The following is a 144,179-nucleotide window of genomic DNA, read 5'->3' on the forward strand; positions in this document are numbered from 1 at the left end:
TCTCTCTCTCTCTCCCTCCCTCTCTCTTTCTCTCTCTCTCTAAAAATCAATAAAAAATCTTTTTTTAAAAAGGGCACATGGGTTGCTTTTCCCACTGACCCTCATGATCCACATTTCTACCAGGGACGAGAGAAGGCTCCCTGGGCCCCCACCCACCAGCAGGTGTTAGCACACTGTTTCATTTTGTGCCAATCTGATGGGAGTGAAACGAGATCTCCTTGTGACTCTAACTCGTGCCTTCCCCACACATGTGCTCATACACATGCACACACGTGCACAACTGGTGCTTGTGCATTCGTCTAAGTTTGTGTTTGTTCTGGAAGGTGCTGGTTTATATCCTTTGTACAGAAGCCATTTAATATTGTAAATATTAACCAGTCATCTGTCATACAGATGATAAATACTTTTCCTTAATCTATGGTTTGTCTTTTGGCTTTGTGGGTAACCCAAAGCAACGTGCTTGAAGATTGATGTAGTCACATATGTCTATATGTCTTTTCTTCTTGTTTGTGTTAATCCTCACCTGCAGATATATTCTCCATTGATTTTTTTAGAGAGAGTGGAAGGGAGGAGGGAGGGAGAGAGAGAGAGAGAGAAACATCGATGTGAGAGAGACACAGCTGATAGGTTGCCTCCCGCACAGGCCCCAACTGAGGCCAGGGATTGAACTTTCAACCCAGGTACATGCCCTTGAGCAGGAATCAAAACCAAGACCCTTCCATGCCAGGGTGGCTGACACTAACCACTGAACAACACCGCCAGTGCTATGTCTGTCTTTTCCTTCATAGCTTCTGGGTTTCTAGTCTTGCTTAAAACAGTTTTCTGGTTGTCTAGATTCTACTTGTCTCCACATCAGCCAGCTTTGTCAAATCTTAACATCTATAGCTGCTTCAGATCTTTTTCATGATAACATTTTAATTATAAAAATATTGCCCCGGCTGGTGTGGCTCAGTTTCTTGGATGTCGTCCCATGCACCAAAAGGTTGCTGGTTCAATTCCCGGTCAGAGCACACGCCCAGGTTGCAGATTTGATCCCCAGTTGGGGTGCGTGCAGAAGGCAGCCGATACCCTCAATGTTCCTCTCTCTCTCTCTCTCTCTTTCTCAAAACCAATTTTTAAAAAAATTAAGAATATTAAGGACAATAATTATCAAAAACTAGTTAAAATTTACATTTAGAAATAAAACAGAGCAGCTGTCCTCATTGTCAGCATGGTGGTTTACCGAAGCTAGTTCACTGGCACACTTGTGATCACATTTTTTTTTTAAATATATTTTATTGATATTTCACAGAGAGGAAGGGAGAGGGGTAGAGAGCCAGAAACATCGATGAGAGAGAAACATTGATCAGCTGCCTCCTGCACACCTCCCACTGAGGATGTGCTCGCAACCAAGGTACATGCCCTTGACCGAAATCGAACCCGGGACCTTTCAGTCCGCAGGCCGACGCTCCATCCACTGAGCCAAACCGGTTTCGGTTTGTGATCACATTTTAATTGAGGAGGAAATTCACAAACCCTGTGTGAGATGTTCCTTGCACCCCAGAGAACAAAGGATATTTTGTTTGTCTGCAGTTCAAGTTGGGCACATCCAACAGGCAAAGCACTTCCTTCTCACCTCTAAGGTCTCCATGAGTAGAAATCTTTGGATAAATATCAACTAAGTGACCTGTGTCCTCAAGCGAGCCCCCACATACTCATGTGATCAGGGTAACCTCTTCCCTTGCTAAGTGGAGGCTTGGGGCCCATTTTTCTCAGCCCCAATACGTTTCTGCAATCCCCATGCCCGTGGCTAAGACAAGCAGTCTTCATCCTAGGTGCCTCTTGAGTCCCTGCTGCCTCACTGGTAAGTGACCGGTGGCTGTTGGGCCACATGGCCGGGCAGGGGCTTGGCTGGTTGCCAGGGCCCGCTGTGAGTCCTGAGAGCTCCCTTGCAGCCTGGGCCCCGGCAGCACAGCAGATCCTTCTAACCATTTTCATGCTTTTCTAGCCTTTTTTTTTTTTTTCCTGTTTCCCCGCCTTTCGCTTTGATCTTTGCCTTCTGCTTCTCTTCAGAACTGCTGACTTCTGGTTTTACTTCTGCCTCTTCTTTCCCCGCCCCGCCCCACTTCGACTGGGGCCCCCACTGGGGTGTCTGTCCCCCCACCTCTTAGCCAGCACAGGCCTCTTCCTCTGAAAGATATGAAACCTAACAGGTTGAGCTGGAGTCCCTTCCCTGCCCTCCTGCCCCAGAGTAACAGCATCCAGAGTTGGGTGTATCTGGCTCCCCAGCATGCTCTCATGCCTTTTTAAAAAAAACATGTATTTTATTGCTTTTTAGAGAGAGAGGGAGGGAGAGGGATAGAGAGATAGAAACATCATGGATCGGCTGCCTTCTGCATGCCCCTACGGGGGATCCAGCCCACAACCCTGGGCATGTGCCCTGACCGGGAATCCAACCGGTAACCTCCTGGTTCCTGGGTCATTGCTCAACTGCTGGGCCATACCGGCCGGGCTCTCATGCCTTTCAAACGAGTGGGCATATGCATCAGCCATATACACTGAGTGGCCAGATTATTATGATCTCTGAACACATAATAATCTGGCCACTCAGTATGTATGTGTGTGTGTGTATATATATATATATATATATATATTTTAGAGGCCCGGTGCATGAATTTGTGCATGGGTGGGGTCCGGCCAGCCTGACCAGGGGGAGGGGACATGGGCAGTTGGCCGGCCTGTCTGCTGGTCGAACTCCTGGTCGAGGGGACAATTTGCATATTAGCCTTTTATTCTATAGGATATACACTGAGTGGCCAGATTATTATGCGTTCAGAGATCATAATAATCTGGCCACTCAGTGTATACTACTGTTTTGTATGTGTTGTAACTTTCTATAAATGCAGCACACAGTCCAGATCCTTCTCCCACTGGCTGCGGGATCTGATTGGTGAGCATTTTCACCGGGTCTCCCGGGGTACCCCTCCGGAGAGCGCCTTCTTTGGTGCTTATTGTCCATGCCTGTGCTATGCGTGAGCACTTGGCAAGGGAATGTGCTTGCGTGCGGCACAGCTACACTTTAACTTGACTGGAAGCTTGCCAAAGTGGTTGCTGAAATGACTCCCCACCTGAGCTTCCACGGCGCCATGGCCTTGCCAGTACTTGATACTATGAGGAGTGAAGTAGAATTTCATTTCCTCCTTGTTTGCCTTTCCTGGTTTAAAAGTGAGGTTGCCTTTAAAAAAAAATAAACATAGACTTAACATATGATCAAGGAATTCCACTCCTGGGTACGTACCTAACAAATGGAAGCAGGGGCTCTAAGAGATTTGTACACTCATGTACATAGCAGTATTATTCACATTAGCCAAAAGGTCCGTCAACCGAAAATGGATGGACAAAACAGGCTTAAAAGGAAGGAAATTCTGTCCTAGTTGGTTTGGCTTAGTGCAGTGGTCTGCAAACATGGTTTGCCGCTCTGTTGACTAATGAGTTTGCTGACCACTGGCTTAGTGGATAGGGCACCCACCCGTGGACTGAAGGGTCCTGGGTGGGTTCTGATCAAGGAGAAGTACCTAGGCCAGGCAGCCACATTTTTTTAAAGTCAACATTGATTTCTGGCCCAACAGGTGTGGCTCAGTGGTTGAGTATTGACCTATGAACCAGGAGGTCACAGTTCAATTCCTGGTCAGGGCACATGCCCGGGTTGGGGGCTCGATCCCCAGTGTGGGGCGTGCAGGAGGCAGCTGATCAATGATTCTCTTTCATCATGGATGTTTCTATTTCTCTCTCCCTCTCCCCTCCTCTCTGAAATCAATAAAAATATATTTAAAAACAACCCAGCCCTAACCGGTTTGGCTCAGTGGATAGAGCGTCGGCCTGCGGACTGAAGGGTTCCAGGTTCGGTTCCGGTCAAGGGCATGTACCTTGGTTGCGGGCACATCCCCAGTAGGGGGTGTGCAGGAGGCAGCTGATCGATGTTTCTCTCTCATCGAAGTTTCTAACTCTCTATCGCTCTCCCTTCCTCTCTGTAAAAAAAATCAATAAAATATATATTTTAAAAACAACCCAGAAAACAACAACATTGATCTCTGCAATTCACCAGGCCAGAGGCTTCGAGTGAGTTTCATAAGCTCTTCATGCCTCAGTTTCCTCTCTTTTTCCCAGCACCTCTCCCTTGTGGTGTGAGGTGGGTGTGAGGATTAGGTGGGGTAACCCATAAAGGCAGCTCAAGCTGGTCATATAATAAGGTGTCAACTCTTCCCAGCCCCGCGCTGCATTATGGAGGAGGAGACACACCGTTTTGGGGACGAGCTAACCATGACTGAGGGCTTACTGTCGAGGAAAGCAAGTTTAGAGAAGTGGAATGAGCTTCAAGTTCACTGGAGGTGGGAAGTGGCCAAGGTGGCCCTGGCCACTTCCCTCCCTTGCTCTTGGCTGCTACTTTGTTGTTTGTAACTGGAGCCCTTGCCACCCCGACTTGGGATCCAGATCTCATTTTGAAAATACATTTAAAACATTGAGATATAAATTACATAGCACAGTTTTACCCTGTTAAAGTGTACATTTCAGTGGATGTTAGTACATTCACAGGGCCGGGCCTCCATCATTGCTACCTAATTCCAGAACATCTTCCTCAACCCAAAAAGAAACCCTGGGCCCATAAGCATTCATTCCCCGTCCCCCTCCCTGCAGCCCCTGGCACCCACTGATCCACTTAAAAAAAAAATAGACTTTTTGTTGATTTCAGAGAGGAAGGGAGAGGGAGAGATAGAAACATCAATGATGAGAGAGAATCATTGATCGGCTGCTTCCTGCATGCCCCCCACTGGGGATCGAGCCCACACCTAGGCATGTGCTCTGACCAGGAATCAAACCCTGACCTCCTGTTTCATAGGCTGACGCCCAACCATTGGGCCACACTGGCCTGGCTTGATTTTTTTATTATAACCATCCTAGTGAGTGTAAAGGTGGTATCTTATTATGGTTTGAAAGTACATTCTTCATTTTCAAAAGTCTCTCATCAGGAATGCAATAGCACTTGCACTTGGATGTGTCACAGGTCAAGTGTACACATGGGAGGCCACCGTGCCCCACCCTTAGCTTCTCATCTTCAGCAGAGAGCGCCCTGCCCTTGCCAGGCAAGCCATTCAGAAATGTTTACCATCTGAAATTCTTCTTTTTTGCTATTCAGATGGGCCTCCCCCTGCCGACTGTTCTTTATATTGTACAACCCCAACAGGTGGAGGAGCTGAGCCCGTGACACTGAAAACAACGAGCTGAAAGCTTCTGCAGGGGGGCGGGGGAGAAGGAAGGGGCAGACATAGCAAACAACAGATACCACCTCTGAGAGGACGTCAGATCAGGGGACTGTCAGAAGTGACAGAAATGCTCTAGCCGGTTTGGTTCAGTGGATAGAACATCAGCCTGCGGACTAAAGGGTCCCAAGTTTGATTTCGGTCAAGGGCACATGCCCAGGTTGTTGGCTTGATCACCAGTGTGGGCCGTGCAGGAGGCAGCCAATCAGTGATTCTCTCTCAGCATTGATGTTTCTATCTCTCTCTCCCTCTCCCTTCCTCTCTGAAATCAATAAAAATATATTTAAAAAAAAAGAAGTGACAGAGATGGTCATATTGTATCGAAACCACAATCCCCAGGCACATTCTGTCTACTAGAGACACACCTAAAACATGTCTGCAGGAAGATTACACGTGAAAGAATGAGGAAAAAGACATACTAGGCACCTACTCATCGAGAGACAGCTGGCATAGCTCTATTAATATTAGACTAAATAGACTTTGGGACAAAACAAAAACATTGTAGGAATAATGTTAAAATAGGTTCAAAGTGTACAAAACAAAACTGGACAGCCCTAACCGGTTTGGCTCAGTGGATAGAGCATGGACCTGGGGACTGAAGGGTCTCGGGTTCGATTCCGGTGAAGGGCATGTACCTTGGTTGCGGGCACATCCCCAGCAGGAGGTGTGCAGGAGGCAGCTGATCGATGTTTCTCTCTCATCGATGTTTCTAACTGTCTATCCCTTTCCCTTCTTCTCTGTAAAAAAACAATAAAATATCTTTAAAAAAAAAAAACTGGACAGAACTCCAGGAAGAAATAGACAAATCTAGCATCATAGAGGGACATTATTATGGGCTTCCTGTGGAGGTATTAGATCAAGCAAATACTGTTCCATGAAAATGTGAACGAGCCTGTGACTAAGTGCTCTCTGAGGGGCTGGTGTCCTCCCAGGGCACCCCATGTCCACAAGTGGCATCTAAAGACAGCCTCAGCTGCTTTGACTCAGTGGATAGAGCATCAGCCTGTGGACCGAAGGGCCCAGGTTTGATTCTGGTCAAGGGCACATGCCCAGGTTTTGGGCTTGACCCCTTGTGGAGGGCGTGCAGGAGGCAGCCGATCAATGAATCTCTCTCATCATTGATGTTTCTCTCTCTCTCTCTCTCCCTTCCCTTCCTCTCTGAAATCAATAAAAATATATTTTAAAAACTCTTAAAAAAATAAAAACAATGGCAGCGCCCAGCCAGCATAGCTCAGTGGTTGAGCGTTGACCTGTGAACCAGGAGGCCATGGTTCAATTCTTGGTCAGGACACGTGCCCGGGTTGCAGGCTTGATCCCCAGTGTGGGGCATGCGGAGGCAACTGATCGATCTCATCGATGCTTTCATCTCCCTCTCTCTCTCCTTCTCCCTCTCCCTCCCCCTCCCCCTCTCCCTCTAAAATAAAAAACATATATAAAAATACTTAGAACTACATTAATAAGAATAACTACATAAAACTGGTGGGTGATAGTGAAAGCGGCCCTTAAGTGCCAGCTTTAGAGGTTCACATATTTAAATTATTTTTTATTGAGCCAAAACATATTAGATGTACACCTTGAACTTTCCCTATATATTTAGTGGAGGTTCCATCAAACCAACCCCCAAAGGTAAATACTGTGTGACCTCTATCACTACAGATGGTTTTTAAAAAATATATATTTTTATTGATTTCAGAGAGGAAGGGAGAGAGAGATAGAAACATCAATGATGAGAGAGAATCATTGATCAGCTGTCTCCTGCATGCCCCCTACTGGGAATCGAGCCTGCAACCCGGGCATGTGCCCTTGACCAAAATCGAACCTGGGACCCTTTAGTCCGCAGGCCGACGCTCTATCCACTGAGCCAAACCGGCTAGGGCTACAGATGGGTTTTGTATGTTCTAGAACTTCATAGAAATTGCAGCATACAGCACATGTGTGTGACATTCATTCACATATCAGCACATGCATTCTGTTTTATTACCGAGTAGCATTCCATGGTACGGATATATGACAGCTTTGCTTATGTGTGGGTATTTGCTTCATTTCTAACATAAATAAAGGTGCTACAGACACTCATGTACAAGCCTTTTTATGTGAACATATGCATTCATTTCTCTTTGGTATACGCCTTGAAGTGGAATTGCATGCTTAGGGCAGGCGAAGTTCAAGTTCACAAGACACCGCCCAACAGTTATTCAAAGTGGCTTGTCCCAGTTTACATTTCCCCTGGCTCCCCATCCTCGTCAGCACTGGGTATGACCAGTCTCTTTAGGGTTAGTCATTCTGCTGTGTGTGTATGGCTATCTCATTGTGGTTTTATCATGCATTTCCCCATGACTAATGAGGTTGCACATCTCTTCGTCTGCATCTGCCCTAGTGGGGAGGGCAGGAGGCAGGCGGAAGAGTGGGAGGATGGGAGAGGGAGGAGAGGGGGGAGGGAGGGTAGGAGTGGCAGGGTCCCACAGGGAGAAGCACTGGGGCCCCTTAAGGCTGGCTTCCTCACTCTTTTTTTGTTTGTTTGTTGTTAATCCTCACCCAAGGATATTTTTCCATTGATATTTGGAGAGAGTGGAAGGGAGGAGGAGGAGGAGGAGAGAGAGTGGAATATTGATGTGAGAGAGACACATCGATTGGTTGCCTCCCGCATGCACCCTGACTACGGCTTTAGATGGAGCCTGCAACCGAAGTACGTGCCCTTGACTGGAATGGAACCCAGGATCCTTTGGTCTGCAGGCCGACACTCTATCCACTGAGCTAAACTGGTGAGGGCTGGCCACCTCACTCTTGAACCACTGTAACGCAAGGTGAGGTGGGTTCTGGGTCTGATCGGTGGCCTTAAGTGACAGGCTGGGAGGGGATCACTGCCATGATCTGAAGGGTTCTAAGGCACAGACTGGGTCCCACAGTGGGGACTGACCGCCAAAATTGACCCCAGAAGAAAGAGAACAGCTGAGCCCTAGCCGGTTTGGCTCGGTGGATAGAGCGTCGGCCTGCAGACTCAAGGGTCCCAGGTTCGATTCCGGTCAAGGACATGTACCTTGGTTGCGGGCACATCCCCAGTGGGGGGCGTGCAGGAGGCAGCTGATCGATGTTTCTCTCTCATCGACGTTTCTGACTCTCTATCCCTCTCCCTTCCTCTCTGTAAAAAAATCAATAAAATATATTAAAAAAAAATACTCTGGGGAAAAAAAAAAAAGGAGAGAACAGCTGAGCAGAGAAGGAAATGGGTTGTCAGACAGACACCCTGCCCCAGCCTCAGGACTCAAATGAATTCTTTCTGGCCTTTCAGAAATCAAAGAAGTAAAGAAAAGCTTCTAAATGTGTGTCATGAAACTGGAAGAACCTTCTTCTCCTAGGAGAACATTAGTACCACAGAGACCGTCCCAGTCACTGCTCCATTCCGAGTCCAGAGCCACATCTACTGCTTAGCAGGTACTCCTGGGCTGACTGACTGAATGAATCTGGTTTCCAGACTTGACAAAGATCACACACCCCGCAAAGAAAACTGCAGGTCATTATCACTGATAAATATCGGTTTGGCTCAGCGGATAGAGTGTTGGCCTGTGGACCAAAGGATCCTGGGTTCTGGTCAAGGGCAAGTACCTCGGTTGAAAGCTCCCCCCGCACCCCCCACCCCGTCCCGGTCCCGGTTGGGGCTCATGCAAGTGGCAACCAATCGATGTGAGTGTTTCTCTCTCTCTCTTTTTTTTTTTAAATATATTTTTATTGACTTTTTACAGAGAGGAAGGGAGAGGGATAGAGAGTTAGAAACATCGATGAGAGAGAAACATTGATCAGCTGCCTCCTGCACACCCCCCACTGGGGATTGAGCCCACAACCAAGGTACATGCCCTTGACCGGAATCGAACCCGGGACCCCTCAGTCCGCAGGCCAATGCTCTATCCACTGAGCCAAACCGGTCAGGGTGGGTGTTTCTCTCTTTTTCCCTCTCTCTTCCACTCTCCCTAAAAGACAATGGAAAAATATCCTCAGGTGAGGATTAACAAAAAAAGAAAAACAAACAAAAATTAGTTAGCCCTGGCCTGTGTGGCTCAGTTGTTGAGCGTTCTCCTGTGCACCGAAAGGTCGCTGGTTTGATTCCTGGTCAGGGCACATACCCAGGTTGCAGGTTTGATCCCCAGTGTGGGGGGCATGTGAAAGCAACCAATCAATGTTTCCTCTCTCACATCAATGTTTCTCTCTCCCTCTCCCTCTCAAATCAATAAAAACCTATTTTTTAAAATTCGTGTAATCCAAAAGCAGATTAAGAAATTAATATACCATAGCCGAGTGGAGTTCATTCCAAAAGTGCAGAGATGACTCAATTAGGAAGTACGTCATTATAATTAGTAATATGAACGTATTGAAGGAGGAAAAGATGACATCAGCAGACGTCAAAAAGGTCTTTGAACTTGGTGCTGAATGTCAGCTGGGAGCTCAGCTGGGGCTGAGGACAGAGGGCATTGGCCCCTGTGCACATGGTCCTCTTAATGTCACCTTCCCTACAGCAGGTGTATAGTACCAAGGGTGGACATCTCAAGAGAGGGACCTCACCTTGGAAGTTTAGACTAGTTCCCTTCTGCCACACACCATTGAGTCAAAGCAGTCACAGAGGCCCACCCAGGGTCAAGAGGACCCCACCTTTTTTTTTTAATTGATTTCAGAGAGGAAGGGAGAGGGAGAGATAGAAATAGCAATGATGAGAGAGGATCATTGATCGGCTGCCTCCTGCACGCCCCCCACTGGGGATCGAGTCCACAACCTGGGTGTGTGCCCTTGACGGGAATCGAACCTGGGACCCTTCAGTCCGCATGTTGTCTCTCTATCCACTGAGCCAAACTGACTAGGGCATCATTTTCTTTTTTATTGATTTCAGAGATGAAGGGAGAGGGAGAGAGAGAGAGAAACATCAATAAGAGAGAATCATTGGTCGACTGTCTCCTGCACGCCCCCTACTGGGGATGGAGCCCACAACCCGGGCATGTGCTCTGACAGGGAATGGAACAGTGACCTCCTGGTTCATAGGTCTATGCTCAACCACTGAGCGGTGCTGGCCGGGCGGGACCCCACTTCTTGATGAGGGAGTGGAAATGTCTTGGAAATGCAAGCGGGATGGGAAATATTATCCCAGCCATTTTTAGAAAGTGAAATCTGCAACAGATGATAGCTTCATGAGCTGATACTGTATATGTATATTTCTTTCTTCAATATATCTCAAGCCAAAAGGCAGTGTTATGCTTAAGGGCGAAGCCACAGGAGCAATTTCAATAGCTGAGAACAAGACCATAGTCCCATAATCGTCATTATTGTTTAACATTGAAAAAGAGAAATAGTGCCTGGCTGGTGTTGCTCAGTGGTTGAGCGTAGACCTATGAACCAGGAGGCCACAGTTCGATTCCTGGTCAGGGCACATACCTGGGTTTCGGGCTCAATCCCCAGTGTGGGGCGAGCAGGAGGGAGCCGATCAATGATTCTCTGTCATCACTGATGTTCCTATTTCTCTCTCCCTCTCCCTCTCCCTTTCTGAAATCAATAAAAATATATTAAAAAGAAAAAGAGAAATACAAGGAATATGTGTTGGAAAAGACAAAACAAAGCTCTCATTATTTGTAAATAAGATGATTGTACCACTGAAAAGTCCAAGAGAAACAACGGAAAGTCTTTCAAAAAAAAAACACCCACAAATGCAGTCCATTGGCTGGTTACAAATTAACAGGGCACCAAACAACAGTGGGTTTCTATGTAAAAACAAGTTCGAAAATGTAGGGGGTGGGGTGGGGGAGGGGACACGTTCTGTGTCCATCTCCTGTAGTAATACCACCAACCAGAAAAACCAACCAGTGTGCAAGAGAGCGGTCATCATTACATCATCTCATTTGGTGACATGCAGCTGTGTTTCTCTTGGCAACTGGGCCCCACAGTGCAGAGTGCTCGCCTGCTGCCGAGGCTCCGGCTGGGGTGGTGGGAGACAGCCGGGGTGTCAGGGAGCAGCGGCCGCCCATCATCAGTCAGGGAGGCGTCCTTTGCTTTGGGGCCGCTGGAATGGCTCGTGGGGCAGCACTGGAGTTGCATTGCCAGCCCCGATTCTGGCTCTCTTCGCTGGGCCTCATCGGAGACGGGGCATCTGGTTTCACTCCTTCAACCAGGCTTTGTAGAAGTCTCAACTCTTTGGAAGCATATGCATGCAATGGTTTTATTTTTTGTTAATCCTCACCCAAGGATATTTTCTCCATTGATTTTTAGAGAGAGTGGAAGGGAGGGAGGGAGGGAGGAAGGGAAGAGTGGGCGGGGGGTGCGGAGAGAGAAACATCGATGGGTTGCCTCCCACATGTGCCCGGGGCAGGGGATGGAACCTGCAATCCAGGTGCTGTAGGCAGTTAGACAGAGATGAGCAGAGCCAGGGCGATGGGCCAGGTACAGGTCTCCAGGGTGGAAAGCCCCAGGTGCCTAGCAATGGACAATCAATCAATGGTGGGGTGGGACCTCGCCCCCAGGGTGACCTTCCCTCCCCTAGCAGAGCGCTGGTCCTGTGGTTTGGAGCCCCTGGCCTTTCCTCCCAAGAGATGACATCCAGGCCTCAGTGGCATTTCAGCTCCAGGCCCAGATAAGCGCCCAAACCTGTGACCTCAGGACCAGCTGCATGGAATAATGGTGGTGCCGGCCAATCAGTGGGGACCACAACCCTGAAAGGACACACCTGGAAAACTGCTGGATATTCTATTGAGATCTTCCCCTGGGACTGCCCCTAAAATCTCCGCCCTTAAAACCCTTAGGATGGAGGACCCAGAGTGCTCTCCCCCTCTTCCTTCCCCCCATCTATCATTAGCTTTCTCACTCCCAAGCTCCAAGGGCCCTTCCTTTACCTCTATACCTTGTTTCCTAAGCCCATTTCGCCTAGGATTTACTATTCTGCCTCTAGAATTTACCCAAGAAACGTTCTCTTACAGTTGGGGTCTTGCTCTGAATTCTTTCCTAACCAGGACCCAAGAACCGAGGTTGCTGAACCCATGTTTGGTCTGACCCCACCGGTCAGACACCTGGTGCCATTCCTGCTGCCTACAACACAGGTATGTGCCCTTGACCTGGAATCGAATCTGTGATCCTTTGGTGCGTAGGCCTACGCTCCAACCACTCAGCCGATCCGCCAGGGCAAAGTGGTTTTATTTTTACCAGCACTTGCTCTCCACCATTGGGTTGTACCAAATCCCCCTTACGACCTCAAAGACGGAGTCCATCGTTTGTCAGGTCTCATTATGGTTCTTGAAACCAATGGTGTTTACTTTCAAAAATTACCCTTGTACCCAATTCAAAGCGCTCCCTTGCCAGGAAGTCCATCTGCCTCGGGCTCCGACCTCTACCCGGCCTGTCAGCTCTGGCTGCTGGGGGCCCCAGTAGGAGATCCTCATGGGTAGGAGTCAGAGAGACAGCCCACTTGAAGCCCATCATCTCGGCTGGTTGGCGTGGCTCAGGGGTTGAGCGTGGACCTATAAACCAGGAAGTCACGGTTTGATTCCTGGTCAGGGCACATGCCTGGGTTGCAGGCTCGATCCCCAGTGTGGGGCGTACAGGAGGCAGCCCATCAATGATTCTCTCTCATCATCGATGTTTCTCTCTCTCCCTCTCCCTTCCTTTCTGAAATCAATAGAAATATATTTTAAAAAAACCCACAAACAAACCATTTCCTTGCTCTGCCTAAAGCTGGCCGAACAGGCTGTGCGCAGCTGGGCCCTCAGCTGCTGCCTCCAGCCGCCTCCAGCCCCCAGCTCTGCCACTTCCAAGTCAGACAGGGACCAGTCAAGCACCCCTGGTCTCCAGGAGTCATCCTCTTGGGGCAACCCTCCCTCCCTTGGCTTTGCAGAGGGCAAGTCCCTCCTCCCAAGAATTCCCTTCGAATGTTACACGTCATGTCTGGACAGTACTGTGGCAGCTGGTGGTGGTAGAAGGGCCACTTCTGCACCCCTCAGCGAGCCCCACAGCGAGGCCGCTTCCTCCAGACAGTAACTAAGACTGTGAGCTACTTGGGCAAGAACTGAAACCATAGCTTCTCACCGGGCCCCTCGACTCCCTGTAGTAACAGGCTTTGCATTGCCAGGAAATTCTTGTTTAGGAAGAGGAAGTTGCAAGTAACTTAATTGTTAATTTCAGGAACTCCTGAAAATCCATTTATCCAAACATTAGATTCTTCAACTAGCCCTCCTCCTTGTAACAGCCCCCAGCTGAGAACAATAGCTCACTCAGCAGGGCTATTAAGAGGGCTCTTCATTCCTCCAGGTCACCTTCAAAGCCCTCCCTTGAAGTACCCACCCTTATTAGAAATACCCCACCCTTGACCTCACCCTTCCCAGAAGCTTCTAAGGCTCTGGTTGTGGCCTCCCTTTGAGCAATGATCTTGGCTTGGCTTAACCAACAAGTCATCTTTTTTTAAAAGGAATTTATCATTATTGATTTCAGAGAGGAAGGGAGAAGGAGAGATAGAAACATTGATGACAAAGAGAGAGAGAGTCATTGATCGGCTGCCTCCTGCATGCCCCACACTGGGGATCGAGCCAGCAACCCGGGTATATGCCCTGACTGGGAATCGAACCGTGACCTCCTGGTTCATAGGTGGACACTGAAATCACTGAGCCATGCCAGCTGGGCAACAAGTCATCTTGGTGGTCTTACAGGGGAGTGAGAGCCAACTGGCATAGGTGTCTTAGTTGTGAAATCTAAACCAACATCCTTTCCTATATTAAACACACTGCAAACCAACATGCCTTCCTGTCCCCATGACAAACAGTCTGGGACTGGGAATCCTTTCTCATCCTATTGTCAAACTGGCAACAGAGCAAAACAAAGTAACTTCTTTTTTTTAAATATATTTTTGTTGATTTCAGAGAGGAAGGGAGAAGGAAACAAATAGAAACATCAATGATGAGAAAGAACCATCATCGGCTGCCTCCTTCCTGCACGCCCCCCACCGGGGCATGTGCTCCTGACCAGAGTTGAACCTGGGACCCCTCAGTCCACAGGCCAACGCTCCATCCACTGAGCCAAACCAGCTAGAGCCAAAGTAACTTCTTTTTAATAATATATTTTATTGATTTTTTTTACAGAGAGGAAGGGAGAGGGATAAAGAGTTAGAAACATTGATGAGAGAGAAACATCGACCAGCTGTCTCCTGCACACCCTCTACTGGGGATGTGCCTGCAACCAAGGTACATGCCCTTGACCGGAATCGAACCCGGGACCCCTCAGTCCACAGGCTGATGCTCTATTCACTGAGCCAAACAGGTTAGGGCCCAAAGTAACTTCTGATGCCAGGACATACTTGCTCCAGGAAGGTAAGACTGTGCCCCAACACTTTGTGGATCATCATGTGGTTCTGTCTGAGCCTGGCCCAGGCTGTGTCCACCAAACCAATGCGATGCCATCACTTCCACCTGACTTTGAGGCCCCACCTTGAAATTGCCACCAAATGCTCCAAAGATCTGTGCATTTCTTCTCGCTTCCTTTGTGGTGGTGCTTCATTACAGTAAACTCAGCTTTGTCTGATAAACAGGTTTTTCTGGTGGTCATTTTGGGGAGTCTCCAGCCAACAGTTGCAATTGGGAAAACAGGGGGGAAGTCCCCCTTTATCACCTCTAGTGGCTCTGGTGGCTGCCCACAGGTAGAGAGAAACCACACACACATCCTCAATGTAGGCCGTGTTCGGTTTCCAAGGTAATTAGCCAAAGATGCAGAATAGTGTCCAAAGCCAGATGGCCACAGGGGGCAGGGAAAGATACAGCCTCCCACCCCCCAACAGGCCCCAGCCAGGCAAGGTCCCGAGTATGGGAAGAGCTCATTTCTTCTTATACACAAGGATCTCTGAGTTCCCCGCCTTGCATGAATGCCTTTATGAAAGGCTAGAATTGTAACTGGACAATCAATGCGTCCGTGCCGCCTGTCCACTACTTGAGCCAATTCAGCAGAGACAGGGCGTGAATCATATATGTGTTTATTCCAATACTGTTGGCAGTATGGGAGAGCAGCAGGTCACCCACAAAAATCTGCTCTGCAGCCTTCCATAAGCCAGCTGCTTATATAGGGTAGGACAAGGATTACATGGGGGAAGCAGGGACTACAGGCATGGGGAAGTAGGAGGCTGGGGTGGGACTCCACTGTCTAGACAACAAGGCTATTAATCTTTCCATGATGATAGGCAGTTCCTGAATGAGAATGGTTCCAAGGTTGACTCTCAGGTCCAAGGTTGACTCCCGGGTCCTGGGGGCGTACAATTTCCAGCCAGGTCAGAATGTCCTTACTTGAACCAACACAAGGCAATTATGGTTAACAGAGCAAGATTAATATTTCCCATAACCATAGCTGGTCCCGATATTCTATTTTTGCCCCTAAGAGAACGATGTGTTCAACCCAGGCCATGGTTGCGCCTGTCCCATTGCAGGGCCTCCGGCCCGCAGGGGTCCTCAAACTTTTTAAACAGGGGGCCAGTTCACTGTCCCTCAGACCGTTGGAGGGCCGGACTATAGTTTAAAAACAAAACTATGAACAAATTCCTATGCGCACTGCGGGCCCGGGACGAGTCAGCTGCTAAGCAGGACAGGCAGCGGCACCCGGCGGGCCGGATAAATGTCCTCGGCGGGCCGCATGTGGCCCGTGGGCCGTAGTTTGAGGACGTCTGCATAGAGGCTCAGTGCTATGGCTGGCACTTCCATCTCATATGTGATTTTTGTCCTATTCAGTTTTCTTTTTGAGACACATTTGGAGATTTCTACTTCTCAAAGAAAGTTTTTAATTTAATCTAGAATGTCAAATGTATTGGCCTAAAGTTATATGTAGCATTTAGTCTTTTTCATTCTATTTTATTTATTTAAATATATTTTTAATTGATTTTTTTACAGAGAGAGGGAGAGAGAGAAACATCGATGAGAGAAACCTCATAAATAAGCTGCCTCCTGCACGCCCCCTACCGGGGATTGAGCCTGCAACGTGGGTTTGTGCCCTGACTGGGAATTGAACCGGTGGCCTCTTGGTTCCTGGGTGGATGCTCAACCATGCTGAGCTAGCTACACAGGCTAGGCTAGTCTTTTTCGTTTTCTTTTTTCTTTTTCTTCTTCTTTTTCTTTTTCTTTTTAATTTCCTCCTTATCCCACACTTTATTTAGAAGGGCAGTTTTAAATGTCCAGTTGGACATTTTGCAGGGAGGAGGTGCTATCTTTTCCTTGCATGGCAGTTGGTGGTCTGTCTCATTTCCACTTATTGGAAGTGCTTGACATTTTTTCTCTGTGGCCCACAGCACAATATTTTCCTGAAAGTTTCATGTGTGTTTGGAAAGAGTGAGTAACCTCTGTTTGTCGGGCACACTTCTCTGTGTATACCTATCAGATCAATGTTGGTCTTTTGCGTAAAATATTTAAACATTAAAAGATAAACTCATAACCAAAGAAAATAGGACTAGCTCTTAAAAAATGATCTCAAAATGGGGAAACCCTTTTTAAGCCTGATATTGCCAGCCAGACACCATAGACTAAAAGATGAGTACATTTTTGCATGAACAATGTCAAAGATACATCAAAAACCAGCAGAGAATATTTGTAACACATACGGAGAGACTAAGGGTTACCCTCCCTCCTGAATTTGGAAAGAACTCTCCTCACCAATAAGAAAAACCCCCACAACCCAGTGGAAATCTGACCACGAATATGACTTGAGAGCCCACATGAAAAGAAACTCAAAAGGCCCGTGAAACAATAAAGGAATATCTAATCTCACTCAGACGGAAAGAAATGGCAATAAAAAACAAGATGTGCTTTTTCGCTGATTACATTTGCAAAAGTGAAACTTTTGCCACAGCTCAATGTCCCGGAGGCTACTTTAGTTTTCATTTATCAAAATGTCCTAGCCATCCAGTTCCAACAGGGGTTTCGCTTAAAGATACCCTTGCTTCCATGTGCAAAACTGCACGTGCAAGGATGCAGGACTGTTTATTTTTATTTTATTTTTAAATATATTTTTATTGATTTCAGAGAGGAAAGGAGAGGGAGAGACAGAAACATCCATGATGAGAGAGAATCATTGATCGCCTGCCTCCTGCACACCACACACTGGGGATAGAGCCCACAACCCAGGCATGTGCCCTGACCGGGAATCAAACCGTGACCTCCTGGTTCATAGATTGATGCTCAACCACTGAGCCATGCTGGCCGGGCTGCAGGATTGTTTATGATGGCAAAAGCACAAACAGGAAAACTGGAAATAATCTAACTGACCCTCCACAGAGGACCAGTTAAGGAACTTGAGAATATATTCATACAGTGTCTACTCTGCAGCTTTGCAGACAGAAAGTGAGGCTCATCTGTGCTAGAAGCAGCTTCCGTGTTGGGTGCTAGGCCGGGCGCAAGGTGCAGGCAGGCGAACAGGGGTCTGAGTCACGGGAAGTGAATGGGAAGCCGCTGTGGGGAGGCGAGTTCAGGCTGGGAGGGTGGACAGGGGTTTTTCTTACTCTGTACATTACCCTGCAGCACTGTTTGGATTTCTCTGTAATGATCAGGTATTTGGAAAAGAAAAAGGTTGTTTTTTTTTTCAAAATCGGACTGTAAAGAAACGTTCTGGCTAGAAAAACAAATATGGCCACATGGTGGCCAGGAATGGGAGTCCCTGTGATCCCAGGTTGGCCACACTCCAGCCCGCTCACTGGTTGCCTTAGAAACAGGCTAAGAGAGGGGGAGTCGGGTATCTGGGGTGGCCATTAAGGCAGTGACTCAGCAGAAAAGCCAACCCCAGCGGGCCGTCTCCAGTCCCCGCTTCACCTGCTTTCATTCTCATCCAGAGAAAACATCGGGGAGGGAGGGTTTCTGATGTCACATCTGCAATCTGCTGAGATGACAAGTGGGCCCCTGCTTCTAGTTTCTCACTAGCTCTGCATCATTTCTCTGCTCTCCTGTCCCTGGGAGACTCCTTAACTCTGCTTTACCTAACATGCAGCCCCCACTTACGGTGCTCCCTTCTCGACCCTTCTGCCGCCTGCCTGTGTGAAGCAAGCTTCCTTTTGCCAGTGCTTACTCAGGTTGCTACAGCAACTGGTGGCCTGGAGACCACAGGCATGGTTCTTGAAGATTTTTAGGAAACACACACACACACCACGAATATGGTTCATAAATTGGACTGAGACAAGAGCTAAGGGACACAGGTTCGGTTTAGGCTTCCTTCTGGCTTGCCCGGGCACAGATCTGTCTGAATGAGGGTGAACCAGAGCAGAGTTCCCCATTTGGGTTCTGCGGAGTGACCCTGCTGTGTTGACAGAACTGAGGCAGGAGAGGAGACTGGAGGGCGAGGCAGGGTGGGGTACCCACAGCCTTCACAGAGATGATGGTGGTTAGGGTGGGGCCCGTGGAGACGGTACCAGGCAAATGGGAGATATATACAACCTGGAAGAAGATAAAATGTGTTGGTTATTTGGTGTTGGGGATGTGAGGGGATGGGAGGAGTCAAGAATAACTTCTGGAGACTTCTGATTCTGGCCATGATGGTATGTCAGACTCTCACTGAAAATGGCTATTCAAGATGGACAAAATGGCCCAGCTGGCATGGCTCAGTGGTTGAGCATTGACCTATGAACCAGGAGGTCACGGTTCCATTCCTGGTTAGGGCACATCCCCGGGTTGTGGGCTTGATCCCCAGTGTGGGGTGTGCAGGAGGCAGTTGATCAATGATTCTCTGTCATCATTGATGTCTCTCTTTCTCTCTTCTCTCTCTCCGTCTACCTTGCTCTCTGAAATCAATAAAAAAATCTATTTTTAAAAAATATATCCTTTGAGATTTAAAATATATGAAAAGAACAGTGTCAAAGGCAAAGGGGAGGGGTCAATGCCAGGATGCAGACCCAAATGTTAGGGTGACTCTAGAGCAGTGGTTCTCAACCTTCCTAATGCCGCGACCCTTTAATACAGTTCCTCATGTTGTGGTGACCCCCAACCATAAAATTATTTTTGTTGCTACTTCATAAGTGTAATTTTGCTACTGTTATGAACCATAATGTAAATATCTGTGTTTTCCGATTGTCTTAGGATCTACAGCAGCGGTTCTCAACCTTTGGGTCACGACAGGTTGTGAGTTGAGAACCGCTAGCAGGGTCACCTAAGACCATCGGAAAACACAGATATTTACATTACGATTCATAACAGTAGCAAAATTACAGTTATGAAGTAGCAACGAAAATATTTTTATGGTTGGGGGTCACCACAACATGAGGAACTGTATTAAAGGGTTGCGGCATTAAAAAGGTTGAGAACCATTGCTCTAGAGCAGTGGTTGGCAAACTCATTAGTCAACAGAGCGGCAAACCGCGGCTCGCGAGCTGTGGTTTGCCGACCACTGCTCTAGAGTAATAACACAAGTGACACACTGGAAGAAGGTGAGAAAGGAAGGGATGAAGAGCAGATGGGCCATCAGACAACAAATGGGCTCTTATACAAATCAGGATGGGGAAGGGGAGTTACTGTTTAATGGGCCAGTAACTGGATGATGAAAGAGGTTTGGGGTACAGTTGGTGGTGATTGGATAATACTGTGACTGTATCTACTGCCACTGAACTACACACAAATTCTTTTTCATCGTTGATATTTCTATCTCCCTCTCATGTCCTCTCTGAAATCGATTAAAAAATATATTTTTTAAAAAAGATGGACAAAGCCCTAGCTGGTTTGGCTCAGTGGGTAGAGTGTCGGCCTGTGGACCGAAGGGTTCCGGGTTCGATTCCGGTCAAGGGCACGTACCTCAGTTGCAGGCTCCTCCCCGGCCCAGGCCCTGGTCAGGGCACATGCAGGAGGCAAACAATCGATGTGTTTCTCTCACATCGGTATTTCTCTCTGTCTTTCCCTCTCTCTTCCATTCTCCCTAAAAATAAATGAAAAAAATATCCTTGGGTGAGCATTAAAAAAAAAAAAAAAAAAGATGGACAAAATGTATTCTGTAATGAACCCCCTGAAGGAATTGGAGAACAAGCAGCAAAGGCATGACTCCAAGTGCTACAATCCTTGAGATAAGTGCCCACGTAAGAGGCGGAGGCGAGCACCAGTCACCCTGGCTTGTCCCCAAACAGCAGAGGAGAAAGGACAGAAGCAATGTTTAAAGAGATAGTGACTGAGAATTTTGCAAAGCTGACAAAAAGCCATAAAAGCCCAGATTCAAGAAGGTTACAACTATTAAGCAACAGAGCTACAAAGTCAATCCCGTAAATTACCATATGACCTAGCAATTCCACTCCTAGAGAGATTAAAACAAGGCCACATAAACACTGTTACACAAAAGTTCAGTGGCACTATTCATTGTAGCCCCAAATGGAAACAGCCCAACTGTCCGTGAACTGATGAACGCATTTAAACAAAACGTGGCCTATCCGTACAATGGGATATTGTTCTGCCATAAAACGGAACAGAGTGCTGCCCCAGCTGGCATGGCTCAGTGATTGAGCATGGACCTATGAACCGGGAGGTCACGGTTTCGATTCCCGGTCAGGGTTCCTGCCCAGGTTGTGGGCTCGATCCCAAGTGTGGGGCCTGCAGGAGGCAGCGGATCAATGATTCTCTCTCATCATGGATGTTTCTTTTTCTTTGCTTAAGTATATTTTATTGATTTTTTACAGAGAGGAAGGGAGAGGGATAGAGAGTTAGAAACATCGATCAGCTGCCTCCTGCACACCTCCTAGTGGGGATGTGCCCACAACCAAGGTACATGCCCTTGACCAGAATCGAACCTGGGACCTTTCAGCCTCAGGCTGACGCTCTATCCACTGAGCCAAACGGGTTAGGGCTCATCATTGATGTTTCTATCTCTCCCTCTCTCTTCTTCTCTGAAACAAACAAACAAAAAGTATATATACATATATTTAAAAGGAATGGAGTACCGACAGATGCTACAACCTGCGTGCACCTTGAAATTATTATGTTAAGGAAAAGAAGTCAAACACCAAAGATCACATTTGAATGATCCCATTTGTATGAAATATTCAGAATCAGTAAAACCATAGAGACAGAAAGTAAGTTAGTAATTGCCTCAGGCTGGGAAGAGGATGGGAAAATGGGGAGTGACTGCTAATGGGCACAGTGTTTCCTAGCAGTGATAGAAATGCCCCGAAATAGGTCATGATGGTGGTTGCACAACTCTGCAACTATATGAAAAACCGTCGAATTGCATGTTTTAAACAGATGGACCTTAGGGGATGTGAATTATGTCTTAATAAAGCTGTGAAAAACTCTAGCACATTTGCGCCAGCCCTCTTAATAAACACAGGAAGGGGACACATATTTCCCTTGGATTATAGGGGACCATCCATAGGGTACTTGCTATTTAAGGTGTTACTCAAAATATATGGACTTCTTTGGCGTCAAACCCATGGAGGGTATGGGTACTGTAGTCAAGACTAGGAAACAGCTGAAGATGGCTCATATTTGGTAATGTTTCTTATATGATGTTATCCTCTGGTTATTTCCCTGCCCCTATTTTCTGCCAAGAAATGAAGTAATTTGAGAAAGAAAAGGAAGGAAGGGAGGGATCCAAGATGAGAGAACATGGAGAGCACTAGAAAGGGAGTATATGTGGGTAAATATAACAAAAAATAGATGTTTAAAGCAACACCATAATATCTTTGGGGCCCAGCTGGAGCGGCTCAGTGGTTGAGCATCGGCCTATGAACCAGGAGATCACAGTCCAATTCCTGGTCAGGGCACATGCCCAGGTTGAGGGCTGTATCCCCAGTGTGGGGTGTACAGGAGGCAGCCAATTAGTGATTCTCTCTCATCACTGATGTTTCTCTCTTTCCCTCTCACTTCCTCTGAAGTCAATAAAAATGTATATATTTTTAAAAAGCCTTTGGGGGTTAAAAATACATGAAAAGAACAGTGTCAAAGGCAAGGGGGAGGGGTCAATGCCAGGATTCAGACCCAAATGTTAGGGTGACTCTAGAGTAATAACACAAGTGACACACTGGAAGAAGGTGAGAAAGGAAGGGACGAAGAGCAGATGGGCCATCAGACAACAAATGGGCTCTTATACAAATCAGGATGGGGAAGGGGAGTTACTGTTTAATGGGCCAGTAACTGGATGATGAAAGAGGTTTGGGGTACAGTTAGTGGTGATTGGATGACACTGTGACTGTATCTACTACCACTGAACTACACACAAATGGTTCAAATAATAAATAGTATGTCATGTATATTTTACCACAATAAACACACACATACACACACACACACACACACACACAAAACCATGTCAGCAAACACTTTTAAAAAATATATATTTTATTGCTTTTTTACAGAGAGGAAGGGAGAGGGGTAGAGTTAGAAACATCAATCAGTTGCCTCCTGCACACCTCCTACTGGGGATGTACCCGCAATCAAGGTACATGCCCTTGACTGGAATCAAACCTGGGACCTTTCAGTCCACAGGCCGATGCTCCATCCACTGAGCCAAACCGGTTAGGGATCAGCAAACACTTTTAAATGTAAATGTATAGCCCACCTCCCAGCTGGCTTGGCTCAGCGGTTGAGCGGAGACCTATGAACCAGGAGGTCATAGTTCGATTCCCGGTCAGGGCACATGCCCGGGTTGTGGGCTCCATCCCCAGTGGAGGGCATGCAGGAGGCAGCTGATTAATGATTCTCTGTCATCATTGATGTTTCTGTCCCTCTCCATCTCCCTTCCTCTCTGAAATCAATAAAAATATATTAAAAATAAAATAAAATATAAATGGATAAATAATCATTGGTAGGCTGGATTAAAGGGAAAACCCCCCAACAAGATGCTGCTTAAAAGAGACACAATAGATATTCTAAATTTATTTATAGATTGATTTTAGAGAGGGAGGGAGAAAGAGAGAAACATTGACTTGTTGTTCCACTTATCTATGCATTCATTGATTGACTCTTTAATGTGCCCTGACTGGGGATGGAACCGGAAACCTTGTTATATCGGGATGATGTTCTAACAAACTGATCTACTGGCCATGGCTGAGACACAATATATACTTTAAAAACAGCTTTATTGAGATAGAGTTGGCATAAAATAAACTGCACATATTTAAAGCCCACATTTTGAAGGTTTTATCTGTGAAACTGGCACCACAATTGAATGAACACATCCATCACTCCCAAGAGTTTCCTTGTACCTCTGGCCCACCCCTCCCCAGCTACCCCTTAGGCAGTCACTGATCAGCTTTCTGTAAAGAGAGATAAGTCTGCATTTTCTAGAATTGTATGTAAATGAAGTCATCCTGCCCTTATGCCTTTTTCATTTTATTTTATTTTTTTGTCTGGATCCTTTTGGCCAGTGTAGTTATTCTGACTCCAATAGACTTCTGTTATTGTTGTTGTTGTGACTAAGTAGTCTTTCGTTGTGTGAACACACAATTTGTTTATCCAGCCACCTGATGGCCATTTGGATTGTTTGCACTGTCTGGCTATTGTGAATAGAGCTGCTGTGAACACTTGTGTACAAGGCTTTGTGTGGAAGTAGAAATGCGTTCCTCTTGAGTAAATCCTCAGAGTGGAGCACTTGTATCACAGTGTATGTCAGGGGTGGGGAATGTACGGCCCGTGGGCTGTATAAGGCCTGAGAAATCATTTGGTCTGGCCCTGCCAAGGCATTAGGGGTGAGTTAATGAAATGTTTGACCAAATATAGCAGGCTAATTTTTTTAAAATATATTTTTATTGATTTTAGAGAGGAAGGGAGAGAGAGAGATAGAAACATCATGATGAGAGAGAATCATTGATCGGCTGCCTCCTGCACGCCACACACTGGGGATCGAGCCCGCAACCTGGGCATGTGCCCTGACCGGGAATTGAATTGTGACCTCCTGGTTCATAGGTCAACGCTCAACCACTGAGCCACGCCGGCTGGGCATACCAGGCTAATTTTTAAGTTGATACTTTGGCATGACCCAAGAATGATGTTATAAATATCCAAATGGCCCTTGGCAGAAAAAAGGTTCCCCACCCCTGGTGTAAGTGGATGATATTTTAAGACACTGCCAAACCATTTTCCAAAGTGGCGGAACCATTTTACATTAACACCAGCAGTGGATGAGAGTTCCAATTGCTCCATCATTTATATGGAAATGCAAAGGGCCTATAATAACTAAGACAAGCTTGAAGAAGAACAAATTGTTGGAATTACTGCTAACAGAAATTAAGCCTTACTCTAGCCCAGCTGGTGTGGCTCAGTCGTTGAGTGCCAACCTATGAACCAGGAGGTCACGGTTCACTTCCCAGTCAGGGCACATGACTGGGTTTTGGGCTTGATCCCCAGTGTGGGGAGTGCAGGAGGCAGACGATTGATGATTTTCTCTCGTCACTGATGTTTCTATTTCTCTCTCTTGCCCTTCCTCTCTGAAATCAGTAAAAATATATTTAAAACAAAACAAAACAAAAAACAAAACTTATTCTAAGACTACAGTAATTAAGCTAGTGTGGTATTTTGCAGGGACAGATAGACTGATGTAACAGAACTCAGGCTAGAAGCAGGCCTGTGCAAATACAGTCAAGAGATAGCTGAGAGCCCTAACTGATTTGGCTCAGTGGATCAAGCGTTGGCCTGCGGACTGATGGGTCCCGGGTTCGATTCCAGTCAAGGGCATGTACCTTGGTTGCGGGCACATCCCCAGCAGGGGGTCTGCAGGAGGCAGCTGATTGCTGTTTCTCTCTCATTGATGTTTCTAACTCTATCCCTCTCCCTTCCTCTCTGTAAAAAGTCAATAATATATATATATAAAGAGAGATGAGAAATTTCCCACATTGATTCAGTGGGGAAAGATAGTCTTTTTACTAACTGGTGTGGGATAAATTGGATGTCCATGTGGGAAAGCAGGACATCTTGATGCCTACCTACCACCAGAAACAAAAATCAATTTGAGATGCAGCATACTCCTAAATACGTTTTTTTTTAAAAGATATTACAGATTTTTAAAAAATATGTTTTTATTGCCCTAACCGGTTTGGCTCAGTGGATAGAGCGTCGGCCTGCGGACTGAAGGGTCCCAGGTTCGATTCCGGTCAAGGGCATGTACCTTGGTTGCGGGCACATCCCCAGTGGGAGGTGTGCAGGAGGCAGCTGATCGATGTTTCTCTCTCATTGATGTTTCTAGCTCTCTATCCCTCTCCCTTCCTCTCTGTAAAATATCAATAAAATATATTTTTTAAAAAAGCAATAAAATATATTTTAAAAATATGTTTTTATTGATATCAGAGATGAAGGGAGAGGGAGAGAGAGATAGAAACATCAATGATGAGAGAATCACTGATCGGCTGCCTCCTGCACACCTCCCACAGGGGATCAAGCCTGCAACCCAGGCATGTGCCCTGACCGGGAATTGAACAGTGACCTCCTGGTTCACAGGTCAACGTTCAACCATGGAGCCACGCCAGCCAGCTGGGCTAGACCTAAATATGAAAGGTAAAGCAACCAAGTCTCTGAAAGTCGAAGGACAGTATCTTCATGACCTTGTGAAGTTCAAGAACATACAAAACTAATCTATGTGTCCCTGGTCTCTCTTGCGTGAGGAACCTTTCCAGGGTGACAGAAATGCCCTTGTACTGGTTTTAAACATGTGCACAAATTCTCTGGCACTCCTATCATCAAAAGCTGGACTGTAGCCCCGACTGGTTTGGCTTGGTAGTTAGAGTGTCGGCCCTTGGACCAAAGGGTCGTTTGATTCTGCTCAAGGGTATGCACCTGAGTTGCAAGCCAGATCCCAGCCCAGGTCCCACCAATGTGTCTCTCACATTTGCATCTCTCTCTCTCCTCCCTCCTGCCCTTCTGCTCTCTCTCTCTCTCAAAAAAAAAAAATCAACGGAAGAAATATCCTCGGGTGAGAATTAACACACAAAAAAATCACTGAGCTATACATGTACAGTTTGTGTACTTTTCTGCCTTTAAGTTAAACCTCCTTCATGAATTCTATTTATAAAGCCTAACTTTTGAGGTATGGCCTTGGCAGCTGGGTGGGAAGGTGGTGGTAGCACACAGAGACTGAAAACTTGTGGCAACTATGGCACCTGTGAGACATCAGAAGCCATGCCTGTGGCAGGCATTTGGAAGTATGGGTGAAAAGCTCAGAGGAGAGTTCATTGTTGCAAACGTTATTTGGGAATGATCAATAGATAGTCCTTAGAGCCATGAGAATGAGTGAGTTCACTACAAGAGTGAGTGGAGGTAGCAAAGAGGGTCCAGGGTGAGCCCTCAGGGACTCCTACCTTGTAGAGGTTGAGGAGAGGAGACAGAGAGGGCATGTTGGGGAGATTGTCAGAGGGGGTGTGGGCACCAAGAGGCCCATAGGATGAAGTCAGAGAAGGGTCACTGGAAGTGGCAACATGATCATTGGTATCTTTGAAACCACTTTGGTGGAGTGGTGGGGTCAGAGCTAGATTAGGAGGGGTTGAAGAGAGAAGTGAGGAAATAGGTAATTATTTTGAGAAGTATGGCTATAAAGAGTAACATAGAATTAGGGTTGTGATTGGAGAGAGGTCTTGGGTCAAATGACCTCTTCAAGAATGGAACGTATTTGATGAAAATAGATCCAGGAGCAAGGGAGAAATTGATCATGCAGGAGAAAGATGGGGTGACCTGAAGAGCGAAGAATTACAGTGGAACCTTGTCTCCCAGGCTTGATTTGTTCCGGAAGGCTTTTGGAGAAGTGATTTGTTTGAAAACCAAATCATTTTTTCCCATTAGAAATAATGTAAATTGAATGAATTCCTTCCAGACCCCCAAATGATTCCATTTTAACCTTTCTTATATACTGTGCATGTCTAATGTACTGTTTAATCTATAAACAAACACTTTTCCTTTGTTAAAAAATCTGTTCTTATTGATTTCAGAGAGAGGAAGGGAGAGGGAGAGGAGAGAGAGATAGAAATATCAATGATAGGAGAGAATCATGGATCGGCTGCCTCCTGTACATCCCCCACTGGGGAATGAGCCTGCAACCTGGGCATGTGCCCTGACCAGGAATCGAACTGTTACCTTCTGGTTCACAGGATGACACTCAACCACTGAGCCACGCCAGCTGGGCAGAAAGGGGGCTCTTGAGCAGAACCAGTTATTAGAGTGAATAAGCCAATAGTGGAGAAAAAGTAGAACACCAGAAACATTTGATTAATCCAAAAGAAGTCAGGGAACAAAGGAAAAAGGAACAAAGAACAGATGGAACAAATGGGAAACAAATAGCATGATGGTAGACTTGAGCTCAACCATTACATGTAAATGGATTAAACAAACCAATTAAAGGCAGATATTATCAGACTGGTTCCCAAAGTAAGCTGAAACCATATGTTGTCTTATGAGTGCACTTTAAATATAAAGACACAGATAGGTTAAAAGAAGAGAAAAAGTTATACGGCAAAACAAATTAAGTATAAAGAAGTTGGGCTGGCCCTGGCTGGTGTGGCTCAGTTGGTTGAGTGTCGTCCTGTGCACCAAAAAGTCACCAGTTCGATTCTGGGTCAGGGCACATACCTGGTTTGTGGTCAGAGTACATGCAGGAGGCAGGAAGGCAGCCGATCGATGTTTCTCTCTCGCATTGATGTTTCCCTTCCTCTCTCTCTAAAATCAATAAAAATATATTTAAAAAAAAGAAGTTGGAGTGGCTATATTCATACTTGACAAAGCTGACATCAAAAGAAGGAATATTACCAGAGATAAAGAGGGGCATATCAAGATAATAAAAGGGTCAATTTCTCAAGAAAACTTAACAATCCTCAATGTGTATGCACCCAATGCAAAATAGATGCTGCAAAATCTTACAGAACTGAAAGAAGACACATCCACCATTACAGTTGGAGACTGTGATATTTCCTCTTAGTCTGCCAGAGAGAACTGGTAGACAGAAAATCAGCAAGGATACTGAAGACTTGAACAACGCTATCCACCACCTTGACCTAATTGATACTCCACCCAACTGCAAAATATATACTCTTTTTTTTTAAAAAAAAATTTTATTGATATTTTACAGAGAGGAAGGGAGAGGGGTAGAGAGCTAGAAACATCGATGAGAGAGAAACATCGATCAGCTGCCTCCTGCACACCTCCCACTGGGGATGTGCTAGCAACCAAGGTACATGCCCTTGACCGGAATCGAACCTGGGACCCTTGAGTCCACAGGCTGACGCTCTATCCACTGAGCCAAACCAGTTTCAGCCAAAATATATACTCTTAAAATCTACATAAAATAGCCCTAGCAGGTTTGGCTCAGTGGATAGAGCGTTGGACTGCAGACTGAAGGGTCCCAGGTTCAATTCCCGTCAAGGGCATGTACCTTGGTTGCAGGCACATCCCCCGGCCCTGGTCAGGGTGCGTGCAGGAGACAACCAATCGATGTGTTTCTCTCACACTGATATTTTTCTCTGTCTTTTCCTCTCTTCCACTCTCTCTAAAAAGATCAATGGAAAAACATCCTCGGGTGAAGATTACCAACAATAACAACAACAACAAAAAATATATATGGAACATTCACCAAGCTAAGTCTCAATAATTTTAAAAGAAATAAAATCATACAGAGTAAACTCTCTGACCACAATGGAATTAAAAACACATAACGAAAAGGTATCTGCAAAATCCCCAAATATTTGGGAACTCAATGTACTTCTATGTAAGACATTAGTTAAAGAAGTAATCGCACGGGAAGAGAACATTATGAACTAAATGATAATTAAAATAGAACATATCCAAATAAGTAGAATTCAACTAAAGCTGTTCTCAAAGGGAATTTGTAGCTTTAAATGTTTAAGTTAGGAAAAAAAGGTTTAAAACCAATTATTTTAAGGTTACATTTTAAGAAGTTGGAAAAAGGTGAGCCAATGAAAACCAAAATAATTTTTATTACTCCAAAGTAAAAGAAAGGAAAGGGTAAGGAGTGGACATTAACAAAATAGAAAATGGGTAAACAATGGAGAAAAATCAATGAAACCAAAATTTGGTACTTTGAAAATGTTTGATAAAATCGAGATAAGCTATCTAGGACAGTGATTTTCAACCAGTGTGCTGCCAAGAATTTTCAAAACATGCAGTACCTGACTATTTAGTCATGGGAACTGACCTCTTTTCCCTTAGATTGTCCAATAAAAAAATGACAACAGCCAACACAATAGCCATCTAGTGTGGATGAATCAAATTATACCTATTTTTGTCAGTTTGGCAAAAAATATTTTTGGTGTGCTGCAGAATTTTAGTAATTAGTTTATGTGTGCCATGAGATGAAAAATATTGAAAACTGCTGATAGAACGTTTTGGAGGGGATTATTAACTTTATAATTTAGATGAAATAGGCAAATTCCTTGAAAGACCCAAATTACTAAAACTGACACATGAAGCAGAAAATCTGAATGGGCTGATAGATAGTTAAATAAATTGAATTTGTAATTAAAAACTTCCCACAAAGAAGTACAGAAGCCTTCACTGGCGAATCCATCAAACATTGAAAGGAATGAACACCAAGCATACACAAGCCCTTTAAGAAAATAAGAGAAGGGAACACTTTCGAATTTATTTTATGAGGCCTTGCTACCAAAACCTGATGAAGATATTACCAGGAAACTACAGATCAATATCCTTCATGAACATAAATGCAAAAATTCTCAAGAGATATTAGCAAATGAAATTCAGCAAGTGCTCTTTTTAAATAGGGAATGCAAAGTTGGTTTAATATTTGAAAATCAATGGATGTGTTTCACATTGACAAAATACGTGTTTGACAATCCTACAGCTAGCATCATACTTAATGGCGGAAAGATAGTATTTTGCACCTACAATTGAGAACAAGGCAAGGATGTCTACTTTCTTTTTTTTAAATATATTTTATTGAATTTTTACAGAGAGGAAGGGAGAGGGAGAGAGTTAGAAACATTGATGAGAGAGAAACATCAACCAGCTGCCTCCAGCACACCCCCCACTGGGGATGTGCCCGCAACCAAGGTACATGCCCTTGACCGGAATCGAACCTGGGACCCTTGAGTCCGCAGGCCGACGCTCTATCCACTGAGCCAAACTGGTCAGGGAAGGATGTCTACTTTCACCACTTAGAGGCTCTAGCTAGTGCAATCAGGCAAGAAAAAGAACTAAAAGGCAGATTGGAAAAGGAAGTGTTAAAACTGCCTTTATTTGCAGATGAAGTGATTGTGTACTATTCCAAGGCATTTTACCAAAAAACTGCTAAAGCTACATAAGTGAATTTAAGCAAGGTCACAGAATACAGAGCCAATAGATAAAACTCAATTGTATTCCTATACATTATCAATGACCAATTAGAAAATGCTTTCAAGGTATCATTTACAATAGTATCAAAACCCATAAAATAGCCCTAGCTGGTTTGGCTCAGTGGATAGAGCATTGGCCTACGGACTGAAGGGTCCCAGGTTTGATTCCAGTCAAGGGCACATGCCCGGGTTGTGGGCTGGATCTCCAGTAGGGGGGTGTGCAGGAGGCAGCCGATCAATGACTCTCTCTCGTCATTGATGTTTCTATCTCTTCCTCTCTGAAATCAATAAAAACATAATTTTTAAAAACCCCATAAAATATATAGGGAAAATTTAACAACCCATGAGAGTACTGATGGGTAGTGGTGCTGTGGACCTGCCACCAGTATGGTGACTTACTGGGAATAGAAATAAGAGCCTCCAGAGGATTGGGGGGGTGGGTCTGGTGTTTTGTGTTGGGCAGTCTGGAAGCCTGAGTTGAAAAGCATTGGGAAAGCTTGAAGCTTTCAGTGCAACAAACTCCACAAGTACAACCAGAGATTGAAACGTAAGATTTTATTGCTCTAGTACAACTTGGACTTCACCAATGCCTAGCTTTGTGGGGCATGTAGTGTGTCATGACTGTGGACACAAAATCATTGTAAGCATGTGCTACAGCCCTGGGCTACTTTCGAGGACACTCCTTCTCATGAAACTTCCCTTGCTTCTAAAACTGCAAGTCCCATTTTCTTTTTCCTCTTTCTCTGTCTTAATCCCAACTTCTGACCTTGGGGCTTCTCACTGTCTGGGTAACACAGGACTTGGGCCTAAGTGAACCTTGAGAAGTGGCCCCTTTGTGACACCAGTGCCTGGGCCTGGTGCTGAGCCTGCAGCCTCTGGAGGCTGACTTGGTTTGGGAGCCCGTCTCTAGCATCCAGGGGTGGCCTGGCTGGCAGGCAGTCATGTTAGGCTAGCTCCCAGCTCCTCAGAGAAGCCTACAGACACTAGCTTGATGTGGGGCGCTGCTGGACTCTCTGGGGTATCTCAGAACCCTAACTTCTAGCTAGTGGACTGAACCATAGGGGGTAACCACACCTCACTTTTCCACATTTTAAGCAGGTGGGAGGGCCCTGGGCCTCACCTGCACTATTGCACAGAGTGGCGTTTTCCTGCAGGGCTTCAGCAAAGGACAAAGGGAAGGGCTATGGGCTGCTGCTGTTGGCCTGGGCTGCACATGCCTTACCCAGCCCTCAGGGGAGCCGGCTCCCCGCTGCATCCCATTGTACTAGTGGTCCCACCCACTCTCCTCTGGCCCGGGCACCCAGCAGCCTTCAGACATGCATTCCTCCCCCCACATACCCCTCCCATGACAGTGGCTTTCCTCTCCCCCAAGTGCTGGGCTGAAGGCAGGCCTTTGAGATGTCCTGCCCTACGGATGGCTTCCGGCAGCCGGTCCCAGTGGCTCTGAGTCTGGCCTGTGCCCACACCCTTACAGCACAGGGGCCACCATCTGCTCTGCCCTGCGAGGCTAGGGCCCCATCCCTACTGCCCACAGGCTCCTGAGGGTTTGTGTGTGCTATGAGAACTTCCAACCATGAGAACTTTGACTTCCGGGTTTGGGGGATCTGCCTGGGTGAAGAGATCAGCTCTGAAAGTCATCACTCTCTTCCGGGCCCCGCCTGTTTCGGTGGTCCAGACCCAACCCTGCAGAGGGAGGAAATGCCAGTTAGTCAATGGGGGAGCCTCCTTGGCTGCCAGAGGGCTGGGCCATGGTTCCCCTCAGCTCCCAGGATGCTCTCTGGAATGAGGGGGTTTCTATTCCTTGTTCAAATAGCACCTGCATAGAAAATTCTTGCAGGAAGCAAACGGGGGCACTGGCACCCCAGGGCTAAGGGAAGGTGCTGTTCTAGGAGAAAATGAGGGAGGCACAGGGCCAGGCTGGGCTTTCAGCCATTGTGAGACGGGGTGGGTGGCCTGCCTCCGAACTGGCCCACACCCTGAGGGAGCGGGGGCCTCATCGGTGCACCATCAGAAAGAACACTGCTGTTTGGGGCTGGCACGAGGCCGAGCGTCCAGCTGCAGAGCGCACACGGGGTACCTGGGAGGGAGCTGGACGACAGCAGCTGCAGGCTGTCTAGGACCCCGTCCTCATACAAGGCCAGCTTCTGCACCATCTTCTGTCGGGCCGGGTTGATGACAATCTGTGGTGGCTGCGATGATGCAGAACTGCCCAGGAGTGATCCTGGGGAAGAGAGAGCAACGTCTTAGCTTCAGGGGCTGTTGTCCCTAGGCACTCCTCACAGACACTTCAGTCTCACGAGATTTCCCAGCCCCCAGCCTAGCTACTGGCCCCTTCAGGGCAGAAGTCCTCATGCCCCGAGGGCAGCATCTAGGAGGGGCTCCCGTCCCCAGCGAGTACAGGAGGCTGGTGGCTATGTAAAGAGCTTTCCTTGTCCCCAGCTTTCAGGAAGTGAGCTCCTGGCCTCCTCTCACCCATCTGGGGGGCACGGCCTGGGGAGATGACAGCACCGAGCTGTCCTCTGGGCCCCTTTCCAAGGCTGGGCAGGCCACCTGCCCTAAGACGGAGGCTGGGAACCGGCCAGGGAGAGAGTGAGCTTACAGCAGGCCACAGTGGCCTCATCCCAGAGGCTGGGGGTGCAAGGTATGGGGCCCGCTGCCAAAGGAGGCCCCTGGTTGCTATTCTGGGCACTTGTCCCCAGCTACCTTCCACAGCCGTGGGCCGGGGCTCCGGGCTGCTCCCCCATGACTCTCGGGTGGCACTCGCTTGAGTACAGCTGGCCTGCCTGAGGGGTGCAGGGGTCCACGTGGCAGCCCCCTGTGCAGGGCTGTCTGGCAGGGCTGGGCCTGGAGGGCAGCCTGCGGTCAGGTGCCAGGAATGCAGGGCGGCAGACACGCCAGACACACTCTCATCACTCTCCACGGGCTGGTTGGGGCCTTTCTGGAGCTGCTCTGTCGCCGGGGCCGGGGTTCCTGAGGGCACTGCCAGGGGCTGCCAGGGACTGGCATTGCTGGTGGTGGACATGTAGGAGTTTTCCTGTGGGGAAGGGGGGTTGCGGCCGGCAGCCTCTGCCTCCAGGGACGGCCCTGCCACTGTGACCTGAAGCTTCTCCAACCTCTCGTACACCTGTGAGGAGAAAGAGGGGCTCAGGGTGCGTGGTGGGTGGGCTCTCCCTTGCTCTTGGGCAGGCCAGCTAGGCCATGATCAATCACAGCCCTCACAGGAGACACTCAAACGGCAAGGCTGCTCTGGGGCATCTGTGACCTGCCTTGGGGCTTGGGCTGCCACCCCAGACCCCACACAGCCACTCTGGAGGCTGCGGGGCCCACTAAGATGGTATATCCTGCAGCTGGGAAAGCTGTCCCTTGCCCCCTTGTCCCTGCCCCAAGGAGCGCTGAGTCACAGCCACCAAAGCTAAGGACTGAGAATGACTTCTCTGTCTTCTAGAAAGTGAATCTCGCTTGGCCAGCGTGGCTCAGGGGTTGAGCGTCGACCTATGAACCAGGAGGTTGCGGGTCCATTCCTGGTCAGGGCACATGCTCATGGGGGGCGCGCAGGAAGCAGCTGATCAATGATTCTCATCATTGATGTTTTTATCTCTCTCTCCCTCTCCCTTCCTCTCTGAAATCAATAAAAATATATTTCAAAAAAAAAGAATGTAAATCTCACTGCCCTGCTGACCTCAAATGGGGTTTCTCTATTCTCAACTGTCAGAGGGAAAGAGGTGGGGGCCAGGGAAAGGACAGAAAAAGGCAGGTGCAGTGGTGCGGTACATCCAGAAGGGGGCGCAACAAAAGCCCTTTGCTTCTATACACCAGGCAGAGTTCAGTGGAGCTCCCGCCACCCCAGGCAGAACCAACGGGTGAGAAATATATGGAGACTTGGTCTCCAGAAAGATGCCTGGCAGGTGCTGTTTGGCTCGCTACAGGGCAGTGCCAGGAATGTGGGGTTCCCAGCAGGCCACTGCCCCCATGGGCAGGAGGCACCTCAAATGCTTTCTGTCCCCCTCCCCTAGGATACCTGGGTCATGGGGGGTCTCCTCTTAGCCCGGTGGTGCAGGCAGCAGCAGGCCAGCTGGCCCAGGGCCAGGCCTAGCTCGGGTGGGCAGGGCCCAGGCCTGGGGTCCAGGTGCTTCTTGTAGATCTGAGAGGCGATTGGGGCAGCCCAGGCATCTGAGGCCAGACCTGCTTGGAGTGTGGTCTGGGTGCTTTTCAGGGCCACCCCGGCATCCTCAGCTTCCTCTTTAACCAGGTCTTTCTGTGGGACAGACACTGTGAGCATGGCCACTAGGGAGGCAGTGCCTTTGGCTGAATTCCCCAGGCCCGCGGTCACTGACTCCTGTGGTCTCACTTTGGTTGGTTAAGCACCCACTGTGTGCCCAGCACTGCCCCAGGCCCTAGGGATACAGCGACAAACAGAACAGCCTGGGCCACTTTCACAGAGTGGACTTCCTAGAGGGGAGAGACGCCAACAAGAAGCCTAGAAAAGCAATGGAGGCCCATGAGCAAGAGGCACCTGAGCTGGGATCCGAAGGCATGAGTTAACCAGAGAGGGCAGAGCCAAGAAGGGGGACGTACCATGGAGAGACACCCCAGGACTGGAGGCCACTTTTGAGTTCTGAGAGAGGAAGGACCAGGAGGAAGCACCTGAGTGGGGGTGGCTTTTGAGGCCCTAGGACAGGCAGCAGGGAGACTAGAGGACAGAGAGAAGGCTGGGGGCGGTGGGACCCGGGGAGCTGAGGCTGCATTCAGGCATCGGGCCTTCACCCCCAGTACAATGGGAAAGCAAAGGGGCTTCCCTGTTATCTTTACATTTTCCACCTTTCTATTGATTTTAGAGCAGGGGTGGGGACCCTTTTTCCTGCCAAGGGCCATTTGGATATTTATAACATCATTCTCAGGCCATGCAAAATCATCAGGTTAACAATTAGCCTGCTGTATTTGGTCAAACATTTAATTAACTCACCCCTAATGCCTTGGCAGGGGCGGACCAAATGATTTCAAGGGCCTTATAAGGCCTGTGGGCCGGACATTCCCCACCCCTGTTTTAGAGAATAAAAGAGGGAGGGAGAAAAAGAGGGAAGGGAGCAGGGGAGGGAGGGAGGGAGGGAGGGAGAGAGACCCGTTGTTCCACTTATTAATGCATTCATTGGTTGACCCCTGTATGAACCCACAACCTTGGCACATCGGATGACACTCCAACCAGTGGAGCTACAGGGCCAGGGCTCTTTATGTTTTTAAACAATTAATTTGGCAGCACGGAGAACAAATAGAAAGGATCCAAAGAAGACCAAAGAAAGACCCCCTGAGGAGTCAGGGAGGTGATGACAATAGAGAGCAGCCCCAGTGGGATGTGCTGATGGGTGTGGAAGGTGAGGGAAGGAGGGCTCCTGTCTGGCTCCCTGGTTCCTGTCCCAGACCCAAGCCAGGAGCAGAAGCAGCTGGAGGTACTTGGTAAAGTGCTGCTTGAGCATTAAGTCTGTTTCCGCATCGGTCCAGAAAGGGGTCCAGAAAGAGCAGGAATTTGCTGGGACGCCCCCTCCCTTCCCCCCAGCCCGGGTTGGGTCTGGAAAAGCCCAGAGCATCTACAGAAGAAAGACAGGTTTCTCTTCAGCAAGGTAAAGGAAGCGGCCTGTGCCCTGCCTACTTTCAAAGGTGAGTCAGCAGTAGCAAAGGTTGGCTTCTGTGGTTGCATTCCAGAACATCCCACCCCTCCAGGGCTGCACCTGTTGGTTGTCAGGAGCAGCACCTCTCTGTCCACCCCCCCTTCCCTGTCTGCCCTTCATGCTTCCTGTCTGCCTCCCTCCCTGCCCTGCCTCAGGAGGCTCACCAGGTACTTGGTTTTGGCACCATGCATCCTCACAGCCCTCTGGCCAGCCAGGGTTTCCAGAACTACCTGGAGAGAGAGCAGGATGAAGGGCACAGCAGTGCCTTCTGGGATGGTGCCGCCCCAGGCCTTGGTGGGGAAGGCTGCAAGCAGAAGTGGCTTGTGGGGTAGACATACTGGCCCAGCCTTTGGATGAGCCAATCAGGACCAGCACACTACAGGGACATAGCTAGAAGTCATGGGATTGAAGCTTTGACAGTATGGAGCACCGACTTGAAGAAAAAGAATGCAAAATGACAGCTCGGCAGGAGTGGCTCAGTGGTTGAGTGTGGACCTATGAGCCAGGAGGTCACCAGTTCAATTCCTGGTCAGGGCACATGCCCGAGTTTTGGGCCCGGTCCTCAGTAGGGGGCATGCAGGAGGCAGCCGATCAACGATTCTCATCATTATACTTCTCTCTCTCTCTCTCTCCCTTCCTCTCTGAAAACAATAAAAATATATTTTAAAAAAGCAAAATGACAAATATGAAATGAGGTAACAGGGCCAAAGAAGGGGCCCATGCCAGGGAGGGAGGGGCCTGCAGCTGAAGCTCTGTTAGCTTCCTGCAGGTTGGCCTTGTCTCCACATGGAATTCTCTAGGCCCTCCTGCCCTGGCTGGCCTCAGCTGCCCCCTCCAGCCAGCAGAGGGGGCCGTGGCTCACCACGCCAAAGCTGAAGGTATCGGTGTCCACAGCCAGCCTCCCAGTCTTGATGTATTCCTCGGGCAGGTAGGCCAGGGTGCCGCGCACAGTCTGCGTCCGGGCCACGGTGCTGCTCTGACCAGGTTTGGCCGCTGAAAAACGGCTGAGACGGGCCAGGCCAAAGTCTCCCAGTTTAGGCATCAGTCTATCATCCAGAAGGACGTTGGAACTGAGGGGGAGAAGGGAAAGTTGTGAGCTTGGCCCTGGCCCCAGCTTGCTCTCCCCTCCCACACCTGCCTGGCCCTGATGTCATTGGACTCGAAGCCGCCAAACCGTACCGTGCCCACACGAAGTGGTTGGTACTGTCAGAACAATCCACTACCTGGGGGTTGCAAGCAGCGCCAGGGCACCCTTGCACAGTTCGGCCCCTACACACCAGTGGGGCCTGTCCTTGGCTTTTGCTTCCACATCTGTCCCATGCCAGGTACTCAGTGACCCTGGCCCCCAGCTGTGATGTCCCAGGCCTCAGGGCTGCACCTTGTCCCCCACTTCCACCTTGAGCAGGAGAGGCCAGGCCTATTTTCATGAGGGGCACTCAGGGCGAGGCTCCCCTGGACCACATTCCCTGCTGGTGGAAGGTTTGGGAGCATCATTGCCTTGCCATAGACTCCACTCCTGCAGCTCTCAGGGGACCCAGGGGCCCGGCTGTGTCCCCTCCTTACCTCTTGACATCTCCATGGATGAGGCTGGGGCTGTCCTGATGTAAAAACTGAATAGCCCGGGCCGTGCCCAGAAGGATGTCCAGGCGCTGAGGCCAGGAGAGAGGGGAGCAGGCCTGGGTCTGGAGCAGCAGAGGGAGCAAAGAGGCACGGAGGAGGCTGGGGGCCACCGTTCCTTGATCCCAACCCTCCCTCCACCTGTCACTGTGGGATCTGGACAAACACTTCGCACTCTAGGCCAGGGGTCCTCAAACTTTTTAAACAGGGGGTCAGTTCACTGTCCCTCAGACCGTTGGAGGGCCGGACTATAGTTTAAAAACAAAACTATGAACAAATTCCTATGCGCACTGCGGGCCCGGGACGAGTCGGCTGCTAAGCAGGACAGGCAGCGGCACCCGGCGGGCCGGATCAATGTCCTCGGCGGGCCGCATGTGGCCCGCGGGCCGTAGTTTGAGGACCCCTGCTCTAGGCCTTAGTTTCCCCTGCTGGAAAATGAGGAGCAAAAACTCCATGAGCTACTTTACAAGAGAATTGAGACTAAGCTATTCCACTGCTTTATAAAGCACGCTGGGAAAATGGCTAGGAACATGCTCTCTGTCAGCATAGAATTCGGCAGTTCTCACTTCCTGAGGTTCACTCATTTGTCCCAGGATGATTAGGGCGTCATTGGAGGCTTTCTCTCCACTTCCCCCAACACAGTGTGCAGTTCACCCCTGTGTCTTGTGGGCACCTCACTGGACAGGGGCCCAAATGTGGGTCCAGATAGTGCAGCCTGCTGCCCACTGCCCTCTTTCCTCGAGGGCAATGCTGACAACACCCTTCAGCTACTCTGTTTGCAAAGAGGCGTGGCTTAATGGTTGAGCATCGACCTATGAACCTGGAGGTCACATGCCTGGGTTTCGAGCTCAATCCCGTGTGGGGCGTGCAGGAGGCAGCCGGTCAATGATTCTCTCTCATCATTAACGGTGCTCTCTCCCCCTCTCCCTTCCTCTCTGAAATCAATAAAAATCTATTTTTTAAAAAAGAGGAGAAAGTTGAGTCAATAACTCCCTTTTTATAGAGGCACCAAGGCCCAGCTCCCGGGCATACAGGAACAGTCAGGGAAAGGCCACGGAAAATGGTGACCCACCTTGGGCCAAAGACTGAGCCCAGGCCCTGCCTGCTGGTGGGACTCACTCACGGAGACCGAGAGCTCGGGCCTCCTGCCCACTCTGCCCAGGTGCTGCAGCTCTGGGAAAGCGTGCCAGGCCAGGTGAGACTACCTGGAAGTGGAGGCGGTCTTCCAGGGAGCCGTTGGGCAGGAAGCCGTAGACAAGGCAGTAGTAGCCACTCTGAGCACAGTAGCCAGCAAAGTCCACGATGTTTGGGTGACGAAACCTGCTTGGAAAAGTGGGGCCTGAGTGCTCTGGCCCCCAGCCTCCGTTTCGCTGTAGTGGGGGTGAGCAGTCCCTACTGGTCCCTCAGCGAGGCTGGGCCGGGCAGGTTTCCGTATCCGAGGGAGCTGTCCCGTGGTGTGTGGTCCTGGAGGGCCGCCCCAGGCTCACCGTGACAGCTGCTCCACTTCGGTCAGGAAGCTCTGCTTCACAGTGGTCCACTCCAGGTCTGCCTCCTGTAGCCCCCAGGGAAAATGGGGGGGGGGCAGCATGAATCTCTTACAGCCAAGGCTTGATGGCCACTCCCAGTGCCATCTGTCCTGGGCCCAGAACAACCAAGGGGCTGGGGACCTGGGCAGGGGAATCAGAGGGCTGTGTGGGAAGCAGGGGGAAGATCAGAAAGGCGAGGGTTTGCTGTCGGCCTTCCAGGGCCCTCGCCAGGATGCTACACCCACCTCCTTCAGCTTCTTCACAGCATACACCGTGTTCCTCAGTACAGCCCGGTACACACATCCGAAGCCGCCCTCCCCGATCTTCAGCTCCTCTGAGAAGTTGTGGGTGCCCTGGGAAATCTCATGGAGGGGCCAGCAGAATGGAGAGGGGTGGTTCCCTTGCAGGAAGGACACTGGGTTCTCTGGGCTCTGCTGTGGAAAAAGACCCCAATCAGGTGATGTCCTGTCTCCTCCCCTCAGCCCTGGCCACAAGCTCCCCGGCACCCCAGCTGCCTCCCAGCTGGACTGGCTGGGGCTCCCTGGTATACCAAAGCCTGGGTTTCTTGTTCCTTGTCTGGAACCTTTCCGGGGGACCCACCTACCTTGGTAGAAGAAGATTCTAGAGACGGTGGCAGTGGCTGGAGGGTAGCAGGGCTTGGGACAGGGCCGCACTCAGGCCCAGAATGGGGCTGGAAGCCTGGAAAAGCTTCATAAAGACACCAGTGAGAGGCAGGTAGAGACCAGCGACTAGATCTAGAGCCATGGCCTTGGTCAAGGTGGCCTTTCCCTCAGGTCTATCAAGCCCAACACTAGAGCCATCTTACCTGGGGAGAGTATGGTTGAAGCTGATGACTGCAACTTCGGGGGGCTGGGGACCTTGGCCTCAGAGGGTGCAGGGATGGAGCTGGTCCTCAAGGCCTTGGTGCTGGAGGGTGGGAGGGGGGCGGGAGGGTGCCCTGGGACGTTAAGGAAGGAAAGGCTGGTTAGGCCTTGGCAGGGGGAGGAGCCCCGTGGGAGGCCTCCAGCTCAGGGGTCCCAGGTCCCAGGGCTGCGCGCTCACAGGCCGTGATGATGTCCCTCGCACGGAGCAGCTGCAAGTGCGTGAGGATATGCACGAGGTCGGCCACACGGGCGTTTCGGTTGATCCAGGGCCACAGGACGCTGGCAGTGCGCTGCTCGGAGCGTTCGCACAACCGGAGTTCCGTCTGGTCACGCACAATCAGGGCGGCTGCGGGACAAGGGGCATCAGGCCTGGGCGCCGGGGCCGGCGCGCCCCCTGCCCCGCCCCTCCCCTCCCGGCCCGCCGCCACGTACCAAACTGGCACCAGTCACTGGGCTCCAGGGCGTCCATCACTTTGTAGAAGCGGCACATGACCCAGGGTGGCACCTCGTACAAGAAGTGTTGGGCGCCGGGGGCCGCGGGGTCCCCCGGGCCCGGGCCCCCAGCCATGGCCGCCGCTGCCACCGCCGCTGCCGCCGCCGCCGCCGCCGCCAGGCCGGGGCCTCTTGGGGCCTCGGCCGGCCGGGTCCACGGACACTGACTCACTTCCCCTTTAAGCCAGCCTCGTGCGACGCCCGCCCGGGCGGAAGAGGCGGTGCCCGGGGCGCCACCATCTTACCCGCCGTGGCCGCCCCTGCCGCCGCCACGGCCGCCGCTGCTGCCCTCGGCCACACGGGGGCGCCGCCCGCGGTCCCTTCCTGGGAAGGCAGCGCCACTGCGCGGGTTCAGATGAGCAGGATGGGCTTCCAAGAGGAGGGGCCATTGAGTGGGACTCTGGGGGATGGAGAGCGGTTCCCAGCACGGAGGAGGAGGAGGACGGAGGCTGTGGCAAAGGCATGGGGCATTCCAGAAAGGGCTGGAGTCAGGCCTTGTTGACAGTCACAGGGAGGTCCCATTTAGATGTTTTGGCTTTATTTGGGAGGCATGGAGAGTCCTCAGAGATGCTGGCAGAACAGGGTCAGATGGGGGTTACATATACAAAGGCCCCCTGGCTGACTCCTGTCAGCTGGCCGAGTGGCTGGGTGCAGGGAGAACGTTCTGGAAATTTGTACAGCAGCCCACCCCAACTCGGAGCATTTTCGCCTACCTCCTGTGCCCTGGATCCCATCTTTCCCACTCCTTCAGGAACCTGCACCAGCATGTGTTACCTCTTAACAATATCTTCCACTTCTCCTTCTTTGCTGGTTCCTTCCTACCACATGAACTGTGTTTCTTTAAAAAAGGATTTTAGCTCCTGCTGTCCCTCTGCCCTCTTGTTGTCATGTTTCGGGCTCGGTTTGCATTCACTCCTGTGAGGATGGCTTCTCCCACCCTCTTTTCTGAAGCAGTGGACAGGTACCAAGCTCAGTCCCCAGCCCGTTTGACGTCTTGGCCACATTGGTCTCTCTTGCCCGTTGCCACAATGCTCTGCAGCCTCCAACCCTCCACCCCGCATCATCAGCCACTGTTTTCCTGCTGTCTCCCTGAACATCTCGAGTCCATCTCCTCCCCACCTGCCCACTGCCCTCACTACTACCTCTTACCTGGACAAATGTCCTGGCTTCCTGGCTTCCCTGCCTGTCTCTACCCTGGTGTTCTTCTCAGGCACAAATCAAGCTACAGAGCTTTCCTGCTGAAGACCTTTCTGTGCTTTCCGAAGCGCTTTGATGGGTCCTCGCTCTTCAGTGCAGCCTCCACCGCTGTCACGATGTGGGCCCTGCCCTCCCACCTCATGTCTAGCTTTCTGCACATGTCAGCAGGCTTAAGCCATCCAGAACTCCTTGGGGTTTCTAGAATGGGCCAGGGCTTCTGCAGAATTTGCACTTGCAATTTCCTGGCCCTCATGTGCCAAGGTTAACAGCTCCCCAAGTGGAAGTTAAGGTGAAAGCTCCTTAGGCCCCTCTGACAGAGCTGCCTGCAGCCCCTGCTGTGCCTGGCATCTAGGGTGCATCCTTCTTGAGCCTCCCCCACTAGAGGGGGATAGACCCCCACAAGCAGCACCAGGTGTCTTCTTTTGCTTCTCCAGATAGATGAATGCTTGCAAGGCAATAGGTCTCCTTCACTCACTATCCCCCTTGTCCTCTAGATCCTGAACCCAGAGGGCTTTCGCCTTCCCAGGCTGTCCTCTCAGGGACTTAGGGCTGTTTCCAGAAACCAGGTCCAGTGTGCAGCTCAGCGGTTGAGTGTTGAGCCAGGAACCAAGAGGTCACTGGTTTGATTCCCAGTCAGGGCACATGCCTTGGTTGTGGGCTTGATCCCCTGTGGGGAGCGTGCAGGAGGCAGCTGATCAATGATGTTCCTCTCTCATCAATGTTTCTATCCCTCTCCCCTCCTCTAAAAAAAATCAATAAAAAATATATTAAAAAAACAAAACAGAAACCAGGTCCACCCAAATATGGGCCTCCATTGGAACCCCTTCCCAGAAGCCACAACCACTCCCCAAAAGGCAGCAAGCCACACCCCGAGTATGGGAAATTATCATGCCCGCACACACCAAGCTCTAAGGGAACAGGCACTTGATCCTACTTGCTCACTGCTGGACTGCAGCACCCCAGACAGGCCTGGCACACAAGAGACACTCAGTACACACATGCTGAATTTCAACCCTTTGTTTTAACATTCAAGTCCAGGACTTTCAAATGCACCTTCTGATGGATACGTCCACATTTGCGTGTGAATCTGGACACTGGGCAGTTGTCGTCCCCTCCAGCCCTGCACCTTCCTGGTGAGGATGTCTGTGGAGGGGCAGGTAGCTCCTGAGAGCCTGCAGCCTTATGCAAAAGCCAAGTAGCACAGGCAGGGTATGATACCTGCAAATGCGATGACAGCGCCCCCTTTGGGCAGGGAGGCAGTTCAGCAGAGGCCATGGGAGGGTCTCAGGTGATAGTGTTATTCTATATAATAAAAGGCTAATATGCAAATTGTCCCCTTGGGAGTTCAACCGACCAGGGGTTCGACTGCTTGCTATGAGTGTGCTGACCACCAGGAGGTGGTGTGGAACAAAGGAAGGCCCTGGCCAGCAGCCAGAAGGCCCCCAATCAGCCCTGATCGCTGGCCAGGCCTAGGGACCCTACCTGTGCATGAATCGTGCACCGGGCCTCTAGTATAGAATAGTTAAGAAGCTGGGAAAATTCCAGGACAAGTGGAATAGAGAAACTAAGACAGATAATTAAACAACAGTTTGCAGCCACCTAGTAAATCCTATCTTCCCTAAACCAAAGATACTTAAGAGTAAATGGTTTGGCCTGGCTGGTGTGGCTCAGCTATTGAGCATTGACCTATGAACCAGGAGGTCACGGTTCAATTTCAGTCAGGCCACATGCCTCCATTGCGGGCTCGATCCCCAATGGGGGACATGTGGGAGGCAGCCAATCAATTATTCTCTCATCATTGGTGTTTCTCTCTCCCTCTCCCTTCCTCTCGCTAAAATCAATTATAAAAAATGTTTTTAAAAAAGAGTAAATGGCCCTGGCCAGTTTGGCTCAGTGGACAGAGCGACAACCTGCAGACTGAAGGGTCCTGAGTTCGATTCCAGTCAAGGCCATGTACCAAGGTCGCAGGCCCCCTGGTAGGGCATGTGCAGAAGGCAACCAATAGATGTGTCTCTCTCACATTGATGTTTCTCTCTCTCTCTCTCTGTCTCTCCTCCCTTTCACTCTTTCTAAAAATCAATGGCAAAAATATCCTTGGGTAAGGATTAACAACAACAACAAAAGAGTAGTTTGCACTTCTCCTCCCCAGCCAGAGGGCATATAGCTTAAATCACCCTACTCAGGGAGAAGATAGAAATCCAATTACTGCCATTTGCCAACCACACCCAAGGACAGACAAGAGAATAAATCTCATTTTGGTACATCAGCATAAAGTTGATGAATATTCTATTGATCTGCCCTTAAGACCTCCCCTAAACACCCAATCTTTTTTAAAACCCCTGAAAATTAAGGTCCCAGAGCTCTCCCCCTAGGAAGCAAGCCCATGCTATTCTCTTCCCCCTCAGGCATGTATCCACTAAAGTCTAGGGGACTCCATGATATTTTTGCTACCATCAATACATCCTTGCTTGCTTTTCTACACTTTGTCTCTTGATTGAAATCTTTCCCTCAAGAAGACAAGAACAGCCCAGCCAGTGTGGTTGGGCATCGACCCATGAACCAGGAAGTCACAGTTAGATTCCCGGTCAGGGCACATGCCTGGTTGTGGGCTTGATCCCCAGTGTGGGGCATGCAGGAAGCAGCCAATCAATGATTATCTTTCATCATTGCTATTTCGGTCTCTCCCTCCCCTTTCCTCTCTGAAATCAATACAAATATATATGGAAAAAAGGGCAAGAACTGAGGTCTTGTCATCTTCCTGATAACAGTAAGCACCGAAGGAGCCTGAACTGGGGGGGGGGGGGGGTTGTATTTGCAAAAGCACCTTGGCACACCTAGACCAAAGAGGTGCCCCTATCATGTGCTACTGTGCAGAAGGCCTGCAGCCCACCTGCCTCTGGGCCTAGGGCACAGTGGGCAGATTTGCACGCAGGAGCAGTGTGCCTGGAAAGTGTGGCCTCGGGGCACCCAAGGGGCGGCAGTGTATGGAACTGCAGTCCTGAAAGCGGTGGCTCTCCTCTGTGTTCAGGGACAGCCAGACCGAATCAGGAGACACACCACCATGCTGTCCTGTGAGCTGTCAGATAATGAAAGCCCAGACCTTGAGTCACTTTCACAGAGAGATTTATCGAGAATGCTAACAGCAAAGGATACAGTACTTCCCAACAAAAGGTGCAAACGCGTCACTTAGAAAGGCATGCTGAGTAGTCTTTGCTTTCACACGTATTAAAAAACTTACAAAAATAAAATAAAACTGCGTGCTGCCCATCTTTTCAAATAGTAAAAGAACCTTATGAAAAAATCACTTGATTTTACAACAAAAGACACAAACGGACATTTTTATGTAAATTTATAAGGCAAACTCTTTATATAATAAATAGGTTACAGGGATTCAGTGGGGGGGGGTGTTTTGAAACGTATACAGGTACATTCAGACAGGTTTACTGAAATGGTACAAATTTCCTTAATAAATTGCCTTTTGTTTTTAAATATATCAGTGCTTTCAGTCATTTGGCTATACACAAAGAACCTTTTTTTGAACACTACAAAAAAGCAATCAATATTTTTTTGTTTTAAAACGACCTACTTATTTCCTAAAGTAATTGTCCCAAAACACAAAAACTGAAGGTGAATGCAATAGAGGGCTTTTAGAGACATCTCCAGCCAAGTCTGTCCTGGGCAGCTCCCCGCGCCCCTTGCCTACCTCTCCTGCCCTCAGCAGGGCTTCCCTCTGCACAGGGTGGCTGGCTTGTGTCACTGTAACTCGGGAGGGGGCAGCCACCCTGCTTGGTTCTTCCTGCTACTAAACCCCGTGTGTAGTGGTCACTACAATCGGCACTGTCATCGCCTTGCAGATGAAGGGCTGCCAGGCGCTAAGGGAGCACACATCTGTCCCTGTTCTGTGAACCCAAAATAATGTCTGGTGGGGGTAACGGCTTCTCTGAAGAGGCTCTGGTTTTGCCATGGAAAGGGAAGGGGGTTTCTCACATCCAAATTTTTTTTTCTGGGAATCTTATGACAGCAAAGAGAGTGCACCCTCCCATCCCACCATCGTTATCACCTGGGGTGGTTGGGGATTGAGAGGTCACATTAGTGTGGTGCACTCCAGGTAAGGGGTGGGATGTGATGGAGGTGTCCTAAACGATAATGCCCACTGCCTGGCCTGTCTAGAAAGAGCTGCATCAGGTGAAGAGTGGCCAGTCTGCCCTGTCAACATATACCTGACCTGTGGCCACAGTGGAGATCTCCAGGGAGATGCCCACCTTTTGTCTGAGCCACTCGGTTCAGGCCCACTTCAGGTTGGCCCTGCTCACACCCCACCTGGCTCCCCTCACAGGAACATAAACCTTGACTGTCCTTAAAAATATCAATGATGCTAATAATCTCGGGGAGGGGAGGGGAAGGCAAAAATGTCCACTGGGTGGAACAAGATCTGGTTTTGCTCTGACTTGGAAAATGGCAACAAATCAGCTATTCGGTCTGTTGGCTTAGATTGATTTTCTTGGGTGGCTTCTGGCTGATCTGAGCAGGGGTCATCTCTTTGGGTCTCCCCTCCTGGGGAAATAGGACAGCCCCTCTCATCTCAGTCACCATCCCCTCCCTCTGAATTCTTTTGTTTGTAAAGAAAAGGTGTCTAGAAGCATTTGTCTCTGGAACAATTACTTTAAACATGGTTACAATACAAACTTCAGTTCAAACACAGAAGAGATTTACTTAGCAAAGTTCCTTTCACCCACCAATTACACAAATATAAGCCTCAACACCACAGTTAAGAGGACCAGTAAGAGAGAACCTCATGTTTGGAACACAAAAGGGGAAATAAAAACCAAACCAAACCCAAACAGAAAACCCCCAGAAAAACAAGGGGAGGGTGAGGAGAGCTAACACAGCACACATTACAGTGTCCGGGTACACAGGAGCCCAGCGCGATAAAAGGGCTCGGCACACATTGAGTTAACAGTCCTGGTGATATTTGGTCATATATTCATCAACTACTGACTCTGGAGCGGCTGTTATTGATTGAAGCAGTGACAAATCAAACGGAAAAGGAGGCCTTGGTAGCAAAGGAAGGAGCAGGCTTCAAGTTCTGCAAGCCTTGTGCACTCCACTGTCCAGCTCCCCAGAAACACTGAACTGGGCGGGCCCTGCTCCAGCCCGGCGGGGCGAGGTCACTGGGTGAGGCTAACTCGGGTGCTGATTTCACATTTCAGTCAGAAAGCATGCACGTGGACACATGCGGACACCCACCTGTTAGTGGCCAAGCATCGGTGGCAACGGCCTCCTCACCTCCTCGGCCCCATTCCAGGCTGGGTGGGCAAGGACGTCATGACCCACCGCTAATACTGAACGTGGGCTGGAGTGGGCCCAAGACCAGGTCCTCTGAGGGGCCTGAGGGTAGCCCAGCCACACAAAGAGCCTATGAGTGTTTCTCTCTTGGATTCAGGCCTCAGAAGAAGTATTGACGCAGGAAGGGAAGCTTTTGGCCCTGGTGATTATAATGCTCTCTGCTTTGGAAGAACAAGTTTCTGGATTTTTTTGGTGTTTTTAATTACGTAAAAAAAAAAAAAAAAAAAAAGAAAAAAAAAACGATCAAAAAGAATTGTTACAGCTAAACTCTAGCAGATATTGCTCATTAAGAATTACAAAAGCAAATGCAATTACTCGCAGGATGTGGGAGAAGAGAAAGGGACATTTCTGGAGTCTTCGCTACCTCCTAGAGGAGACTGGACTCTCTATGTGGTTCTGGGTCCCTGGCATTCTACCTGGTGCAGCTCACACGTTCAAGGACACGACAGGCCTCCCGTCTTCCCTCCAGCCCCTGGACTCAGCAAAGTGGGAGCCCTACTAGTGGGGAGGCCTGCTGAGCTGACTCTCCACACATGATCACTCTGACCGGTCACTGGAAGGGGTGGGGGGATCAGGCCACCCCCATGGACTCCAGCTGCCCTACCCAGAGGTGGAAGAGGACCAGGCGGTGCCAACTACATTCCGGACTTCGCCAGGGCAAGGGAGCGCTCTTGCACCCACCCACTGAGGTGAACTGTCCTGCACCAGTATCCCGGTACCTCTCTCACAAGCACTGGAGAAACAGTGCAAAACCTGGGCACTGCCTGGAGCCTCCTTAGCTTGGCACAGGGAAGCCCTTGAAAGAAGCGAGGAAAGACCACGGATCTGCTTGGACAGAAGAAGTGACCAGCAGACAGATTTGTCAGTTTTTTTTTTTTTTTTTTTTTTTTTTGTTTTTATTTTCCCTTGTCCTATGCTACGGTTATCAGAAATATTGTAATTAAGCAACAGGTATTATTTTAACAGGTGTGTGTGTGTGTGTTTGTGTGTGTGTGTGTGTGTGTAGCCACAAGCAAAATGAGTTTATAATTGTGCAATATACAGATATATATATAAAAATTCAACTTGCTTTGTGTGTCTAATCGGTGCATTAAATAAAAGGGACAGAAAAACTAAAAGCAAAACTAAAAAGCAAAACAAAAGCCCAGAACAGAGAGGACCAAGCAGGCCTATGCTTATAGTCTATAAGATACTGGATATAATCAGGGTCACCAGGAAAAACAGCTTTGTCACTTGACACACAAACACTGCAGGGAGAGGGACTACCAGTGACAGAAGCCAAACCTCTTGGCCTTTTCATCTTATTTTCTCTCACTGCTGAGCAGGACCTGAGAAAAGGTAAGATAGAAGGGGGAGCTAGAGGAGCAAGGACAATTTGCAAGTTTCCCAAATGCTCTGAAAGTCAAAAGGCCAGACTTCCCCTGTGAGGATCTCAGCTCTGCTAGGGGTGCGGACACCTATCCTCACACACAGCCTCCCCTTCTACCCCAGGGGCTCTCAAGGGTGAGGGGCGAGTGGGGCACACACCACAGTGAATGCTCAAGGCCTCTGTCCTCACCTCCGAGTTCAGAAGGGATGCCACTTCATCAGGCCCTAGACCCCAAGGAGAGCAGAGCAGGGAATGTCCTCAGGGGACAGGCTGTGCCACAGGCAGAGGCCAAGGGGGAGACATCACCCTTTCCTTTCTAGATACCTGGGCCTTAGTTAGAACTCACTTTTTCCTTGACAAATCAGAGCTTTGGGTAGGCTCTGTGGAGATGAGAACGAAGCAAGAAACAGGTGGTGCTGGGAATGAGACTGATGTAGGCCTTCACGAGTCCCTGTGACCACTCTGCTTCCCACACCAAGAGCTGGGCTCCTGCAGCTTTGGGCCCAGGTGGGCCACTAACCTCCAGGCCACCCCAGAGGACAGAGCTGAAGCCAAGTCCTCAGGGATGCTACCCAAGGAGATACGGGTTCTCCAATGACAGAATGGCCCTGAGTCTCAGATCTAGTGGCTTGGGGCTGGAATCCCCTCTGCCTGCAGCGCTCACCACACATCAGGCCAAGCTCCAAGTATTTTTAGATCAGAATTTTCACAAAAGCTTGCTCTTATTTGTTCAGAAACATTAAAATGTATTGTCTTTTACCTATATTTTCTAGGTTTTCCTTCTGAATTGTTGAGAGTGGGTTTCAGTGTTCACTGTTCCCCCCTAAAATATGTAACTTCAGACCCTGGGAGAGGCAGTATCCTAGCTATTTATAACAATTAGGCCTTTTCTAAAGATTGATCTAAAAGAGAAAGACACAAAAATGGAGACTCAACAAACCCCTCCAGAGTGGACGGGCTCAATGACCAAGAGCAAAGATGGACCCTTGCAGAAAGCAGAGCAAGAGCAGGAATCCAACACAGCAGGGGCATGGCCACAGGCCTGGTAATGCTGTGCTTGCCCACGCACCAGCAGCTGGCACTTGGGGGACTGGCTAGGCAAACACCCGTTCGGCTCTCGACACAGCTTGCTTCCTGAGGTCTGGGCCACTGGTCCTAGACTTTGTGCGTGAAACTCGCATCAGGAAGCAATTCGGGGCAATGACACCAGCTAGGAATGGATGTACAAAGTTCTCCAAGAACCAGTACCTGTGACCTCCCCTGATCACGTCAGTCCAGAGAGCCAGTGGGAATGCTCCCCAAGATCCAGGCAGCCCCCTGGTGGGTTTAGTTCATAACCTTTGCTCCCTCCTGGGCTCGATCTGCTTATTAAGAGTTACTTAAAATCCAGAGGGCCTGTCAGCTAAGAAACTCCTTCCCCACCAAACATGGAAGCTTGTTTCTGGCTAGTACCCTTTCATGATGGCTGTCACGACAATGACAAACTGGGCAGAGGAGCAGGCAACAACTTGGGGCTGTTGCAGGTCTCGCTGCCACTGTTTTTGGCTCTAGTCTGAAATGATGCCACTGAAGAGACTGTTGCCCACACTTGGATGGGGTCTCAGTAGAAGCCAGGTGCTGGCTGTGGCCAGCGTCCCCAGGCCACCACCATGACTTTCACCTTCCAGGGAACTGAGGGGCTGGGGTCCTTGGCTACTTTGGCACTGATGGACTGGGGACATGGCATTTTTAGGTGTCTTCTATGCCAACAGAAGGGCACTGCACTAGAGCCTGGTTGTGGCCCAGTTCCCCAGTTCACTTAAGTGTCAAAGCCAGCAATTCCACTGGTAAGGACAAGCTCACCAATGGGCAGACAGGTAGGGCAGGGCTGGGCTGGGCATTGTGGGAGGAGCTCGAGGACACAGAATTCTGTCAAGAAAGGAGGTAGTAACTAACAACTAGAATGACGGTTGGGGAGACGGAACATGACTCTCTGTGACCTAGACCCATGGGGATCTGAAAGTTGTCAGTCAATTCCTGTATTCTTTACAGTCCCTAAAAGATGCCCCCCCCGCCATCTTCGTGGTGTTCAAGTACACACAAAATCAAGGTCACACCCCGAACTGGGCTGGACACAGCTGGTGAGAATTCCAGGGCTTAGGCTTTCCCTCCAAACTTCCATCCACCTGACTTTAGGAACAGGGGTGGCACGGGAGCTATAGGGCCTCCGCCTGCCGGGGTGACAAACCACCAAGGTGGCCTGTTTAAAGGTCACTCACTCATGATGCCCTTATTTGGGGAAGAAGAGGGAATATGGAAGAAAGGGGGGAGAGAAAACCATAAGGAGCTTCAGGCACTGCCTGCAGCTCTGGAACTCTAGGGGAAGGAGCTGGGGAGTGAGGGGGCTGCAGGTCCGGCCAGACAGAAAGAAAATGACCCTTGAAATGCTGTGTTCTTGACCATCAATGCCCAGTCAGCCCCTGAATAACTGTCATGGGTGAAAGGGGGGCCTGGTGAGCCCCACACTTCTCTTCTCAGGACCAGATGAATGAGCTGATGGGGTGGCCAGCCAGCTCCTGACATTGGTCCCAGGAGCCACATTTCACTGGACTAGGTATATAACACATAAAAACCCGACCGACCAGAATGGATAGTGTCTCCATGACAAACTGGCTGAATGCCGCGCTCGCACGGATAGGTGTCTTTTGGGGATGCCAGGAGTGCAAGGCCACTGTGGGGTCAGGAGCCTTTTGTCCTTGGAGGAAGAGGGGTCCCGAAGGACTCGCTCTCTCCTCCGACCCCCCTTCCCTCCTGGGGAGGAGTCAGAAGTGAAGCCCGGATAATCGACAGCAGAGTGGGGTTGCTTGTGGGACTTGCTTTTGCAGCATAAGGAAATGGATACAAAAATGCTAGGAAGGCCAACTATAACTCTACAAACAGAATGGGCAAACTCCCTTGCTTCTAACCATTCCGGAAGAGACAGACATGGTTTTTTCTTAAGCTACTGATCGGAACTGTCAACTATGGTTCCTGATCACTAAGGACTGGCAAGGAAGTGCTAGACAGTTTCTAGGATGTTTTACTCCTTCATGGTTACACCAAAGTAAGGAAGCCAGGGGACAATAACTGAAATACACAAGACAACACGCACTTGACAGTTCATGGCAGCAGCTCACATGGGACGTGCTTGTGGGTATTTCTGGAAGCATAAGACTGCTGTCTCATTTGCTACTTTGATAAGGTACTTCTCAGTTGGACAGATTTAGATATAAGAGACATCTCTGTAAACACAGAAAAGGATATACCAATATGATGAAGATATGCAGCTAGATAAGGACTTCCTGAACAGAGAGGTTGAAAGGATGGGATCCCACAGCAAACCCAAGCCTCTAAGCCCCTACACCATAACCCTGGTGCAGACGTGAAAATGTGTGCTACACTGGCCCTACCCAGTCTCCAGCAAGCAAAAGCCAAATGTTTTCCATTTGAAAAGAACTTGTGGTTAACAGAGGAGCCTGGGTGGGCAGAGGAGGGGGGGCACCCTAGGCACTGGTCCCAGCTCAGGTCTGGGGGCATCTGCATTTGTTCTGCCTGCTGCCCTGCCACATTGCACTGCACTAGCCAGGCCTGGCAGAGGCCAAGGTCATGACTGGGCCGCTCGATGACTGTGGCAGACCATGGGGGCCTCTGTTCTGCCCTCAGATCCAAAATCCAAATCTGGTCTGATTCCTCCCACCCACTTCTCTCAAGTGGAAGGTTGAGGAGGCTTAGTGTCTGGATTCTGACTTAGGAGAGCAAGACCTTGCTGTTCTCTTGCCCTTCAGAGAGGCTGAGGTGCTGGGGTCAGGTCGGCTCAGCAGAGCCCGGGGCTTCCTCAGGGCTCAGGATGGAGTGAGGCTGGGCTAGGGTTGGTGGTGGAAAGGCCAAAGGTGGGTTGAGTTCTGGGGGCATGAACTAACCAGAATCAGTTCGGGATACAGCTGGGCACTGGGGCTGCTTGGAACAGAAGGGATGAATGAGGAGGAAGGAGGGAAAGAAATGAAACGATAAAATGACAGAAGGCAGAAATGGGAGAGAAGAGAAAGCAGTCAGGAAGTCCTTATAAAATTGCAGCAAACACTTAGAGTTTCGGAGCTTCGTGGGAACCCTATGTGCTGAGCCCACTTTAAAACAAGCGCAGGTATCTACAGATCCAGGCAGTTCTAAACACCATCGCGTCTGGTGGCTTGAGGGACAAAGTGCCACCAATTCAAGCCAGTTTGCTCTCAGAGCATGTTTGTTTTGAAGTGGGAACATGAAGACTCAATAGTGCAAATAGTTCTAAGCTGTCCCTAAGGAGAATTGGAAAGTTTTGGAAGAACATTCTCCCCTCCTTCCCCTTGGCCCCCACCCCACTGAGCCTCTAACTGCCAGTCACAGATTGCTCTGAGCAACTGAGGAGTCTCCGCTGTGCTCTGCTGGCCCGGAGCTGGGCCAACCTGCCTACACCTAGTCCTGCTGCCTCCATAGCCTCTCTCTAGTGCCATCCACTGGAGGCCGGCCCTGGGCCAGCCTCTCCTCTGGCTCAGGCAAGTCTACACCTAGCAGCTCGAAGGATGACTCCCTCTGAGCCATGCCAGACTGGAGTGAACAGGTGCTACTTTCCTGTCCTGTGAAATGTCCTTGTCAGTTTTGGATTGGGGCTGGAGTGGGGCCAGATTTGTGCCACCATGAGTGGGATCACACAGGCTGTAGCCACTGGCCATCTCCATCTTCTTCTCTAAAGAATACAACTGTATCTCCTGCCTCACACCTCCTTGTCCCAACCTGGGTGAGAGTGGGGGAGGTGGGGAAGCTGGGGCAGGGTGGGGGAGAGGAGAGCTGAGACTGGGGCACCAATGGCACCAAAAATGGAGTGTCCTCTTAAGTGCTCTCTGTCCTTAGCAACCACACAGGGGGAGGTCTGGGTGGGAGGGGAGGTGCAGGCATACCCTAAGAAGCCTGGTCAACAGCTTGTCTGGTCAGTAGTATCTGCAGCAAGCCTTGTTGAAGGAGCCTAGATTAGAAAAGTGCAAAGCTACTTCTGGCCCTGGTTAGGTCTTCAACCTGACTGTGCTTGTCGGTAAGAAAAACATCCCCAATGCTCCAACTACTCCCACCCTGAAGCCACGAAACTCTAAGTTTACTGAAAGAAAAAAAAATATTTTTTATTTCAGTTAATCGGGAAGCTTTGTCAGAGCCCTACCCATAAGGAGAAGAGACAACAGCTGCCTTTATTCTTGTTGGTTTGCTTTGCAATCCACTCTGTGTAAAGTCAGCTAACTCTCTCGGTCACGGGCGTCCGGCTGTCCACAGGCTCCTCTCTGTTTGGCCTTGGCATGGAGGATGAAACAATGTCTTTGCGCTCTCCCTCCCCTCGGTGTTTGTACTTTTCTGTGGCCGTGGTGGTGGTCGCGACCGTGGGCTGAGTCTTAGCTGGCTCCTTGGGGCAGCCGTCGCTCTCCAGCGAGCCTCCTCTCGGCATCTTCTCCTCTTTGCAGACGCTGCTGCTCAAGTCCTGGGGCTCAGGGGGGCTGGCGGGGTCCTCGGAGCTCTGGGGCTCAGGAGGGGGTGGGGGCGGGGGCGGGAGCAGCGGTGTGGGTGCCTTCTGGGGCTCTGAGTGGTGGTGGTGGTGGTGGTGCTCCTTCTTGGGGGGCGAGGAGGCACTGCTGCTGCGCCCTTTAGGGCTGCTCTCCTTGCTTTTCCGCCCAGGGCTCTTGCAGGTCTTCAGTCCCTTCCCACTCTTCTCACCAAGGGTGGACACCAGCAGGGGCTTCACCACCTCCTTCACCTCAATGCTGACTGTCTCTCGGGTCTTACGCTTCTTGATGGGGAGCACGGTCTCTTGCACAGACCGGATAGATGACTCCTTCACGGCTTTCTTCTTGGCCTCAGCGGCAGCAGCTGCCACCACACTGCCTGGCTTTCGGCCCCGTTTCTTGGGAATGGCCTGGGGGTCGGCTTCGGCTTTTCGCTTCCTGCCAGGGCGTTTGATCACCATGACCTGGGCTGATGTGGTGGCCCCAGCCCCTTCGGCCTTGCTTCCTGGCGAAGTTTGAAAAGGCAACTTGACGAGCAGCTTCCCGGGACTTTTCTCCAGGACCCTTTTCACCTGCACGCCCTCTGATGCTGTTGCCTTGGGTCTCGTGGTGCCACTCCCTTTGGGGCGTCCCCGACCTCTGCCAGTTCCTGGAGCTTTGGGAGATTTGGGCTTCTTAGGTGGTTTCTGCTCTCGCCGGGAGGGGCTCCCTCTCCCAGTTACCGTGAAGTCAAAATCATTAGGGTCCAGGGAGGTGTCGCCTACCTTTTCGAAGTACGCAATCAACTCCACTTTAGATCGAAAGGCTTTTCCCTGGGGACTGTGGGAACAAGTGGAGAGACACAAAAAGTGATTAGAAGCTTCTACAGCAATGTTGGAGATAGGGCAGAGCAGAAGGTAGTGACGAACTTTAACAGAAGAGGTTCTGCAGCTGATGTACCTGACGATACTACTGAGCCAGAGTCACATTTAAGAAAAGCCAAGATGAGCTAAAACTTGGGGGGCATGGCTGCAGTTATACATGAAGCAATCAGGTCGCTGGGCAGCGGTGGGCATCTAAATGGCCTGCTCCTATACCAGAATAGCTTGGTGCTAGCTGCTCCACAACTGTCACCAGCATGCCACTGAGGCCCCTTCTGGACCCCGAAGTGGTCTGACCTGGGGACCCTGCCTAGCCATCAGGCCGGGGCCCATTCTGCTGGCTGGTGCCTGGGCATGACCTGCCAGTAGAGCACCCGGTCTGAATCTGGGCATGCTGTTTTAGCACTTCTGGGAATTGGTTTCCTCATATGACAATAGGATAATGCTTTGCTCACCCTTCTCAGACTTGCTGGGACCAAAGAAGGTTGCAAATGTCCGTAAATGTCCTTTGAAAACTGCTAACCTTTTTGGGATTGTCTAAGGGGCTGACCTGAAATGTACTTATTCACTTCTCTGTAGCTCAGGCTTGCAAGTTACTGTTTCAATAGAAAACACCCAGGAAAAAAAAAGAAAAAAGAAAACACCCAGGATCTGGCCAGTGTGGCTCAGTTGGTTGGAGCATCATCCTATACATGGAAAGGCAGTGGGTTCGATTCCCGGACAGGGCACATACCCAGGTTGGGGGTTTGATTCCATGGTCAGGACGTGTGTGGGAGGCAACTGATCAATGTTTCTCTCTCATAACAATGTCTCTCTCTTTTCCCCCATCTCTCCCTCCCTCCCTTCCTCTAAGATCAAAACAAACAAACAAAAACACCCAGTGACCCTCCCCCAAGGCTGGACAAATGCAAAAGGGACAGTTGAAAAGGCACACGGAGTCTATCTGTGTCTTTCCCCAGAGGCCCTGTCTGAGAGCCCACCTTTCCCAGCACAATTCACAGAGTGTACTGTGCTCTACGACTCATCTATTTTATTTTTTCTGGTTCATGAAGCAATGTTACAGAACAACTCTCCCAGAAAGAAGATGAGGGTAATAGGTTCTGAGAAGAGCCTCTCAGCTGGATGCTCTCCAGCTGAGAAATGGCAGGAACCCCAGGGAGCTCTGCTTGCCTCCTGAGCCCGGGTCACTACATATGGCAGATCCTGTGGCCTCAGCACTTCCCAGGTGATCTCTCCTAGCATTCTCATCATGACCCTGGGTAGGTCCTACAGCTATTTCATCTTCAAACAAGGCCTCAAGGGCTGGCAGGGTAAATCACACTCTGTTATACCCTGTGCATGTTTCACTCAGGGCAGTGACTTCCATACACAGTCGTTCCAAGCATACCTAGTCATGCCTGCAAGCGGTGCTCATTACTGAAGCCATCTCACCCCAGGTGGGGTTATGCACACACATTTTTTTTGATCAACTAGCAGCAAATAGCTCCTACTCCAAGGGACCCCCATTAGTTTTCAGCACCTGTCCCCAACTTCCCACCTACCCAGGGCTCCCAGCTCTGTAGAGGCAGGAGTTGCCCTTACTTACTTGATCAAATATACATCATACTTCCCAGCGGAGCGGCCAGATTTCCTTTGCTTAAGCTTCCGGGTCCAACCTTCAGGCAGAGTGGGGTCATCATACATGGGTCCCCGGTCACGAATGATGGAGCGCCGCTGTTTGGGGGAGGCAGAAGCTTCCGGGACGGCTGGGGCTGAGCCTGACCCTTCCGAGGTCTCCGCTTTGCCTGCCTCTGCTGGTTCAGCAGAGTGGTGGGCTGGCGGCTGCAGGGGCTCATGCTTGCTTTCTTCTTTCTTATCCTTCTTCACCTTTTTAAACTTCAGGGGTTTGTCCTTGAGGCCCTGGAGGTCCTGGTCTTCTGACTTTTCTTCCCTGAAGTGTTAAACAAGTATGTAAGTATCGTAGAGGACACACCGGTTTACAGAAAAAGTGAGCATTGGAAGGCTCGAGGCCGCCCAATGGCAGGGCTCCGGGAGCCGGGGCTGCCCTGCTGGTGCTCACTCAGGTTTTGATATTCTTCCCTTCACAGATTTCTTTAGGGGCTTTGGGCTGCTGGTGGTGGTGGCCAACTGCACTCTACCTGCACTGTGATCACCCTTTGCTCCATTTCTGGTGTGCAGGAGAGTGAGCGGCCTGCACAGGTGGCATTTTTCTGAGTAGAAACACTATGTGGCTTTTCTGCATGCTGCCTTGACCACTGGGATAGGGAGCTGTCAGCCCCAAAGGGGGTGGAGCTCTTTTTCACAAAGGCCGGGCTTGGGTGCTACTATAGCTTCTGTATTTTGGGTTTATTCAAATGTGTACTCAACAAAGAGCTGCTGTGGGGCACAGTACAACTTGCTGACAGGAGCACAGACCTGCACTACTCCCTTGGGAGGTGGCACACAACGCAGCACTGCAGAAAGAGCACACAGGTTTGGAGCTAGCCAACCTGAGCTCAAATCCTGGCTTTGCCATTTCCAAACACAGATCTGAGCAGGCCTGTTTCCTCATCTCAACAATAGGTACCAACACCCCAGAGGAAGAAAAGTCACAAAGGCACTATATAAATCCTGGCTAACCCGGGCAACCAGAAACCGCTGCACAGGGCTCTGGCATAAGAAAAGTGACCCAAGGTCAGGTAAGCCTTGGTCACCAGACCCTCCCTTACAACGCAAGGCAATAGCACAGCCTTGCTGGTGAAAGGAAAGAGCAAGGAGAAAGGCACAGAGGAGCACCCTCACCGCCATCCCAGCCTGGGCATTCCCCATTTTTCACACTGAGAGAGCAGCGCCTTCCCTACATTTCAGTTCCATCCGGTAGGGCCCCTTCCTTGTATACTTCAGAAATGCTTACTTGAGGCCCTGGACCCTGGGATCAGAGTCTGACCATGATGCTCTACATGGCCAGGCTAAGAGGACAAGAACATGGGGCCAGGGAAGGCTTAGGAAGAATTGTGGGCTCAGAATTAGCCATCTGCTAGTCCCTCAGCTGGCAGCTCATTATGGAAAAGGGCAAGACTATTCCCGGCCTTTGCATCTCAGCCCTAGAGCTGCCCAGTCTTATATAGCTCATGTGGCACCGATCACTGTCCCATGGCTGGTCTATCCCAAGTGACGTCCCTTTTGGTCCACACTGTGGAGACTTCAATGAAGGCACTGTGGTGTGCACTCGAAATGACTCAAATGACTTGGGTAAGACACTGAAAGCAGGTTAGCACCAGGACTCACTGGGTGCCATGAAGACATGGCTTTCCTGAACAGCTCAGGTCAGGTGTGGGGACGGATCGTGGTGAGGGTGTGTCCCAGCCCTCCTCAGGCTTACTGAGTTCCCTGGATCTTCTTCAGAAGTTTAGGGCCCCAAGCATGGCTGCCAGTGTCACCCAGGTTCAGCCCTTGACTCACAGGAGACCTTTTCTTGCTGTAAAAGTGGGGTCCCTAACTTGTTCCAGCAGAGCTTACTTTTCAATGCTCCCAGTCTTAGGGAGAAGGAAAACTGCCAGCAGCAAAGTGAATAGACTGTAACCACCACTTCCAAACAGTTCACAGTGCACTGCTGAAGTCCAGGGCTGCTCCCGGAGTCAGAAACACTGCACCAATGGAAAAGGTCTGGCTTCCTCAGAACTCTCATTTGTATTCATCCAATACTTTCACCACCATGAGGTCAAGTACAAGCCATATCACCCAGGAATGCCTCTTAGATACAATCAAGGGTGTTGATGCAATCCAGGGCAATCCCTTCTAGAAATCTACCCTGAAGAGACACCTTTAGAAAGTCAAAACAACAGAGGATGATGTTATTTACAACAGCATTGTTTTTACTAGCCCGGGACTGTGGACAACTCAGACAGCCGTCACCAGGGACCTGCTGACTAGACAGCAGGCCCACACCATGGAGAGTGCCCAAAACCACTGGGGAGTGATCCCCAGAATCTACTGTAAGGTAAAAAAAGGTATACCGCAGGCTGCCTTTTGTGTGAGATAGAAGGGGACTTTAGGAAGCACACAGCAGAAACTAATAGAACTGCCGAGGCCTCTATGGTATGCCAGAGCATAATTTCAACTTCTGAATCAGGTCAAAGTTTACATAACCCCAAATAAAATGAAAACAAAACGTTACAAAATGTCATGACATTGTATGTAAACAGAAACTATTAATTATATCAAATTGATGACATACCACAGAAAAAACATTTATTTCAAATACTTTTGACCCCAGTGCTCTATATGCCCTTGGTGGGACATATTCTAAGGCCAACAATGACACCTCAGGGGCAGGGAACATGTCTAATGCCCATGGAAGGGAACCGGGCTGGCCCCTAGGAGAATGAAAAAGACACAGGCATTGAGTGGAAGGGTTCCTTGTTTGGGCAATGCTGTGACCAGGTGAGTGTTCAAAAGAATGAACTGATTAGAACACAATGAAGAAAATAATCCATGTGATGATATTAGGGGAGAAAAGAGAGAAAGACCTAAATGAAGTGTAAGGGCTAGCCATGTAGCCATGTGGGGAAAAGGCTCCAGACAGTGGAGACATGGAAGGACATGGCAGGCTTTGTTGGGTTTTATTCCAAGTGTGATAGGAAGCTTTGAGCAGGGGGCAGGGACAAGGGCGTTTGAAAGGATCACTCTAAACGGACTACTGGAGACCTAAGAGGAAAGCAGGGAGGAGCCCTGAGAAGCCTTTTGCAGTTATCTTGGTGTGGCCCAGGATGGGGACAGAAGAGGATTGGGGACAAGACCAGGAGGTGAAGCAACACTGCTGGCTGATGGACTGGTGCGGGGGTGAGGGACGAGTTAAGGACCTCGGCAAAGCCTGGAGGATGGAGTTCAAGAAGAGGAGAACATACATCTTTGGCTACCAGCTACAAAGGTGGTATATCCAGCTGTGCCCAAACTCTGATTAAATGAACTATGTGTTTGTTTTTAAGTTTTTATTGTGATAAAATGTACATAACATAAAATTTATCTTTTTAACAGTTCCCAAGTGTACAATAACGAACTTTTTTATTGTTAAATATTTCTTTAAAATATATTTTTATTGATTTCAGAGAGGAAGGGAGAGGGAGATAGAAACATCAATGATGTGAGAGAATCACTGATTGGCCGAGCACTGTTAAATATTTTTAATTGATTTTTAGAGAGAGAGAGAGGAAGAGAGTGGGGAGAGAGAGGAACATCAATGTGAGAGGAACATCAATATCAATCGGTTGCCTCCTGCACGCTCCCTACCAGGGATGGAGCCGGCAACCTGAGCATGTGCCCTGATTGGGAACCAAACTGGCAACCTTTCGGTGCACGGGATGATGCCCAACCAACTGAGCCACACCAGCCAGGGCAATAAATGAACTTTAATAGCACCAAAGATGATGGGGAATAAAAGAACCTTTAACTCTATCTGCAGTATTCTAATTCTTTATGACAATATAGTGATTTTCAATTCCGTGCATTGAGGGGTACACAAGTGTTTGGTACTTAAAAACAAATAACAAAAGCCCTAAAGCCTGGAAGCCATTATGCTGGGTGTGAGGGTAAAAATGATGCAAAACAGGTAATCCAAATGAGTTTACCCCTGGCTCAGATGCCTGCTCGGTCCCAGGGTGACCTTGAAGGAGGCCTGGCAATTCCCTAAGCACCCCTCCCACATACACACCAGGACGTTATGGGGTTTGCTGAAGCATACAGTTTTCAAAGAAACCAAACAGCCCTCTTCATCCTCCCTGTGATTACAGCATATGTGTGTGTGTGTGTGTGTGTGCACGCGCGCACACGTACCCATGCACATACATAATCCTGAGTATGAGGGGAATTGAGCACCTAGTTCACAAGTTCATGTATTTTAGAAAAATCACCTATTCAATTTTTCAGTGTCACAAATGAAAAAAAAAAAAAAAAAGGAAGTACAACCAGACAAGGAAGTTCAACTTGTATGAGGTCACAGTTGAGCCAATGTGTTTTCATTGATACCCTTGCCCTGAACCAGACTGCTAAGAGCTGAGATGCGAGAGCAGAATTAGCATCATTCTTTGGTCTTCTAGAGCTCCAAGTTTTGTGTGTGTGTGTTGTTGTTTTTTTGTGTGTGAGTGTGTGTGTGTGTGTGACAGACAAAGAGGTAACAAAGAAATAGTGACATCCTCCCCTGTTCTAGGCAGAGGGGAAACCCAGAGATGGGGATTCCTGGAGGAGGAAGTTCTGAGCTTAGTTTTTAAGACTCATGAGGAGTTTCACAGGCTGGTCAGGAGGGCTCAAGGCAAGCCAGGTCAGATGAGCAGAGGCAGCAATATCAAGTCCCTCCTGTCCTCACTATGATGCCCTTCCTGGGAGGGAGACCAGAGGCTCTGGGCCGGCCCTCTCTCCAATCTTCAATTGGGTTAAGATGGCGCTTCTGACAAGCCTTCCCTGGTCTTTCCTCCCACCCCTCATGAATAGGAGCACCCTATGCCCCCCTTGCCCCCCGCCCCAGTGTATTCAGAATATCCCCTGGTGATGGGCAACTCCCCCTAGATGTGTGCCTTCTTTACTGTCATCTCCCTGCTCAACACACAGTGAGTTCCAGGCACAGGAATAGCACTTAATAGTCACATGCCAAGTGGCAATCACAACTCAGATACTGTGGTATCTTTCCTTCTTTTTTAAAAAAATATATTTTTATTGATTTCAGAGAGAAAGGGAGAGAGAGGAGAGGGAGGAGAGGGAGAGGAGGGAGAGGAGGGAGAGGAGGGAGAAGGAAAAGGAGAGGGAGAGGGAAAAGGAGAAGGAGAGGGAGAGGGAGGGAGAGGGAGAGGGAGAGAGAAACATCAATGATGAGAATCATTGATCAGCTGCCTCCTGCACGTCCCACACTGGGGATTGAACCCGCAACATGGGCTTGTGCCCTTGACTAGAATTAAACCCGTCTGTCCACAGGCTGATGTTCTATCCACTGAACCAAACCAGCTAGGGCCCTTTCCTTTTTTTGATGGCTGTATCCCTGGGGCCATTAGCTTTGAGGAGCAGGGGCTAGCTTAGCACCCAAAGCAAGCAGGCTCTCAGTGACCAAATAATGAATTTGGGCACTACCAGTAGCCTGATGGTCACTGGTGGTATGGGGTTGGCAGGAGACAAGGCTGGGATAGTTACCGAGGGCCTTGGTGTCTCACTTGCCTAAGAGCACAGTGATATCTACAGTGATGGGGAGGGAGGGCTCACGAGGGAAGCAGTATGGGAGATGGTTACCCTGGGAGGATGGGTCCCAGGCTTCTGCAGATTGGATTCCAGCAATGAGGTGGTCAGATCCACAGACACTCCATCTTCTAAAATGACTAAAAAGGCTGGACTGAATATCTAGAATATGCTATAGAAGACAGTGTTTAAAAAATCTTACCTATACACACAAGCTGGCAAGAAATGAAGGAATACAAAGGCTAAAGAATAAGGGAAGGAAGGGAAGGTGTACTGTTTGTTGAAGAAATCTGGCAAGTGCCCCTTAACAAGAGATCAAACTGAGTACTACTGACTGTGGCCAGCCTGTAGAAGTGCTGTGGAAGAGTAGGAGCATTGGCACCATCCCATCTTGCAGGAAGGGGTAACTGAGGCCATGAAGAAACAGCCAGAAAAGTCCAAAGAGAGGGTCCACTCCACACAACAATGGGCCTGGACTCTTCAAAATGGTCTTTGGCATGGGAAAAAAAAGGGGGGGGGGGCTGGGGACTGGTTCTGATTAAAGGAGACCGAAGAGACAGATCAAAAGCAACATGCAATCCTGGACTGGCTCCCGGGTTCGAAGGTGCTGAAAGAGGCAGTAATGAGGCATTTGGGGAACGTAAACATGGTTCCATGTTAGCTCAAAGTGAAATTCCCGGAGTGTCATAACTGCATCCTGTGCTCTTAGGAAAGCCATGCTTAAGTACTTAGGAGTGCAATGTTACTTACGATGACTGTGACTAACCCTCCAATGGTAAAGGGTTCAGGGAAAACATGTTTAAAAGGGAGGAGATGACATCAATATAACTGGAAGCGTTTGAAGCAGATTTAGGAAAGCTTCCTAACAATTAAAGAGAAAGCCGTCACGTTACACAAGTACATTAAGAGAAAAAGAACCACATCTTCCACAGTGTTATGTACTATATGGTGAAGCTGTATGAATGAAGATGTCAAGATATTTCCCTGTGATTAAAATAAAATCACTGCTGAAGGAAGCCTTGCTTAGGACCTGACTTTTTAAAAAATATATTTTTGTTGATTTCAGAGAGGAAGGGAGAGGGAGAGAGAGATAGAAACATCAATGAGAGAGAATCACTGAATGGCTGCCTCCTGCATGCCCCACATTGGGGATGGAGCCTGCAACCTGGGCATGTGCCCTGACCGGGAATCGAACCGTGACCTCCTGGTTCATAGGTCAACACTCAACCACTGAGCCAGGCCGGCCGGGCAGGACCTGACTCTTAATGTCAATGGGACAACTCATCTGTGCATCGTGTGGGAGGAAGCACAAATCGGGGTTATGGTGAAAAATGGTTGGCTGATGGAGATGTTGGGTGCAAATGCCAACTGAGATTTCAATGGCCTGGTGGTGTGTTTTTAAAACAGAATTGACACTGGTTTTGTTAGTGAACTCTGGTTACCAAATCTCCTAGAGTTTGCATGGTCTACCCTACCTATTTTTCCCTTAACAACTCCTATATTTTATTGTGTGATTTGTAGAACACAAGATTTTTCTCCCCCAGGAATGCACATATCGCGTTTAAGCAGAAAGGTTTTCACAAATCGTAAATATCTATGAAGCATGAGAGAAGGCTCTTGGTAATAAAACACCATTCAGTGATTCTGCTGCTACATTAGACCAAATCCTTCCTTAGAGTTGCAGCAATCTTGTTTTGGGGCCAAATCATTTTATCTCAAGGGGTTTGATGGTGAGAACTGCCTGTATTTTAATAATGAAAGTAACCTACAGTAATCCTGTAGAAGGTAGCCTTGGGAGGCTGTACCCGGTGCTCATCTGACCCAAGCCTACTGTACATTATAGGGGAGCAAGCAACCAACAGCTGGCAGGTACAGCTGGCCAGACAACTATGGGAGGAAGGACTACTCAATCCCCAAGGTCTTCAAATTAAAAAAAAAAAAAGGCTTAAAAGCCAGGTGAAAGCAGCAGCTGAAAGTTTTTCACTTGAATTGGAATCTAGCTCCTCCCAGAGTGAGCTTCATAGAACCTTCCAGAGCCCCAGCAATATCCTGACCTTTCCCAATGCCAGTCATGTTTGCATCATGCCAATTCCAGATGGAATTTCTCAGCACCTTTCATTTCCAGTCATCCATCTTATGGAGCTGCATCAAGAGCCCAGTACCACAAGAAGGTCATGAACTACAAGGGCAGGTCAGTGGCCACTTCCCCAAGTCAATGGTCAGGGACCAGAGGAGAGAAATGGACTCCTTATAGTGGCTGCTTCCATCCTGAAGTATCATTCACTTGGTGCTTCCAATTCTTTCTACTTCTAATATGAGCTGCACAATCTCAGAATCAAGGAAGCTTCTCTGCACAAATCAATAAAAGGCAGCAGCACTTTGAGACGCCAGCTTCAGCCCCTTTAACACGTTAAGCGCCCAGCCTGTTTTGTCTTCCGGATGGAAAGTATAGTGTCAGTCACCGATGACTGACTGGGCACTTAATGTGTTAAAGATCTGTGAGAAATCAAACTGCACTGACAGAGTCTCAGTGGTCTCCAGGAACAAAAGAGGGGATGCTGCTTCAGCCTGCAGGCTACAGTGGTAGAACCTGAAATTCAGTGGCCCTGCTCTGAATTCAGTAAATTTTTTAATACCCCAATTTTAGAAGATGCAAGAAACTGTCTACATTTTTAAAAGCTAAATAAAACACAGTTTTTGCCACTCAAAGATAGATCCCTCCCCAAATGAAGGCAACCAGCGCCATACAATAAGTCTCATCTTTATACTATGAGTCCACCACACAGGGGGAAAGTCAAGCAGGTTTAAGCAAACAGTGCTGATGTGGAGAATAGTCAGGCAGTTCCTCAAAAGGTTACACACAGAGTTTGCATATGAACAAACAATTTCACTCCTAGATATAGACTCAAGAGAACTGAAAATAAGGACTGGAACCGATGGATAATTGCAAGTCAATGTTCAGAAAGGAATGATATACAGTAGCCAAAAGGTAGAAACAACCCAGGTATACATGGACAGATATATGGAGAAACAAATGTAGTCTATCCATGCAATGGAATGTAATTCAGTCATAAAAAGGAAATTCTGACACATGCTACAACATGGATAATTATTGGGAGACTTGATGCTCAGTGAAATAAGCACCTCACAAAAAGACATACTGAATGATTCCATTTATATGAAATGTCCAGAATAGGAAAATCCACACAGACAGAAAGTATATTAGTCACTGCCAGGGACTAGGGGTAGTAGATAACAGGGAGTGACTGCTAGCGGGGTACAGGGTTTTGTAGGGGTGATGAAAATGTTCTGGAACTAGATAGAGGTGATACTTGCACAGCATTGTGAATGTATTAAATGCCACTGAACTGTACACTTTAAATGGGTGAATTTCATGGTATGTGAATTACTTTTTTAAAATATGTCTTCATTTATTATATATAGAGAGGAAGGGAGATGGAGAGAGAAACATTGATCGGCTGCCTCCTGCATGCCCCCTTCTGGGGATCGAACCTGCAACTGAGGCATGTGCCCTGGCTGGGAATTGAACCAGTGACCTCTGGGTACATGAGATGATGCTCAACCAACTGAGTCATACGGACCAGGGATCATGGTATGTGAATTATACCTAAATTTTTGCAATACTCCACTAAAATGACAGCTGACTTCACCAATTACCCTAAATCATAAAGCTAGGTTTTATGATTCCCATGCAGTACTCAGAACCCACAGCTGGCTCCAAGCAAGCCTGTCTGGTTACAGGCACAGAGCCCAGGCAAGCAGCTCTGTCATTTATCCCAGAGAAAGAGCCAAGCCCAGCATGGGGACCTAGGGTGACACGTGCTAGACTGGACCAAGCCCAGGACATGGTAACAATGCCAGTCAGAAAGGAATTTAGTTCAAGAAGTTTAATGACAAGGCATTTGGCCAAGTTGAAGGTTGTTGGCTAAATTTTCTGAGGGCGTTTGATCAATTTTTTTTATTGTGGTAAAACACACATAACATAAAATTTACCATTAGCAGCACTTAATACTTCACAATGTCGTGCAACCATCACCACTACCTAGTTTCAGGACAGTTCATCACCCATGGAGGAAACCCCAATTCATTAAGCAGTCATTCCCCCAGTTCCCCTTACTCCCAGCCTCCTCAGCATGTTTTCAAGGTTCATCCATGTTGTAGTATGTATGAGAACACCATCCCTTCTTATGGTTGAATAACATTCCATTATATGGAAATACCACTTTTTTATCCAGTCTTCTGCTGATGAACAACTTGGTTGTTTCCTATGAACATTTGTGTACAAGATTTCGCACAGATGTATGTTTTCAATTCTCTTGCGTCTATACCTAGAGTGGAATTGCTGGGTCATATGGGAACTCTATGTTTACCTTTTTGAGGAACTGCCAGATTATTTCCCATGAGGTTTCCTTTGGGGGTGATGAAAATGTTCTGGAACTAGATAGGAGTAAAGTGGGGCAGCAGAAACTGCTTTCACTCTGGAATGCTTAGCAGACAGGGGCAAGCTTTAAACAGAAGTCATTACAGCAAGAACGCTGGGAACAGTGTGGGGGTGTTTCATTTCACCTACTCACTCATTTAATAGCTAACATTACTAGAGCACCTCCTAGGTACCATGCAGGAGATGTGCTAGAGCCAGGGATGTTATAGCAAGACACGCTTTCTACCTGCATCCATTTCTTCTTTCTCCTGGTATGGTCACTCTTTTACAGCAGATAGTCAATAATGAAATCAGAACTATTTTTATTAATGTTGTGAAAGGGGAGATACTAAGAGCGAGGGGAACCCAACAAGGAGCCAGGCAAGAGCCCCAGAATATGGATGTGATGGTGACACTGTGACCTGAGGGGCCACTGTGGGTGGAGGAAGGATCAGGCCCAAAGCTGATAAAGTCATGGACCACAACTGAAACCCAAGCAGGGTGGCTTCCCCAGCTGTCCCACAAAGGCTTGTATTGTTAGACTTTGCTTTCCATTCTCTAGCCTCCCCTCCTAGCAACTTCTCTTCCATCATGTTCCCTAGTGCCATGAGCACACCCTTCAGCGTGCTCAATGGAGATTCTCTGTCCCCATGACAAATATCTAATCTTCAAGGTCCCAACAGCTGGTCTCCATAGGCACTTATATGTGCCTGCCTTTTTGGTCCCCAGCAATGCATTCTCACTGCTGCTCCTCCCTCTCATCATTTTCTGTTGATACTGTTTTCTTCTTACCTTTGTAAACAAATTTTACAGACTTTTATCAAGTGTCAGCTGTTTTCACAGAAGAACAGAATATTTGCCAAAATAAAATTTTAATACAGAGGCAACATATTTGGGGGGTGGGCAGAGGAAGGGGCAGAAAGGAGATCTCCAGTAACAAAAGAGAGAACTCTCCATAAGAGTCCACTTACTTGGTCTGAATATCTCATAACTAACTTGAAGTGAATGGCCTTGTTTTCATTATTGTGCCTTTTACTAGCATAGGTCGCCCCACATCTGCACGCCTGACAAACTTTTGTTTTCTGATGATGACATCTGAGCCCACTGAAATGCACAACAAAATAGAAAACAGGGGAAATCTCTCTATCAGTGTTGGCAAACCAGAAGGATGCCACCAATGACTGAGGCACTTTTTTGAGAAGCTGCTATAAGATGTGGTGCAGTAGGAGTCAATGTGAGAAAAGTTCTGCTCTCATGGTTCTACCACACTCAAACATTGGGGGCGAGGGCGGGGGTGGGGAGACCCGCAAAGTCCTAACAGAGCCCTAGGAAATCTTCAAGGTCAGAACAACAGGACCTTGGAGCCGGAGCCAGGCTGGCTGAAGTGCAATTTGGTGGTGGCAAATGAAGGGCCTGGAGCCCGATAGTGCCATACATGGAAAGGACGGTGACAGGCTGAGGGGTTCCCCTGGGCACTGCTGAGAGCAGGGAAGGAGCTGAGAAGGGCTGGGCGCTCCAGTGACTCTGCACTGCTGGAACACCCAGAAAGAGATACACAGATATTGATAGAGATCCCACTTGTCGCAGCAACCTCCACAGTAACATCCTGGGGATCCACTCTACCCCAACTCAGCTTCTGACAACAGGGGTTCTAAGCCACTAGGAAGCAGCAGGCAAGTAGCAGGGACTAGGTCTCTGTCCCATAAACAACTCTGGGGACTGGCTAAAAAAGAAGTAACACGCTTGGTGACAAGACAAATATCAACATATCAGTTACTTGTCTGTGTACAAGCACTAAATGGGTAGAAAATACAATAGGAAGATTGAATACTGTCCTTCCAGTCAAGATCCCAATGGAATTCCCTTTGGAACCGGACATTTACCTAGAATAAGTATCTGTGAACGGCCAAAGAACATATGGGGGTGCGGGGTTGTGAATTGCTTCTTGTGGTCAGTGCATCCAACACCACACAACAAACTTAATTTCACAGGGATCAGAGACTTAGAATCAAATGACAGGTTACAACTTCCCACAGAACTGCTCTCTCCTAATCCCTAATAAAATAAGAAACAAAACAAAGGTGGGGAGGAGGAATGTGAAGGGAAGAATTCATCACACATAGGAAGGGGCATATGCCGAAACCGGTTTGGCTCAGTGGATAGAGCGTCGGCCTGCGGACTCAAGGGTCCCGGGTTCGATTCCGGTCAAGGGCATGTACCTTGGTTGCGGGCACATCCCCAGTGGGAGGTGTGCAGGAGGCAGCTGATCGATGTTTCTCTCTCATCGATGTTTCTGGCTCTCTATCCCTTTCCCTTCCTCTCTGTAAAATATCAATAAAATATATTAAAAAAAAAAAAAGGAAGGGGCATAAAATTGAACTCAATACATTTCAAAATCCAGCAGCCTAGAAAACGATTCCAGAGGACAAAGCAGCAACAAGACTGAGCTCCTGTCCTTGCCTCATCCCCAGAAGCCATGCTGGGGAGTCAATAACACCTGGAGACCTCTAAGCCAACAAAAGACCTCTTTCCGCTAAGCTGGAAAGAAGCAACTGGGTGGGAATCAGTAACTTTTTCCTTTTTGGCCCAGGAACTACTGCAGCTCCTACTGGGAGGTGCGGGACAAACAGGTAAAGTGCCTGTGAGCCAGGCTGGCTCTGGGGAAAGCAACTGCTCTTGGGTACACACAGACTCAGGGAACCACCTGGAGCCTGAGGTGTCCCCATTCTGCATCCCTACAGGAATGGCATACACATCCTTCAAGCAGCTGGAGTGAGCCTTGGTGTAAGACATTTAGCACAATTCTTAGGACAGAGGGAAGAATTTAGATACTCTAAAGACTATCCCCCACTATAGCTCCCACAATGTGCAACTTCTCTCTTACCACAGGATAAACAGCTCACCATAGCCCGGGGGGTAGGGGGGGGAGAGAAGCAGTGAGAGCCGATGCCAAGAGACTGGGAAGAGAGGGCCAAGAATTCCCCCTCTGTACCAAAGCAAACAGAATGACTGCATGGAGCCATCCAAGCCTGAGCCCAGATGACAGGGAAAAAAAGGAGACAGGGAAGGAGATGGCTTAGGAAAGGCAAAGTCCTCCACACGGAAGAGAAGGAAAGCCCCCACCACTTTATAAGAACATGTTCTCAATAGAAGTTCAAAGATGAGATGATAAAACAGTAAGGTGAAAGGGCAAATTCCCAACCTAGAGAAACAAACTACAGACCAAATCCCTTCATTATGCAACTCACAAATACATTTTAGAAGAGCACAAAACGGAATATACATAGCTGAAAATCAAATCAAACAAACAGTGAATGCAAATGAAAAAATAAAAAGCAATTAGAGCAAAGCTAATAGCATCGGAAAAAAGGTAAAGCCAATCTAACAGAAGGATAACTTTTGTTCCTCTAGTAGGGGACCTCCAAAACGGAAAAGATACTATCAAAGCTATTTTATAAGAGAACTGACCTGAAACGAAGACCAGCTGCATATGCAGCTCGAAAGAACACATTGTGTTCCCATGAAAATGTGATAAAGAACACTCAACAGTGACACTCTGGTCAACTTCCTCAACTTCAAGGATAAAAAAAGAATTCTGCAGGCACCCTGAGGGAAAAAGCAAATGACTTCCCAGGGGGCAAACATCAGAAGACCAGAGTATGTAACATCTACGAAGTTCCAAGACAGTTCAGTGCAGAGGCAAGGAGCATAAGCTCTAAAGCCAGCAAGCCATGAGCTCAAATCTTGGCATAGCTGTTATGGGGGGTGGTGGTGGTGGTGGTGGTGGTGGTGGTGGTGGTGGTGGTGTGTGTGTGTGTGTGTGTACACACACACACACACACACACACACACACACACACAGTCAGTCAGAGGTGAGGCCTGAGAGATGGGCAGGGGCCCGATGCCTGAATGAGGCCTCTATGAACTGATTCTGAAGGAAGTGAAGGAAGCAGGTCATATAAAGAGGGGCCTAGGCATAAGGAGCAGCAAGAGCCAAGGCCCTGACCCCAGGTACAATCTGGCATTTTCTAAGAAAAGCAAGAGTGATGGAATGGAGCGACATGATCAAGGCAGAGAAAATGCGCTCAAAATGAGCCCAGCTGGTGTGGCTCAGTGGTTGAGTGTCGATCTATGAACCAGGAGGTCATGGTTCGATTCCTGATCAGGGCACTTGCCCGGGTTGTGGGCTTGATTCCCATCTGGGGCGTGCAGGAGGCAGCCGATCAATGATTCTCTTTCATCATTGTTTCTTTTTCTCCCTCTCCCTTCCTCTATGAAATAAATTTTAAAAAATGAAAAAAAAAAATGAGGTAGGCCTGACTACACAACTTGCAGGGCCCCATGCAACATGAAAACACAGGGCCCCTTATTAAAAAATGGAGAATTTTGAGCCCTAGCTGGTGTGGCTCAGTTGGTTGACCGTCATCCTGTGAACTGAGAAGTTGCCAGTTCGATTCCCAGTAAAGGCACATGCCCAGGTTGTAGCCTTTCACCCCTCTCAGAATAAAATCCAAAATCTATTGCCGCAGGACTGGCACCTCAGATGTGAGTGTGAACAACTTTTCTTCCACTACCTGGAGTTCCGATGAGAAGAGTCAGCAAAGGAGACAGAGGAAGAGGAGTGAGGTGGTAGCAAGACAATCAGGTGTATCTGTCCAGATTATTGGCAGCAAGCAATGGAGATCAACTCTAGCTGATTTACAGACAAGGACTTGATTAAAAGGCTATTGGAAGATAAAAGGTGGTGATGTTTGCACAATATGAATGTGCTTAATACTACAAAACTGTACACTTAAAAATGGTAAATTTTATGTTATGTGTATTTTACCATAATAACAAATTGGGAAAAAAGGCTTACTGGGTGGCCAGAGAATCCCTAGTGTTGGAGGAACAGGTTTTGAGCTAAGTTGGACAGGAACAATATTCCAAATCCTGCTGCCAGGCTGGCACAGGGCAGCCAGCACTGCCTCTGCCACCCTGCAGGGGGCAGCACTGGCCACAGGTCACTGGGGTCCTCCTTCCTGCAGCCCTGACACTGAGCAAGGACTTCTCTTGCTGCTTACCTTTCTTTCCCCAGGAAGGTAGGTCTGAGTGGTAGAGCCTGGGCACATGCCCATACCCTCCTGCAGGGCTCAGGTATTTTAAAAAAATCTTTTAAATGTTTTTACTGATTTCAGAGAGGAAGGGAGAGTGATAGAAACATCAATGATAAGAATCATCGACTGGCTCCCTCCTGCACACCCCCTACTGGGAATGGAGCCTGCAACCTGGGCATGTGCCATGACTGAGGATCGAACCGTGACATCCTGGGTCATGGGTAGATGCTCAACCACTGAGCGACACTGGCCGGACTGAGGCTATTTTTTGGGTAAAGGACCAGAGAGCAAATATTTTCTGTTTTGCTATCTGGTGCTCTGAGGGTCACATGGTCTTTGTCACAACCACTCATATTGCGGCACAGTGGGGAGAAGCCACAGATAATGCTTAAAGTAAGGGGTGGGGCTAGACTGCAATAAATTTTTTTTTTTTTTACAAAAACAGGCAGTGGGCCAGATTTAGTTTTGGGATGTAGTTTGCTGACAGGGAACCTAGGAAGAGACTACAGTCAGAGATCATTTGACCTCCCATCAAACTCATAAGGTGAGGTGATCCCTCCAAACACAGAATGGGGCTCAGATGTGAGATAAGGTGGCCAAGGAAAATACAATCGGCTATGCCATTGATGCTGTACAAAGTGAGGTCCCGGAAGAGACACAAAGTTTCCAGGAGGGAATAACCATGTCAAAAGGAGGACTGCCAATGGCCACAGCAATGTGGACATCCACTGGGGGCTGAGACTGTGGAATGTGGGGAAGAAAGCCTCTGTGGAGTGGGGCTGAGCAAGAGTGGGAGGTAAGGAGATGGGATGGTGAGTAGCCAACTCTTGAAGAGCATGGCCAATGGGGGAACAGAGAACAGGGCAGGAGCGGAGGAGGCAGCGTTCAGTGAAGATAGGAAATTCTAAAACATGTTTGTAGGGTGATGGGCATGATTCATGAGAGGAGTGAAAACTGATGGAGTCCCAAGGAACACAGAACTTGAGAGCTAGGAGCACAGGAAGTCTTTGTCACCAGCAGAGCTATTACAGCTCCGTGGGTGGAACAGTTTCCAGTGATGACAAAGTCCAGGCTGTGATGGTGGCAGTGGGTGGCTGAGGTCACAGGAGCAGAGGTGGTCAGAGATGGGGAAGGTGTTATGAGGGCCATCTATGTGTGCACTTAAGTCACCTGTGGGATGGAAAGGACTGGGTCAGAGAGACAAAGACTGTGGGTCTGGCACTGAATCCTTAATGGAGGGGGACTGTTTGGGGCGGTGAGCAAGCCTATGACAGGGAGTGTGTGGGCTTGGAAAGCTGAGTGGAATGAACATCTCAGCATGCTTTTAAAAATATATATTTTTAAATTGATTTCAGAGAGGAAGTGAGAGGGAGAAAGAGATAGAAACATCAATGATGAGAGAGAATCATTGATCGGCTGCCTCCTGCATGTCCCCTACTGGGACTGAGCCCGCAACCCGGGCATGTATCCTGACCAGGAATTGAACTGTGACCTCCTAGTACATAGCTCGATGCTCAACCATTGAGCTACGCCAGCCGGGCTCAGCATGCTTTTAAAAAAATATGGTTGATTTTAGAGAGGGAGGAAGGGGAGGAGAAAGGAGGAGGGGGAGAGATAGAGACACATTGATGTGAGAAACATTGAGCGGTTGCCTCCGAAACTAGGAATTGAACCCGCAACCTAGGTATGTGTCCTGACCGAGAATCAAACCCATGACCAGTGGGATACACAGACCATGCTCCAACCAACTGAGCCACCCAGCCAGGGCTCAGCATGCTTTCTTGAGAGCATGTATCGTGAACGTGGAAGACACAGCTTCTCCTCCTGCCTGGGGTACATGGGCCATGACAGTTAACAGGCTGCTCTCTTGGTATGAAGTGGGAGCAAGAGAGGAGGGATCGAACCCGGATGGGGTCTGGGGGCTTAGGAAGGGCTTTCTGCAGGAAGAGATACCTGAGCTGAGTCTTCAAGAATAAATAGGAGGAAATGGAGCAGGGGAAACACCGATAGAGAGCAGTTTTGTGTGGCTGAGGGGTACACCTATGAGAAAAGGGGCAGCAACAGAAGCCAGAAAGAGGCATGGGTCACATTAGGGGGCCTCAACACCATTGGAATACATGGGTGCCACTCTCAGGTTTAAAGGAAGGGAGTGATATTTGACTCCAGGGAGTGCATGGAAGACAGAAATGTGTTGAAGAGTTAGCAAGTTATTGTAGGAGTCCTAGAGAGAGAGAGATGAGGGCTTGAACCAGGTGAGTGGAGGAGGGATGAAAAGAGAGGTTGGAGAAATAAAGAAACATAGGGCAAGGCTGGCTGGCTCCTGGGATACGGGCAGTGATGGGCAGGTCAGGAGACTCGGGTTCTCAGCTTGCATGACTGGTGCTGCTATCAAGTGTGACACAGAGCAGAGGACATGGGGTTTGGCTGATAGGTCTTCTGATCTAACCATCTTATACAGGGAGAGGCAGGGATGTGGTAAGGCAAGCAGTGAGTTGAGAACGGGAGGGAGAAAAAAGGACAAAAACCTTCCAATTTTACCTTGCACGGTAAAATCTGACTAAACTGTATATACACCCCATGAGCCTTTTTCTAACATAAAGCAAAACAAGTTCTATTTCCTTCATACTTCATTTTAGTGCTCTCTGTCGCCACCTAATGGGATGTCAGCTGAAACCCAAAGATTCACCTGGGGACTGTCAGGTGGGCAACAGAAGGCTGACAGAGTAGCCGCCCAGGTCGGGCAGGCGTATGGGACAGTGCCCGGGTAGAGCTAACTTTAGACATCTGAAAATACCTCTAGGGTCCACAGGACCATCTTCAGGAAGATCAGAGGTTCCTGGGGCTAACAGAGACATTCATTCGTTAATACCTTGTTCAACATAAGATCATTTTCCACAGACGTGCTCCAACCTTTACTTCTCTGTACTCTCAGGATCAACCATCAAACTGAGTCATGCTCAGGGAACCACTGTGTAGATGTGCATGAAACTGTTATATGGTGGGACAAAAGTTCTGGGACACTTGGGCCTCGCTGAGCTCAGTTTTTGGTTCTAGTATTTAACATGCCGCCTCTAAGTCTAGATGGACTTACTCCTTGCTGCTAACTGCCTTCTTCCCACAGTTCCGCATACCTACAAATGTTATTCACTTGATATAAGGGCCATTTTAGTGTTACTAGAGGTAATAAGGGGAAGCTGTAGTGGGCGAGCAGAGGCAATCACTGCTCTCAGTGGCTTCAGCAGAGCAGAGGGGCACACGCAGCTATAGTAACTTCACCGTCATCTGGGACTACTTGGAGAGAAGTCCACAGGAGCCTCAATGCAGGACACAGAGCCCAGTGCAGGGGAGGGGACAAAGAGATGAGGGACAAAGAGTATGACCTGGTTTAACTCCCCTTTTTGCCAGTGAAGAGCTGCAAGAAGGAAATCAACATTTTCACATGCCATGGAAAGGCACTAAGGTAAATGCTTGAGTCTGGTTAAGTTCTCACCTGCGGAGTTTGTGTAAGGATGAGTCTGCCTCTTGAGCTGGTGTGGATTCCATGAGTGGATCCTGATCAGGCAGGCAAACAGCAGCTCGTCCAGAACCACTGCACGTGGAAGGACAGAGTAGAGAAGCGATCCTAGGGGCTGACCAACAGGGAGGTGATCATGAATATAAACAACTCTTTTGGAAAGTTTGGCACAGAGAAGATGCAGGGTATCCAGAGGTAAGGGGTAGGGAGCCAACAGAAGGCCAAGATAGAAGATAGGCTAAATTTGCAATGGGATGTAAGGTATATTTAAAAGGACGTTTACTGTTTTTCATAACATGGATATATTAGTCTATTTGGGCTGCCATAACTAAATACCACAGACTGAGTGGATTAAACATTATAAATTTATTGCTCACAGTTTTAAGGCAGGAAGTCCAAGAAAAAGGTCCCAGCAGATTCAATGTTTGGTGGACCCTCTTCCTGGCTTGCACACAGCTGCCTTCTCACTGTGTACTCATGGCACATAACAGAGAGCAAGCGAGCTCGGTGGTGCCTCTTTTTATAAGGACACTAATTTCATGATTATTTCCACCCTCATGACCTCACATAGCTTTAATTACCTTCCAAAAGCCCCGTCTCCAAATATTTTCCCATTGGGAGTTTGGGTATCAACTTGCGAATTTGGGGGGAACATAAACACTTTAGTCCCCAAAAATGTTCTATTATTAAATGAAAAATGTAACTGCAGGGTATGGGACTACATATTCTATGTGATAACAATTAAAATTTAATCCAAAAGATGATAGTATAAAAATTGAATTTATTTAATGCTAAACTGTATACTTAAATGATTAAGAAGGTAAATTTTATGTTATGTGTATCTTACCACAATTTTTAAAAAACCAATCTAACAGGAGGCAAGAAAGGAAGAAAAGAAAATGTAGAAAAACTGGAATGCACAAAATGAAATGCTATAAACAAATATAAATGCATCAGTAATTAAATAGATGTCAATGGATGAAAGACAGAATGGCTTTTTAAAAAAAATCTAGCTGTTTATCACTTTTCAAGAGTTACATCTAACCCATAAAGACACAAAAGGAAGGAAAATAAAAAGAGGCAGTGCCGACCAAAAACACAGGTAGTGCAGTGCTATTATTATCCAACAAAGTAAAATTCAAAGCAAAAGCACTGTTAATTATAAAGAGGGTTATTCATAATGCCAAAAGTTCAATTTACCAGGAAAATAATACCGCTCCTAAAAGGCCTTAAAATAAATAATAAAGCCAAAATTAACAAAGCCCACGGAGAAACTGATGTGACCATCAACATGACAAGATACTCTGACAAATGTTCCCCAGCCATGGGCAAATCAGGCAGACAAAAATAACAGTAAAAGAGAGGATGGACGAGATGAGGTGATGAGCTGCAGGCTTCTGCATCCCTGCCTGGCAGCTGTATGCTCTATTCAAGCAGTCACGCACTTGTCAACAAGTTGCGAGGGCTAGTGTCACACATACCAAGTCCTCAGACTATAGTGCAAGTTAGCTAGAACTTGAGTTTTTAAAACAGTAACTAGGAAAACTCCACAAAGCCACGTGCTTAGAAATTTAAAAAATACATTTTTAAATAATTTGTGGTTCAAAGAGAGAATCAAAAAGAAAATTATAAAAACCCTTTAAGCTGACTTAAAGTGGTAGTACTACACATAAAAAAACTTGCTGGATGCAGCTGAAATAGTTTGAGGGTCAGCTTTAAATGCTTATATTTGAAAAGGCGGCTGGAAATCAATGAGCTAAGTTTACAATTTGAGAAGTGAGCAAAAGGCCCAGCCGGTGTGGCTCAGTGGTTGAGCATTGACCTATGAATCAGGAGGTCATGTTTTGATTCCCGATCAGGGCACAGCCCCAGGTTGCGGGCTCAGTCCCCAGTGTGGGGAGTGCAGGAGGCAGCCGATTAACGATTCTCTCTCATCACTGATGTTTCTATCCCTCTCTCCCTTCCTCTCTGAAATCAATAAAGATATTTTCTTAAATAAAAAGAAGACCAGAGAACATACCCCAAGAATGTAGAAGATATAATACAGATAAAAGTAGAATTTAACAAACTAGAAAGCAGACATAGAATAATACAGGACAATTATGCCTAAAAGTTCGCTCCTGAAAGACTAATAAAACTGACAAAGTTCTACCAAGACAAGGAAAAAAGGGAGAAGGTGCAAGCAAAGAATTCTAGAATGAAAAAGGAGACATAAATACAGATGTTACAGAGGTTTACAAAAGAGAGATACAACTTCATGCTAATGAATCTAGTAACATAGACAAAATGGACAAAAATATACCTGACCCGAGCAGTGCAGGGAAAATAAAAATAGGTTTCCAAGTACGTGTACGTGCATGTGCACATGCCAAAAAACATACACAGGATCCTGGAAGCAGCTGTTCCCTAAAGAGGGGCCTGGGTGGTAGCAGGGACACTCACAGACCAATCATTACTCTAGAGTTTGCACTTCCCGAGTTGTGAACTGTGTGGTGAGTCACCTGCTCAACAGTGGATCCATATGTGCCCATAGACAAGGAAAGGTCTCACCTGGTTGCATGTGCATGCCGGCTCAGTAGGTGGGGAGCAAGCTGTGCAGCAGGAGCAGATCCCAGTATTAGCTGGCACTAGATCTTTTCTTTCTGTCTTTTTAATCTTTACAAATTTGGTAGGTGATAATGGCATCATCTTTGTTTTCATTTGTGTCTCTTTGATTATCACTGAAGCAGAACTCTTTTCCTACACCTTCATTAGCCACCTGTATCTCTTCTTTTATGAATTTCTTGTTCATTAGTGGTGACTAATGGTAAGTCAGTAATAAACACTGTTGCATTCATGTTTACACTAAAAAGCAAATTTAAAAATCTGCACAAATATACTCACAATAAGTGATTGTTGAATAGCCCAAGATAACTGTCCCAACTGCTGGGTTAGAGGCACTTAATTAAGCCTAGGATGAGTTGTTGAATGATGATATGCAGCTGAATTGTTTTCCCCAATCCAAACACTTCAAACTCACCCAAATCCCATGGAATTACACCCAAGCATGCATTCATTCATCCACAGAACAGCCTCTGTTTGCCAAGCACTGTGCTTTGATGGAGGCCAGGGTCTGTTGGAGAGCCTCATTCAGTGGGCACCAGCAGCTCTTCCCACCCTTCTTTACCCCCTTTCCAGAGGGCCCTTTTAGCTGTTATCAGTACTGCTAAGTTACTAACCCATTACTCAAATGATATAGAACCAATCCAAAAGCTCAGACCAGGACATTTTCCTAATACTTTCACAATCACTGCTTTACATACAATCTCACTGAATGCTCAGCAACATATTGAAGTAGGTAACCAAAGGCAATACAGGCTCAAGGACAGAAAAAGCAATTGACAACTAGTAGGTATAAAAGCTGAGATTTAATCCTAAGGGCAACATGGCTCAAAAAGCCTATGCTACTCTTCTATCTTGAGATAAAAATTTGAAAGCATGTTTTTTCCTTGCCCATACATCAAGGACCTGGGTTGCAAGCCACAGAAACCAACTCTAGCTAACTGCAATTACAAAGGAGTTGTGTTGTTGTTTTTTTGTTTGTTTTTGGCAGATCTGGAGATGGAGAGAAGACTAAAGAAATAAGCCAGAAAAGTGTTTACATAACTGAAAACTAAGCTCAGAAAAGCAGCCACACAACTAAAAACACAGCCAAGGTGTACTAAAGGGACCATCTGGTTGGGAAACCCATCCTGGGCATCATCAGATTATCTCTGGACATTAGCCACCACTGCTCGCTTTCTGATGCAATGCCACTACCATGACTTATCTCTCACTATCCCTCAAGAGTCAAAGTCCCTGAAGGCAAAATGGGCTTGACCAAGCCTCGCTCTTATCACCATCCCCTAGCTTGCAGGGAGCAAGGGAGGAATTATTGTCCCCTATGGCAGGCACTGCCAGCTGCCCCTGACACCCAGGTTTCTCCATCTGTCTTCCTAATGGGACCCTGTAGTCAGCTAAGAAAATATATTTCCCAGCTTCCCAGCAGAGCTGGGATAACATTCTGGCCAATGAGATGGAGGCAGTGTGTGCTGCCTCTTCATTCTTCTTCTGGCTGGCTCTTGCTCCATGGACTGTGGACAGAGCACCTCCCTGCTCACACTTGCTCTAGCTTTCTCTGATGGGACTAGGGAGGATAAGGCTGCTCACTCCTCTTGGGCTCTTGAGAAGAAAATGTCCACCTAAGAAGAAACTGTCCCTGGCAGTTGCTTTCCCTTCCTGGGTTTAAGAACCATAGGCTTGCAAACAGATCTGAACCCCATCTTTTTAAAAAATATATATATATTATTGATTTTTTACAGAGAGGAAGGAAGAGGGATAGAGAGCTAGAAACATTGATGAGAGAGAAACATCGATCAGCTGCCTTCTGCACACTCCCCACTGGGTATGTGCCCGCAACCAAGGTACATGCCCTTGACCGGAATCAAACCTGGGACCCTGAGTCCACAGGCCAACGCTCTATCCACTGAGCCAAACCAGTTAGGGCAATCTGAACCCCATCTTGCATCCAGATCCATTAGTGAGAAATAAACAATTGCTTGTTAAAGTCACTATTTGTTCCTCAGTTAAAAAAAAAAAAAAGATAGATGTGGAAATGGAAATGATTGAACGGTTCTGTAAGGTAAGCTGGCAAGTCCCTATTGCCCTTTCCCCATGCTCTCCTTTCTACCTGGAGAAGAGGATGCAATGGCTAGAGCTGCAACTGCCATCTTGTGACTACAGGTAACCTCGAAAATGGAAGTCTCTTGCTCAGAGTGATTGAGGAAAAAGATTGAAGGGTTCTGGATCCCAGATACTGACAGAACCACTGCAGTGGCCATGGACAGCCTGCCTCCAGACTTCAGGGCACATGAGAGAAGAGGACACCACAAGTCTCCAATCCCATATTTAGGCTTTCTTAAGTAGAAGCCAGGGTCCACCTGCCTCTTACCCAAGATCCACACAATGCGGATCCCAAAATCTTTTCCAAAATTGTTGACAATATTACAGATGTCCCCCATATCCCCTTTCTTTGACCCCTCTCCACCCAATCCCCACCCCACCCCAGGCCTTCACCACACTATTGTCTGTGTCCATGGACTATGCATATCCTATATAATCCTATATAATAATCCTACATAATAAAAGGGTGATATGCAAATAGACCCAAAGGCAGAACCAAACAACCAATCAAAGTGTAATATGCTAATGATATGCTAAGGTTGCTCAATATGATGTGCACTGACCACCACCCCTGGGGACAGGGGACAGATGCTCCAATCAGTAGGTTAGCTTGCTGCTGGGGTCCGGCGATCGGGACTGAGCAAGATGGGCTGGACACATCCTGGAGCCCTCCCGCAGTCCCTCCCCAGCCTGACTGTGCACCAGTGGGGTCCCTTAGCCTGGCCTGTGCCCTCTCGCAATCCGGGATCTCTTGGGGATGTCGGAGAGCCAGTTTCAGCCTGATACCGCAGGCCACTCCCCTTGGGAGGGCGCCAGACTCAGGGCTCATGGCTGGTGAGCACTGCTGTGGCAGCGTGAGCCTCTCTCGATCAGGATTGATTGGGCACGAGCCTGTGACAGGCACAGTGGGGCCGGAATGAGTGGGAGCGGCAGGTGGGAGCTGCAGGCAGCGTTGGACTGCGGGTTTTGGTCCGATGCCTGCAGGCCACCCAAAGGGACCCCACCAGTGCACAAATTCGTGCACCAGGCCTCTAGTATACATATAAGTTCTTTGGTTAATCTCTTCCCATCCCCCCTCCCTACTTCCCTCTGAGATCTGTCAGTCTGTTCCATGCATCCATGCCTCTCGACCTATTTTGTTCATCAGTTTATTTTGTTCATTAGATTCCACATATAAGTGAGATCACGAGATAGTCATTTTTTTCTGACTGGCTTATTTCACTTAGCCTAATACTCTATAGGTCTTTTACCTCCTTGGTTAAGTTTATTCCTAGGTATCTTATTTTTGTTGTAATGGTAAATGGGTTTTAGTTTTTCTTTCTGAGAGTTCATTATTGGTGTATAAACATGCCATTGCTTTTTAGATGTTAATTTTGTATCCTGCTACTTTCCTGAATTCATTTTTTAAATCTAGTAGTTTTTTGGTGGAGTCTTTAGGGGTTTCTATGTACAATATCATGTTATCTGTGAATAATGACAGTTTTACTTCCTCCTTTCCAACTGGATGCCTTTTATTTTTTTCTTCTTGTCTGATTGATATGTCTAGGACTTCCAGAACTATGCTGAGTAAGAGTGGTGAAAGAGGACATCCCTGTCTTATTTCTGTTCTTAAGGGAAACACTTTTAGTTTTTGCCCAATGATTATGATGTTGGCTGTAGGTTTGCCATAAATGGCCTTTTTAAAAAATCATATATGTGTGTTTATTCCAATACTGCCGGCAGTATGGGAGAGCAGCAGGTCATCCACAAAAACCTGCTCTGCAGCCCCTCATAAACCAGCTGCTTATACAGAGTAGGACAAGGATTACATGGGGAAGCAGGGACTACAGGCATGGGGAAGTAGGAGGCTGGGGTGGGACTCCATTGTTTGGGCAACAAGGTAGTTAATCTTTCTAAATGGCCTTTTTTAAAAAGTATTTTTTTTATTGATTTCAGAGAGGAAGGGAGAGGGAGAGATAGAAACATCAATGATGAAAGAGAATCACTGATTGCCTGCCTCCTGCACACCCCACACTGGGGATCGAGCCCACAACCTGGGCATGTGCCCTGACCGAGAACCAAACAGTGGCATTTTGGTTCATAGGTTAACACTCAACCACCGAGCCACACTGGCTAGGCGATATGGCCTTTTTAAAAAAATATTTTATTGATTTTTTACAGAGAGGAAGGGAGAGGGATAGAGAATTAGAAACATCAATGAGAGAGAAACATCGATCAGCTGCCTCCTGTACACCCCCCCACTGGGGATGCGCCCGCAACCAAGGTACATGCCCTTGACCGGAATCGAACCTGGGACCCTTCAGTCCACAGGCCGACGCTCTATCCACTTAGCCAAACCGGTTAGGGCTGGCCTTTTTTATGTTGAGGTATATCCCACTATTTCAACTCTGCTGAGAGTTTTTATAAAAAATGGGTGCTGGATTTTTATCGAATGCTTTTTCTGTGTCTATTGATAGGATAATGTGATTTTATCCTTCATTTTTTATGTGATGTCTCACATTTATTGGTTTGTGAATATTGTACCAGCCTTGCATCCCCAGAATAAATCTGCGTGATTCTTTTAACACAAAAAAAGTATCAAGGTGCTTAGAAGAAAAAAAAAAAAAAGGCACAACAAAATGTTCATGATAAACCATATGTGAGGTTTACTCGCTACACAGCTTTTCCACTGTTATCACAATCACTATAACTCAAGCTATTGAGAAATGACAAAATAAATTCTGAGATTCTTTCTTCCTATTTCTGTTGGCTAAAAATGCAGCCTTTGAGTTGTTTATAAGTGAATACAAGAGACAAAAATAAACCTATATAATTCAGAATGTACTGAGGACAACACAAATGCCTTCTATGTGATAAGCTCCCAGCATTATTTATTCAAAGAAAACTTGCCTCACTGCAAAAATATGTAAAATTTAAAAATAAAACCATTAACAACACAACACACCACCTCCTACCAGATTGCTTTCCTTTCCTTCATAGTATGGGTGTCATAACCTGACCAGAACAAAACAAAACATTGTTTGAACTGCTGAGACTCAGAAAGTTCACTTAACTGGCCAGAGCATTTTGCTCTTCCCAACTACAGCTGCCAAGTAGGGAGACAAGTGGCTCAAGCCTGGTGTGTGAACCTGGAACACCAGGTCCAGATAGTGGAGGTGTGGGGGAAAGCCATGCCTGAGCCAGAAACCCTGCCCCTAATGGGTCCCAGGAGAAACTCCATCAGCCACTCATGCCAGGTGCCATACTATGCAGGGGAAGGCTCTCAGAAGTTGCATGGGGGTCTCTGTTCCAGAAGCTCATAACCCACTAGGGAAAGAGCAACATGTGAGAAAATCATTGTCCTTTCTGGCTATAGGGGCTGCACCAGATGTCTGTAGGGGTCACTAAGGGCCCAAGGGCAGAGTGGTCAGGCTCTTCAGGCCTGGGAGCTGGGGTGGGCAGTGTCAGCCTCTTCTCAGGAATCAGTTCCTGAGGTTTCGTCCAGTCAGGCGGAAAACCACAAAGACCACTCTCATGGGTACTTCAAGCAACACATCTGTTGGCAAAACACAAATGTTGTTACACAAATACCAAGCCACAGATTGCAAAGGCACCTGACAGCCTTTAAATTCATTTCTCCTGTTTTTCAAAGCTGCATTGGGAAATCGTGCTATTAAATTGTACACTCATAAAGGATGTATGTTTAAAATGGGGGCAAACTGTGTAGGTGCTATTTAGACTCTCATCAATTTATTCCATGTTTTTTGATAACCGCAAATCCCCCAAAGTAACTCAAACTTTGACCCCACATATCTGCCCCTTATGTGTGCCTTCTGACTCCAGACTGCAGGTTTGATTAACCCATAAAAAATATTGTTCCTCTTGGCCACATAGAAGCTAATGGGCCAACAGCAGAGCAGGATGCAGTCCACTATGCCCCTCTTAGCATAAGAGAAAATCTTAGGACAAGGTCCCACTTTAGAATGCACTCATTCATCCATCCATTCATCCACCATGCCAATTTTAGGCACTGGAGATACAGCAGACAAGAGTTGAAAAAAAACTCTTCCTTCATGGGGCTTAGATTCTAGTGGAAGGGAGAGAGGGAAAGGGAACACAAATAAAACGAATGAATAAAACAGCATATAGCAGATGATGACAAGTGCTAGGCCAGGCAGGGGGAAGTGGTGGGGTAGAAGTAGACACCAATCTTCAGGGAGGGCCACACTTGAGCAGACTTGAAGGAGACCCAAAAGGGCCCTGCCTGGGGCAAGAATGTCCCTAACAGAGGGAAGGATCCTGAGGCCAAGACCTTGAGGCAAGGGTGTACCTGGAGGTTCCAGGGAAAAGCAAGAAGGCCAGGGAGACCTCAGTGGGTAAGTGACAGGAGAGTAGCAGGAGAGGTGATGACAATGAGTGAGCCTTGTAGACCACGCTAAGGACTTTGGCTTTGACTGAGCAACAGGGGAGCCAACTGGAAGGTCATGAACAGAAGAGAACCACGTTCTAAATCTAGCCCAAATATTGCAGGACTGAACAGAGACGCAGGGGGCAAGGGCAGAGGCACGCTGGGTGCTTGGACCAGGATGCGACCAGTGGAGATGGGGAGACCTTTTAGGGAGAATGAACAGGGTTTGGGGATAAATGGATGTGGTGTGACAGAAAAGCATTCTGGGTAACCAGCAGCAGGTTTCTGGCCTAAAGAGTAGGAAGATGGAGTTGCTATTTAATGCGAAGTGGAAGACCAGGGAAGGAGGTGTTGGGTGTTGGGAGCTCGGGTTTGACATCTCTGCTCAGTTGGAGGAGCCCGTTAGAAGCTGAGCAGAGAGATGTTAAGTTAGCACTGGGAGCACAGGTGGACCTGGTCAGCATGGAGACAAATTTGGTAGCCAGTGGTTTGCAGATGGAATAGAGAGACATGGGGCTGGATAAGATCACCTTGGAAGTGAGGGTGGAGAAGTCTAAACCCGAGGCCCTCCAACACCATGTGGGCATTGAGGAAGATTCAGGGTCCATTCTAGGTACCTCTGTGAATACAGTGAACAATCCTGCCCTATAGGGTTCTGCCCCAGCAGGGACAACACAGTTAAGATAAACATGATTAGTCACCTATTTTGTTAGAAAGGAACCAAAGCTGTGGTTTGGGGGGAAAACAGGGCATTCTGGGTAGGCCCTACTGAGAAGATGCACCCTGGTGCAAAGCCTCATGGGACAGAAGGATCAGACTCATGGATACTGGGATCACTGATACTGACAGGTTGGGGAAGAGAAAAAGTGACAACTGGCTTCCAGGTTTAACAACATAAAGGTCATCATTCACATCAGCAAAGGACTGAGTAGAGAGGGCTCAAGAGAGCATATGGAGAGACATAGTGGAGTCTTGTTGGAAAAGGGAGGCAGAGAAGCTGGAAGGTTGGTGGGGCCAAGAGAAGCTTCTATCAAGGTGGGAGAGATAACAGCAGGCTTTTGGGGTGATAGGAAGGACCCAACTTTGAGGGAAAAATCTCTAATGCAAGAGAGGGCTGGAGATCGCCCAGAACAGGAGCAGGAGTAAGGGCCCAGGAGAGGACTGGGGAGATAGAGGGGGGAGGGGGGAGGGTGCTAGTAAGGAGATACGGGGCCTGCAGACGTTCTCTTCAGATTGCTTCCCAGCCTCTTTGGGAACTAAGAAATGAGATTATCAGCTACAAGATGCGTGCGACAGCTGATGAGGAGGGTGGGAGAAGCAAGGAGAGATTGGGAAATTGCAGTATGATGTCTGGGCAGTGTGAAGTTCTCCTGAAGTAAGTGGATGTGAACCTGAAATGAGAACAGTCAGGGGGCCACATTCAGCTGTATAGCAGAACAGGTATGGAGCAAATGGATGACTGAATTTCAGCAGGGTTGGGGCTTCACTGGTTGAATATGACAAAGCAAAAAAGTGATGAGGCTGGGAGGTGGTATGCCAGGGAGTATTACGACTGCCTGGGAAAGAGATGAGGGTACGAGGGCAGCAAGGACCAGAGAAAAGATGGAACCATCAATGGTGTCAGAGTGCCAGTGAAGGCAAAAGATTATGGAGTTGGGTATAGAGACTGTGAGCTGAACACATAAGAGAATCTCTTATTTTACAGATGATAAAAATGACTAGGGCTAAATTTTCTGGCACTAGCACCAGCCATTTTAAAAGTTGTTTGACTTTGAGAATGAATAAGATGTGGCTATTCTTTTTATTAAAAAGTATTTTTATTGGTCTCAGAGAGGAAGGGGGAAAGGAGGGAAGGAGAGGAGGGGAAGAGAGAGAGAGAGAAACATCAATGATGAGAGAGAATCACAGATCGGCTGCCTCCTGCACACCCCACACCAGTGATTGAGCCCACAACCTGGGCATGTGCCCTGACCGGGAATCGAACCATGACCTTCTGGTTCACAGATTTAGGCTCAACCAATGAGCCACGTTGGCCGGGCAAGATGTGGCTATTCTTCAGAGCATGTGCATCTTTAAAAAGTTGTCTTGAAGACACAGTTGTAAGTACTTTAACTTTTAAAAATGTTTCATTTCCATGTTGAATCATAGAACAAGGTACAGAGGTACAGAATGGATTTAAGGGAATACTTAATGTTTTTCTTCCTTTTTAATTTTGTTTATATTTTATTTTCTTAAAATATATTTTTATTGATTTCAGAGAGGAAGGGAGGAGAGAGAGAGATAGAAACATCAATGATGAGAATCACCTATTGGCTGCCTCATGCACGCCCCACACTGGGGACCGAGCCCACATCTGGGCATGTGCCCTTAATCAGAATCGAACCCGGGACCCTTCAGTCCATAGGCTGACGCTCTATCCACCGAGCCAAACAGCTAGGGCTATATTTTATTTCTTTTTAAATTAAATTGAATTTATTGGGGTGACAAAAACATACAGATTTCAAGTGTACAACTCAACAAAACATCATCTGCACACTGCATCATGCGTCCTTCGTCCCAAGCAAAGTCTCTTTCCGTCCCCATTTATCCCCTTTGCCAACCCCCCCTTTCCCTTTGGCTATCACCACACTGTTGTCTGTGTTTTACCAGTATATGTTTTCTTACTAAATCCCTTCACCTTCTTTCATCTAGCCTCAAAACTCCCCTCCCCTCTGACAGCTGCCAGTCTATTCCATGCATCCAGGCCTTTATTTCTATTTCGTTCATCAGTTTATTTTGTTAAACATTAGATTCCACATATCAGTGAGATGATATGATACTTGTTTTTCTCTGACTGGCTTATTTCACTTAGCAAAATAATCTCAGGTCCATCCATGCTGTCTGTCACAAAAGGTAAGATTTCCTTCTTCTTTTTTTAACAGCCAAATAAGGGAACACTTCATTTTAACTACACAAACTTTCCAGTGAATAATGAGAGTTGTCCTATTACAGCTGCCAGATTGTGACAATCTGACAAGTTATGTGGGTCCTAAGTAGAAGACAAGATGAGCATCTCATTAAGTCTACTGTGAATTCCTTTAGCTGAACTACTGTGGTCATGCCACACAGAATGGGACTGAATTGCCACTGCCCATAAACTTATAGCTTGGATTCCACTGAAAACAACCATTCGGTGGGGATCCTGGTCTTCCTTGGGCCCTTTTATTCTGGAGATGGACAGGCTTCTATAGTGGATTCAATGGTAGCCCCAACAAGGTATGTATATGTCCTAACCATCAGACCTATGAATGCACTTTATTTGAAAAAGGGGTTTTTGCAGGTGCAATTAAGTGAAGAATTACAAAATGAGACCATCTTTTTAAAAATATATATATTTTTATTGATTTCAGAGAGGAAGGGAGAGGGAGAGAGAAATAGAAACATAAGTGATGAGAGAGTATCATTGATTGCCTGCCTCCTGCACATCCCACACTGGGGATTGAGCCCACAACCCGGGCATGTGCCTTGACCAGGAATCGAACCATGACCTCCTGGTTCACAGGTCAATACTCAATCACTGAGCCACGCTGGCCAGGCCAAAATGAGACCATTTAAATTTAGGGTGAGAAGACACACACAAGAGAAGGCCAACTGAAGATGGAAGCAGAGATTGGAGTGATGCAACCACAAGCCAAGGAATGTCTAGGATTGGCAGGCAGCTCCCAGCTGCTAAGGTGGCAAGGAAGGATTCTTTGCTAGAGCTTCAGGAGAGGGCCCTGTGACACCTTGATTTTGGACATCTGGCATCCAGCACTGTGCAAGAATATGCTGCTGTCCCTGTTGCAGCTGTCACATAAACTCACCAGCTTGAGCTCTAATTCTCACTAGACTCCTGAGCTTTAACAAAGGATCCATGAGCCTTCTATCCTCTTGCTTTTACCAAAGAGGAAGTGCCTGCCCCAAGCCCGCCTTCAGGTGGTTACTCTCCATGCAAGGACTCTACTCTGCAATGTCATAGGGCCCGGTCTCCTCTTCCTTTTTTCTTCTTTATGCAAACACGCTCTCATAGCCACCCATCTTAAAAAAGATCCTCTGCAACCTCACATCACCTTTGACCCCACCCCCATTTTTCTGTTCCTCATTACAGCGAACTTTTCAAAAAGAGCTGTCTATAACCAGTCTCCATTTCTTCACCTTCCACTTACTCACTCCAAGCTGGTTTCTGTCCCCATCACCTGTGATAAAAGTTCACCACATTACAGCTAGTTCCCTGCTTAAAATCCTCCACTAGAGGATGATCATTTATGACCTAACTCTTTAAACCTCAAAGAAACAAAGTACACAGATGTATAAAGAGGAAGAAGTACCCCACAGAGGTAACAGTAGGAGGGGACTTGTGAACAGATGAGATGTATTTCACAAATTTCTAGATGCGGGAAGTAAGAGGAACATGTTGACTAACAGAATAGAGCAGAATGTACTACACAGGAGCTACAAAGGAGATGAGAACCCCAAAGAGGTTCTTAGATCAGAGCAGACTGGGGGCAAGCAGTGCCCCTCAGACTCTTTCATGTCATACTAGTCACCTGGAGAGCATTGCTGACCATCATATTCTGACCCAGTAGGTTTGGGATGGGCACTTCCAGCAAGCTCCCAGGTGAAGCTGGTTGTACTGGGCTAGTCAATGGAGCACACTCTGAGTGGTAAGGTGCCACTTCCTCCCATAGGCAAGAAACCAAAGGGTCTTTTCTCAATCAATGGCTGGAACTTTCCCTTCCTCCCAAGACTCCTGGTGTGGCTGGGAGCAGCCCAGGTGAAGTCCACCTCTTTCTGGCCTCTGAGGGCTGACCCCTGTCTAATTCCCTGCAAAGCCAAGTCTGTTGGTCAACCTGCTCTGTCCTGTTCCTCACATAACTCCTGCTCCAAACCTCCACTCTGGGGAGGGACCCTGCAGAAAACGGACAACTCCATCAGAGCAGGAGCAGTGTGCCAGATAACCAGGCCTCTTGTCTCCAACCCAAACGGCTCTTCAAAATCAGGGGAAGAGACCCAGCAACATGGAAGAAAAACAAATTCTGTCCACAGACGAGAAATTCTAGAAGATAATACAGCCATAAAACCAGAACAAAAACGTCCAGAACAAGAAAGAAACAGACAGATGATAAAAGAATTCAGAGATTAAAAATGGGTTAGTTACAAAGAAACAGTGGGGCACTGTTACAATAGGAAAAGACTGAAAGGGACCGAAATGTCCATCCTCAGGGAGCTGCTTGACTAAAGCATGGTTGATCTATACAACAGAGTCTATGCAGCAGGAACAAAACAAAAAAAAATGAAGAAGGGAAAATTCTACACTGCCATAATAAGGTGTGTATCTATGCTGATAGGGAGGTGTGTATCTATGCTTCAGGACAGACTAAGTGAGAATAAACTGAAAACAAGATGTAAGCCTGACCACGTGGCTCAGTGGTTGAGCATCGACCTATGAACCAGGAAGTCAAGGTTTGATTCCTGGTCAGGGCACATGCCTGGGTTTCGGGCTCAATCCCCATTGGGGGAGGGGGGATGTAGGAGGCAGCCAATCAATGATTCTCTCTCATCATTGATGTTTCTATCTTTCCCTTCCTTGCTGAAATCAATAATATATTAAAACAACCAACAACAACACAAGATGCAAAACAGTATATCCAGCATGCTAACTTTGTGTGTAAGAAAGGAGAAAGAGAATTATTGCCTTATCTTTGCAAGAGGAAACCATAGAAGGATGAGCAAGAAACCGATAAAAATAGTCACCTATAAAGGGGTGAGGGAAATAGGATCAAGGGGATAGAGATAGAAATGTGACTTCTGGGTATACCTTTCTATATTGGCTTGGTGTTTTTTTTTTAAATTCAAGCCTATTATACTAGACGTCAAATTGCATTTCAATAAATATAATCAGGACAAGTATAACAAGATAATTACAAAAACCATACACGTTTACATGTACATAAAATGTGTGTATGAACCATTAATATAAACACCCCCACAATCATAACTTTTTGTTATTCCACTAATATAAAGAATCAATACTATAATCGTAACTTTCTGTTATTCCACAGTCAAACTAAACAAAGATCAATTAAGTAGCAATTCCCTGTATTACATTAGGCATGATTTTTGAATCATTAAATACTTTATGTATCCCAAAAATAGGGAAAAAAGCAAACCACAAAATAACAAATAAACCTAACTACATATCAAATCAATAACATAACCACACAGAAAAGAATTATCCCAAGTGACTTTTCCCCAACATATTGTAAAGAAAAATTCGAACATACAGTATAATTGAACAAACTGTATAAGAACACCCACATACTCATCACCTAGATTCTACCGTTGTTGACATCATTCATCCATCCATTAATTCTTCTTATTCTTGAAGCATTTAAAAGTTCACACACCAGTACACTTACACTACTGCATGCATATCATTAATTAGAGTTGAAAATGCATGTCCTTTTTTCAGGTAAAATTTACATCCAGTAAAATGACAAATCTTAAGTCTATAATTTGATGAGTTCTGTCAACTGCATGCACCTGTATAAGCTAAACCCTTATATCAAGATAGATGTCACCATAGCCACATTAAGTTCCCTGGTACTACTTTCTAGTCAGCCCCACCCCACATCCCCAACAACATTTGGTGGTGTCAGTTTTGGCCACTGTGGTGGGTGTGTACTATTATTTCATTGTGCTTTAATTTGTATTTCTTTGATGACTAATGTTGAACACTTCCTCATGAGTATATTGGTTATAATTCAGAGGCCATAACTTGTGAAGTATCTATTAAAATCTTTTCACCTTTTAAAAATAGGTTGTCTTTTTACTATTGAGTTGTAGGAGTTCTTTATATATTCTGATACAAGTCCTTTGTCAGATATGAGACTGACGCGCTACCTACTGCGCAACGAGGCACCTTCTTTGTCAGATATGACTTGTCTCAACTATTTTCTCAATGACTTTTCATTTTATTTTTTATGTTTTAATTGATTTTTAGAGAGAGAGAGAGAGGGAGAGAGGGAGGGAGAGGGGGAGAGAGAGAGAGAGAGAGAGAGAGAGAGAGAGAGAGAGAGAGAGCGGGAGAGAGGGAGGGGAGAGAGGGAGAGAGAGAGAAAGAAACATCGTTCGGTTGCCTTCCGCATGCACCTCTACCAGGGATCGAGCCAGCAATCTGGGCGTGTGCCCTGACCAGGAATCGAACTGGCAATCTTCCCATGCACAGGACGACACCCAAACAACTGAGCCACACCAAGGCTTAAATAAATTTTTATGTATGGTATGAAATAGTGTTGTGTATTAAATTGTGTCTTCCTCAAAAAAGATACGTCCTAATCCCAGTACCTATAAATGTGACCTTATTGGGAAATGAGGTCCTTACAGATGCAATTAACTAAGATGAGTTTATCCTGGAGTAGGGTGGGCCCATATTCCAATATGATTGGTGTCCTTATGAGAAAACAGCTATGTGAAAACAGACACACACAGAGAATGCCACATGATGAGGAAGGCAGATACTAGAATGATGCAGCCGCAAGTCAAGAAACACCAAGATTGTTAGCAAACCACCAGAAACTAGGAAGAAGCAAGAAAAGATTCCCCTGCCGAAACCGGTTTGGCTCAGTGGATGGAGCGTCGGCTTGCGGACTGAAGGGTCCCAGGTTCAATTCCGGTCAAGGGCATGTACCTTGGTTGCGGGCACATCCCCAGTAGGAGGTGTGCAGGAGGCAGCTGATGGATGTTTCTCTCTCATCGATGTTTCTAGCTCTCTCTCCCTCTCCCATCCTCTCTGTAAAGAATCAATAAAATATATTTTTTTTAAAAAAAGAAAAGATTCCCCTTGACTGGAATCGAACCCAGGACCCTTCAGTCTGTGGGCCAATGCTCTATCCACTGAGCCAAACTGGCTAGGGCAGGGGTGGGCAAACTTTTTGACTCGAGGGCCACAATGGGTTCTTAAACTGGACCGGAGGGCCGGAACAAAAGCATGGAGTGTTTGTGTGAACTAATATAAATTCAAAGTAAAGGAGCGGAGGGGAGAGCAAGAGAACTGGATAGAACAGCCGGATTCGGCCCGCGGGACGTAGTTTGCCCAAGGCTGGGCTAGGGCCAACAGCAAATATTTTGCCACCATTTGAGGTGCTCATTATACCAACTCCTTACTCTAGAATTTGGTAATTAATTTAGTAATTAAAGGCAAAGATTTAGCATTTATACTGCCTTTTTAGAAGGAAATATAGTTCCTCCTTACCTGATGAAGGAAAGTTTTTACTGAATGCCAATATTAAAAGTACAAGAGATGACAGAAACCCATCATTTTGTAACACCAATGTAATAATAGCTGCAGGCAAGGATCATCAATGATTGCTAAAATCATTAGGTGGCCCTGACCGGTTTGGCTTGGTGGATAGAGCGTCGGCCTGCGGACTGGAGGGTCCCGGGTTCGGTTCCGGTCAAGGGCATGTGCCTTGGTTGCGGGCACATCCCCGGTGCGGGGTATGCAGGAGGCAGCTGATCAATGTTTCTCTCTCATTGATGTTTCTAACTATCTATCCCTCTCTCTTCCTCTCTGTAAAAAATCAATAAAATATATTTTAAAAAAAAATCATTAGGTGAATGGCTGTTGGGCAACAGGATCTTCATATGGTACCAAAGCATCACACCACAGATTACTTATCAATTACAATAAGAAAACCGTATATTCGCAATGGAGAGATTTGGCAGTAACCTCCTTCTTCAACCAAGTGGTAAAATGTAGCATCAAGAACCACAGGAGAACCAATCAGTCTGATGCTAATACAAAATATTCTTACCCCAAATGTTTACCTAAACAAACCCGCAGATATAACCTCTCATTTACAATTAATGTAAGGAATAAACAGGAAAAGAAACACATCTAAAATGTGGGCCTTCTGTAAGACAACTGGGCTGGTTGCTTCATAAAGTCAATGTCACAGGTGGACTGGAGGTAGGGAGGCTGTTCTTGTTAGAAGAAACAAAGGAAGCATATGCAAATGCAAGGTATAAATCTTAATTGGTTACTGCCTGCCCCCCCAAAAAATCAGCTATAAAAGACACTTAGGGTAAATTACAATTTAGAATGGCTGTCTGATAACATTAGAGAATTACTGTTAATTTTTCAAGATCTGCTTGAGACATTATGCTTATATTGGAAAATGTCCTGATTTTTAGATGTTTGCTCAAGTACTCAGGGATGAAATGCCATACTGTCTGCGAATTCCTTTCAAATGGTCAGCAAAAGGATATAAAAATGCACATAGTAATGCAAACCAAGCAAATATGTCAAAATGTCAACAATTGATTCTATGCAGTGGACACACAGGCTTCACAATAAGTTAGAAAAAAGAGATTGGGCTGAAATAAAGAATTTAACAGAAAAGGTAGAAAATAAAGTCTAGGAGATATTACAAAATTCAGAGCAAAAATTAATAAATGGAAAACATGAGGGAGGATCAAGACAGAGGACCAATGTAAGAGGTCCAAAATTAAGTGAACAGGAGTCTCCATAAGAAAGAAAATAAAAGAATGGAAGCTAACATATTTTTTAAAAGACTTGACAATAGACAAAAGTATTCTCCAGGGAAGAAGAGAGTAAAGAAAACCACCTACAAAAGAACCACAACTAGTTTGTTTCGTTAGTGACTCTGCATGCTAGAAGATAATGGTAGCAATGCCTTTAAAGTTAGGAGGGAAAATAACTTTTTTTTTCTTTTCTAATATTGTCTTTATTTTTATTTTAAAAATCTTTATTGTTGAAAGTATTACATATGTCCCCTTTTCCCCCCATTGACCCCTTCTAGCCCATCTCCTCCCTCCACCCCCACCCCAGGCCTTCACCAACCTATTGTCTGTGTCCAAGGGTTATGCATATACAAGTTTTCTGGTTGATTTCTTCCCTCTTGCCCACCCATCCCGGTCTTCCTTCTGAGATTTGACAGTCTGTTTGTTCCACGTTCAATGTCGCTGGATCTATTTTGTTCAACAGTTTATTTTGTTCATTAGATTCCACATATGAATGAGATCATGTGATACCTGTCTTTCTCTGACTGGCTTATTTCGCTTAGCTTAATATTCTCCAGGTCCGGAATGGAAAATAATTTTTAACCTTGGAATCCTATTCTTAGCCAATCAAGTAGAAGAGCAAAGGAAAGGCATTTCAGCCCTAGCTGGTTTTGCTCAGCGGACAGAGCGTCAGCCTGTGGACTGAAGGGTCTCAGGTTCAATTCCAGCCAAGGGCACATGCCTGGGGTTGCCAGCTCGATCCCCAGTAGGGGGCGTGCAGAAGGCAGCCAATCAATGATTCTCTTTCATCATTGATGTTTCTCTCTCTCCCCTCTCCCTTCCTCTCTGAAATCAATAAAAATGTGATTATGAATCTCAACATTTAAAAAAAAAGAAAAAAGAAAAAAGAAAAAAAGAAAGGCATTTCAGACATGCAGTTACTCAGAAAACATGTCTGTTATAATGTTTTTGGCCGCAAGTAAGAGAAAAGCCAATTCAAAATAGCTTACAAAATTCAAAAGTGTATTCTTTCATATAACTGGAAGCCCAGAGCTGGGGTTCCTCCTGTCTCTCTACTCCATCATCCTTGGCGAGGAAGTGCTGTCCTCAGGCTTGGTCCCTCAGTCTGAGGTTACAGAGCTGCCAGCAGCACCTTCCTTGTTTACATACAGTGAGGGAAAGAAGTCTCCTCTGAACATGCCACTGAAGCCCCTCCCTTCAATATGAGTGGACCAACTGAGATCTCAGGTCCAGCTTTAATCAATAACAGTTCCTTGCCAAGGGAATGCAATGTGTGGAATGACTTCAGGATCCTTGCTAGAGTTGGGAATAATGCAGAAAGGTGAGTAATACCCGGGTTTTATAGAAACTGGATATGGGTAAGCAACAGTGTCCATTCCAGTTTACTACCCATGCACCCTCTCTTAGCAAGTTATTTAAAGATGTATTCCAGAAAACAAGGAGTAAACCAAGTAAAAGATATGGGTTCGGCGAAACAGTAGCTCAAACCCCAGAGCTCAGAGAAGGGAAGATCCAGGTGGCAGTGTGTGTACAACCTTAGAGAGCAAGTACTTGTCCAGACTGCAGGCCAATAGAGAGCTCTGAGAGGAAGGCCTTTAAGGGTGAGAAATGCAGAACTGCAGGAAAGAAATAGCATGGCTGAGAGGATTTTTAAGAGATCAGGAAATAGTATTAAACAAAAGTGAAAAGCAATCAGAAGCAGTGGGAAAAACAAAGAACTATAAAAGAAAGCCAAGGTTCAAATATAAAGCAAGAATTTTAAGCAGGTGGTAGAGTCTAAGAAAGGGGGATTGTGATTATAGACCTATAAAGAAATGTAATCCTCACATTCATTACTAAGCCTTGTGGTGAACAGTAGTTACATATGTGTAATAATGTCAATGATGTTGACTTGCTTTCAACTTTAGAATTAACATATGACCACTGGATGTGGATGCAGGGCATAAACTTAACAATTGTAAGAATGGAAAGTTATCAAGTATAGCTTTTAGGAGGTAGAAGTGGGGGGGCGTGTGGAAGAAAAATCGGGTCATTAACATCCTCATCTTATACAGAGAGAAGTGCCATATGGACTAAAATAGATGGAACAGAAACCACTCTTTAAAGTTATAGAGAAAATGTGATTATGAATCTCAACATGGGAGGTGATATAAGTTAAGTCATTCTCTTTCATTAATCCTCACCAGAGGATATTCCCGCTCCCCCCCACCATAGATTTTTAGAGAAAGTGGAAGGGAGGAAGAGAGACAGAGAAAGAGAGAAACATCGATGTGAGAGAGACACATCTATTGGCTTCCTCTCAAATTCACTCCGACTGGGGCTGAGGATTTAGCCTGCAACCAAGGAATGTGCCCTTGACCGGAATCGGATCCGCAACCCTTCAGTCTGCGGGCTGACACTTTAACCATTGAACAAAACTGGCCAGGGCAGTCATCCTCTTTCATTTTAGGGAGCTAATATAATCCCCCAAAGTTGGCAAGTGAAGAAAAATGTATTAGCATATAATTTAGGTTTTTTAAATTTTTATTTTTAAATATATTTGTATTGATTTCAGAGAGGAAGGAAGAGGGAAAGAGAGATATAAACATCAATGATGAGAGAGAATCATTGATCGGCTGCCTCCTGCATACCGCCCCCCACTGGGGATCGAGCCCGCAACTCAGGCATGTGCCCTTGACCGGAATCGAACCTGGGACCCTTCAGTCTTCAGACAGATGCTCTATCCACCGAACCAAACCGGCTAGGGCATAATTTAGTTTTAAAGGTAACCATCAAAGAAACTAATAGAAAACAGTTAAAAGCTGTCATCTCTGGGTCATGGAACAGGAATGGGAAGAAGTAAACTGTTATTTTCACCATAACCTCTTTTGAGAGAGGTTATGTTGTTATTGAGTGGCTGTTATATTTTGATAAAAACTCAAAATCCAAACCTAACCCTCAATAGTTTCCTACTGCTCTGACATTAACATAAAAACAATCCTGCACCAAGCCTGTCAACATTTCTGCCCGCATCTGTCACCCCCCCTCCCCCCACAAATCCTGCTCTGCTCCAGCCACACAGGGCTTAAGAGCCTCAGATGACTAAGCTCCTGCCAGGCTTGAGGGGAGAGGGTGCTTCATACATGCATTTATCCTTTGGAAAAAAAGCCCTCATCCACTCTGCACCTTGCCTAACACTTCTGCCCCCCTTGATTTCCAGCTTTAGCATTGCCTCCTTATCCCTCCCAAAGCTGGGCTGTTCCCCCATTACACATGATCACAGTGAGCCCCGCATATTTTTCCTTCACAGCACTTAACCCACTGTAATTACATAATTACTTGGGAAATATTTAAAGTCTGTCTCTCCTGCCAAACTTAGGCTCTATGACGAAAGATAACCACTAATCTCTGCCTGGGGTACCACAGACACCTGACTCTGTTGTGGAATGAATGGCTGGATGACAGCCTGATAAACTGCAGACCCTTTGGCATGGAGCAGCAAGGAACTCAGTATTCAAACTGAACTGTATTGGCCAGATGAACAAGTTACTAAACGTGGAACAATCCCATCATTTAGAATTGTCATTTTAACAAATAGTCTTATGAAACGTGTGTAGGTGAAGAAGCTGTTCAATATATCACCCAAAGTCCTGCTGCATCTGAGAGGTGACTTGTGGCTTGGATGGAGGTCTTAGAAGTAGAGATGATTCTGGAGTACCTTTTGAATGTAAAGCCCCACAGGACTTGCTGGTGAATCAGAGGAAGGTGAAGGAAAGAGCGGAATCAAGGACAACTACTAGAATTTTTTATTGGTAACTGGGTGGATATTGATGTTGTTTACTGAGACAGGAGGTGAAGCAGATTTAAATGGGGGGGAAAGCAAAAGTTCTGTTTGGGACTTGTTAAGTCTGAGATGTCTATGAGCAACTCAAGTGGAAATACTGAAGAGGCCATCCAATGCGGGGCTTAAGAGGGAGGTTAGAGATATAGGCACAGAGTGAAATCATCAGCACACAACTGTACCTGTCATTCAGAGCAATGAATACACAGACACAATGGAAATGCCTCTAATTAAGTCAAGGCATAACTATCAATGAAATGTCAAGTGGTCATTAAAAATGATTGTGTAAAGACATTATCCAGATGTTATCTATCTGTAGATAACAGATTTATGAGCAATTCTTAATGTTCCTCTTCCTACATTTTCTAAAAATTTTTTTCATCAGGTATTACTTTTGTAATTAGAAAATACAATTAAGTTATTTTCCTTTTAGGGAAAAGTGATGATACAAGCCTATTTTTACTGGCATGGACAGATATCTACAACGTATCACTGAGGAAAGAAGGCAAGTTACAACTGCACATACTATATGATCCCATTTATCTAAAACAATATGTACGCATATTAAGAATTCTTAAGCAGTTTTAGTTGCATTACATTTTACATGGTATCCGTAAAAAAAACAAACGTGTTCATAAAAATGTTTGATACAATAATTGGAACTAAGCTTTAAATGTCATTTTATCTCCCTTTATTGCACTTGTATTTTAGGGATTTCCTTGGTTTCTTTCCCCCACATACTGACTACTCAGTGCTGGCTGTTCTTCTATTTGTAGTTGCATGGTATAAAGTACACAATAGGTGTGTTTTTTTTTGTTTGTTTTTTAAAAAACAATGTATTTTTTTATTGATTTTAGAGAGAGGAAGGGACAGGGATAGAGATAGAAACATCGATTGGCTGCCTCCTGCATGCCCCCCGACTGGGAATCGAACTGTGACATCCTGGTTCATAGGTCGACACTCAACCACTGAGCTACACCAGCCAGGCACAATAGGCATTCTTAATCTTTTTCTGCCATGATCCTTTTGGCCCTCTGAAGCCGCCCCCTTTAAAAGAATGTTTCTATTATTATTTTTTTAAAATATATTTTTATTGATTTCAGAGAGGAAAGGAGAGGGAGAGAGATATAGAAACATCCATGATGAGAGAGAACCATTGATTGGCTGCCTCTCTGCATGCCCCCCCCCCCCCGACTGGGGATCGAGCCCACAACCTGGGCATGCACCCTTAACTGAAACTGAATCCAGGATCCTTCAGTCTGCAGGCCGATGCTCTGTCCACTGAGCCAAACTGGCTAGGGCAAGAATGATTTGAAATGCAGAGAATAAAATGCAGAAAAATTTATTAACAACATACTTTGAGAATTGGAGCTAGAGTAATATGGGCTTCTTTAGTGAACCATTAAATATCCAGATCTAGAGGTGGGTCAAACAACTACCCAAAGTTTGAAGGAGTGATGAGCACAAATGATATTTCAAAACATCTGCAACTATAATACGATAGCATCTTTGATCTCTATTGGTGACAAAGTCACAGGTACTCCTAACACTACCATAGTCTGTTGCCTACTGAAGGAAATCTGAATTTTCAGTGAGAGGTTGGTGCAAATAAAGACAGAGTGTTTTTCCCAATCAAGGTCACAGAACCCCTGAATTCTCAGAGCCTTCGGTCTAGAAAGATACACAACAAATAGTAAGCAGTTTCCTCTGCATGGAATTCCCAGAGTAGTTTCCATATGCATCTAATATTTTTACAATGTTTTACTTGTGTAATTAAAAAATAAATACCATATTTCTGCTTGTTTGCTTTGTCTTAAACAACCAGAAGAGTGACTAAGAAATTTTATACAGTTGCTTACAAGCTACATTAACATATTTTTAATAGGGTGATACCACTAAAAAAAGACTTTCAACCTTCCCTAACCACTTAGGTATTGAGGACTTTAATCATTCCCATGTTCTTGCAAATCTAGAAAAAAATTCACTAGAATTATTTACTCTAGAGTTAAAAGGAACAAAAAGACAAACTTGTCACAACTGCAAACGTATGTCTATTTTTTTTGCCAAGTGTTATTCCCAAAACAGCTGAAAATATTAGAGCAAATTAGTACTTAATATGGACTAATACCTTCTGTTGTTTACAAAAAACACGAAAACCAGAAACACACGAAAATTTAAATTAAAAAAATAAGTTAGTAAATACGCGTAAAGAAATTTAAAATACAACCTGTCAAAGTAATGTCAAAATTTGACCTGGCTGGTGTGACTCAGTTGGTTGAGCATTGTCCTGTGCACTGACAGGTTGCCGGTTCAATTCCTGGTCAGGGCACGTGGCCAGGTTGCGGGCTCAATCCCTGGTCAGGGTGCATGCAGAAGACAATAAATTGATGTTTCATTCTCACATTTATGTTTCTTTCTCTCCCTTCCTCTCTCTCTAAAAATCAATAAAAATGTATTTAAAAACAAAACAAAAACTTAACTACCACTAGAAGCCTCAGAAAACCCAAAATGCTTTAAATATTTTCAAAAAAATAACTCACACATACAAAGTCAGTTCATGCTTAAAAATGCTCAAGTTCATATTTTAGCAGTAATGTGGAATGTTGCAAGGAAGATGAAAACAAAGAGAAATGTGCATATCTTAGAAGCCGGCTTTGCTTTCTTTCAAATCTAAAAATAAAACCTTTAAACTGTCCTATTAATAAGTCTAGAAAATGGATGCCTTTTTTGAGGAAAGCTTTAACAAACACAGAAATAAAAATATCTTCTCGGTTAATAGGACCAAAGGATGTAAACACAAACCAGATGTCAATCCTCATTTATCTACAATTCCATTCAGGGCTCTGGTGGGGCTTCTGATATAAAGATGTTTCTACAGCACAAGGAGACATACTAAATGAATGTGTGCATAGAGCAACATGGACCAGGCTCAAAAGCTAAGTATTAGTGAAAATCAGATTAAGTTGCAAAATGTTACATCTACAATACCACCCTGTAAACTTGCAAAAACACTTTCGAATGTTATATATTGGTTATGTGAAACAGCATAAAGCTTTCATGGAGCATGGAGACTATCCCCATCACCTTTGAGGAACAGGCTACTTTGGGGAGGCAGGGCAGCAAGTGCAACCACAGGCTGGGATTTTGCAGGAGCTGTCACATTTGAGTTTCATAAAAGGAGGCTGATGTAAATTGGACCAACTGTTCATATTTCCAAAGTCCGAGTGAAAAGTACCCGAGTAGCTACCACTTTGAAGTCCTGCAGGATAGCTCCAATCCCATCTCCTTAGTCCATGCTCGCAGAGATTACACTGGGCCACCCTCAATGGCTTGTCAGGGTGGACCTGATCCTTGACAAGCCAGGAGCAAGCTTGCTTACTGACACTGCTTCCTTCACGATGAAAGTCTTGGGTAAAAAAAAAAAAAATTCAAAAAACAACAACAGAAGAACTAAGCCTTGAGTTTGGTACCATAGTTGACTCACACACCATACAAGCTCTTGCTCTCTCAAGCATTGAAGATCAGAAAATAAAGTGTGTCGAAGAAGGGAAAGCCTTCTTTTCAAGAGTCTTCCAGGGTCTCCTGGAGGAGAAGTGGAGAGAAGGAAAGTTTCATGAAGGAACCTGGAGTGGCAACCCTCAGGGCCTGATGGGTGGGTGGGATGTCAGCTCAGGGAAGATGGCCTCCAGAGCAGTGAGGGGTAGAAAGGGGACATAATGGATGGCCAGAGCACCTCACATTACCTTCTGAGGCTTGGGAACATCTTCAAGTATGATGCAGCTTGGAAGAAAAGCTGAGACTATTCAGCATAGTTGGTAAGGCTGTGTCTGATTTCCTACCAGCACATTGCAAATAGAACCACTCCCAACCCACAGCTTGACTTGCTCTGCCTGTCTCATTCACCTCCACACTCCAAACTCCTCAGACCCAGCCAAACAGTTCTCTCTGGCCCAAGCCTCCATATACACTGGTCTCTCCTCCACTTATACTTGCCCGGAACTAAGCTAATGTCTTGGGGGTCACTTTTCAAAGAGGTAACTTCCCTCATCCCACTCCCATGTCTAGATGGGACCCCTCTTAAATTTATATGCTCCCTCAGTGGCCAGTACTTCTCCACTGTAGTATTTAGCCCCTTTTAGAGCAGTGGCCTGTTTGTCTGTCTGGATCTTCCTTTAGACCATTAAGATTACTAAGGGTTGCCCTGACCGTGTGGCTCAGTGGTTTAGTGTTGACCTATGAACCAGGAGGTCACAGTTCGATTCCTGGTCAGGGCACATGCCTGGGTTGTGGGCTCGATCCCCAGTGTGGGGCATGCAGGAGGCAGCCAATGATTCTCTCTCATCACTGATGTTTCTATCTCTCTCCCCTTCTCCCTTCCTCTCTGAAATCAATAAAAATGTTTATTTTAAAAAAGATTACTAAGGGTTAGAGACAGTCCCTAGCATCTAGGACAGTAACTGACATCTAATATATGCTCAATTAGTATCGGGCAGTGGTTGGCAAACCGCGGCTCGCGAGCCACATGCGGCTCACAAGCCGCGGTTTGCCGCTCTGTTGACTGAGTTTGCGGACCACTGGACTAGACCAGTGGTCGGCAAACTCATTAGTCAACAGAGCCAAATATCAACAGTACAACGATTGAAATTTCTTTTGAGAGCCAAATTTTTTAAACTTAAACTTCTTCTAACGCCACTTCTTCAAAATAGACTCGCCCAGGCTGTGGTATTTTGTGGAAGAGCCACACTCAAGGGGCCAAAGAGCCGCATGTGGCTTGCAAGACGCAGTTTGCCGACCACGGTCCTAGACTAATTAACAACTCTCTAATCCAGGGGTGGGCAAACTTTTTGACTCGAGGGCCACAATGGGTTCTTAAACTGGACCAGAAGGCCGGAACAAAAGCATGGATGGAGTGTTTGTGTGAACTAATATAAATCAAAGTAAAGGAGCGGAGGGGAGAGCAAGAGAACCGGATAGAACAGCGGGCCGTAGTTTGCCCACGGCTGCTCTAATCTCTACAAATGGCCTTGCAATCATAAATTTGCATACTTATCTACTCATATGTAGTCTTTTCTTTAAAACTAAGCAAGTAAAAGGCTACCCTTGATTTAGCAATATCTATCAAAGTTTAAAATGCATATACCTTTGATCCAGGAAGTGCTATCCCTAGGAATTTCTCCTAAACATATACTTACTATAAGCAATATGGTATATGTAAAAGACTATTCACTACAGCATTAACGAAGTTAAAAACACTGGAAACAAAAATATCCACCAATAGAAAACTAGTTAAATTATAGTGAATCCATATAATGGATTACTAAACCAACCCTTTTAAAAAGAATGATACGGGCCCTGGCCAGTGTGCTCAGTGGTTGGAGCATCAGACCACACACTGAAGGGTCACAGGTTGCAGGTTCTCATTCTGCAGCACTCATTCTGGAAGATTCAAGAATATAGTGGATCTTCACAAAAGTAGGTTTTAGATAATCTAGGAGGAAATTCAGAGGCCGAGTACGAGAGGCAACCAATCAATGTCTCTCTCTCACATCAATGTTTCTTTCTCTTCTGGTTTCTTTCTCTCTCTTCCCCTCCCTCCCTTCCATTCTCTCTAAAATTTAATCAATGGAAAAAACATCCTTGGGTGAGGATTAAAAAAAAAAAAAGAAGAGCATGATATGGGTGTATAGGAACTGATACCAAACAATCTCCAAGATACATTAACTAAAAAGAGCAATCACAAATGTGCACAGTATTTATAGTGTAAACACACACACACAAAATATATACATAAACACATAGCTATATATATAAAAGGCTAACATGCAAAGTGTCCCTGCAGGAGTTTGACCAGGAGTTCTATCACTCGCTATGACACGCAATGACCACCAGGGGGCGATGCGGAACGAAGGGAGGCCCCAGCCAGCAGCCGGAAGGCCCCGATCAGCCCTGATCGCTGGCCAGGCCTAGGGACCCTACCCGTGCATGAATTTCATGCACCGGGCCTCTAGTATAGTATATATAATAATATGAGGTATCCAATTTCATAGAGACAGAAAGTATAAGGGTGATTGCCAGGAGCAGGAGGAGGAGGAAGAGGAAGGAATGGGGACTAACGGTTTAATGGGGACAGTTTCACTTTTGCAAGATGAAAAGGGTTGTGGAGATGCATATTGGTGATGGCTGCACAACAATGAGAATGTACTTAAGGTCACTAAATGTACATTTAAAACGTATAAAATGGTAAATTTGATATTATGTATTATACCACAATTTAAAACACACACACACAGAACTGGTAATGATGGCTGCCTCCAGGGACAGAAATGGATATCCAGGACAGGATGGCAAGGAGATCTTTTATCATATAACCTTTAATACCACATTTTTCATTCTGTATTATATACTCAACTATTCAAAAAACCTGCAAAAATCATTTAAAAAAAAACCCCAGCCTTATATAAGAAGCCTTTTCCTTCATCATTTATACCCTTTTTAAATAAAAAAATATTTTCAATACAAATCAGGATTCCAATTCAGTTTTGTGGGTATTTATTAGATTTAAATAATGCAAGTTGTAAAAAATTACACTTGTTCTCCTAAGATTATATTCACCAAAAGCCTGTCTTTATATTTATCAGCCTTTACAGGAAAGCTCCAAAATCATCATAGAAGAAAATTACCATTTTTATCAGTACGTAACTTTTATTCTATCATAACAATCAAGCTGGCTGAATATAGAACTGTTTCAACAGCAAAAAGCCCTCATCATAATTCAAGACAAAAATCAGCCTGCAATTACATGAGTTATAAAACGAACTATGCTTTATGTTGCAGTCTACCCTAAAGCTGAAACATATGTCAGAATCAAACACACACACAAGCATAGCCTCTAAATTTCCTCCTATATTATCTAAAACCTACTTTGGTGAAGATCCACTATTTTCTTGAATCTTCCAGAATGAGCGCTGCAGCCAGTCAAGGAAAGGCAGCACTTGCAGGATCCAGTACCACCCCTGGCTCAAAGCAGGGGCTCAATTATTTGTTGGGTGAATGAATAAATGATTATCCGCTGACAGGCCTGTCACCAAGCCTCACAAAAAAAAATTCAGAAAGAAAAAAGTAAAAGATGCTTTGTGCACTTGAAGTCAGCACATGATAAAGGTGAAGACTATATTATTGGTTCACCAAATAGCTATGACACAACTGGCTAAGTGGGCTCTATACCTCATTCTATCCTAAAATTAAATACAAATTGTTATTTTTAAAAACATAGGACAACTTACCTAGAAGATCCTTTTGTACAAATCAAATATGCATGTGTGAATACAGCATACCAAGCTTTTTTAAAAATCAAGAAAATGTTTTTATTGATGCTCGAGAGAGGGGAAGGGGACCAAACCTGCAACCCAGACATGTGCCCAGACTAGGAAATGAACCGGCGACCTTTTGGTGCATGGGACGATACTCAACTGAGTTACACTGGCCAGGGTTCAAGTTTCTTATGAAAAAAGATAATATAGATGAATATTGATGTGTTCAATAGTAGGAAAGGATTTTCTAAGTATAAAAGTAAAAGGAGAAATCATAACAGAAATCTTATATATCAAAAAGACAAGCAGAGGAGAAACCAAGATGGCGGCATAGGTAAACACCTAAACTGCTGCCTCGCACAACAATATCAAAACTACAACTAAAAGACAAAACAGACACCATCCAGAACCACAGGAAAGCTGGCTGAGTAGAAATTCTACAACTAGAAGAAAAGAGGAAAGCACACTGAAACTCAGAGGAACTGCAAAAGGCTGAGGTACGGAGACTCGCACGCATACAAGAGGACGGGTGGCTGTGTGCACGGGCGGCTGAGTGCGCGGCTGGCTTTCTAAAGTGGGAGGGAGAAGGAAGTTCCCGATTGCACTGAACTCCAGTCCCGGGCGAGACGCTGGGAAACCAGACTCATTTGGGGGGAATCTGGACTGTCAGGAAAAGATAAAGCACACTGAGACTCGGGAGCTGTGGAAGGCAGAGGTCCGGAGGCGCACACGCACGGAGATGACTGACTGCTGAATGCACAGGAGGCTGAATGCGCGGCTGGCTTTCTAAAGCGGGAGGGAGACAGAAGCTCCCGACTGTGCTGAACTCCAGTTCCGGGCAGGTTTCTGGGAACCCAGACTCATTTGGGGAGAAACTGGACTGTCTGGTAGTGGGCGAAACTCGAGGGCAGATTTCTCTCAGAGGTGCCTGCAGCGATTACCGAGGGACAATGAGACCCAGGATACTCATAGGGCAGGGCTGACGGGAAACCAAGGCTGTCTGCTCCGCCCTGACACTCCGCCCCCTCCAAGCTGAGCACAGAGGCTTTTGCAATTTTGCAAGTCTTGTCTCATAAGAGTGTCTCCAGCACAGAAGTGTTCCCAGCGTAGACACAGCTGATCCTCCCAGCCAACTGGCCTGGAGGTCAATTCCTCCCAGTGATACCAACAACAATCCAGACTTAACTACAACAAGGCTGAACACACAGTCCACAAAGGGGTGCACCAAGAGTGTCTAGGGCTGAGCCACTGTGCCCTAGAGGACACCTACCACACAAAGCTACTCTACCAACTCAGGGAAGCAGCGAAAATGTGGAGACAAAGAAACAGATCACAAATGAAAGAAATGGAGGAAAACAAACGACTGGATATAGAGTTCAAAACCACAGTTATAAGGTTTTTCAAGAATTTTCTAGAAAAGGCCGATAAATTTAGCGAGACCCTCGAAGATATGAAAAAGGACCACTAGAAATTAAACATACACTGACTGAAATAAAAAATATTATACAGAGAGCCAACAGCAGACTAGAGGATTGCAAGAATCAAGTCAAAGATTTGAAATACAAAGAAGCAAAAAACACCCAACTGGAAAAGAAAAAAGAAAAAAGAATCCAAATATATGAAGATAGTGTAAGGAGCCTCTGGCACAACTTCAAGTGTACCAACATCAGAATTATGGGGGTGCCAGAAGAAGAGAGAGAGCAAGATACTGAAAACCTATTTGAAGAAATAATGACCGAAAACTTCCCCCACCTGGTGAAAGAAATAGACTTACAAGTCCAGGAAGCGCACAGAACCCCAAACAAAAGGAATCCAAAGAGGACCACACCAAGACACATCATAATTAAAATGCCAAGAGCAAAAGACAAAGAGAGAATCTTAAAAGCAGCAAGAGAAAAACAGTTAGTTACCTACAAGGGAGCACCCATACGATTAGCTGATTTCTCAACAGAAACTATGCAGGCCAGATGGGAGTGGCAAGAAATATTCAAAGTGATGAATAGCAAGAACCTACAACCAAGATTACTCTACCCAGAAAAGCTATCATTCAGAATTGAAGGGCAGATAAAGAGCTTCACAGATAAGAAAAAGCTAAAGGAGTTCATCACCACCAAACCAGTATTATATGAAATGCTGAAAGGTATTCTTTAAGAAGAGGAAGAAGAAGAAAAAGGTAAAGATAAAAATTATGAGCAACAAATACATGTCTATCAACAAGTGAATCTAAAAATCAAGTGAATAAAAAATCTGATGAACAGAATAAACTGGTGAATATAATAGAATCAGGGGCATAGAAAGGGAGTGGACTGACAATTCTCGGGGGGAAGGGGTGTGGGGGGTGCGGGAAGAGACTGGACAAAAAGCGTACACCTATGGATGAGGACAGTGGGGTGGGAACCGGGCTGAGGGGAGCTATGGGGGAAAAAAGAGGAACAATTGTAATAATCTGAACAATAAAGATTAAATTTTAAAAAAAGAAAGTGAGACATGAAATTAAGAATAAAAGTTATGATCTTATTAAAAAAAAAGACAAGCAGAATCAAAAGATATATGATAAAGTAGGAAAAAATATCTGCATGATGAAAGAGAATTAATATCCTTAATACATTGAGAGTTTCTACAAATTGACTTAAAATATCTCAATGGAAGAATGAGTGCAGAACACGAACAGGCAAATCACGAAGACCAAATACAAATGACCAATGATTACTGAGGTTCAGCCTCAGTTAATAACCCAAAGAGCAAAAATTTGAATGATGGCTAGCCAATTCTGGGAGGGTATGGGGAAGTGGCACTTTCTCAGACTGTCATGGGAACTGGAATAGCCATTTAGGAAGATAATATGGTGGTACCAACTAGCAACTTCATGTCTAAGCAGTTGTTCTTCATAAAGACTGACACATGAGTAAGTTGAATCTAGTAGTATCTTTAATAGGGAACCATTGGGAAAACCAATAGGGGGACAATGCATGACAGAAAGATAGTACTAGACTATAGTGCTATTTAACAAAAATGAGGCAGAGAGATAAGTATGTATAATACTAAATATGTATAATACTAACCTCAGTTTATTAAAAACACAAAAGGTGCATATTTGTATAGCCTGAGAAGAAGATTCAGAAGGATCTATGTTAAGCTATTAACATGGTTACTCTGGGAAGCGGGCACAGAGAGTAATAGAAAGCTTTTATTTTTTTACTTGATATACTTTAAAATGTATGTATTCATAAAAGTATGTATTCTTTTTATAGCTTCTTTAAAAAGAAGAAAATTAGTAAGATACAAGCACTCATCTACTAAAGACAGGTTCTGTCCTTTGCGTATTCCCTTCAAAGTTCCTTGATGCTCACTCAAATCGCTGTCTTTCCCATTCATAATAAGAGATATTTTTAAAAGATCGTTTCCTTTCTATACTTTTTAGAAGAAACTGTAAAGTCATCACTGTGCTTTTTATAAAATCCAGAAGAAACCCATTTACCGCCCATATTACATTTAATCCACACAATTTCTGAGACAATGCACAAAGCGCCAGCCACACAACTCCCACCAGCATAAATACATGGAGTACAAAGAATGTCCTGTCAGCAGGGCCCAAGGCACACCCCACAGCAAAGGGGAATGACAATTTGAGTCATAGGATCAGGAGCGAAACCAAATTTGGGACTTGGCAGCAGTGTGATGCTCTTCCCTTCCCTTCCACACCTATTCTCCTCTGCCCAAACACTGCCCCTCACATAGTCTCTAAACAGGCTATCTAAGATGTCCACATAGCTTTAGACTGAGATGTCAGAAACCACTAGAGACACAACAAAGTGCTACTTGGGAGTCTCAGCTGGAATCACAGTGGTAGCATATGTGTAAACTCACATTTTTTTCTTAAGAAAAGAAATGAAAAAAAAAATCAATTAGAATGTTTTGCCTTACCACATGGAATGTTTGAAATCCAGGTGTCAAAACATCAAATGTGAAGTGGCCACGGATTTTTAAAAAGCTTGAGATATTGAGCCTGACAATTGAGAAATTAAGGAACCACTCATTTTTATAAAACTTAAGTCCACACAAGGGCACCAAAGTAGCCAAAAGTGTGGCTGACAGACCACCTGAGTGTCAGACCTCCAACAGCTTGGATCCCCAGCTTTTCAAAAAGCATTCATTCTGCTCTAGAGTGTCAAGAGCCAGAAATGTATCTGGGTGTTCTTTTTAGTTCCCATGGAAGGAGAGTGGCAAGTACATGCCATTATCCATGGGCTCCAGTGTTCTGTGACAGCTTTCAGGAGGCTATCCTTCCAGGGGACCATATACCAGTTCCGTATCTGAAAATACATTACCACTGCTCACTAATGTTGACCAGGAAGTCATTTACGCAAACAAAGCACCATGCTCAAGACCACTGGGCAACAGCAGCAGCGGCAGGTGAAAAGCTCAGTCAAAGCGCTCTCAGCTCAGCTGACCTGCCTCAAGGTGAACTGAAGTTGCAGATCACCAGTTCCGGCTCTAATCTGACGCCCGCCCCCAGATCACGCTGTGGCTACCAAGTAACCCTACCCAAACTGACCTTTCAGGGCTCAGGGAAGTGACTTTTTTTTATTATATGGCACAGTTTGGCACAGTTATGTCTTTTGTCTTTGGGGTACTTTTATACTGTCCAAGAGTAGTATATCTTTTTTTTCCTTGTTTTCATTTTTATTTTTTAAAAACAGATGGCCAAACCAGGACATATACTAAAAAAAAAAAAAGGAAGGTTACTTACCTGAGCCCTAACATTCCAGCTACCATGGAATCCTGTTGGAGCTGGTCTACAGAAGCAAGATGTATTCTGGGGAGTCACATGTCACATCAAAGCAGGAACTGGTGAGTCTGTATTTTTATGGAGCCTAAAACAAAGAAAATCGTAAGTTGAAAGCCCCCATTGTGCTGCACGACCTTTTTCCCAGGGCTATTTGGGACATTTTGAAGATAAACATATAGACAAAGTACTATGCTATTTCCCAGCTTACCTAGCTAGAAACAAAGGATAAACTGCAAATTACTGGCACATAAAACACAGTGCTAAAATAAAGGAAAGATTCATGCGTTAAAATCGACACTATCACAGGTCCTGTCACTTCTGAAGGATACTTTGACGCTATAAAGCATATCGTTAGTGATGGTCTCTGGTAAGTATTTCTTATACCACGTCATACAGAAACACTCAGGGATAGAACACATATTCAAGAGAACATGCGACATTAATATCTCATCCTTAAAAGAACACGTGACATCCAGAGGCAAAGTCTCCCTTCTTTTTCAAGCAGCTGAAGCTGCAACAAGTTGCTGTAACATCATGTAAATGGGACTCTCACCCTAAGAGAAAAAAGCAGTACCAATAGAAACCAAGTGCCCTGGGGGATCCAAAGCCAACCTCCAAAATATACAAGTCTGACTCAGAGCAATCACTTTTTAAAAGCCTCTCGGATCAGTAAATTGCCATGTTCAACAAGCTGAGTTATTAGTTTGACAGTTTCTCTTTTGCTTTTGAACACATGTTCAAAAAAAGGACTTTTGTCATCACATTTTTCATCATTAAGATAACCATCATTTCCTTGTTAAAACCTAAACTGGCCCATATTAGCTAATCTCGGATACCTCGCTGGCCCAAAAGTAGCACTTTCATCTTTACGCTAAAAAAAGCCTAGTGTGTACAACTTAGAGAGACTATTCACACAATTACTTGTGTAATCAAACGCAGAGGAAGGGCAACACCAACCATGTCTTTTCCTTACAGCTGGTCTGTAACTATCAGGACGGTACCTAAAATTATCTATTGAGGTGCAGTGAGGCCTTACAATTCCCTTAAACAGTCGAGTCATAGAATGCTTTGAAATCCCCGAAGTGGAGGTAAAAGTATTATTCAGTTAGCTATATAATAAAAATCAAACTGGTATCCTGGCTGGGAGGCCCTGGAAAAGCCACAATTTCTCACAGCCACAACTGTTTTTCTACTTATACACTGAGGGAGCTGGACTAGGTTCCTTTCAGCTCTGAAAGTTTAAGATCTTTAATTAACTGAAGATTTCATGGGGGAAATAAGAGCCAGCAGATGAGAGCAGTTAGGTGAAAACCCAATAAAGCAGTGATTTGCAGGTCCATATATATAACACCCCCAGCTCTTAGGCAAGGAAGACAAGTGACCGCTTCCTCAGGCTTGCTCCCGAGAGTCCAGACTTCTGCAGTAACAGCAAAACAGCTACAGTGAGAACACATCCATATGCCAGCAGACCCAACACAAGTGTGCCTTGAAAAAGCTATAAAGGCCAAAGCTTTATTCTCTAACAGAATAGCTACTTCACCCTTTGAGTGGGGATGCCCTGCCCACCCCCAAATTCCCATTTCCACTCAGGTCCCCTACACACCATACCTACCATCAAAGTGGTGGAACCAAGTTTTTAAGCAATGGCATGCAAGTCAATTTTTCAATAGGAAAAGGTTCCTTGCAAGAGAAAGGAAGAAGAGAGCAGGTAAAAGGCAGAGGAGCACAGCCTTTGTGTGAGTGAGCCCAAATAAGAGGAACCCATTTACGTCTGTCGTAACCAAAACAAGGTAGAAGCACAGTGGTGACAATGGCAGTTTGCCCGAACAGGGCTGGGGGTACAGAAGCATTGAGGACAAGGTCCTTCCACTGGAGCGGCAATAATGTTCTACCCAAGAAAAAAGGTTGTGCCTGTGGGCCGTAGGAGGCTGGTCTCATGTCACCATAACAGAGGGCAGTGAATACAAGCAAGTGTCCTGCCAAACTCCCTGGAACTTGCCGCCAGTCTAGGACTGTTCTTTACCCCCATGTGTTTAAAACACTAGTTACTACAAACGTCAAATATCTTCTCTGATTCTCCCCTCCTCACAGATACTCAGGCAACCTGCCAGCAAACTGCTCTTAGCTATTTAAATATTTCCACTGATATTCACCTTTATAAAAGATTACTAGTTTCAGGACACAACTTTTATCATGCATACAGTCCCAGGCAGGTACATTAGCGGTGGAAACCGGCCATGAGACAGGGACTAACAATTTTACCTCTGCTCTTCTTTATTCTAAGTTAAAGAAGCGAGCTTCTCATTCTATCTCTATGTGGGGGAATGAATATTTGGGTGGGGGCAACATAATACTGCATTCATCTAGCCAGTTTTGTCAAACACCATAGCTTGCCTCTCCACCCCACTAGATTCAGCCACTCAGAGGCAGGGCAGACAAGGAAACAATGACTCCGGTTAGAAATTGCAAATAGAATGCAAAAATTTTATTTTAACCCCACCGATACAAAAACAGCAGGGTTTGACTGCATCATGCTCTGTCAGGTGCAACAAAGTACTCTAGGTTTGAAGCATTCCAGGCAAATGTGTAACAAGAAATAGGACAGTGTGATAAGCCAGTACTAGCAAGAAAGCCTTCAAGCTGTTAGGACATGCTGACTTCAGATGCCACCAGGAACTTTGCAGAGAAACTATATTCTGGATGCTGCCTGTGCTGTTTAAAGGGTTGGGGGTATAACAAACAACTAGCTGGAGCACATCTGAGGAGGCAAACACATTGCCAACAATGGCAAAACAAAGCAGAGCCCTTGTCCTGTCACATCTCAGGTTTAGAAGTGCATACTTTGGAATCTTTGTCAAGTGAGGCTTGTGTGTCTGTGTGCGTGGACAGGATGTACCTCAGTGATCAGCCACCTAGCTGACATGCTACAAATGGGTGCTCTATGGCGACTTAATCAACTGTATTTGTACTAGATTGATTGTGCCCTTTGAAAGGAAGTGTTTCCTAGGCTTCCTGACTAGGATTTTAAGTAGAAGTCCTAAAAAATCCCATTTCCCTGAATCCCAGAGGGAAATTCCCAAAAGACCTAAAAATCCAGACCCTGCATTTTTCATAAGGATCCAGCATATTTCAAAAGACCCAAGAGATCAGCTCAATCTTGTTATTAACTGCAGTCACTGAGATCTAGATGAAAATTCCAGCCACAAAACCCAAATTTCTCCTCTAAAGTAATAAAATCACCTATTAACAGCGAATTTTACTACCAGGGTCCGACTATGCTTCGTTTTTCTACTACGCCTACAACTTGTGAGAGTTCTACAAAGTCTAAGCCACTTAGCAACACACACGGTTTGGCTCCACGATCACCAACCACCCCCTGAATTTGATCCTATCATCTCATTATTTAGGATACTGATCCCACACAGCAGACACAACGTGTGAACACAGCAGACACAACATGTGAATAGCTCTGCAAAGCCCATTCCTGTTCCTGGAAAAATAACCAGAAGCACACATCTGCCTGACCATGAGTCAGGAATATCAATGTTGTGGTGGAGCCCATTTCTGCTGTGACCAATCCACACCGAACACACAACAGAAGCGACTGCCACAGAGATATTCCAGAGCAAGCTTCCCCCTCTCGGGTCCATACTTAGCAATGTCATACATGGTCTCCTCCGTAAGAGCACTCTTTTAAGACTCTTCACAATGACCTCTTAAGTCTTCAGTGCAAAGCCACAGACACATTGCCACGCCACGTAAAAGTCACCTGAGTTTCAGTTTGGGTGATTCAGTCATAACCAAACTAGAAAGAAAATAAACTTTCAGGGACAAGTGACAGGAACCACAGCGATAAGATGAACTTGCCCCATCTGGTACTGGTGATCTTCGCGATCCAAGACTATGGGAGCCCGTTACATACTATGTCCCATTCCACTTATGTAACTGGAAGATCGCCGGCGAAGGGGGGAGGATGGAAGGGCACTCATATTCTGAGGCCACAGCATCCCCAAAGACCCCGGGGGCGCGCTTCCACAGAAGAGCCTCAGGTGCTGCCGGACACGCAATCCCCTACCCACGGCTCTGGATGGGAACTAGAACAGCCTCTTTATGATGAGTTGTGGGACCAGAAGCACAATATCTAGTTCCTTTTGTGGGTTGACAATAATTCCCACCTACTTGTTCCTGCTAGATAGGAAAGGAGATGGTGGACGACTCGCTCGCAACGGGGGCAGAAATTCATGGAATGGGCGAGAAGGAGGGGGAGGCAAAGCCTGGAGATGGGGGTGAGAGCGCAGGAGCCCTTGTGGCGCACTCTCTCGACAGGAGACGGACTGCGCACGCGCGCCGGTGGGGGGGGCGAGTAACGGGAGAGGGGGCGCGCAAGGAAGGGAGAGGGGAGAGCGCGAGGAAGGGAGAGGCCGGGGCCGCGGGCGCGCGACGGCGCCGCGGGCCCGAAGCCCCTAGAAGGGCACGACGCACACGCAGCCCGGACAAGTGAAGCTCTGGCGAAAGAGGGGCTCGGGGCCGGAATGCGCGCCGAAGGCGGGAGGAAGCGGGACGCCAGGCGAAGGCGGCCCTGGGAGGCCGCGTCGAGGACGGACACCCGCGAGTGTGGGTGACGGGCCGGGGGGGAGCCGTCACCGGCGGCGGCGGCGGGAGGGGGAGGGTAGAGAGGAGGGACGCCATCCGCCAGCCGTGTCGCCGACCCCGCGGGCCCCTCCCGCGCCACGTCCCGCCCCTACCCCCCGCCCCTCGGCAAGGGTCCCCGCCCGCGGCTGCGGCGGTCCCACTCACAGTCTCTCCTCCTCGCCTCCTCCTCCTCCTCCGCTTGGCGCGGCAGCGGCGGCGGCGGCCATTTTCCGGACGGCTTTTACCACAGCCCTCTCTCCGAGAGGAGGGAGCGCGCGCCTCCGACGCCGGGACCCCGCACGGCCGACGTCGCGCCCCGCCCTCCCGGCCGGCATGCGCGCAGCTGCACCTGCGCGCCTCCGTCCCGCCCCCCGGCCCCCGCAGCGAGCCCGCCCGCAATTGGGTGCGATGGCCGGGGTGGGGCGGGGCCTCAGCGGAGACGCGACCAATTGGCGGGAGTTTGTGTCCATTCTGGCCAGGGAAAAGGGGGCGGGTACCCTGTCCAGCTGCCTATTGGCTGCCATTGGCCATCATTTGGTGAAAAGAGGTGGCTTTGGCACGAAGGGGCTGGTTTAGTGGGCGGAATTTGAATATTAAGGATTAATGGGCCCTTGCGGATGCTGGGGCAATTGAAGGCCTAGGCTCCAGACTCCTGGTTGCGCGGCCCTCCCTGGCTATTGACATGCTGTCCACAAGTGCACCAAGTACGCTGCAATAAGTGTTCCATTGCACCCACTTTTCCTAAATACCATCACCTTCAGTAGAAGCAGCAAAGTTGCATGTCCTGGACCCTGATCCAGCTAAGGGACCTTGATTTAATAGGCCCATTGCATTCTTTCATCTGAGCCTGCCATGAGTCACACTCTCATAGAGGCAGGGAATAAGCTGACAACAAATCACAGCCTTGGCCTTGGTGAAACACTCTCATGGGGGAAGAGGTACATGCCAAGCTGCATGACATTTGTCATTGTTGGATCAGATGGTTTGGTGGAGGTGTGAAGAAGGGACAGTGGGATCACAGGAGAACAGACTAAGCTCTGCCTTGAGGGGAAAGGGAAGACTTCCTAGAAGAGGTGATTTGGGAGCTAAGATCCAGCAATTCCGTTTTGTAAAAATATTTAAGAGTGTGAGAAAAGTTTTAACCAATGGGGTGTTTGGGACAAGACTGTTTGTCAAAGCGACCTTACTCTGATTCCAGCCATCATCCAATTCATCCAATGCTCCTTGTGCTAGTTCTATGATTAATGAAGAACCCTCTGATTCTGAGTTGGCTCCAACCCATTCATTTATTAAACAGCCAGGCACTGTTCCAGGCTCTGGATGCACAGTACTGAACAAGACAGGAAACTAACATTATATGGAAGATTCATACTAAACATACAAATAAGTGTATATTATAATGTCACATAGTGATAAGGGATTTGAGATAGATAAAACAAGGGTGCAGGGATGTTATTTAGATATTCAGCCCTAGCTGGTTTGACTCAGTGGATAGAGCGTTGGCCTGCGAACTAAAGGGTTCCAGGTTCCACATACGGTCAAGGACTGTGGGCTCGATCCCCAGTAGGGGGTGTGCATGAGGCAGCTGATCAATGATTCTCTCTCATCATTGATGTTTCTATCTCTCCCTCTCCCTCTCTGAAATCAATAAAAATATATTTAAAAAATATTATAGATATCCACAGGCTTTTGCCCTCATTTTATTCTCCCATATGGATATCTGGGGAGAGAACATTCAGGCAAATTCAAATGTCCTGAGGGAAGATTATGTCTGGCATGTTGGGGGCTAACAAGAAAGCTTATGTGGCTAGAGAGGGCTGGGGTGTGCAGTTGGAGAGGAAGCTGGAGCAACCATGGGAACTGGGAGCTTGTTCTGAGATGAGAACCCCTGGGGAATTTTGAACTTGGAGCTGACATCATCAGATCTATGTCATAAGTGCAGCATGGAGAACTACCTGTGCTAGGACAACACTAGAAGCAGGAGCCCAGTCAGAGGTTCTGACAACAGTCTAGGAAAGGTGATAGTGGCTTTAATTAGTGTGGTAGCAGTGGAGGTTCTGAGAAGCTGTGAGGTTCAAGCTATATTTTCAAAATCAAGCAGAAAGGATTGGCTGTGGGGTATAAAGAAAGAGAAGAAACAAGGATGATTCCTGAGTTTTTGGCCTAAGCAACTGAGTAAAGTTATGCCTTTCACCACGATGTGCAAGTGGAGATGTTGAGTAGGTGGTTGGGTCAACAAGTAGTCAACAAGTCAGCAAGCTGAACACCCAACTTGAGAAGCTATAAAAGGAAAAGCATAGTAAAACTAGAAAAAGTAGAAGAAAAATAGGATGAACAGAAATTGATGAAGCAGAAACAAGTGATAGAGAGAATTGAGAACACAAAAGTTGATTCTTTGAAAAGCTGAAAAACAAAACCCAACCCTTTAAAAAGCTAGATATAAGGAGAGAAGAGAGAAGTTAATTATGTATATTAGAAAAGAAAAGGAGACATAGCCTACAGATACAATAGATTATACAATAGATGATTGATAACACAGATACGTTTTTTTGGGGGGTACCAAATTACTTCATTTGAAGGAATGGTACAAATGAAAGACATGAATGGATGATTTGGTACAAGTTATAGAAAAGGTAAAGGTAACTCTGACATGCACGTGCTACTTTGGTGACCAGGGAAGTCACTTCCATGGCTATGGGAAGCCAGCCTATGACTTAGCTCTCATCACTGTCTCTCAGGATGTGCTTGTCAAAGAGAAACTCTGCCATGACAGTTTCAGGGGCCCTCAACCTGTTCAAGTTGGTTACGTGGTCACCCAATTCATTGATGAATTTCACCTGTTCATTCAGGTGTGCAGTGGTCGGCAAACTCATTAGTCAACAGAGCTAAATATCAACAGTACAACGATTGAAATTTCTTTTGAGAGCCAAATTTTTTAAACTTAAACTTCTTCTAATGCCACTTCTTCAAAATAGACTCACCCAGGCCGTGGTATTTTGTGGAAGAGCCACACTCAAGGGGCCAAAGAGCCGCATGTGGCTCGCAAGCCACAGTTTGCCAACCACGGAGGTAGTGAGTCTTAATGAAGTCACACAAATTTTTGTCAGTGGCCAGTTTGTGCAAGTCTAGTAGTGATGTGACTCACACTTTTTCCCAAGTGTAATGCACACTCCATTGCATTCAGCCATTCTCCCAGTCATCATGGTCTGGTTTTTTGATATCCCGAAGGAAGATTTGGCCACCTCGTTGATTCTGCAGCTTTATCAATTTCTCAGCACGTTCCCTCTCCTCATGAGATGGTGAAGAAAATATTTGGCAGAAGTTCTCCAAAGCCACATCATCACGGTCAAAGTAGTAAGACATGGACAGGTAGATGTAGGAAGCATAGAGCTCCAGGTTGATCTGGCGGTTGATGGTGGTCTCTGAGTTCTGGTGGTAGTTCTGGCGCACCTGCAAGGTGGACCCAGTCTTCATGGTGGGCGGCTGAGGAGAGTCTGCTGCACAGTGCTAGAGTGCTGGCAGGGGCCTTGGGACTGTCCAAGGGCGGGCACTCTGAGGAGGTGGAGGAAGGCTGGATCTGGGCAGCTGGCTGGGATGGATCAAGCTCCAGGTTCTGCCTAAGCACTGTTGAAGCAGGAAACCACGGTGACTCTCCACAAAGATTGTCCAGATATGTTTTTAAAGGATATTATGCACAACTGTATGTCAGTAAACTGGAAAACATAAGCACAAGGAATAGATTTCTAGAAAAAGCACAGCTTACCAAAACTGACTCTAGAAACAAAACCTGGATAGACCCTCTATAACAACAAAGAAATTGACTATATATTTTAAAAATCTACCTCCCCAAAAGAACAAGCTCAGAGAGCTTTATAGATGAGTTCTGCCAAATCTTTAATGAGTGGGTAATTCCAATCATAGACAGAAAAGAAAGAAGTCTCTTCAAACTTTTATGAGACCAATATAACTGTTATAATGAGCCAATGAAAATATAACACAGGATGTGGAAATGGGGGTAAAAATCCTAGACAAATAAACGGAATCTAGCAATATATAATATGTCATAACCAAGTTGAGTTTTATCCTAAGAATGCAAGGATGGTTTAAAATTAGAAAATCAGCCGAAACCGGTTTGGCTCAGTGGATAGAGCGTTGGCCTGCGGACTCAAGGGTCCCAGGTTCGATTCCGGTCAAGGGCATGTACCTTGGTTGCGGGCACATCCCCAGTGGGAAGTGTGCAGGAGGCAGCTGATCGATGTTTCTCTCTCATCGATGTTTCTAGCTCTCTACCCCTCTCCCTTCCTCTCTGTAAAATATCAATAAAATATATTAAAAAAAATTAGAAAATCAAAGTGAAGAGATTTAAGGGGAACAAATTATATGATTATTCTAATCAATGCAGAAAAAGGACCTGGTAAAATTCAACACCTACTTATGATTAAAAAAACCAACAACAAGCCCTAGCTAGCATGGCTCAGTAGATAGAGCATCGGCCTAGGAACTGAAAGGTCCCAGGTTTGATTCCGGTCAAGGGCGTGTACCTCAGTTGCAGGCTCCTCCCTGGCCCGGTTGGGACGCGTGCAGGAGGCAACCAATCGAGGTATTTCTCTCACATCGGTATTTCTCTCTGTCTTTCCCTCTTTCTTCCACTCTCTCCAAAAATCAATGGGAAAATATTCTTGAGTGAGGTTTAAAAAAACACACACACACACACACACAGAGAACCAACAACAACAACTTAGATAACTATGAATAGAGTGGAACTTCCCTAATCTAATCAAAGGTATCTATAAAAAGACTTAGAGCAAACGTCATATTTAATGGTATCAAGTGGAAAGAAAGCAAGAAACAGAACAAGATCTACAGTACAATATCATTCATGTAAAATAAAACAAATATGTGCTTTTCCTCCCACTCTCTTTTAATTTTCATCCTTGGAGTTTCACCTTGAGGAGAAAGACCCATTAATCCCAAGTCGATTCTCTGGTTGTTAGAATGCAGAGATGGAAATCCAGCTAGTAATTAAAAGCTGGAAAAAGAAATGGGGGAGAAAATATTCAGCTCACTCTAGCTACAAAAATTATAAAACAGTTGGGAATAAACTTAATAAGAAAAGCTAAAATGTCTATTAAAAAAACTATAAAACTTTACTGAAAACATAAAAGAAGACCTGAAAAAAAAAGAAACTACTAAGGGAAGAGTTGACAATAATAAAGATGTCAATTCTTCATAAATTAATTTGGAAATTCTTTGCCTGAGTAAAAATCCAGGAGTTGTTATAGACTGTAACAAGTTAATGCTAGACCGAGAAGAGTAAGTATACAAGACTACAAGTTGAGACATTTTTGAAAGAGAAAACCAATGAAGAGGGTCTTGCTAAAAAATCTTTAGTTTGAATAAATAAGAGTTAAATGATACAATTTCACCCTTTTTATAAAAAAGTAGGAAAATAGAGTTTAAAGCATTTGCTAGTAGAATTTAAAATGGGTCATTTAAAAAATGGGACTATAACATTTTAAAAATGGCTCTCCTTAAAAATGGGACTATAGAAGATAAAAACCAGGAAAATGTCATAGAGATAGCAATTGACAGAAAACCAACAACCACAAGGATTTTATGGACATGGCAGATAGAGTGCAAACTTCTACTTCATCTGTCTAAAAATTGCTTGAACTGATAGAAAATATACATTTTTTTGCCCAGCTGGTGTAGCTCAGTGGTTGAGCATTGACCTGTGAACCGGGAGGTCACGGTTCGATTCCCGATCAGGGCATTTGCCTGGGTTGTGGGCTCGATCCTCAGTGTGGGGCATGCAGGAAGCAGCCGATCAATGATTCTCTCTCACCACTGATGTTTCTATCTCTCTCTCCCTATCTCTTCCTCACTCTAAAATCAATAAACATATTTTTTTAAAAATCTCAGGTCCTACCTGAAGCCTAGCCTTGAGATGTGGCCTGGGACTGAGCCCTTGGTTTCACCAGCTTCAAACCCTTACCAGCCACACTTGAGATGGTTTTGGTGTTTAATGCTGGCCGAGGCCATAGGACTATCAACAGAGATCCACTGAAATCCATCCTGTCAGGAAGTGATCAGCAAACACTGATGTTACATCTGTCTCAATATGACATTATCAAGTGCACGATCTGATTTTCTGGCGAGATGTGAAGGTTTGTCTTTGGCACCACACTGGTTGTACTGCCTTCCCCGGAAGCTTTCAGTGTCATCACTGTGATTTCTTACCACATCCTGGCTCTTCTCTCTGTCACCATCAGCTTCAGGATCTACATGGTTGCCATCCAAACTGTACAGAATTCAGAAGAAGGCCATCCATTCAAAGCTTTCCTTAATTAAGTGAATGCTGCCGTGGTGCACATCAACAGGGCCCTGAAAGTCATTATTCTCTCTTTCTGGTAGAAGATCTGATTGACTCTTTAAAGCTTAATGTGACTGATAACCTTTGTTGATGCCATTTTCAATGAAATCACCCTTCTGATTCTTGCTGAACTGCTCATTTTCAATGTTTCGATTGTTGTGAGAAGTACAAGACCCAGATTGATCACTATGTTGGCATCGCTCATGGTGAGACCAAGTTGACTACTGAAAAAAGTCCAAGAAAAACTACCTGGAATTGTTAGTTTTGCAGAATAAGTTACATGGAAACCAGAAATGCCACAGTTACTAAAACATCATTTAATAGTCATAATGTTGTTACCTGTACTCTGAAGGAATGTGCTTAGTGTCAGCTTGAACCTGCATTCCAAGTTAGTTTGTTGTTTCCCCCTCCTATCTCTTTACCTGCAGTCTGAAAAAACCCCATACACACACACACACACACACATACACAAAAAAAAAAAAAAAAAAAAAACAAAAATAAAAAACACCCTGATATCTTAGAACCCAAAAGAATAAAGACAGAATCAGTTTAATAGGATAAATCAATACCTTAAGAGTCGTGGAGCTTTTATGTGTATCGTGAAAAGGGAAAGATTGAAGTAAAGTAGAAAATGAAAAATAAAACACATCTCTTGGGTTCTTCTATTTAATTTTCAAGGACTAGCCTGGCTGGCATGGCTCAGTGGTTGAATGCTGACCTATGAACCAGGAGGCTACAGTTTGATTCCCAGTCAGGGCACATGCCCGGGTTGCAGGCTCAATCCCCAGTGCGGGGTGTGCAGGAGGCAGCCAATCAATGATTATCATCATTGATTTTTCTATCTCTCTTTCTCTCTCCCTTCCTCTCTGAAATCAATATATATATATAAAGGCTAATATGTTAACTTTCCCTCTGACCATCCGACCAGTTGCTATGACGTGCACTGACCACCAGGGGGCAGATGCTCAATGCAGGAGCTGCCATGAGCTCACTAGCCATTTACAAAGAAATGGCACCGCCGAAACCGGTTTGGCTCAGTGGATAGAGCGTCGGCCTGCGGACTGAAGGGTCCCGGGTTCGATTCCAGTCAAGGGCATGTACCTTGGTTGCGGGCACATCCCCAGTGGGGGGTGTGCAAGAGGCAGCTGATCGATGTTTCTCTCTCATCGATGTTTCTGACTCTCTATCCCTCTCCCTTCCTCTCTGTAAAATACCAATAAAATATATTTAAAAAAAAAAAAAAAGAAATGGCATCATGGACCTGGCGCCGACAAAGCAACATTTGGCTTCCCCCAAGTGGGACACAGGCCCCACCACCACCCCAGAGCGACACCCCACCAAATTGCAGCCAGCGCTGCCAAGACCCCATGGCGCAAAATGCAGCCCACAGCCCAGCCCAGCTGGAAACGGTCACTGTGGGCGCTGGGTAATGATGTCACATAGCAACGTCAGGCTTCTTCTCCCTAGTGACTAGCCTCCTTGAAGTTTCTTCAGCCCAGGAACATGACTTGCTTTATGGCCAGGTTCAAACATTCTACACTTTAACTGAATGTCTGTGAAGCGTTTTCTGTGCCTCATCTCATTTGATCCTCACAGAAGTCCTGGAGTAGGTAGATAGGAGACTTGGTAGAATCCTATTTTCTTTTCATTAGTCAGAAAAATGGAAATTTAGAAAGTTTAGAAACTTGACCCGACTGAAAAGAAGTAAGAAATGGTGGACCTTGAAAATGACTTAAGGTTTTCTCACTGTGCAGAATATAGTCAAACACTGCTGCAGTTAAATATTTTACCCTTTGTTCTCCCTGCATGATCTACAATAATAATCTGCTTCGTGTTGATATTTATTGTGTTGCTGACAATTACCTGAAAGAGAAGTTGGGGTGCTTCACTGGGATGGAAAAAGTTTAGCTAAATCAGGAAGCAGGTCTAATTAAGCAAGTTTATTCTATATACTAGGGCTTGGTGCACAAAATCTGTGCATTGGTAGGGTCCCTAGGCCTGGCTGGCAATCAGACCTGATCTGTGGGGTGACTGTCAGGGCGATGGGGCCCCCACTAGCACCCGCCTTGGCCAGCCTGGCGCCGTCTGCTCACTGGCCCCACCCCCCGATGCCGCCGCTGCCGGTTGCCTCCTTCTGTGGGGCGACTGGCAGGGCAATCAGGGGGCCCCCCACTGGCACCTGCCTTGGCTGGCCTGGGGCCTGTGGGCTGGGGGCAGTTCCTGCATTGAACTGGTGGTCAGTGTGCATCATAGCGACCAGTCATTCCGCCAGTCATTCTGTTGTGGGGGCGAGCAGGCCAGCAGGGGGGGTAGTTGGGAGTGAGCAGGCTGGCAGGGGAGGCGGTTGGGGGCTAGCACATTGTCACGGGGGCCATTTGGGGGTGATAAGGCTGGTGGGGGGGCACTTAGGGGTGAGCAAACCAACATGCAGAGTGGTTAGGGGCAATCAGGCAGGCAGGCAGGCAGGTGAGTGGTTAAGAGCCAGCAGTCCCGGATTGCAAGAGGGATGTCCAACTGCCAGTTTAGGCCTGGTCCCTGTAAATTGGCAGTAGGACATCCTTTGAGGGGTCCCAGATTGGAGAGGGTGCAGGCTGGGCTGTGGGACACCCCCCCTCCCCGTGCATGAATTTCGTGCACCGGGCCTCTAGTATAGGATATAAAAGGCTAAGTTGACTCAGAAATGCGCGATACATATGAAGCTCTCTCTGGCACCAATCGCATGTGTGTGTTTTGATCTGTCACTGTCGATCATAATTTGGTTGTTTTTGTTGACATTCTGAAGCCGAAAGAAAGTGGCATCATCGACAGAATATGACTGAAGACCAACTATTGGCACAACATACCTCTGAAGCTGAAACAAGCTGGTGTCGTTGACAGAATACGTCTGAAGAATAGTCATTGACAAGTACTACCAATACTGGTAGGAACTGCCTTCATAGTGAAAATGAAGTAAATGAGGATGCAATTATTGAACACAGTTGTGGTGGAATGACTGTTACATGTCAATTTTGCCTATCCCTACATTTCTCTGATGAAAAACCATCTGATGGAAAATTTATTCAATGTTGTAGCAAAGGCAAAGTTTGTCCAAATGATATAAATTTTCCAGAATACCTGGCATATTTTTAAAAATTAATGATAAGCAAAGATTCTGACAGTAAAAATTTCATGGAAAATATTCATTGTTATATCATGTTGTTATTGTTTATTAGTAATTAATTTATATATTATTTTCATGTACATTTTACTAATTTTCTTTAATCTCTGACACTTCTATTATAAAGGGCAAATGGCGATATTAAAATATTTCTTCTAATTAATTTTCTTTCAATGTGCACAAATTTGTGTACTAGGCCACTAGTAAAAATATATTTTAAAAAGTTTTTCAAGGACGAGTCTTACATACATTCCCATCATAACTTTGTCCTTATTTAAATTTTTTTTAAATTTATTTTAGAGAGGAAGGGAAAGGGAGAAAGAGAGAAATATTAATCTATTGCCTCCCAGATGGGATTGAATCCGAAAGCTGAGTATGTGCCCTGACTGGGAATCAAACCCATGACCCTTTGGTGCACAGGATGATGCTCTAACCAACTGAGCCACACTGGCCATGCTGCCCTTATTTATTTTTTTTTTAAATATATTTTATTGATATTTTACAGAGAGGAAGGGAGAGGGATAGAGAGCTAGAAACATCGATGAGAGAGAAACATCCATCAGCTGCCTCCTGCACACCCCCCACTGGGGATATGCCCGCAACCAAGGTACATGCCCTTGACCGGAATCGAACCCGGGACCCTTCAGTCCGCAGGCCGACGCTCTATCCACTGAGCCAAACCGGTTTTGGCATGCTGCCCTTATTTTTAAGTTAAGAAATAATGGTTAACTTATGAAGAAATTATCTCAGTGTTGTTTAGCAGTCCTTGATCCCATTTTCCTGCTCCACAATGTGAACAGCTACTCCTCATATTCCTCTTTTTTGCTTATTGATATAACTCTCAATTCTATGAATAACTTATAGGTGGTAGTAATAATTTCTGGTTCCCAGAATGCCATCTGATAGCCAAGAATGGAAACAGAAAGTGGGACTAGAGAAGGAGTCATCAGGAGCACTGTTGTGATCATTGCTCCCTCTCCCACTCATCCTAAGGAAAGGAAAGGCTCTGCCATTTGGGAAGGTGGTATCTGTGTCATTTTGGAGACTAGTTCTGGGCTTTAGTTTGAAAACTCATTCCTGAATGTTCTTTCCTCCCTCTTCCCTACCCACTTCACCTCAAGTATGGTTGTTTCTTATTATGAAATAAGTGTCTGTAACTGCTATACACTGATGTAAATTTGTTAGAGGAAAAAAAATCTGCGTGTGGGCACAAACAAACAAACATGAAAACAATCTCAGTCATCTCCAAAATGTAGATATCCTGCAGTTCAATCTCTGGCAATAATACAATAAAATTAAAACTTAGGAACAAAAGAATGGGCAAAAGCAAAACAAAACAAACAAAAAGACCCACTCTCTATTTGGAAGTTTTAAAACAGGCTTCAAAGCCCGGCCAGTGTGGCTTAAGTAGTGGTTGAGTGTCAACCTATGAACCAGGAGGTCATGCTTTGATTCCTGGTCAGGGCATATGCCTGAGTTGTGGGCTCGATCCCCAGTGTGGGGCATGCAGGAGGCAGCCAGTCAATGGTATCTCTCATTATTGATGTTTCCCTTTCTCTCTCTCTCTCTCTCTCTCTCTCTCTCTCTCTCTCTCTGTGTGTGTGTGTGTGTGTGTGTGTCTCCCCCCTTCCTCTCTGAAATCAATAAAAATATATTTAAAAAATAAAACAGGCTTCAAAATAACCCTTTGGTTAAAGAGGAAACAAAAACTTAAATTATAAACTCTTCAGAAATGACTGACAATGAAAGCCCTACATATTCAAATCTATGCTATGTGGCCAAAGAGGTAACCTAGGAAAAGTAATAGCCTTAAATACATTTATTAGAATATGAAAGATAGATGAGAAATGAATTGATTCTGATATATCATGCTTGCACACAGACATACACAAAGGGTTTTCCTTCTTTACCCTTAGAAGCTCACTATAAGAAAAGTATTGAGGAATAGAAAGGAATAAACCCAACAAAGTGAAGAGAACGTGATGCGGATGGGTGGTTATCCTTAATGAATACATTTCAATAATGTTTTTAGAAAACAGATGGGAATTGGTTGATGAATAAAATAGGAAAAATCCAGCCTAGAATATTTGACAAGGGAACTACAGAGAAAGTGGGAGCCAATTTGCCAGATATAACACCAGAGAATAGGCTCAGAATCAGCATGCATATGGTGGAAGGAAATAGAATTAAGTGGGACTGAACATTTGGGGATTGATTGAAGGCCCCAATACAGAATGACTGTACTAGTTGGAACCTCCTCTCCTCCAACAGACAGATGAGCTGGCAGCTGGTGCAGGCCTACAGTGAAAATACCTGACAATTCTCTAAAGAAATTGAATGACATGTCTGTAGAGAGCTAGGGCTTCCAGCATGGATGTTGGCAACCCCTGGACAATTTTCTCCTCATTGTAGTATCTGTGGTATGTGAACTCTGTTCCTCAGCTCCCTACCCTACAAAGAAGAGACAAAGAAGGAAAATGGGCCTATTTGTCCTAAAGCAGATTAAGTCCACAATAGTTACCCAGTCCTTCTTTATTAAATACTAGAGGCCGGTGCACAAATTCGTGCACAGGTGGGGTCTGGCTGGCCCGCCCTGATCAGGGCCCATTGGGCCAGGCCGGTCAGGGGGAGGGGCCTCAGGCGGTTGGCTGGCCACCCCAACCCCTGGTCGATCTCCCGGTTGAGGGGACAATTTGCATATTAGCCTTTTATTATATAGGATAAACCAACCACTAAGGATCATCAGAAATTTGAATAAGGCCCTCAACATTGAAAATAGTCAAATATAAACTAGAGGGGGGAAATGAACTTGGAGGAATCCCAGAAAATGCAGGGAACATATGGGAAAACACATTTTAATTTAATTAGCTTATTCCGAGAACTAAGAAAATATTGCATCCACAAGACAAGAACAGAATATTATGTAAAAGGAGTGGAGAACAAGAAAGAATTATTGGAAATTAAATGTGACTATTGAAATTCAAATTTCAATAGAAATATTGAAAGAGAAAACTGAAGAAGTCTCCTAGAAGACAGAACTAAACAATATAGATTAAAAAAAATAAGAAAAAATATTAGGACTTTGAAGAGTGATCTAGGAAGTCCAGAATGCAACTAATAAGAGTTCTTGAGATAAAACCCAGAAAAGAGAATAAGAATCAGAATAAATAGCATCAGACTTCATAACAACACTGGATGATAAAAGATAATGCAGCAACAATTAAAAAGAGATAATATAACAATGCTTTCAAACTTCTAAGAGAAAATGACTTTCAACTTAGAATTTTACACCAGCCAAAATACACATCAAGTGTGATAACAGAATAAAAATATTTTTAGATATGCAAGAACTAAGAAAATTTACCTCTCAAACATACTTTATTAGGAATCTACTTGAGGATGTTCTCCAGCAAAATAAGGTTGTAAGCTAAGAAAAAGGAAGATATGGGATCCACAACATAGTGGATCTAATCCAGGAGAGCAGTGACAGGAAATAACAGGAATGCCAACTGGGCAGAAGGCCTGATTGGCAATCAGGCCTGATTGGCAATCAGTCCAGAATGGCAGGCTCTAGGAAGAAAGACTCCAAGAATTTTTTTAAAAGTCTGAGTGTATGTGAATTAAACATATTAAATGGTGTGATTGTGAGTTTGAAGAAAACTTAATATGATGGCAATCAGTATAAGAAAATAAGGAGGGCAGTTAGAAACAGCAGAGGAAAAAGAACTGGAAGAAAGTTCTGATCGAAGTAAAAAGCAAAGTAAAGCTAACCGGTTTGGCTCAGTGGATAGAGCATCGGCCTGCGGACTGAAGGGTCCCAGGTTCGATTCCGGTCAAGGGCATGTACCTGGGTTGCGGGCACATCCCCAGTAGGGGGCGTGCAGGAGGCAGCTGATCGATGTTTCTAACTCTCTATCCCTCTCTCTTCCTATCTGTAAAAAATCAATAAAATATATTTTAAAAAAAAGCAAAGTAAAATATATCATAATTTTACAAACTGATGATGTGTAAAAGATAATCCATTGGACCTTAATGCTAAGAAAATTCTCTTTTCAAATGGCCCATTAAATTAGACTTATAAAAAGAAAATGTAATCCCAACACACCTCTTCTTGATCTGACATTACAAAATATTTATATGAACATCATAATGTTAATTTTTATCTTTGGTTTTTAACTTTTAGAGTCAACCTACGCACAAAACATGGAGGGACATGTTTTGTTTACAGATGGGACACAGTCCTCGTCCCCTTATATGTAGTAAAGGGTTAACTCAGCAGGCCTGAGTGTTCCTGAGGGGTATCTTGGGAACTCCTTACACACCATATTGGATATTCATACTATCTTTAGTTCTTTGTAAGTTTGAATAACACACTCAAACTTCTTGTTCCATTAACTTTCAATAGTAACGTATTTTTGACAACTTGGTATCAGGTACACTTTACTTTTACATTGTCAGAGTTAACATTTACATCCCGTCCTGATAAAAATAAAAAGATAATCATCAAGAGAGAGGTGGGCCAAAACCGGTTTGGCTCAGTGGATAGAGCGTCAGCCTGCGGACTGGGGGGTCCCAGGTTCGATTCCGGTCAAGGGCATGTAACTTGGTTGCGGGCACATCCCCAGTGGGAGGTGTGCGGGGGGCGGCTGGTCGATGTTTCTCTCTCATCGATGTTTCTGACTATCTATCACTCTTCCTTCCTCTCTGTAAAAAATCAATAAAATATATTAAAAAAAAAGAGAGAGAGAGGAAGGAGAGTGGAGAAAGGGGGAACAAAGGCATATTGGAGTTTGAAGGGGCTCAATAAATGATATCCATTTTCTCCCTTAGTGTTATGGAATTTGACAACATGATTCTAAGGTTCATCAGAGTAAAAATGCCCACAGACTGAAGGATCCCAGGTTCGATTCCGGTCAAGGGCAACTACCTCGACTGCAGGCTCCATCCTGGCCCTGGTCAGGGCGCATGCGGGAGGCAACCAACTGATGTGTCTTTCTCATATCGATGTTTCTCTCTTTGTGTTTCTCCCCCTCCCTTGCCCTCTTTCTGTAAAAAGCAATGGAAAAATATCCTTGGGTGAGGATTAACACAAAAAAACCAAAACAAAACAAAAAAAAGAATATGTTGACTCAAGGGAAGACTTGCCTTACCAGATATCCAAAGACATTCTGAAATAACATCGATGAAAATAGGGCAGCTTTGGTTCCGAAGGAGACAAATGGCCAATGAAACGGAGTAATCTTGAGGTCCAGACAACAGTCTGGGTAGATCCCCCTTCTGCCTTGGTGGTAGAGCCCTGGTTATATTTCGGCTCCCACTGTTTTCTTGTGCAATTTAGGAAGAAATCCTGTTGTGGTGAACTGTGGTGACTGGTGACCTAGTTCTGGCCAATGAGAAGTTCAAGCAAATCCTCCAGGGGCTTCTGGGAAGCCGCAGCTCTTCTGCTCCTCCTGGACTGCATTGGGTCTGAAGGTGACATTTAAAACAGTGGCAGTAGCTTCATCAGGTGGCAGGGCTCTCTTTATGAGAACTTTCTCAGTGGTTAAGGGTTCCCCTGCCATAACTACTTTTTCTGTTGATCACAAGTTGCTTGTGACCCTGGTGGAGGGAGGAGGCGTAAGGCCACTTCTATGAGGTCTTGGGACATTAGAGACTTCATCTGTATTTGTTATTTCCCAGATTGAGATTTTAATTTTGTGTTATTTCCCCCCTTTCTTAGGTTGGCTATTGTTTTATCTTCTTGTCTTGTTTTGGGGTTCTCAAAGAACTAGTTTTGGGATTGATTTATTAGTTCTCTGGTTTCTCGGTGTTCCAACTAGTTACTTTCTGTCCTCATCCTTCCTGTTTTTTAGATGTTCTGAATTTTTCTTTTAAAAAAACAACATTTAATCACCTTTATTTATTTTTATTTTTTAAATATATATTTATTTTTTACAGAGAGAAAGGGAGAGGGATAGAGAGTCGGAAACGTCGATGAGAGAGAAACATCGACCAGCTGCCCCCTGCACACCCCCCACTGGGGACGTGCCCGCAACCAAGGTACATGCCCCTGACCAGAATCGAACCCGGGACCCTTCAGTCCACAGGCCGACCCTCTACCCACTGAGCCAAACCGGCTAGGGCTATAGAATTATTTTTATATCTTCTAGTGGTTTAATTTAAACCTTTAACTAATATATTTAAAACTTTATTACCTGGTTCGTGCTGCAGAGCTGCTTTTGGAGAGGTGACTTAAAGGGCCCGCTTTGCGCCGCTGCCCCCTCGGCCCACCATGCTGCCACCCGTGCTGCTGCTGCTCGACCTTCTCGGCCTGGTCGCTGCCAAACCCGCCATCTCTTCAAGGAGCAGTTTTTGGACGGAGACGGGTGGACCGACCGCTGGACCAAATCCAAACACAAGTCAGATTTTGGCAAATACGTCCTCAGTGCCGGCAAGTTCTATGGTGACCTGGACAAGGATAAAGGGCTGCAGACAAGCCAGGATGCCCACTTTTACGCCTTGTCTGCCAGATTTGAGCCTTTCAGCAACAAGGACCAGACGTTGGTGGTGCAGTTCACTGTGAAACATGAGCAGAACATCGACTGCGGGGGCGGCTATGTGAAGCTATTTCCAGATAGTTTGGACCAGACTGACATGCACGGAGACTCTGAATACAACATCATGTTTGGCCCTGACATCTGTGGCCCTGGGGACCAAGAAGGTTCATGCTATCTTCAACTACAAGGGCAAGAACAGCCGTGGGCAAACTACGGCCCGCGGGCCGGATCCGGCTGTTCTATCCGGTTCTCTTGCTCTCCCCTCCGCTCCTTTACTTTGAATTTATATTAGTTCACACAAACACTCCATCCATGCTTTTGTTCCGGCCCTCCGGTCCAGTTTAAGAACCCACTGTGGCCCTCGAGTCAAAAAGTTTGCCCACCCCGGGCAAGAACGTGCTCATCAACAAGGACATCCGTGGCAAGGATGATGAATTCACACACCTGTGTACACTGATTGTACGGCCCGATAACACCTACGAGGTAAAAATTGACAATAGTCAGGTGGAGTCTGGCTCTCTGGAGGATGATTGGGACTTCCTGCCACCCAAGAAGATAAAGGATCCTGATTCTTCAAAGCCTGAAGACTGGGATCAGCGGGCCAAGATTGATGACCCTACAGACTCCAAACGTGAGGACTGGGACAAGCCCGAGCACATCCCTGACCCCGATGCTAAGAAGCCTGAGGACTGGGATGAAGAGATGGATGGAGAGGGAACCACCAGTGATTCAGAACCCAGAATACAAGGGCGAGTGGAAGCCCTGACAGATTGATAACCCAGATTACAAGGGCACTTGGATTCATCCAGAGATCGACAACCCCGAGTATTCTCCTGATAGCAGCATCTATCCAGGGGTCGTCAAACTTTTTATTTTTTTATTTTTTTAAAAATATATTTTATTGATATTTTACAGAGAGGAAGGGAGAGGGATAGAGAGCTAGAAACATGGATGAGAGAGAAACATCCATCAGCTGCCTCCTGCACACCTCCCACTGGGGATGTGCCCGCAACCAAGGTACATGCCCTTGACTGGAATCAAACCCGGGACCCTTCAGTCCGCAGGCCGACGCTCTATCCACTGAGCCAAACCAGCCTCGGCTCGTCAAACTTTTTAAACAGGGGGCCAGTTCACTGTCCCTCAGACCATTGGAGGGCCGGACTATAGTTAAAAAAAAAAAAACTATGAACAAATTCCTATGCACACTGCGGGCCCAGGACGAGTTGGTTGCTAAGCAGGACAGGCAGCGGCACCCGGCGGGCCGGATAAATGTCCTCGGCGGGCCGCATGTGGCCCGTGGGCCGTAGTTTGAGGGTGCCTGAATTCTATGCTTATGAAAACTTCGCCGTTCTGGGCCTAGACCTTTGGCAGGTCAAGTCTTGTACCATCTTTGACAACGTCCTCATCACCAATGATGAAGCGTATGCCGAAGAGTTTGGCAGCGAGACGTGGGGAGTCACAAAGGCAGCAGAAAAGCAAATGAAGGACAAGCAGGATGAGGAGCAGAGACTGAAGGAGGAGGAGGAGGACAAGAAGCGCAAGGAGGAGGAGGAGGCAGACAAAGACGACGATGAGGACAAAGATGAAGATGAGGAGGACGGGGATGATAAGGATGAGGATGAGGAGGAAGATGCTGCTGCTGGCCAGGCCAAGGATGAGCTGTAGGGGCCACACCATCACTTCCAGGGCTGGACAGAGGCCTGAGCGCTCCCGTCACAGAGCTGGCCGCGCCAAATAATGTCTCTATGAGACTGGAGAACTTTCCTTTTTTCCAGGCGGGTTCCAATTTGGGGTAGATTTTGATATTGTTCCCATCCTCCCCCCTTTTTTATTGGTGTTTTGTCTCTGATTCTCTGTCGGACCCCATCTTTTTTGACATCTTTGCCTTCTTCTGTCCCCTTCTCCCCTTTAGATCTCTTAGTTCCCCTTCCAACCTTGGGGCATGTGGGGTGTGGAGTAGCCCCAGGCCCAAGATTTCATCTGTTCTTCCTGGAGCCCAGAGGGGACAGGAGAAGAGGATGGATCCCTCAGCCCCCCAGCACTGAGGAAGATTTGGGCTCCTAGGGCTTGAGCTTTGATACCCCCACCAGCTCCCTTTCTTCCCTGCCTCCATTACTGGGTCACTTGGTGGAGCAGTGGGTTCTAGCTCAGCTCACACCGAGAATGTAAGAACTACAAACAAAATTTCTATTAAATTAAGTTTTGTGTCTTCAGAAAAAAACACCACACACTTTATTACCTGATTGATCAACATTAGACAATACCGTTTGATAAGAACAATTTTTATTCAAAGATCCAGAAATCACCCCGCTTGAACTTTCTGCCCCCTCTTCTCCCTCCATCCCCGATTTCATTCTGTGAATTACTGTTTCCGTAACCTCACAGTTCCGGAATTTCCATTTCCTTTTGGAAAGGCTCCACAGATGCTTGGCTTTCTTACAGTTCTCTATGTTCATAGACTTAACGCTGACCGTCACTCTTCAGAACATCGTTGCTCCGTGTGTCTGAATTTACTACACTTTGTCATCAAGCATTTTGGCATAGGTTTCAGAATGGTTCCTTTCAGAGAATTACTCATTTCCAAAATGGGATGATTCCACCTGAACAGTCACTGAAGACAACCCGCAGCCTACTTATACCCTGTGGGCCCGCCACCCCAAGCCAAGGCTCACTGGTTTGTCCCTTAGATGTGCCAGTGAATTTGATGATCCTGTTCACTGGCTGGATTCTTCGGAGACATGTCTTCTTTCAGCAGTCTCCCTCCTGAATCCATGGAAAAAGCAATAGCAGTGTCTGCCAAAGAAGAATTAAAAGAATAATAGTAAATGGCACCCTCAAAGTATCATTTTATGTCAATAGAGCACTTGACAATAAAGAAGTCACTGTAATAAATCTCTTTTTTTTTTCATTTTTTAAAATTGATTTCAGAGCGGAAGGGAAAGGGAAGGGAGAAACATCAGTGATGAGAGAGAATCATGGATCAGGTGCCTCCTGCAGGCCTCCCACTGGGGATAGAGTCTGCAACCCAGGCACGTGCCCTGACCCAGAATCAAACTGTGACCTCCTGGTTCATGGGTCGACACTCAACCACCGAGCCACGCCGGCCAGCTGTAATGAATCTTTATGAACTGAGCAATATTTCACTGAAGCAGAGAAAGCGTAATGTGCTAGAAATATGTGAGGAAGAAATGGGAAGCAATTCCACAGTCTTATTCTTGGGGCAAAACAAAGAGAAGGATACAAGTAGGTGTTTTATGGGATGACCAGTCAGGTGCAGGCGCAAGAGGAGACAGAGCACAGGCTTGGGAAAGGAAAGTTTATTATGCTCACGGCTCCTAGAGACAGGAGGCATAGCATGCAGGGCCACGCGGGGAAGCTCCGGGTGGTCAAGAGGTGAGGAAAGAAGGAGAAGGTTCAGGCCAGAGCCTTTATTGGAGTTTCCATGGGAAAGGCATGCACGACAGAGAGAACAGTTTAGGATTGCCTAGTTTGAATGGTCTCGGCAGGCTTTGGGCTATAGGCGTGTCTCTAGTGGAATGGCACCTGGCAGTGGGATGATTAAAGTGGAAGAATATTGCCTCCTGGGCTGTTGGGCCCTTAGAGGAGGTATGGTACTGCATTGGTCAGTTTGCATATCAAAGGCATGCTCCTGAGCTGCCCCTTTGCTATTTGCTATATTGGAGAATTGGCTAATCTCACTCTGTAAGGAGCGGCTATAGGGTCAAGCCTTGGACTGACCTGTGGCAGAGCTACATACAAGTCCCAGCTTGAAGGGCAGAGCCCTCCTAACACAATTAAGCTTGACCTTATAGTCCTCCCTTGTTCCTACGTAGCTAATGGGCTGTGGAAGGTGCAGCAAGTGCTGCCAAAAAAAAGGCTTGAGTAACGAAATAGATTTAAAACTCACAAGAGCCCTGATTGGTTTGGCTCAGTGGATAGAGCGTCGGCCTGCGGACTGAAGGGTCCCAGGTTCGATTCCAGTCAAGGGCATGTACCTTGGTTGTGGGCACATCCCCAGTGGGAGGTGTGCAAGAGGCAGCTGATTGATGTTTCTCTCCCATCGATGTTTCTGACTCTCTATCCCTCTCCCTTCCTCTCTGTAAAAAATCAATAAAATATATAAAATAAAATAAAATAAAACTCACAAGAACATTGTAAACACATTGACCACTCCCCTTGTTTTGCTCTGACTATAAAATAAAGCTTCGGCTTACAGGCTGTCTCTGTTTCCTCATCCAGGCAGTGATCCACATATCCACATGGTCCCAACTGTATTCTCTTGTCTGTCTTCTTTAATCCTTCACTGCCCCTCCTCAGGTTCACCCCTGGCCGTGCTGGACATGGTTTACACTCCAGCCGGGAAGGTCTTTTTAGGATGTCAAACATCATAATATACAGAAAATGTAAAAATATTTACAGTACAGTTGGCTAAAACCATAATCCATGACATTGGTTTTCTAAGTATCAAACTGTGTGCGCTACAGAGAATACATGTGTTTTGTTTTGTTTAAATATATTTTTATTGATTTCAGAGAGGAAGGGAGAGGGAGAGAGAGATTGAAACATCAATGGTGAGAGAGAATCATTGATCCGCTGCCTCCTGCATGCCCCACACAGGGGATTGAGCCCACAACCCGGCCATGTGCCCTGACTGGGAATCGAACCATGACCTCCTGGTTCATAGGTCGATGCTCAACGCTGGCTGGGCTACATGTGTTGTTGTTATTTTTAGTTCCAATGAGAGATTTACAAAAAGTGATCATAGATTACACTGCAAAGGGAATTGGAATCAATCAATCGCTCAAGTGTCCCCGGCTCAGAGAAGCCCTTCCTATTCACACACCTAAAATAGCAGCTGACACTGCTGCTCTGTGCCACTCTACACCTTGGCTCTGCCTCCCTTCCGGGCACCTCTCTCTAATGCTGCAGATTCTAGGTGCGTGTTAGCTTTTATCTCCTCTACTGAGAGGTGAGCACCACGAAGGCAGGGCTGCACCTTTTTTCTGCTCTTTCCAGTGCTTAAAAGGTGCTTGGCTTATTGTCAGCACTCAAATGTCAGTTGATCTAATAGATAAATTCCCCAAACACACTTGCATCTCTATTGCCTTTGTTATCAGTGTCAAGAAGGAAATGGTGTCTTTGTCAGATCGCTTCACTGTTCTAGATCAAGTCTAGAATGATGGGCAGTAGGAAGGTTGCAAATTTAAACAGGGTGACAGGGAAGGCCCAATTCATAGAGATGCACGAGAAAGATGATGAACATAAAACCTGAGTGGTAGGTAAGGGGAGGCAACCTCGTGACTGTAGGGTCCAGCCTCTCCAGACAAGAGAAGCTTAGATGGACTTTCTGGGTAATGATCTGGCCTCAGGAAGTTCCATTCTGTAGAAGCCAGTGGGCAAGGTCACAAGACTGTTGGGAAACAGGGCTCTCCAGTGGAGTATCTGGCAGGGCTGGGATGGGGACCAGGGACCGATGTGTCTGTCTTTTGCATCACACTTTTCAAATCCAGACTGGCTGCCCCCAAGCCTGGGACCTGGAGTCAGGCTGGACCCTCCTTTTGGGGGGTCCTTCCCCTCTGTCCTCTATTGAATTTTGTGTCCCTGTTGCCCTTGTGTCCCACTATCATGTTTACCTCACAGTTCAGGGGAGGGGGGGCATATTTTCCAGCCTCTTCCAGAGAAAGTGTGTAAGGGAGAGAAATTTTTGAGAACTTGCATGTCTGAGAAAGTCTCCATTCTGCCTTTGGATATCAGTGATAATTTGGCTACTTATAGAATTCTAGGTTGGAAATTTTTTCCCTCCAGCAACTAGAAGGAATTGCTGCATTAGCTTCTTATTCCAGGGTTGACCATTCTGACTCCTGACTCTTTTTTTTAATTTATTTTTTTAATTTTTTTTTATTTCAGAGAAGAAGGGAGAGAGAGATAGAAATATCAATGATGAGAGAAAATCATTGATTGGCTACTTCTTACATGCCCCACAGTGGGGATTGAGCCTACAACCTGGGCATGTGCTCTGACTGGGAATTGAACCATGACTTCCTGGTTCATAGGTTGATGCTCAACCACTGAGCTGGCTGGGCTGACTCCTGACTCTTTACACAGAACTCTGGCTCCTCTCTCTGGAAGCTTGTTGAATCTTCCCTTTGTCTCAGTGCTCCAAAGCAAGCATGTCAAACTTGTAGCCTGTGGGCCACATGAGGCCCACAATGAATATCTTTGCTGCCCAGCCAATTTAAAGGTATGTAAGAAACATTTTAATAAAAATTTTATAACTTAATTTTTACAATATCCTGTTATACATAATCTATCTATATAATAGAGGAATATACAAATTAGCTAGGACTCCGTAACATCACGACTGAACAGCAGGGACCTGAGGCTGCATGTCGCCTGGCCAGGGTGAGGGACCTCAGGCGACGCCCCCTGCCCTGTGGGGCTTGATAGGGGACCTCAGGCCATGCCCCTGCCCCAGCGCCATGCTAGGAGACCTCAGGCCACGCCCCCCACCCCGGCGCCCGACCGGGGAACCTCAAGCCACATCCCCCGCCCAGCGGGGCTTAATGGGGACCTCAGGCCATGCCCCCTGCCTGGCGGGGCTTGACAGGGGACCTGAGGCTGTGCCCTCCACCTGGTGCTTGGCTGGGGGACCTAAGGCTGTGCCCCCCACCCAGAGGGGTTTGATGGGGGTGGGGCCGGCTGGGTCTGGGTCTCCTGTGTTTTTGAAGCACCTGCAGGTGGTGGGCGGGGACTTGACTCTAGGTCCCGCAGCATGCCCCAGACTCTGACAGGAGGGAGATTTTCATATACATTTTACTAATTTTCTTTCATCTCTGACACTTCTATTATAGAGAAAGGGCAAATAGCAATATTAAAATATTTCCTCTAATTAATTCCCTTTTAATGTGCACGAAATTCGTGCACCAGGCCACTAGTATATCCTATTTAATAAAAGAGTAATATGCAAATTGACCATCACTCCAACACACAAGATGGCTGCCCCCATGTGGACACAAGATGGCCACCACAAGATGGCCAGCAGGGAAGGGCAGTTGGGAGGGACCAGGCCTGCAAGGGAGGGCAATTGTGGGCAATTAGGCCAGCAGGGGAGGGCAGTTGGGAGGAACCAGGCCTGCAAGGGAGGGCAGTTGGGGGCGATCAAGCCTGCAGGGGAGGGCAGTTAGGGGTGACCAGGCCAGGAGAGGAAGGAAGTTGGGGGCAACCAGGCCTGCAGGGAAGGGCAGTTGGGGGGGGGGACCCAGGCCTGCAGGGGAGAGCAGTTGTGGGGGACCAGGCCTGCAGGGGAGGGCAGTTAGGGGTGACCAGGACTGCAGGGGAGGGCAGTTAGGGGTGACCAGGCCTGCAGAGGAGGGCAGTTAGGGGCAAACAGGCTGGCAGGGGAGCAGTTAGGCATCAATCAGGCTGGCAGGGGAGTGGTTAGGGCAGCCGTGGGCAAACTACGGCCCGCGGGCCGGATCCGGCTGTTCTATCCGGTTCTTTTGCTCTCCCCTCCACTCCTTTACTTTGAATTTATATTAGTTCACACAAACACTCCATCCATTCTTTTGTTCCGGCCCTCCAGTCCAATTTAAGAACCCATTGTGGCCCTCGAGTCAAAAAGTTTGCCCACCCCTGGGTTAGGGGGTTATCAGGCTGGCAGGCAGAAGCGGTTAGGGGCAATCAGGAAGGCAGGCAGGCGAGCAGTTGGGAGCCAGCAGTCCTGGTGCAGGCTGGGCTCAGGTACACACACCCCCCATGCACGAATTTCATGCACCGGGCCTCTAGTATATATATAAAAGCCTAATATGCAAAGTGTCCCCTTGAGTGGAAGTTCAACTGACCAGGCTTGCTATGATGTGAACCTACATTTCTATGAAAATGGAAGCTTTTATTTTTTTGTGGCCCACATAAACTTAAACCTTGTTTATTTGGCCCATGTTAGCCTTTGAGTCTGACATGCTTGCTCTAAAGTATCAGGAGGCTGTACCCTGGAGAGGGTCTGTTTCCACCCATATCCTAGGCATTTGGTGGTCCTTCTCAGTTTGGCAGCTCCTGTCCTTCAGTTCTGGGAAAGCGACTGGAAGCACAGTCTCCCAGAGGAGACACTTCTGACACCCAGCCTGGGGACCTGGATCAGGGTGCAAAGGAAGGGATCTGAGCATGCAGGCTGCAGACATTCACAGGATCACCCTGTTCCAGGTAGAACTTCACTGCCCTCAATGGTGTCTCACAATCCACTGACCCCTTGTTTTGCCCTCTCCAGAAAATAAAGCTCCCAATTTCCCCCAGCTCCAGTTTCTGCACCCTTGGCTCCCTCCCTGCCAGCTTGTGATCTGACGTTCTGAGCATTGCTGTTACTTCACGTCCTGGCCAACACTTGGTATTATCGGAGCTGGGACTTTTAATTCTTGCCAATCTGGTGGCTGTGCAGTGGTATCTTGTTGTGGATTCATGTTTATAAAAAGTTCTACTTTTGTGAGCTGCCTGTTCAAGCCTCTTCCCATTTTTAATGGAGTTGTTGGTCTTTTTCTTATTAAACTGTAATTCTTTATTTTGTCTATGAGTGCCATAGTTAGGCTGGACTGTGGGACTGTCATCCACAAACAGGAAGATTGCCTTTTCAGAAGGAAGCTGGATCCTTTTCCTAATGATCCACATGAACTGAGCCTTAGTGATGTCAGATGGAACCAGATACTTCCGTTTGTCAATGTCAGCAACCTGAGAGCCTGAGACTTTTCCACGCTCACCGGAACCCGGTTGAGATATTTTGCTCGGATCTTCGCGGATTCCACGCATCTGTGTTCCAGCGAGTGGTCCTCCTTAAACAGCCACTTCCTGATGGGGTCAGTGACTATAAGACAGTGCACTCTGCTTCTGACTAAAGCTCACAACCACGTTTCTCATTAAGATTCCCCTATCTGGCATTTCTTGGAAATATATCTGGGTCAACATGACCCAGGTTTAACCCACACAACTCCTAAAGACATGGTAGATTTTCAGCCCTTGGCACACTAACCGGCTTCGCACCTCTTTCTCTGCAGCTCTCCCTGAGAGCTGCACTTGACACCAGCCTTCTCTAGCTGGCTGCCTCGCTGCACTTGGACACGTGTTCCTCATCTCTCTGGCTGAGACGGTTGCTTTCACAGTTTAGAGCAAGCATGTCAAACTCAAAGGCTAACACGGACCAAATAACCAAGGCTGAAGTTTGTGTGGGCCGCAAAACAGCAAAAGCTTCCATTTTCATAGAAACGTAGGTTTATTTCGATAGAGACACACTGAATACAAAGGGCTGAAATAAATGAGTCATCACTGACATAAAATAACAGAACATTTTAATAAAAATTAATCTTTTTTTCTTGAACATTCACTTACCAGACACTGAATAACTGCCCTAATTAATAAGCGTCACGCAAATAAACCTATTTTTCTTGTTCTCCGAAAGTGAAATATTTCTTGTTGCTCACACCAAACAAGTCAGTCCAAGACTAAAGACGTGGCCATCGGCTGCTAAAATATTCGCTGCTAGTATGAGTGGAGAGAAATGGTGCGCCTGCGCCTAAGGCGCATAAGGGAAATGAATGCAACACGATTATAGTCATCAGTCATTAGTGAACATTGTAGTTTGTTATTAATAATTACGTCGTATAACAGGATATTGTAAAATTTAAGTTATTAAATTTTTATTAAAACCTTTTTTTATATACGGTTATATTGGCTGGGCCGTAAAAATAGTCGTTGTGGGCTTCATGTGGCCCGTGGGCCACGAGCTTGACATGCTTGGTTTAGAAGTTTCCTCCATGAGTCCCTCACTTCAGGATAGATGGCTGCCGTCAGAGCAGAGCCTTGGCCCTCAGGAAGTCCCAGCAGTGCATTGTTAGGGTTCTTTAGTCTCCCCACCCCATTCCCCCCACTCATGCCCTCACCCCCCTCGGGCCTTGCTTCCCAGGAGGGCTGAACCTTGATTGCAGCAAATGAGCAGGTTTCTAGTCTCTTGTTTGTCTAAGTCTGGTGACCACTTGAGTTTCTGGTTCACCGGTTCATCTTGGTTAGTTCCTCTTGTCTTTCATGGTTTGAGACTGAAAGTCTTGTTTCTGTGAACCACGACTGTGTTCCAGGACATTGACCAGATCCCTTTGGCACGTTTGTCTTCTAGTGGAGAAAGCAGAGCCTGGGTAAGGTGTCCTGTCTCCCAGACTGAAGTGACACCACTGGTGGTCCTCTCTGTGCTTCTAGTCCAAGGGCCAACCCCAGCCCAGTAGCCCTCCCTGTGGGCCCAGGGGGTCTGTTTACACGTAGCTTCTAGCTCTCACTGCAGAACTGGTTCTGCCTGTTTTCTGTGGTTGATGCCTGTGAGTTCTGTTCCCTGAAGTCAGTTACAGCTCAAGGAGACCAGGACATGTTGCTTGTCTGTCCACTAAGGAAAGTACATGCAAGTAGCTGTAGAAATGGGACAGGTTTGCAAAAGAACCACCCCGTGAGAATGGCTTCCCGGGGAGGAGTTTGGTTCCTGGGGGCACCTAGGGTCCCTGTGACATTTGCAGCACAGCTGTGTGTGTGTGTGGGGGGGCGGTTCTGAGTCTTGTACTGGAAGGGAAGTAAGTGGAGTCTGGCCAGCTCATGAGGCCAACCTCTACCTGAGCTCCTAGACCTAGAGGCTGGTTCTGACTGCTTTTTCTTTCTTTCTTCCCCTCTGAAGAACCAGAGGAATCCCAGGAAAATACACAAGCAGGCAAAGGCAGGAGAATCTGTGGGTCCCAGCTCCCTGTCTGTGTGCTCCAACGAAGTACCACCTTTCTGTAGTGTTGCGAGAAACAGGAGCAGCCCCCACACCTGTCAGTCCACACCCAGGAGTTCCCACGCTTATCCAAACACGCCCAGAAAGCCCGGCTGGCATGGCTCAATGATTGAGCATCGACCTATGAACCAAGAGGTCACGGTTCAATTCCTGGTCAGGGCACATGTTCGGTTGGGGGCTCCATCCCCAGTAGGGGGTGTGCAGGAGGCAGCCAATCAATGATTCTCTCTCATCATTGATGTTTCTATCTCTCTCTCCCTCTCCCTTTCTCTCTGAAATCAATAAAATATATTTTTAAAAAGCAAAATGACAAATATGAAATGAGGTGCAGGGCCACTCCGGCTGGGCATATTTTTTAAAATGTATATAAAAAAAAAACACGCCCAGGGAGACCCTAAAACTCCATACCCAATGAAGACCCTCAGTGTGGGCACTGTCACAGTGGTGGAGGGGACTTCTGTCCTCACAGGAGGTCTTCTTGACAGTTTCCAGCTTGCAGGCCACTTAGAGAGGAATCTTCTGCTGGGTGAGGGCAAGGCTTTTTCTTTGTATGCTTATCAGTGGGAGGAGTTTCCTGTGAAGAGCATCTTTGCGCATTTCCGGAACAAATGAACATACTGAGGCTCTCTGAGCTGATGGAACGCCTACTTCAATTGGTTCCAAAGACTCCCAGGAGGAAGACACTAAACAATGTTTAAGCTCACACCTCTGGTGATGTAAAAGCACTCATCCCTCAGGGTTCTGAAACAGAAGAAACCACAGGCTGGGTCAGAGCCCAGGCAGGTTTCCTCAGCAAAGCCCTCACCGCAATCCCCTCCCCTCTCAGGGGCTTTCCCCAGCTTCGTAGAGCTGGCACCAGGGCCCTGGACCACCCTCACACCCTGGTCCAGTGTGGTCCCAGGGTGGAGGGCCTCATCAAGTAGCCTGATTTCTCTTTGACCTTGAGGAGAGGGAGGTGCAGGAGACCTGCCCTGTCAAGGGCAGGTGGGTAGGGAAAGCTGCAACCAGGCTTCAAGGTCATTGGGATGGAACTGGGGTGGTGAGAGCCAGGACAGCGAGAACCTGGCCAGGCTGAATGTCAGCAACCCAGTGGCCACAAGGAAGGAAATGGGCCTTCTGTGCCCACACCCCAGGCCACACCCAAAGGGCTGGTGCCAGAGCAAGGAGCAGGGTCTGAGCAAGACACTGCACAGGGCCCAGCCAGCATAGCTCAGTGGTTGAGCATCGACCTATGAACCAGGAGGTCATGGTTGGGTTCCCAGTCAGGGCGCATGCCCGGGTTGCAGGCTGATCCCCTGTGTGGGGCGTGAATGAGGCAGCCAATCAATGATTCTCTCTCATCATTGATGTCTCTATCTCTCTCTCCCTCTCCTTTCCTCTCTGAAATCAATAAAAATACTTTTTTTAAAGAAAGAAACTGCAGAGGAAGTTCCTGAGGTGGCTTTTCTGATAAGGACTTGTGAAACAGAAAGAGACTGATTTCAACCATCAACAATAATACATTTCAACCAAGCACACTTTATCCTTCTCTTCTTTCTATACAAATTATGTTTAAAAATCATTGTCATATGAAGATGTGATCAAAGAGTTCGCAGCCAAAATGTTGGAAGAAAAAGATAATACAAGTATGTCAAGTGGAAAAGATAATAACAATAGTGCTTTGTTGGCTTTTGTTATTTTTGTGGTATTTGTCAGCTTTTTAAAATTTGAAATTTGTTGTGATTTATTTTCTCCTTCTACATCAATGTACACTTTTGGAACTAACTTTATATTCTTTTTCTTAAAGAACAATGCAAATTGTGTAAACTTCAGGTCCCATACTATGTGGATCTGCCCTTTGGTTTAGCTGTTTTGAGATTAAATAAATTTTAAAAATTAATCTTGTGGGGATAATATCATCTGTGCATAGAGGTAATTTCTAAATACTCAAAAAGGAAAAGAAAAATCATCAAAATAATATAATTTTTGGTTATTACACTCTAATACAATGATTTGCAGCCTTTTTCATCTCATGGCACACACTAAAATTCTATGGCACACCAAAATATATTTTATACTAGAGGCCTGTTGCACGAAGATTCGTGCAATAGGCCTTCCTTCCCCTGGCTGCCGGCACCGGTTTTCCTCTGGCAACCGGGACCCAGGCCTTCGCTCTGGCCACCGCCTTCCGTCTTGGCTCTGGCCGCTCCTATAGCTCCCTCCGCCCCCACCCTCCCCTTCATAGCAGGCTTCCTGCCCCACCTGGCCACTCCGTGCCTGTGTATGCAAATTAACCTACCAATTTTTGTTGGGTTAATTTGCATATTCACTCCTGATTGGCTGGTGGGCGTCGCGGAGGTATGGTCAAATTGCATCTTTCTCTTTTATTAGTGTAGATTTTTTGCCAATCTGACAAAAAATAGATATAATTTTGATTCATTCACACCAGACGGCTATTGTTGTATTGACTGTTGTCATTTTTTTTTTTTATTTGACAATCTAAGGGGAAAGAGGTCAGTGCCCCTGACTAAAAGTCAGGTACTGTATTGCATGGGGATTTTTTTAGTTTGTTTTTGTTGTTAACCCTCACCCGAGGATACTTTTCCATTGTTTCCAGAGAGAATGGAAGGGAGGGGGAGAGACGCAGAGAGAGAAACATTGATGTGAGAGGGACACATTGATTGGTTGCCTCCACCAGGGTCAGGGATCGATCGAGCCTGCAACCAAGTTACATGACCAGAATCAAACCTGGGACCTTTCAGTTTGTGGGCCGACACTCTATCCACTAAGCCAAACTGGCTAGGGCTGTATTGCATGTTTTAAAAATTCTTGCAGCACACTGGTTGAAAATTGCTGCTCTAATAAGTAAAAA

General features: G+C 46.4%; 2 protein-coding genes and 2 pseudogenes across 7 annotated transcripts; 1 reads left to right on the plus strand and 3 right to left on the minus strand.

The window, feature by feature from the left end:
* Positions 1-31,065: 31,065 nt before the first annotated feature.
* Positions 31,066-40,907, minus strand: IRAK1 (interleukin 1 receptor associated kinase 1). The gene is made up of 14 exons (XM_080652468.1): positions 40,648-40,907; positions 40,394-40,561; positions 40,158-40,289; positions 39,936-40,039; positions 39,577-39,765; positions 39,293-39,357; positions 39,011-39,125; positions 37,752-37,870; positions 37,051-37,258; positions 36,353-36,418; positions 34,544-34,780; positions 33,229-33,649; positions 32,603-32,746; positions 31,066-32,208 (listed from the first exon to the last, which is right to left on the minus strand). Exons 1-14 carry the CDS (start codon positions 40,781-40,783, stop codon positions 32,147-32,149), a joined length of 2,166 nt encoding a protein of 721 aa, XP_080508594.1. The 5' UTR covers positions 40,784-40,907; the 3' UTR covers positions 31,066-32,146.
* A 7,209-nt stretch (positions 40,908-48,116) lies between these two features.
* MECP2 (methyl-CpG binding protein 2) lies at positions 48,117-114,784 on the minus strand. 4 transcript variants are annotated; one of them, XM_080653032.1, is made up of 5 exons: positions 114,633-114,764; positions 109,797-109,920; positions 75,241-75,379; positions 56,602-56,946; positions 48,117-54,975 (listed from the first exon to the last, which is right to left on the minus strand). In XM_080653032.1, exons 3-5 carry the CDS (start codon positions 75,291-75,293, stop codon positions 53,892-53,894), a joined length of 1,482 nt encoding a protein of 493 aa, XP_080509158.1. In that variant the 5' UTR covers positions 75,294-75,379; positions 109,797-109,920; positions 114,633-114,764; the 3' UTR covers positions 48,117-53,891. The 4 variants fall into 4 exon arrangements, with proteins under 4 accessions (XP_080509158.1, XP_080509160.1, XP_080509159.1 ...); XM_080653034.1 differs by lacking the exon at positions 75,241-75,379 and having other exon boundaries at positions 114,633-114,772; XM_080653033.1 differs by lacking the exon at positions 109,797-109,920 and having other exon boundaries at positions 114,633-114,737.
* Positions 114,785-117,181: 2,397 nt separating this feature from the next.
* Positions 117,182-117,941, minus strand: LOC308240445 (ferritin heavy chain-like; annotated as a pseudogene). The gene is made up of 2 exons: positions 117,519-117,941; positions 117,182-117,304 (listed from the first exon to the last, which is right to left on the minus strand). The product of its transcript is annotated as a ferritin heavy chain-like (transcript).
* Positions 117,942-130,268: 12,327 nt separating this feature from the next.
* LOC308239828 (calreticulin-like) lies at positions 130,269-132,215 on the plus strand (annotated as a pseudogene). Its single transcript has 3 exons — positions 130,269-130,727; positions 130,927-131,358; positions 131,841-132,215. The product of its transcript is annotated as a calreticulin-like (transcript).
* The last annotated feature ends 11,964 nt before the right edge of the window (positions 132,216-144,179 follow it).

Source organism: Plecotus auritus (assembly GCF_963455305.1).
Source record: "Plecotus auritus genome assembly, chromosome: X".
Taxonomy (NCBI): Eukaryota; Metazoa; Chordata; class Mammalia; order Chiroptera; family Vespertilionidae; genus Plecotus; species Plecotus auritus.

Coding starts and splice junctions, on each gene's coding strand:
- MECP2 (XM_080653031.1), bottom strand. CDS start 114,694: ATGGCCGCCGCCGCCGCTGCCGCGCCAAGCGGAGGAGGAGGAGGAGGC. Junction 56,947..114,632: donor GGAGGCGAGGAGGAGAGACT/GTGAGTGGGACC, acceptor TTAACACTTCAG/GGAAGAAAAGTCAGAAGACC. Junction 54,976..56,601: donor TATGATGTATATTTGATCAA/GTAAGTAAGGGC, acceptor TTGTTCCCACAG/TCCCCAGGGAAAAGCCTTTC.
- IRAK1 (XM_080652468.1), bottom strand. CDS start 40,783: ATGGCTGGGGGCCCGGGCCCGGGGGACCCCGCGGCCCCCGGCGCCCAA. Junction 40,562..40,647: donor CAGTGACTGGTGCCAGTTTG/GTACGTGGCGGC, acceptor CTTGTCCCGCAG/CCGCCCTGATTGTGCGTGAC. Junction 39,126..39,292: donor GAAGTGGAGCAGCTGTCACG/GTGAGCCTGGGG, acceptor TTTTCCAAGCAG/GTTTCGTCACCCAAACATCG.